At 44.9% G+C, this 123,441-nt stretch overlaps 2 protein-coding genes across 8 annotated transcripts; one reads left to right on the plus strand and one right to left on the minus strand.

Moving 5' to 3' along the window:
- Positions 1-4,664: 4,664 nt before the first annotated feature.
- SYNRG (synergin gamma) lies at positions 4,665-83,781 on the plus strand. Of its 7 annotated transcripts, none has more exons than XM_089772109.1 (23): positions 4,666-4,815; positions 13,058-13,098; positions 14,040-14,158; positions 17,801-17,931; positions 18,296-18,401; positions 21,734-21,845; positions 24,682-24,984; positions 26,471-26,695; positions 31,236-31,313; positions 36,689-36,885; positions 38,248-38,496; positions 46,507-46,643; positions 49,349-49,467; positions 49,680-49,742; positions 53,493-54,443; positions 65,475-66,074; positions 66,479-66,642; positions 70,930-70,983; positions 71,757-71,853; positions 72,149-72,297; positions 76,285-76,395; positions 76,879-76,914; positions 79,165-83,781. In XM_089772109.1, exons 1-23 carry the CDS (start codon positions 4,715-4,717, stop codon positions 79,294-79,296), a joined length of 4,275 nt encoding a protein of 1,424 aa, XP_089628235.1. In that variant the 5' UTR covers positions 4,666-4,714; the 3' UTR covers positions 79,297-83,781. The 7 variants fall into 7 exon arrangements, with proteins under 7 accessions (XP_089628236.1, XP_089628235.1, XP_089628237.1 ...); XM_075904781.2 differs by lacking the exon at positions 4,666-4,815 and adding an exon at positions 5,938-6,409; XM_089772110.1 differs by lacking the exon at positions 76,879-76,914 and having other exon boundaries at positions 4,665-4,815.
- On the minus strand, positions 82,352-121,033 carry DUSP14 (dual specificity phosphatase 14). Its single transcript, XM_006138622.5, has 2 exons — positions 120,877-121,033; positions 82,352-89,719 (listed from the first exon to the last, which is right to left on the minus strand). Exon 2 carries the CDS (start codon positions 89,596-89,598, stop codon positions 89,002-89,004), a length of 597 nt encoding a protein of 198 aa, XP_006138684.1. The 5' UTR covers positions 89,599-89,719; positions 120,877-121,033; the 3' UTR covers positions 82,352-89,001.
- Between the last annotated feature and the right edge of the window lie 2,408 nt (positions 121,034-123,441).

A 123,441-nucleotide genomic window follows, 5' to 3' on the forward strand; every position in this document is an offset into this window, starting at 1 on the left:
AAGGGTACTCGAACCACTGGTTGAGAAACACTGCACTAGATGATGAAGCAACATAAGTAGCTGTATATCCAGTAGCAGGTGGTATTGTGTTAAGCATTGCTGGATTATGCCATAATTTGTTATGATCTTTATACCTGGCAGGTGGCAGATCTGAATTTTCATGCTTCCTAATGTCTGAGCAGGCTTCGTGCTTCTTGCTGATCTCATGGAGAGAGATGCGCCACTGCTGCTCAGTTGCATGATTAGCTAGCAGCTCACACGTCACCTAATCCCAGAGTGCTAATGTTAAAATACTTCTATACTTTTAGCAATGGAAATGGGATGAGTAGCAAATTGACTCAAACATATACCAGATCAACTAGCATAGAGAGCATTTATGCAGGGTACTGTACAACAACTGCTGCTTTTCCTGGTCCTGAGAGAGGACAGTGGCAATACTGAGAGATGCATTTATGGCAGGATTCCACCATCAGGACCATAACATGTAGCCAAAACATTCCTTAAGCAAAGGAGCAGCATGCAGCCTCAGGTAGAAGATTCTAGCACCTGTGCAAATGATCAGAAATTTGAGAGGGTTAGGATAGCTGGACTCTGCTCCTAATCCTGCAACTTCCTGCAGTGGAAAAAGACTCTTAATGCTGCTTTTCTCCAAGCTGTTCCTCAAGGCGTCAAGCATCCAGGGGATAGCCTCTAACCTGATGCAGCTCATGGACTATAAAAATGACAAATCTATAGTACTAGCCAGTAAAATGACTTTTTACAGATCAGAACGGAGACGGACACATGGTCTCTTGCATAAAAGGAATGGGCTTCTTTCATCACTGTTGGGAAGAGGAAACGAAATCTGAAGCTGTTTCAGTGCTAGCTCAGGCTCGTACTTTCAGATTGGTGACATCTACAATATTGCACTTTCAAGACAAGCAGCAGATCTTTGGGGAGAACATAGAGCAGAAAGGGGAGACTCTGTAAAAATTACAGTAAAAGCACCTCTGACGTTACTTGCAACTTAATTTCTCTGAGACAACCCATCTCTTTCAAGTATTTTTGGTGCTTATTAAAAATAGTATCTTGTATGAATGCAAATTCTATTTACACACCTTTTAAAGTTATTTCTCAGGAACAGTTCAGTAGACATCAAAGTACCATAACAAGTGACAGTATTAACCTTAATGCTGGGATAAAAATACGCAACATTTCCCATTTTTTCATCTTGAAGCACTCAGCCTCTTGAAGTAGATTGGAGCCCTAGCTTCACCTGAGAAAGCAGCTTGATATTATTTTGGGCAAATGCTTCATGAGTTTAGATTTAGACAGTTTGGTCGTGTCCTGAGACACCCTCATGATACTTGCCTTCTGCTGTAACAAACCAAATGATGGTAATCTATGCTCTGAATATCAGTTTTCTCCACCTGTTGTGCTTGTAGGATATATGAGCCTGAGGAAAGTGATGTTTATAACGTCTGCTTTTAAAAAAAAAAGATGAATCCCAAATTTAAATTACACAACTTAATGTTGTAATGGTTATCGTAAGTGCAAGGATGTGTGTGAACAGTTTAATTATCCAAGATGTTATAACTAACGATGCCATGTCTAGCATATTGTTCCCGCAGTATCACAACAGATTTTGTTTACCAAATACTAATGGCTTTCAGAAACCTTAGACAAGAGATTTACAGTTCTTAATTTTGCAGTGCTACATCATCTCTAGCATAGGATTTCAAAGCATTTTACAAACATTTTTACAATATTTAAATCATGTAGGTTAGATAAGCACACCCATTTGACAGAAGGGGAAGTTGACCTAATGAGTCTTTGACATGGTTGCTACATCATGAACAATGCCAGTGTAACAGAAACCAGATTGTCTGCCTCCTAAGACTCTATCTTACCCATTTAAACTACCCACACTCCCATTCTAATGAGTACTGCTTGGTCCATTCTTTTTACTTCTTTGCTTGCAATTGGCAGTTTGGTGCTTGAACTAGCAATGCATAAAAATGCTATATGGATAATAATCTGCAAACTGCCCACATAATATCTGTTTAATCTACATGAAGAAGAGCACATATGACTATGAAAGATAAGTAGCAGGGCTGCTGACAGTGTTACCTGAAATTCTTTTACTCAAGGGCTGTGTTTTCCGGAAAAGCAGCTGCTTTTCCGGAAAAACTTGCCAGCTGTCTACACTGGCCGCTTGAATTTCTGCAAAAGCACTGACGACCTCATGTAAGATTGTCAGTGCTTTTGCGGAAATACTATGCTGCTCCCGTTTGGGCAAAAGTCTTTTTCCGAAAAACTTTTGCGCAAAAGGGCCAGTGTAGACAGCAGAGGTTTGTTTTCCGCAAAAAAGCCCCGATCGCGAAAACGGCGATCGGGGCTTTTTTGCGGAAAACCACGTCTAGATTGGCCACGGATGCTTTTCCGCAAAAAGTGCTTTTGCGGAAAAGCGTCCTGCCAATCTAGACGCTCTTTTCCGAAAATGCTTTTAATGGAAAACTTTTCCGTTAAAAGCATTTCCGGAAAATCATGCCAGTATAGACGTAGCCAAGTAGTTTGACACAAAAATAAATAAATCAGAACATCATCTTAAAAGAAATGGAGTAAAAAAGAATGGTTACAATTAAGGATTTTAAATATGATTTTAATATAAAGCTTGAGCAAACATACCAATGTTTGTGGGATTGGGGCCAATATACCTATATTATAAAATGTGTAACACATGATGGCACATACAGTTTATTCTTGATTACCTGAACTTCCATTATTCAAAACAGCTTAACTCCTTACATCTGTTACCTAGATTGAAAATTCTCTTTATTAAAACTTTTTCTCTGACCGCCACGACATTTGGAGAATTGCAGTTGTCTTGTATTAAGCCCCCAGTGCTGTAATTTGAAGTGTGTTAAACTATTCATACTCTTAAGCGTAGATCATCCTTTTCCCCAACCAAACAGTATGTATTTGTAAGATGCAAATGTATTTTTTAAATACAGGTTGATGAGAATGAAGCACTAAAATCATAAAATGCACGATATCATTTCTCCCACTATACAGTGACAACAATTTACTTGCCACAGTTCAGAGTGAAGCCCTGGTGGTAACGTGGATGTTAGAAACTGGGAAGAGCACTTGGCATTGAATTCTTTGTGATACAAATATGCCAGGCAAACTAACAAGTGCAGGTGAGCATGATTAGGGCAGCTGTGTTATATAGTTCAGAATGCTGCCCAATGAGGAAGAGAGAACAATTTTACATTGGCAAACAGTCCTAGGGCCTATTTGAAATCATGGGAAGGTGGGCGGGCAAAGCCCGCCCACATTCTAAAAGCCCCTCCCCAACCTTATGGGAGGGACACTGAACCCATGTTCAACTGAATCCGGGGGACAAAAAATAACAGGGTCAAGGAGTGCGGGTCACAGGTTTAAAATATGGGAGCCAGATGGGGACACCGAGCAGAGAACCCCGGACAGCGCCCACTGCTCCTCAAAGCTGTCGATGGAGCCTAGGGTAAGATGAGATCCAATAGGCTACACAATGAAAAATATGAGCCATGATGTAGCTCATCATGGACAATCTGAAGGAGTATCAACTAAAATGGCTGGGTTAGGAGAAATGACAAGATATGGGATATGTTGGTCAAATTGTACAAGAGCTAGTTGTTCTGGGGACAAAGACCATAAGGAAGACCTGGAGAGATGTGGTTTGAGATGCTGGAGGGTGTGAACAAGTATGTCAGCTTGGAAGGTGTATTTGATGATGATGCTTGGAGATGAAGAACAAGAGCTGCTGACCCTGAATGATGGGCAAGGAAGTCAGAGAAGCAAGTAATCCCTCTAAGAGCTACCTACAATTCCTCAAAGACAAACCCTGACAAGTTTTTGAATGAAGGTGCTGGCCCCTTTGGAAAACTTAGACATAGTCTCCAGACTCCCAGGAGGGTCCATAGACCACAGGTTGAAAACCACTGCTCCAGGACAGCTCTCTCTCTCTCACACACACATGCACCTATTCACCTCCCTCATCAGGTGGTATCATTTTATATGGTTTCTTTAGGGGCCGCATGTATCCCTGTTGCCCTTAAGACAGTGTAGTACCTACAGGATCTCTGTGGGGGTACCCATAGGGTCTCATATATCCCACTGCAGGGGCATGGTGAGTTTTTCTATGTGACTTCTGTAGGGTGCATGTATCCCATCCCCAGGACAGGATGGATTTTTTTATAGGATATCTGCAAGATCCCTGTAGGGATCTACCTCCTGCCGAGGGGGCCATGTGGGTTTTTCTGTAGGGTGTCTATATGGTCACATATCCCATCTCCATGGCAGTATGGGGTTTTTGATACGGCCTGTTGGGGGCCTATAGGGTCACCTATCCCTCAGGCCCAGAGTCGTTTGGGTTTTTTTCTACTGGCTGCCTAACGGATCACATATATCCAGGGCAGGATGGCTTTTTCTATAGGGTCTCAGCAGGGCAGGATGTCTACACCCGCAGGGCAGTGAGGGTGTGTGCAGGGATCCTACAGGGTGACATATAGCCCATCCCCCGGGCAGGGCAGCTTTTCCCTATAGGGTTTCTATAGGGTCACATATCCATCCCCCGGGGCAGGGCGGCTATTTCTATAGGGCCTCAGCAGGGCAGGGGCCGGGCCGCTCTGCCCCGGAAGCGGCCGCGCTCAGCTGACGGCGGCTGGCGCTGCGGGGGGCGAGCGGGAAGATGGCGCTGCGGCCGGGCCCGGGAGCTGGCGGCGGCGCCGGGGCCGCGGCAGGGGCCGGCGGAGCGGGCGCGGCCGGGGCCGGCGGCGCGGGGACCGCCGGGTAGGTGGGGTCGGGGCCGCCTGGGCCTGGCGGGAGACGGGGAGTCCCCGGGGGCTGGGCGGGGTCGGGGCTGGGGGCGGATCGGGCTCAGGCTGGGGGCTGTGAGGGGTCAGGGTTGGGGGGTGTCGGGCTCAGGCTGGGGGCTGTGAGGGGTCAGGGTTGGGGGGTGTCGGGCTCAGGCTGGGGGCTGTGAGGGGTCAGGGTTGGGGGGTGTCGGGCTCAGGCTGGGGGCTGTGAGGGGTCAGGGTTGGGGGGGTGTGGGGCTCAGGCTGGGGGCTGTGAGGGGTCAGGGTTGGGGGGTGTCGGGCTCAGGCTGGGGGCTGTGAGGGGTCAGGGTTGGGGGGTGGTTGGGGCTCAGGCTGGGGGCTGTGAGGGGTCAGGGTTGGGGGGTGGCTGGGGCTCAGGCTGGGGGCTGTGAGGAGTCAGGGTTGGGGGGTGGCTGGGGCTCAGGCTGGGGGCTGTGAGGGGTCAGGGTTGGGGGGTGGCTGGGACTCAGGCTGGGGGCTGTGAGGGGTCAGGGTTGGGGGGTGTGGGGCTCAGGCTGGGGGCTGTGAGGGGTCAGGGTTGGGGGGTGGCTGGGGCTCAGGCTGGGGGCTGTGAGGGGTCAGGGTTGGGGGTGTGGGGCTCAGGCTGGGGGCTGTGTCGGGCTCAGGCTGGGGGCTGTGAGGAGTCAGGGTTGGGGGGTGGTTGGGGCTCAGACTGGGGGCTGTGAGGGGTCAGGGTTGGGGGGTGTGGGGCTCAGGCTGGGGGCTGTGAGGGGTCAGGGTTGGGGGGTGGCTGGGGCTCAGGCTGGGGGCTGTGAGGAGTCAGGGTTGGGGGGTGTCGGGCTCAGGCTGGGGGCTGTGAGGGGTCAGGGTTGGGGGGTGTCGGGCTCAGGCTGGGGGCTGTGAGGGGTCAGGGTTGGGGGGTGTCGGGCTCAGACTGGGGGCTGTGAGGGGTCAGGGTTGGGGGGTGTCGGGCTCAGGCTGGGGGCTGTGAGGGGTCAGGGTTGGGGGGTGTCGGGCTCAGGCTGGGGGCTGTGAGGGGTCAGGGTTGGGGGTGACTGGGGCTCAGGCTGGGGGCTATGAGGGGTCAGGGTTGGAGTGACTGGGTCAGTGAGGGGCTGGGGTGACTGAGGCAGTGAGGGGCTATGGGGAGGTATTTGGAGTGCCTGGGAAGAGCCGATCTTGCCCTGATTCTTCCTGGGCTATCACTTTGTTTCCATGGTTTTGGTTATGGGGTTACAGCAGGAGTGGGATAGTTTGTGTTGTGTGTAGGTGGGAGCGGACTCTGCAGTAACCTGTTTGTATGGATATGTCTCTTTCCCTTATTGCTGCAGAGGAGGGTTCTTGCTGTCATGAGAATTGCAGAGTGGTGATGATGGGAGAGGAAGAAATTAGAAAATGAGCAATATTACAGCCTCTTGCGTTTTGGGTGGGATAGGAGGCTAATCTTTGTATTTTTCCTTTTGAATTGGGAATTGATTAGAGCTTTCTGTTTAAGTGAAGTATTTATAGGGCCTAAGGTTATAGCATTTTTCTAAGGAAGGACAGAGCCGTAGGACTGAGTCAGTCCACTTTTGATACATGAAGTTTAATCTGGTATTCCTGGATATGTAAGTAAAATCCTACCTGCTTTGTGTTGGCATCAGTGATCCATTGCATTTCCTGTAGAAGCAGGCAATTGTCTCTGTGATCTTCATCAAAATCACACACCTACATACATACCTAGAAACCATCTACTTCAAGACAGACCCAAGAAAACCAACAATAGAACACCACTTGTCATCACCTACAACCCCCAACTTAAACCTGTCCAACACATTATCAAGAAACTACAGCCTATATTGGAACAGGATACCATACTCAAAGAGGCTCTGGGAGACAGACCCATAGTCTCCTATAGACAACCACCTAACCTCAAGATGATTCTTACCAACCACCACAGGACATACCACACTAATACCAACCCTGGTACCTTCCCTTGCAACAAACCCCGTTGCCAGCTTTGTCCACATATTCATTCTGCTGATACCATTATTGGACCTAACCAAGTGAGTTATAAGATCAAGAACACATATTCCTGCGCATCCAGAAATATAATCTACGCTATCATGTGCCGAAAGTGTCCGTCTGCTATGTACATTGGACAAACATCTCAGACACTTCGCCAAAGGATTAATGCCCACAAAACAGATATTAGACAAGATCACAAAGAGAAAACAGTTTCTTGCCACTTTAACCAGAAAGGACACTCTCTAAATGACTTAGCCACCTGCATTCTGCTACAAAGACCTTTTACATCTGCACTTGAAAGGGAATCCTCTGAACTGTCATTCATGTTAAAATTCGACACTTACCGACAAGGACTTAACAAGTCTTTGAACTTTCTCACCCATTATCAAGACAGTTTCCCCAATTATCACCTGTAATACCATTAACTCACAAACATCCCACTCTCCCTACCTTTAATATCAGCAATTCACAGACACTTACCTTCCTTCCTCCCCCTTCCCACCCCCCCGCATCCTCCTTCTGTTCTGCAATGTGATTTGTCCTTTTCATATTTGTTCATTTTTTTAAATTGTATCCTTTGGTATATATGGTTGTGACTACTTTCTTCCACTATTTGATCTGAGGAAGTGGGTCTGGCCCACGAAAGCTCATGTTAGTCTTTAAAGTGCTACATTGTCCTGCATTTTGCTTCAACTACCCCAGACTAACACGGCTACATTTCTATCACTAACCTACATACTTAGGATGCTTTCCTCCAGCTGTCTGCCAGGTTGCCACATTAGAAGTGTCTGGATATCAGTAGATCTCCTGGGTATGTAATTTGTAAGGTGTTTCAGAATTCTGCAGGATGAGAAGTGCAACACTATAAAAATCCAAAATATAATTATTCTGAGTTGCTGCTTAAACATGCAGTCTTTCTTTACAGCAGTGCTGTCAATTTAGAATTATACATTGTAAACATTTCTGCTTTTGTAAACACCTACTTTACTAATGAAACTCTAGTTCAGCAGTTCCCAACCTTTTCCAGACAGGGACCCATTTTGACAATTCAGGAAGACTTGGTGACCCAAGGCAATTCAAAAATGGGGGGAGAAGAGGAGGCAGAGCCACCTGGGGAGACACTTGGCCACCCTTTTGAAATGTAATGGCGACCCATATTTGGGTCTCGGCCCATAGGTTGGGAAACCCTGCCCTAGATTGTGAAAAAGGAATTTTGGGATCCTTTCATATTTACTTGTTTCTATGCTTTTTGTTAGCTTTATTTAGTTTTCTGAGCTTAGGCAATGGAAATCAACTAAGTCAGTTTCACTATAGTTTATCATTAGTTTCGCTTTGATCTTGGGACTTCTGAGTTAGATATATGTGTGAAAAATACCTTCACCTTGTCAATGCTGCTGCTTTACAGGTTCTGTACTCATTGGGAATTATGGATACAAAAACACTTAACTGTAGACAAACTCTAGGAGTTTGTGTTGGGGAAAGACTTGTTCTAGAATTCTTCACTGTGAATTCTTCATAATAAAATCCGAATACAAAAGAAAATGATTTTTTTTCTTTTTCCTGCTGAGTGAAGCTGATTGCTGGAGTCGTGTACTAGAAACTAGAGACCTATGATGAGAAGCTTTCTGTTGACTGATACACTAATATTAAAATGATACTCGCAATGGCATTGCAACTATTGTCAAAGATTTCCCAGGAACTTCTGTAAGATATTATCGCTTTTGACATCTGCCACATCAGTCTTCACTTTTTGTTTTTTTACATAATGCTTTTTAACCACACTTCTGTTTGTCATGTCATATACAGTGCATGGTACCTGTGTGTTTCTGTGTATGTTGTATTTTAGTGCCGTGTCTTTAAAAGTATTACTTGCTGCTTCCATAAGTATACGTGTTTAGAACCTATGTTGAATGCTGTTGAAATATTTACAAATACATTATATACTACTGCATAGAGTAATGTTGATCATGAAGCTATTGTGAAAGAGCATGTCTGATGGAAAAGAGCTGTAATCTATATTTTATAAATAAAATGGAACCATAGGCTGTTACAGGGGTGGGCAATAATTTGTGATGGGGGAGTCACTCCAAGATTTTGGTCAGTAGTCAAGGGCTGCACTGTTCTATGGAAGGAGTGCAGGAGTCTGGGGTGGAGGTTGGGTGCAGAAGGGAGCTCAGGTTAGGACTCTGGATGCAGGAGAGCTTGTAGGGTCTGAGAGAGTTTGGGTGAAGGAGTCAGTTGTGACCTGGGACAGAGAATTAGGGTGCAGAGTACGGGAGGCGGTCTGGGTGCAGAAGAGGATTCTGCCCTGGATGATGGGTGTAGGAGGGGTTTAGAGTCTGGGAGGGAGCTGGGATGTGGGAAGGGGTGAGGTGACAGAGGCAGGTTCTGGCCTGGAGGTGCTTACCTAAGTAGCAACCAGCTAGCAGGACTCAGGCAGGCTTCTCTGCCTGCAAGCAGCCCCAGACTGCTCAAAGTGGCTGGCTGTTCCATGTGGCGCACTGGGGATGGGGGGAATGCGAGGCTTTGCATGCTGCCCTTGCCCCCAGCACAATTTCTCAGCTCCCACTGTGTCTTTGAATAGTTCTATAACACTTCAGTGTATGTATAAATATACATCTTCCATACCAAAATTCCTAAATTTTACTAATATTGCTAAATAGTAGCCAAATATATATCTCAAACTTTGACTGAACAAAGTCAACATTGATTCCTAAAACGCATTCAGAATTTTGCACTAGAGAAACCAACTTTTTCATTTTTGTTTAGTTCTGACAGCCTGTAATTAGCTGGGGTTATTTTAGAAGCTTATAAATAAATCACTACTTAACTCTAGAAAGGGATAAATGTTTAATGATATGACCTTTATTTCCTTACAACATGTGCTGGTATCTTAGCGTGCTTGCCCAGGTTACATTGCATTTTGGTTAAACTAGAACAGAATCTTATTTCTACCACCAGAATCTTCACAAGGTAGAAGAAGGGGATAATTTTACATAGCTGAGGATACTCTTTGATACAAGTGCTACCTCAAAATGTATAGCTCTAAATTAGCATTAATTAAGTTAATAATTCATTTATTTCTTCTATTCATCTGTAAATTGGACCCTGGAATGAATAATTTATACATGAGGGAAAGGTGATAGGTGTAGGTCAGAAACTGGATATTTCTGAGCTTCTGTGAAAGTGTGTTGTTGGCAAAAAGTGCCATCCTGGCAACTGTGGAAACTCAAAATATCAATCCACAGCTGAAGCAAAACTCAGCTGCGATCTGCTTGCCCCATGTTCTGTCAATATGACTCGGCCTTGATCTATAGGGCAGTGTTTCTCAACCTTTTTTTATAAAGTACCTCTTTTTCAAAAAAGAAAAAAAGTATAAGTACCTCCAGTACATACAGTTTTCAGACACAAACATTTTTTTTCTACCATTGCAACACATTTTTTTAAACAATTTAATCGTAACCAGGTGGACGATGAAATTTTTGGGTGTAAAAAGTACAAAAATTATAAAGCTCTGTAAAACTTAAAAATTCAGTTTTCTCCAAATTTTAGTTGTGTTGACGTACCCCCTGGACTTCTCTGAAGTACCCCTAAGGGTATTCATCCCAGTGGTTGAGAAACACTGCTATAGGGAACTCCAACTAGGAGCAAGAGAAGAGTTCATTTGTTGGCCCCTCTGCTGTGATTTGAGACAAGATTGCCAGCTAATGCCTGTTGTGTTTTTTATTATGTCAGCACCCCTCCACCCAAAGCTGGGCTGAGGCAACCAAGCTTGTTTCACATAGGTCACTGCACATTTATGAATTAATAACAGCGTTTGGTGACCACTGACCTGGGTTGAATTCTACTCAAGCAGTCCAATCCCAGTGCCTGGTTCTAGATTTGGCAAACTGTGCCTATGCAGATCACTCTCCACAGGGCCCGTGGGAGACATTTTTATTAATAAAGAACCCCCAAGCTGTGGTGGTGGTAGGGCCAGACTTACTATCATATCTTTAGTAGGGTACAGAAATTAATGTGTGGCCTAATGGTTAGGCAGAATGAAAAGCTGAAGAGCTAAGAGTATCATGAGTTCAAATTTGAAATTATATTAATTATTAGTTGTATTACTTAATCCCCAGTCACGGAGTAGGGACCAGAAATAAAGAGTAATATGTTTTGCTTTGGTTGAAACATACTGTGTGTTCTCAGTTGTACCTAATTAGGATTGAACTCTACAATACACGTAGTAAGAGCACACAAGTACAATAAGGCATCCAGCTCTTTTACATTTACCAAACACAAGGGCTACGTCTACACTGGCCCCTTTTCCAAAAGGGGCATGCTAATTTTCAACTTCAGAATAGGGAAATCCGCGGGGGATTTAAATATCCCCCGCGGGATTTAAATAAAGATGTCCGCTGCTTTTTTCCGGCTTGGGGAAAAGCCGGAAAAAAGCGTCTAGACTGGCCCGATCCTCCGGAATAAAGTCCTATTCCGGAGGATCTCTTATTCCTACTTCAGAATATCCCGTGGGGGATATTTCTCTATTCTGAAGTTGAAAATTAGCATGCCCCTTTCGGAAAAGGGGCCAGTGTAGATGTAGCCAAGAGGTTTCTGAATTCAATATAGATGTTTAAGCTTTATGAGCAGATCTTTGCAATGTCATTCCTTCTCCGCTTTGTTTCCTTAGTCTGTCACATGGCCTCTTGACTAACCCACTTGGGCTTAGAGATATTGAATGTCTGTAAGATCTCTCTGCATACCCTGTAATGTAAGAGGTTGGTGGGGCACTGAAGAAGGTGTTTGGTTGGTAAATTATTGCTGACGTGGGTATTTGAGAGTGACTTGCAAACAGAATGGCTAAACTAGGATTCCTTTTTTCTCTCTAGCACAACTGATGTTTCTACTTCAAAGTGGAGACAAGACATTGCACTTTTAATTTCAACTGCATTTTTAAGCTTGATTTTTATTGTGGTGCTCTTGTTCTTTCATATTTCCTGGAATGTGTTTCCCCTTCAGAATAATTATTTCCCTTTAAATGTGAGCAATGGAAAGTTAAAATGCAAAGAGCAGGAAGTGGACACTGCATTGTCTTTTAATTCCTATGTAGGAAACCCCCCCCTTTTTTTTTCTTGGATCGTTTATTCCACTATGGAAAAACTGTTCTGATGCAGGTAGCGATCCTGCTGACTCTGGATATTTATTCATCCTGCAGCTCTGAAAGGCCTTGCCCCCATTAGGTAATTGATCCTTTACTGACACAACTTTAGCTGATGTTGAAAACAGTTCTACTGGTAATTAGCGACGATATGAACAAGTAGTGATACCTGGGAGCAGCCCCCCACCACGAGCGGAGGGCTGCTCCAGCCCCCTGGGGGTCAGGAGCTGGCTACTGCCAGCATGTGGGGAGGGGGATTGGAAGCAGGAACAAGCAGTCCTGTGTGCAGAGGGATCAGGAGCAGGACCTGGCAGCCCTATGGTCTGAGGACTACTCCAGTCAGGCTGGAGTGGTTAAACCGAAGGTTAACTCGGGTGGGGAACCTCAGGCCTAGGGGCAGGATGCGGCTGTCAGCTTGCCTACATCCAGCCCCTGAGACCCAGGGCAGCCTCCTTCCCCCAGCATTGAGGAGCCTGCACTGGCACTCCAGCTCCTCTGCTGTCCTACCACGGGGCTAGAGCACAGAAAATCTGCTATGCTGGTCCCCGTAGGCCTTGGTGTGGGAGAGGAATGTGAAGAGTGTCTTTCTGCTGGTCAGTTGGGGGCCACAATGGTGAGGGCTGGTTTTCGGGGGATGGGTTCTTGTGTGCGGCCCCTGACTTTTTTTGGCCCTTGAACCAAAAAAGGTTCTCTGCCCCTGGTTTAACTGATTAACCGGGATTTTACATCACCACGGGTGATATAGATGGTTCAAAACTGTTTTCAGCACCCTTACAGAAAATAAAGTGTGGTTCTTCTTTGTTTTGCTGAAATGACTTTATTATTGAGCTGACATTTCCAGTGAACCTTTTTTCAGCAATTTTAGGTGGGTCCTTACTGATAATGTCATCAGCAATTGCTTCAATTTCTAATGGAGAAGGGAAGCCTGTGTGGTGAATTCCCTGGTTCGCAGCTTGGGTAAACTTTTTGGAACAAGCAAATGAGGCAGTTTGGGATGTAGAATTGCAGTGGGAGTCAAAGACCTGGGATTGCTTTTGCATTGCTTCAGTCTTGAGCAATTATTTAGATATCAAATCAGAGCCTCATGCTTTTATTTATTTATTTTCAGCTTCATGTTTCCTGTAGCAGGAGGTATCGGCCCACCTCAAGGTAAGCCTGAACTTCAGATTCTGAACATTTTCGTTGCCCTTACATTTCTTAACATTGACTTCTACATAAAGCAAGTCAGTAAGTTTAGATTCTCATTCCTGAGTTAGTTACTTATTGAGCTAATGGAGAATAGGGGGGTGGAAGGAAATCCATTCACTAAATACTGACTGGCTCAGTAATATGTTGCTGAAAGTTCAGTGATAATTCCTGAGTCAGTTACATACTTTCTCAGGCAATTGCATCTGCAATGTTAAATTATCCATGGCTATAAGTATTTCACCTGTAGTAAAGGTGTTTGTAATCAGTCTGTGACCACTAAGATAACTTTCTAAAATTATTATATCTCTGGTTTTAGTTTTACTCAATGAATTAATACATTTCTGGATAATTTGTCCAATACTATTTAAATCAAGCATTTATTGAAAGGTTTTTTCAATTGGTTAAATATTTTATGTAAGCTCAACATTCCTGCATGCACACAAATTGTCCAGTCAACTGAGAATGTAAAAGCATAGTTATGGACAAGATGTACCGGTAATGCCTAGACAATCACATGAACTAAGTTATAAGAAATAACCCATTCAGGAAAGTCCTGGAGTGGGCTACCAGCACAAGTATTTTTGGAAACTAGAGTTTTAAATTTAAAAAAGGGGAAAAATCCCAAACTTCTTCCACAGAGCAGTGGAGATGGAAGGAGCACCCTTTGCTTAACTTGTGGTGGTGGTTTGGCTTATAAATCGTCTTTTCTTAAAATGCCAGATGCTTCTATTGCTGCCTATGTTGTTGCACATTCTATGCACCAATCACCTTTGAGTAATGAGTCCTTGTATTAACTTAAGCAGAACTGCCAGTCACTCCTTCCTTTGCTGCATCTCTTTATTTTGATAGATGAACTTTAAAACCAGTTGGGGCCTTAATCAGTGTTTAATGTTCTGGCATAGGTATGATTCCTATACAACAGCAAGGGTTTCCAATGGTATCTGTCATGCAATCTACTATGCCAGGCATGATGGGAATGAATTACGGCTCTCAGATGTCTCCTGGACCTTTGACTATGCAGGTACATAACATTTGTTTTCAGTAGATGTGAAATGAAATCTCAAGTGATCCTTCTCCTGTCATCCATTTCCAGCCTCTGATGATAGATGCTTGAATATGTATGTCAGTAAGGCTGTTGATAGCTGGTCTCTGAAATCAGAAGTGTCAAGGGTTCTGCCATTTCTGGGGTGGGAGGATAGTGAAGAAGGTGATCTTAGAATGAAGAGGTGGGCAAGTAGCCCATAAGCAGGTGTCCTCATAGCGTTGCCTAATTTTGGCTTCACGAGTATTTTATAATTGTTATGACACTTGTGAGATTCTGTAAGTCTCCTTGTGATCTTGGTAAATAGTGTGGGAAATGGGTGAGGCAGTGGGAGCTCAGCATCCATTTTTCAATGTCATAACTGGGAGCAATAATGAGCCAAGGTCGGGGATGGGGGAGGAGAACAAAATTGGTAATGCTTAAAATAAATTGGGTATTGTAGTTTGCCCTTAGATGTCAGAACCTGGACTTTAACTTCTTTGTATCTGTTGCTGCAGTAAATGCAACAACGAGAAAGGTTGTTCTGTGGGAGGAAAGAAGGCACTGAAAAGTAATGGAAACAAAATGTCAGTGTCAGAGGGAGGTTGAACACCATTCCTTTATGTTAAATATTTCTAATACTAGCATCAGTACAGTTTAGTGTTAAATAGCTTCTGTCATCTACCACTCCAACAGCATACTCTTTTTTTGTCTTGTCTTGTTTCACCCTTCCTGTTTTCCCTTTGCTTACTGTCTACTAAGACAGTGTATTATCTAATATTTGAAATGAGCTGTTAATTGGAAAAGCGGCGAGGAGTCCTGTGGCACCTTATAGACTAACTGAAGTGTAGGAGCATAAGCTTTCGTGGGCAAAGACCCACTTCGTCAGATGCTTTTGCAGATTCAGACTAACACGGCTACCCTTCTGATACTATTTATTGGAAACATCCATTGGTCTGTTCATCATATTTACTGTGATCACCCCTATTGTGATCTCAGCCTTTTGCCTTTTTTGTCATTTATATATGCGAGTTATCTATAGAATATTGTAAATGTACTTGGTTATTTGCAGAATCATCAAACAAGGCCCCAAGGACACAGGGAGCAGCTGACGTTTTGGAATTTTTCTAATACTGTAAATTTCCTTCCTTTTGATCAGCTCAGTTATCTGAATGATTCTTCCTCCTGCAGTTTTTGTCTTGAATCTCTCTCCTTTTTGCCCACTTGAAGTAACTTTCCTCCTACATAACTCCTTATAATCGTCTCAAGATTCTTCCCACATTATTAAAGGGGAAAAGTGCATTTTATATAGCTTATTGCTGAAAAGTAAAATCACAGCATGGTGCACAGCATGATGTGAGCAATTTAGCACCATGGGGCTGGAGAGCTTGATAATTTTTGAAGAAGTTTCATTTGTCTGTCCTCTGATACCTGCCATTCTTACTTATAAATCTCCACTTGTCTAACCATGAAAACATAAATAAAGTTGCCTTGTATAGCAAATTGAATATATCCATACACACACACACACACTGGGGGCTGCACCCCATGCTCACCAATCCCCCTCTCTCTGGGGGTAGGTGTCTGGCCTTAGGAGGAGGGCGCAGGAGCACGCTGGACATAAGTGTCTGGCCAGAGGAGGAGGAGACAGGAGCAGGCTGAGGGTGCGGGGTCTTGGTGGAAGAGGTGAATGAGGGGGCTGGAGGTGCAGGGTCTTGGCCAAGGATGTGTGACAGGGCTGGGGGTGCAGGGAGGGCACATGGCTCTTGCAGCTCCCGTCCCCCTCCGAACACTGGGGAGGGGAGAGGCTCCCAGTCCCCCAGGGTTGGGGGAGGAGGAAGGGTGGCCCACACTCACCCCCCGCGAAGGGGGAGGGCGGGCAGCTCCGGACTCACGGCACTGTGGAGCAGGGGCAGGGTGGGAGGGAGGAGTCAGGGTGGCTAAGGGCAGAGGAGGCAGTGGGACACTGAGTGACGTGATGACATCACTGTGTCATCTCACAAGAAAAAAATACACTCTCTCTCTCTCTCTCTTTGGTTTAATGGATAGCGAATTTTACAAAACTACAGAAGAAAAATGTATTTTTCAGGGTTTTTCTTTTTTCCCTTCATGTGATCTTGAATATATCTGCAATGGTAACAGTAATAGCTTAATTTATGAACAAAAATTTCATCCTGGATTACAGAACAATTAACAGTAAACCTATAGTGAAATATTGTTATATTTCATAGGATAGAAGCAAACATAAGCTACTTAATGAACTTAAGTTACCTAAATCTAGTTCTCGTATTAAAATAAAATGTAGTTATGTACAAGGGAACCTGAAAACAAATGTTGTAGCTTTGACCCAATTGTAAATGTACTGGTCACAGATCTGTCCGTAAAACTAGCAGTATCGTTTTTAATGTTTAACTTAATCAGTGCATCTATAAACTGATCCTGAAAACATAATAGTTTAGGGATTGGTACTAGACTATATGTAAAAGAAAGCCATTTTAAGAAGAGATAAACTTTAGTGATTTTATTACATTTATTTCCTAAAGCAGTGAAAATAATAATTTACCCAGGTCAGGAAATCTTGTTTGATGTGTGTGTACCTACACATGCCTTTCTCTAAAGGGGTCCAAAAGTAATTGACGCACTTTGACTGTTCAAACTACATATCGGACCTGCCTGGTCTGGCGCCCTCGGGGACTGACCAGTCCCAAATGAGGAATTTGACAGACTGGGGAGGTCCCCTGCCACCTTTTACTGCTGCTGGCTCTGCTTTTGGTCCGGGCTCCAGCCCCGCTGCTGCTGGGTATGTGCAGGGGCTCCCCAGTACTGGAGCTCCCTGACTGTCTCTGGCTGTGCTGCTGCCAGCCCAACCAGGGCTCCCTGCGGATAGGACGGCTCCCCAGCTGCTACTGGCCAGCTTGGCTGGGGTCCCCCAGGGACAGGGCTCCCCTACTGGTGGCTGGACCCACTGCTGTCCGGCGCAGGCTGGGGCTCCTGGCTGCGGGACTCCTGGTCAGCTCCCTCTCCCAGCTGCCAGGGCTCTTTAGTCCAGCAACATCCATGGTCTTCCAGACCACACATGTTGGCGGACCAGAGAATCCCAGATTTAGGAGGTTCAACATGTACATGTCTAGGAATTGCTTTGTACACCACTTCTGTGGAACTAGTGTGGAATGTGACATTAGTTTAACGCAACACACATACTATACAATCATTTAGGACAGGAAGGAAAGAAGAAAATATTGAAATTAAAGGAGAGACTTTGTGGGTCATGACATTTGAGTTAACAACCCTACTCTTGAGAAAAGTTCCATGGAGATTTTTAATTATGTGGTCAGGATCATGAGGTGTTTTGGGCTTGTATTTTGGGGAGGTTTTTTTTGGTTCAGAAGATCAGCACCTTGCTAGTACCAGCTAAGAACATTGGTTCAGTACTGCCAGAGAGGAGCAGCACCTGCTGAATAACCAACGCTTTTTCTTGCTGCAGAGAGCACTTCGGTTATCCCTGGAAATCTTCTGTCCAAGGACTGAAGAGACCTGACACTCCTTATTTTTATGAATTCTAACTAGTTCACAACCTGACATAGCTCAGTTGCCAGATTTTTATATTGCTGTACATGATACAGATGTGTTTTATTGTTATAGGGTGGCATGCCCCTTGGGGCTATGCAAGCAACTGGAATGCCTTTTATGGGACAGGCGTCTTTCTTAGGAATGCGCCCAGCAGCTCCACAATACACCCCCGACATGCAGAAACAATTTGCAGAAGAGCAACAGTAAGTGATGCTTTAATGCTGCTGGCAAAATCTTATTTGGGTAGGTGGGCGAGCATTCTCTGGCTCATTTTATGCATTAAAAGCCACCCTTCTATTTTAGAGAAATTCTTACTAAATTTAGGATTCTAAAATGTTAAGTTAGTTGCAGACCATCCATGTATTTGAAGGCTGTGTATGTGGCTCTTGGTGGCATATGCTATTTTCTGCCAATTTCATGAGGCGGTGGTGAAGTGTGTGTCAAAGCATCGGTGAAAAGGGAAGAAATGTGAAACTCTGATTAGTAGTGACCTGTGTTCAGAAAGTTGGCATGGAAGCTGTCATTCCCTAATGCTTAATTTGTATGTTTGATATTGTTTTACTTTAGAAAAAGGTTTGAACACCAGCAAAAATTCTTAGAAGAAGAAAGAAAACGACGCCAATTTGAAGAGCAGAAACAAAAGCTGAGACTCTTAAGCAGTGTGAAACCAAAGGTAAATTGTAAATCACATTTATTGTCTGATTTTAAAAAAACAAACAAACCTCTAGCTTTTATGTACTAGGGAAGAAACAGATTTTTTCTTTTACACCTTCCCAATCAAAGGCCTGGTATGAAGCCTGTTGAAGTCCAAAGAGAGTCTAGCTCTCAATAAGCTATGTATCGGGCCTCTGGTTTTAATTCTTTGTACATAGCATCTCTCCTGATAAACAAAACAAGACAAATCTGGTATTGCAAAATGAATCCATTTCCTTTGTGGTCTTCATAAGTTTACTCTTCTGCATCTCCCTGCTGCTCTAATGATAGACTGTCTTCTCTGCTGCTGTAACATTTGTAACCACACAAAAAGAGTGCCTTCTATAGTAGTACCTGTAGCCAGACAGGAACCCCCTTGTAACATCCATTTTTGCTTGCCTGGAGCATACAGGGCACACAGAGCAGAAGGCCCAGGCTGCTGTGACCGTGAATGGCTGTAAACAGAGATACTCCAATTGCTGACCAAGAGGCTGCCAAGGAGTGCCCTTGACTCAAACCCATATTAATACGAACACACATCCATCCGCGGGGGGAGGAATCTCTCGCCCAGTAAAAAAATGTCTAGTGCTCACAATTTAGTTATTTCTCTTGCAAGTGTAAATTAACTTGAAACTTGCTTGTAAGAACTGGTGCAACAAAACAGACCAGTAAAATTCGGCATCTTAAATAAGAAAGAGGATACGGGCCCCCAGGGGTATATAGATGGGTCCAGCAGCGCATTTTCTCTAAGTGTCAATCTACCATCTATCTGCTGGTCGGGTTAGGTGTTTGATCTCCCGAGGTTCCAAGGGGACGCCCACCTCGTATTCGTCTTTCCTAGGAATTGAAAGACCGGCCCTGGCCTGACACGCTGGAGTTGAGAGGCACAAAAAGGGGTAAAAATTGTACCTGGATGTAGTCCTTTGCTTAAGTATATATATACATAGACTTAAAGCTCTTTAAAGATTAAGCTGTCACTTGGTACCATTATTTCTATTTTCTATCTTTACCTTTTTCCTGTAATCATTTTTAAGACTTTATATATATATATTTGCTAGCATTTAAAAAATAAAGCAATAGCCATTGTAACCATATGCTTTTATAAGTCTTTTAATAAACCTGTAACTGTTTAAGCTTTAACCTAACTCCTCCAGTTGCTGTAACAAAACCAAGCACAATTTAAAAGAACTTCAGCCGGTCATAAAGAGACAGACATAGGGAGAGCTTGAGCGTTTGGATCTGTGTCACTCCCAGGTGACAAGATCCGTTGGGGCACCTTTCCAGCCTTTCCCAGGCTGCCCGCTGCGAAGGAACTTTGTGTTCTAGCAGTTAAAATCTAAGGTGTAATAAGCTCTTCCTATATAACGGGGCGTCTGTTGGCCTGCTGGCCACCCTCTGCGACGGGACCCCGGTCCTAGCAGTAAAGACACGGACGTTAAACCTTTTCTCGAAAGCATACACACACACACTGCCCTAACCGTCGGCTGACAGTACCTCTTTTCCTGCCACTGTGGTCTGGGTAGGTCATTGTCATAAGGCTTTGACCCAGGTCTGAGGATAGAAAATCCCCTTTTCCTCTCAGTGGTAACTCAACAAACAGTCCATCGACTTTTGAAAAAGAAAACAACCTAGTTTGGGAGCAAAGTAGGTTTCCACAACACATAGAGCAACAAGAATGATTAAAGGTCTAGAGAACATGACCTATGAAGGAAGACTGAAAGAATTGGGCTTGTTTAGTTTGGAAAAGAGAAGATTGAGAGGGGACATGGAAGCGGTTTTCAGGTATCTAAAAGGGTGTCACAAGGACAAGGGAGAAAAATTGATCTCCTTGGCCTCTGAGGATAGAACAAGAAGCAATGGGCTCAACTGCAGCAAGGGAGGTTTAGGCTGGACATTAGGAAACAGTTTCTAACTGTCAGGGTGGTTAAACACTGGAATAAATTGCCTAGGGAGGTTGTGGAATCTCCATCTCTGGAGATATTTAAGAGCAGGTTAGATAAATGTCTATCAGGGATGATCTAGGCAATACTGGTCCTGCCATGAGGGCAGGGGACTGGACGCAATGACCTCTCAAGATGCCTTCCAGTCCTAGTATTCTGTGATTCTAAACACTTGTCAATATGTTGATTAGTTGGACTCGCTGCTCTCAAGTTGTGGTACAGTTCAAGTAAATATTGTATTATTGACCTCAAGGATCAAATTAGTTAACAGTGTTTATAAACTCCTTTGGTGTCTAGCATTATAACAGTAATACTTTGGTTTAGGGCTGTGTGTGTGTTTTTACAGGGGCTGTGATTTCATTCAGTTTGTTGGCAAACACCCAAAAGCTGTAGTTGAAAATGTATAGATAAAACGCAAGAAAAAACAAAGCATTTAAAACAGCTATTTATTATTGAAGCTGGAATTTGAGTGATTCTGCCAATCAAACTGGCGACTCTTAATACACTTAAAAGGCAGAGCTGCAGTGGGGTTAGCTCCCAGGACTGAAGGCTAACTCCTCTGATGCTCTGCAGTTTCCCCGCTTATCAACTAATTGAGTAGTCCATGGAAATTCCACGGACTACTCAATTAGCTGATTACAAGCAATTTAACATCCCTAGTCTGGAAGAAAGTCTTATTGTTCTGATCTGCTCAGTCTTGGGCTCATAGAAGCTGAGATGATATAAGCTGGGATGCATTGGGGCAGTTGATGATATTTTTTTCAAAGTTTCTTCTTAAGAACCTGGAAAAGGAGAGTGGCATTGCTCATCCCTTCATTATTTTGTGCACCGATTAGGCTTAATATTCACCTCAGCAATTTTGGTTTATTAATTTCTGGCTCCATGTCTTCTGTTTTTACCAAGAATGATTTCAGCAGTTCTTGAGTGATATTAGTTAGGCCCTCTTTGTTTGGATTAATAGTTTCTCTCTCAGGGTCTCTTGTACTTGTTCATAAGATACATTATTAAAAACAGTTTGACCTGTTTTCCATGGTTAATTTCCAGCATGTAAACAGTACAAGGAGTCTTGCTAAACAGTATGTTTTCAGAGCTTGGACATACTTTTTCCAGTCCCATTTTACAATGTGTAAATGCCAAAGGGTGACAAATTGTTACTGTTATGGTTATGTAACCTGTGGAATACATTGTTATAAGCAAAGGGACTTTTTGTGTTTTACTGAAGTTACCTCTGAAAAATAGAGCTTAATTTTTGTGACTCTTTTTTAAAACAAATATTGCTATTTTTTCAGACAAAACAATTATAAATGTACAAAGAAGATTCTGAATTGCTGTACACTGACATTTTCAGAGCAACTGTTTTATAATATTTCAGACAGGTGAGAAGAGCAGAGATGATGCTTTGGAAGCTATTAAAGGAAACTTGGATGGGTTTTCCAGGGATGCTAAAATGCACCCTACTCCAGCATCGCATCCAAAAAAACCAGGTATTTTATCTTTGGTTGAAAATAAGAATGCACTGTTGTACTGCTTCATGTCTGCAAAGACCCTTAATTCACGGAGGAGACTTTTTATTTAGGTAGTCTGAGCTGAACTGTTGTTGCATATGATTTAGTAAACTGAAGCTTTCATAGTAGCTGCAGTATGCTTTATAAAATATATGGGTAAAAGCTGTGATCTAATATTTAATCCAAGAATTTATTAATATTTCCTTTAAAAAATACCAATTTGACAACTTTAGTTTGTGTTAACACTGAGCAGTAGCATCTACCAACTTCCCTCATACTATATACATGCTGAGCAGTGTTAAAAGACTATACAGTTATTTCACAATCCTTTGATAGCTTGCTCAGATTTCATTATCTGAACATGGGGAAAGCTAAAACTTTTAAAAATCCATCTCCAGAGAAATTATTATGTGTGGGGAACATTACGCCTTTGTCCTGCCTGAAATCACTTTTCAAATTAGCTAAGTTTGTCCCCAGATAATTTTTCCATCACTGTGTATTTTCTTTCTGACTCTTTGTTGGTGGTCTTCAAGTTGCTCACAAGTTCGGGTAATAACTTTTCATTATCTAGCAAGTTCGACAATTCCCTAGCAGTGTTCTTCTGAACTGTACGACTAAAATGACTGATTAATGCAAGGAACCTGAGCAGAAAACTGTTCAAATGAGTGGAGAGTCCCTTTCTACCTTGGCATCTTAAAAATGGTTGACAAGTGTTCCAGCAACAGATTCCATTACAATTCCTGTCTAAAAACTGGGTGTCTTTCATGCTCGTTTAGTAGAGAGATATATGAACAATGCAGCCTAAAGTTATTTGGGCTAAATATCACTGACAAGCCACTGAGGAATGAAAATACCTTGACCAGTGGTATTTGTAATGAATTTGTTTTGTATATAGACCACGGTAAATCTGTCAGATCTGTTCTAGTAAGACTTCATTTCAAACTATTGGATGGAGATGTAAAGAGTTCCAGCTTCACAGAGTCCTTTATATGGAGGTATGGTGGAATTACCCACTGCTGTGTTCCATGTATCTCCCAAACTTGTGGTTTGCTGGTGCTCAACAGGTTTGTGTCAGGGTATGTTAAATCAGCTACCAGAATTGGCAATCATTGTAGGAAAGAGATGGCAAACAAACCGTCTTTATAGTATATGAAAAATCAAGCTGTCAGCCACAGTAGCTTTTATTTGATTCTTAAAACTCAATTTAAAGCAATTAATCGTGTAATTGAACATGAAGTCATTGGGATCGATAAAGTATGTCACAATACTCCAGACTTGGAAAAAATAACTTTTTCTTTGAATTAAAGTTGAATGGACATGAGTTAGTTCAGTAACGTAATACAGAAGATAAAATTAAGGGATTTGAAATAGTGACATGAAGTATGTTGACCTTTAGCAACACAGGCTGTGTGATTTAAACCAACTCTATGGAGCAGAATAATGTTGCTTATGAAAAGACGGTATTTATATGTTGTTTTATTCCCGTCAAGGGACTTTTGTTCATGCTACTTTTTTTGTGTGGGGAATTTTTCTCGCATTCAAACCAGTGGTCTCGAACTCTTGGTGTTATTTCTCAAAGTGTTGAATTAAAGGAACTGTCACTTCAGTTCATATAATTCCGTGAAGTTATTTGTGGTGTTGTGCCACTATGGTCAATAATTTGTCTGGAAGCTGCATTTGCTGCCTCTTATGTTTCAGTTTTCCTATTTTCACATATTGATAATTGACTCAGAGAGCAGCGTTTTCATGCCTAATGCACTCCCAGTTTGACTCAGACTTTAAGGTCAGAAGGGACCATTATGATCATCTAGTCTGACCCCCTGCACAGTGCAGGCCACAGAATCTCACAGACCCTCTCCTAGAATAATCCTCTCACCTATATCTCAGATATTGAAGTCCTCAAATGGTTTAAGGACCCCAAGATTCAGAGAATCCTCCAGCAAGTGATCTGTGCCCCATGCTACAGAGAAAGGCGAAAAACCTCCAGGGCCTCTGCCAATCTACCCTGGAGGAAAATTCCTTCCCGACTCCAAATATGGTGATCAGCTGAAGCCTGAGCATGTGGGCAAGACTCACCAGCCAGACACCCAGGAAAAAGTTCTCTGTAGTAACTCCTATCATCCCACCATTGGCCTATTTACCACTGATAGTGAAAGGTCAATTAGTTGCCAAGATCATGTTATCCCATCAAACCATCCCCTTCATAAACCAATCACTTCAGAATATCTTCGCCTGTAAGAATAACCTGGTGATTACTTCAAGTCTGTTTAATGTACTTTGCATTTCCGTAGCAGTGCCTTACCAAAGTCAATATTAGCCCTGGTTTATAGGTGGGGATATGGGGGCGGGGGAGGGAAGAGGGTTTAAGTGATTTGCCTAAAGTGTAACAACGAATTACTGGTAGAGTTGAGAAAAGAATTCACATTTCCCAAGTCCCAGTTCACTGCTCTAAACACAACATGGGTTCCATTTGTTTTAAATTTCCTTAACATAAAAGGTGGGGGAACCTTTATATATAGCCCAGTTTCAACCCGATTGGACAAGTTTTATAAAAACCTAGAAGAGGGGTTTATGATGGAAAAAGGCCACTGAATTTTTCCTTGCATTACTGTGATCAGTTGAACCTGAATGATAAAATGGTAAATATTCTCATTATTTTGGTCAAATAGTTCTGCATATACTTCTGACTTTTCCCAGCCACTGTTTTTTACATTTAAGAACTGCCAATTTTGGAAACTGTTGTCTCTACCTTTCCACCCAATCAAGTTTCTTTACCTCATTGCCTTCCATTGCGTGTATTCATTCCATTTTACAGATCACCCTACACCATCCCATTCTGCTGTATCTGTCTCACAGCCTTCTGCTTTTCTTGATGATGAAGAATTTAGTGACTTTATACAAGGGACTGTTGAACCCCCACTGTTGGTGCCTCAGTCCTCTTTCCAGGCTTTTCAGTCTTTCCACCCTACCACCCAGGCTCGGCAACCACTTTCAGAAAAGGCTGTAGTCACACCTCTGCCATCAGTCCAGATTCCAGTATCCTCCATCCTGCATGATTCCATTGGGCAGGTTCCTTATTTCTCTACATCTGAATCTTCGCACAATACCCATAAAACAGGTAACCCATCATATCTTCATTAGCTCTGCAACTGGAGATAGTATTTGTATGGAAACAGTACGTTCCTTGTTTGTAACAGTCCTGTTTGTAATACAATTGAACAAAAATTACCTACAGGTAAATGATAAATGGATACATTGGAACAAGTTTGTATTAATTCCCAATAAAATTCTGCTCATGGCTGTGGGGGGCATTTAGCAGATGATTTCAGATAATTCTAAAACCTTTCTATAATTTGGGGTGAAAACATTCTGAACTATAAGAGAAAATCAGCGATCATGATCCCACAGTTCCTTCTATCCTGCCCAAGGCAGGTGACGATATTCTAGCATGTGCAGGTGGAGAATTTGTGTGGGCCTAAAGGAAGATAAGTGGAATGCATGTGAGTCCTCATTATAAACAGCTCAGTCTACAGCAGCGGTCGGCAATCTATGGCTCATGAGCCAAATGTGGCTCTTTTGGCAGCCGCTGGGCAGTGGTTCCCAAACTTTTTGGCATCACGCCCCCTTTTTGATTTTTGAGAAACCCTCATGCCTGTTCCCCCCCCCCCCCAAAGCATCAAAGCTTGTTGAGGGAAAAAAAAAGGAACTGACCAGGGCCGGAAAACAAAAATAGCAGCAAAACTTGGGATGGAGATTGATTTGGGGGGGGGTGTCGCCTTGCGGGGGCCCCCCCGGAATTTCTTCACCCCCCCCCCCCAGTTTGGGAACCCATGCTCTAGGGGATGTGCTGTCCAACGCACTAGCCACATGTGGTTATCTGGCCGGTTGAGTGTGGCTAGTTTGCCACAGAACTGGTTGGACACCACAGCTCCAGGGTGTGCTCCTGCACAGGCACGCACAAAGAAGTGTAATCCTGCCCACCTCCTTGTGCAGCAGCACTCTTCTTTGGATGTGGAAGATAAGCTGCTGCTGGTGGTGGGCTTGGTGGGAGAATGGGGGGGAGGCAGGACCTCAGGGTGGCTGCCCAGCTGCTCCCGGGGTAGGCCACGTGGCGGATGGCTCCTGCACCACAGCCCAGCTTCAGTTCCAGCTGCTTCAGGGGCCAGTACTGGTCTCAGCCCTGACCCTGGGAGCATTCACACCACAGCCCAGGCTTCAGCTTCGGCAGCTGCCATGGGGCTGGTGGCTGCCCGGCTGTTCCCGGGGTGGGCTGCGTGGTGGGCGGCTGCTGCAGCTGAAGCCAGGCTGTGGCTATGTAGCAACAAGTGTATTTCCGGTCCTGCTTATTATAAACACAAGATAAAAGTGCATTTCTACCCCCTGTGCTGGGCAGGCTCATGTTCTAGTAGAAGATGCTTGAGTTGAATTGTTTGGTGTCCTGAATGAGCACAAGCCGCTCTGGAGAATCAGCCATCAGTTTCATTACTTGGTACCATTAAGTGCGACTTGACACATCTTTGAGGAAGTGGGATTATGATTTGTGGGGAGAACACTCACAAAGGTGATTAACCAAATAAAAGTAATTCCTCCTGCTGTTTGTTTAGGCCATCCCTTGGAAGAGTCGCTCCTAACTTATGATTTAAGTGCATCTGGACAGAAGCAAACCAAACTTAAAACATCTGAAATTGAGCATAAAGCCTCAGCCATAAGCCAAGTTCATCCCAGTGTAACTGTGAATAATTGGAATGCTGTAGGTGGACTTGTAAGTGGTACCACCGCTGAAAAAGCATTCAAGGCTTCAGAACAAAACATAGCAGTTGAAGAGTGTGGTGAGCAAATGAAACATTTGACAAAGTGTAAATTTGATAGCCTGCTGCTTGAATGCTAACATCTTACACACTAATTCCACAGCAAATGCTGCGTAATTTTGCTCTAAATCCCTGCTTCAATAATATGGCAGTGCTTCTTGCTTCTGACTGCAAGTAACACGCCCATGACTTTGCTCTGAATCCTTTCCACTGTGCATATACTAAAAACATTTTAACAAATTTTGCTAAATGGATTCTCTGCTATTTTAAAATATTCTCTTACTTCAGCAAAACCTATTAGTTTGTGTATGCTTTGTGGGTTTTTTATTTTTTTGGGTGGCATGGGGAGAGGTATGGACCCCATTAAAACCCACATGGGAAACATTACTGAAGAAAGGGCCTTCACCCAACTGGAATGGGGGAAATGTTTTAGTTAAGCTAAATTGTTTTCTTGGGCAATATCATACCATAAGCATTAGCTTGGCATGGGTTTGGTTTTTTAAGCCTACTTTGTAGAAGTCATAACTTCACCAACTTGCCTCAGGTACAAATGCAAATCTGTGTCAATACTTTGTCAGCACAGTAAGTAAGAAGGTTTTTGTTGTAGATGTGATTTTAGTATTGTGTGGAACAAACTGCAGAAAACTGTAACTGTTGATCCCAAACAGGTTAAAGGCATTGGTTGGTGTGTTTTTGATACTGCTGTGAAGTTGCGCTTGGTGACACCCTCAGATATTGATCTCTAGGGTGTTCAAATATGGGGAGACATGGACGTAGCTTTGCATGGCTTCTGTACTTCAAGAACAGGTTAATTTAAATATCTGAATTTAAAAATTCAGGTTGGGCACCTCAAGGGATTAGTGTGGTGTCTTTCCAGAACCCTAGTTCAATTATTTTTTCTATATACAGGCAGTCCCCGAGTTACGCGGATCCGACTTATGTCGGATCCGCAGTTACGAACGGGGTTTGCTCCGCGTCTCCCTGGTCTGCTGGACACCAGCAGACCAGGGAAACAGGGAGCAAAGCCTCTGAGGACGCCGGCAGTGGGACAGCCACGGCGCGTCTGGGCTGCCTGCGTGCTCTGCGGCTTTGCTCCCCGTCTCCCTGGTCTGCTGGAGACCAGCAGACCAGGGAGACGAGGAGCAAAGCCGCGGAGCACACGGGCAGCAGGACAGCCGCGGCGCATCTGGGCTGTCCCGCTGCCCCCGTGCTCCGCGGCTTTGTCCGGACGCCTGTGGTACAGCAGCTGGGGCGCTGCCGGTTGGTCCCGTAGCGCCACTCTGGGTGCTACTGGACCAACCCGGCAGCACCCCAGCTGCTCTGCCCCAGGCGTCCTGATTCAGCCACTGCTGGTCAGTTTCAGCAGCGGCTGAATCAGGACGCCTGGGGCAGAGCAGCTTGGGTGCTGCTGGGTTGGTCCAGTAGCGCCGAGGAGCGGTGCTACTGGAGCAACCCAGCAGCACCCAAGCTGCTCTGCCCCAGGCGTCCCCAAGTCAGCCGCTGCTGAAACTGACCAGCGCTGACTACAGGAAGCCCGAGGCAGAGTTGCTCTGCCCCGGGCTTCCTGGAATCAGCCGCTGATCAGTTTCAGCAGCAGCTGACTTGGCGACGCCTGGGGTTCTTAAGTTGAATCTGTATGTAAGAACTGGCGTCCAGATTCAGCCTGTTGAAACTGATCAGCGGCTGATTCCAGGAAGCCCGGGGCAGAGCAACTCTGCCTCGGGCTTCCTGTAGTCAGCCACTGGTCAGTTTCAGCAGCGGCTGAATCTGGATGCCAGTTCCGACTTACATACAGATTCAACTTAAGAACAAACCTACAGTCCCTATCTTGTACGTAATCCGGGAACTGCCTGTACAGTGAAAGCTTTGTTATCCAGCACTCTGTTAACCGGAAAGCTTAAACAGGCATTCCCCCCAGCCATAATACTGCCACATCTTTAGGAGTGCGCGCCTAACTCTTGCTAGTCCAGCCAGCCGCTGTGGGGCTTTTGACTGCTGGCTGCCATCCTCAGCAGGCACCTCCTTCCCCCTCAACGTGCCTCGATCTGCCAGGAGCTGGATCTGTGGATAGGAGGTGGGACAGAGCAATAAGCTTTGTTTGAAATAAAGTACATTTATAATGCACACTATGAAATAGGAGCTGCTCATTTGTTTACAATATAGTTAATGCAAAGTGGCGATATAGCATCTTTTGTACAAACTTGATACACTCTAGCTAGTTACAAAGATTAAAATGGTAGGGGAAAGAGAAATTGAGACAAAGAAGGAAGAAAAGATGTTTTTGAATGATTTGAGAATTGATAGAAAGTCGATGAAGCAGGAATGCAGTCCAGAAAACTGGAGCTGCAGAAGATGATGATGATGCCAACAGTTAAGAGATGATGTGAAAGGAGAGGAGTTACTACTAGAGTCAGGAATGTCATAGGTAAGAATTGAACCATGACAGGAAGGCGCCAGAGATGCCTGCTTTGATATTGACTCTGTTAGGAGAATAGAATGACTCATCATGGCCAAGTTTTGTGTGGTAGGAGGAGACAGCTCCATTTCAGAAAAACAGAAGCTAACTGCACATAGAAGAACACTTCTGTTCTGTGGCCCAAGTAGAAAGCCTTACTGAAAACAGTCCTGGGTATTATTAAAGGATTGAAAGGATTTGAGTGCATCCATTCCAAGTACTTAGAGAGAGGCAGGGTGAGCGGTAATAAGATGACTTTTGGGAAAAGGAAGCCATTCCAAGAAGGTGGTGGACAATGCAGACTTCAGAGAGTTGGAAGTAAAGGCAGTACATTGGGAAACAAGGGCTGGGAAGAGAAGTGAGGATCATTTGTACGGGCAAGATTACATCAGAAATTTTTGGTGGAGGCAAAACTAGAAGGGAAGTAAAAGAATCTAGAGCAGAGGTGGGGAACCTTTTTGGCCTGGAGGCTGCTGACCAAGAGAAAAATCAGCTGGGGGCCACACACAAGTGAGAAACCCAAAACAAAAAACCAGCCCTTACTGACGTGGCTCCCAACTGAGAACCAGAAAGTCATTCCTCATGTTCCTCTCCCACACCAGAGCCTAGGGGGATTTTCTGTGCTCCAGCCCTGTGGTGGGGCAGCAGGGGAGCTGGAATGCCAGTGAAGGTTCCCCATGCTGGGGAAGCGGGGGGTGGGGGGGGTTGTCCCTGAGCCTCAGGGGCCGGATCCAGGCAAGCCGAAGGCCACATCTGGCACCTGGGCCTGAGGTTCCCCACGCCTAGTCTAGAGGAAGAAGAAAAATGGAATGCCTGATAATGAGCTGTTGGGTGATGGAAAAGTTACAAGCCAGGGCAATCACAGATTAAGAGAAGAAAGCAAATGCTCCAATTTGACTGGGCAGAGAGAACTACTGCTGGTATGCAAGAGGGGAGTGACTGTTCTTTGCAGTTTTGGAATTAGGTTAAATAGAAATGGAACATTGTGGCTTACTGAGAATCCCTGTAGTGTCTGTGGAGATCCAGAACAATTGAGAGACATTCATCACTGCTATTCTCAGTGCATCAGCTCACATGCACCGGAATCTACAGCTGGTCTGTAAACCAAGTAGAACTTGAAGTACGAGAAAGCTGAGGACGGGGGAATGTTGAAGGTTTGCCTACAAAAGAGGGAGCAAACAGACCAGGTTGGAGAGCCTAGCAGGATTAGGGTTCTTCAGAGTGGAAAAGAAGGTCATTTTCAGTATAGTCAGGTGATGGGAGAGTGTATTCTGCTGTTAATGGGTAATGGTCAATGTAGGAAGATATAAGAAAGAACAAAAATAAAAGTGGGTTTTATTGATCACGAAGAAGGACAGAACGGGAAAGGTGGCAAGGCAGACAAGATCTGAAGGTGGTAGATTATAGAAGAGGGGTCAAAGTTGTTGGAATATTTAAGTCCCAAATGAAGCTGAAATCAAGGGAGGAAATTAACATAATATTCGAGTCCGGGGAGTGAAATATTCAAGTTACAGGGGTCTGGAAAGGGCAGAATGCATTAGAGTTCTGTAGTGGCAACAGTAGCAGTGTTGCCCGCCTTGAGCTGAATTACTGTCATATGGAGGTGAGAGGAATTTCTTCTGCAAGTAAGGATGGGTCAGCTGGGGTAAGCCATCTGACAGGACATTAATAGCTTTTACCATGAGGGATTTACCTGCGAAACACAGAGAACCTGTCCTAAAATTGTTTTAGTGTGATTTAAATGAAATTATTCCCCAAGTAGCCTTAAAGTTATTCCCATCAACTTTATGCAAATAGACATGACAGAACCACTGCTATTTATGACTTGTTTGGAATTGTTGGGACTTGTATTCCAGATCAAACTGACACATTAGGAAAATGAGTGGCTCTTTATTTCATCATGTGCATTTAATTGCATTTTTCTTGCTGTTTCAGGTCATTTTGTAGCAGTATCAGTTTTGTGTTTCTCATTTAGCCGGATGTTTCCATATCTGAAAAGTGCTGGCTGACATACCAAAAACTGTGTTTCAGATGTTTTCCTGTTTTGAATCTCTGTCATTCTAATAGCATTCTCATCTCCTTTTTTAATATATTGCATATCTTTAGGTGTTGGAGTATTTCCTTCCCAAGATCCAATCCAGCAAATGATGCCACCTTGGATTTACAATGAAAGTTTGGTTCCAGGTAAAGCATTTTGTTAAAACAACAATCCTTAGACTACAGTGTTCCTTTACCTCTTCCCCAAATCAGAGGTTTTTTTATCTACAATCAAATTTTCCACATCCCTAAACTTTTTCAGGTTTGGTGCAGGAACTTTCCAATATTATGGGGTTTGTTCCAAATTCATGTTGGCTTTGGTCAGACATTCTGCGGTTCTGACATTGAAGAATACCAGTTCATGTGTAAGTGTCCCCTTTGTTCTTACTCAGCATAGTTCACACAGTCAGGTTTCACCATGGAATCAGAAAATACATGATCAGATTTTAAGACCAGAAGGGACCGTGATGAATCTCTAAGACCTCCTACACAACACAGACAAAAAGATCTGTCTGGTCATCTTGTCATGTCCTCTGCCATTGCACTGTTATTACCGAGTGTGGCTATAAAAAGTTACACTTCCCCAAGTGCATATCAGCGTGCAAAGTTTAAATACAAGCTTAACTTTTAAGCTGTAATTCACTGACATTTCCATCATACTTCTAGTCACTGGTGTTTGTGTCTTAAATTTAGTATTAAACTTCTGGTGACTAATAACATTTCTTGGAGTAGCAGCAGGAAGTGAAGTTCATGAATTTCTCGATCAATCATTTAATTTATAAAGCAAGTTAACAAAAGAATGTCCATACCAGATCAGACCAAAGGTCCATCTAGCCCAGTATGCTGTCTTCCTACAGTGGCCAATGCCAGATACTCCAGAGGGAGTGAACAGAATAGGAAATCATCAAATGATCCCTCTCCTGTCATCCATGCCCAGCCTCTGACAAACAGGCTAGGAACGCCACTACTACTCATCCTGGCTAATAAGTATTGATGGACCTAACCTTCATGAATTTATCTAGTTCTTTTTTTGAATCCTGCGTTCTCTGGCAAGGGGTTCCCCAAATTGACTATGCACCATGTGAAGAAAAAGTTTGTTTTACCTATTTGGTTTGGTGACTCCTAGTTCTTATGTTAAGTTTTTTATTCACTCCTGAGAAAACTAGGTTATCCATGCTGTTGTCTGAACTATATGTGTTATTTCTTAGATGTGGTATAGCAGGAGTAATAATGACTTAAGTTATCTGTTCAATGTACAGCTTTGGAGAATCCTAGACATGAAGGGATGGAAGAGACCTTAGTAGGTCATCCAACCCATCCCCCTGTGCTGAGCAGGAACAAGAACACTTAAGTCATCCCTGACAAGTATTGCCTAACCTGTTCAGAACCTCCCAGGCTGGGAATTCCATGGCATTCCTAGCTAATCCGTTACCTAGTTTCAGAGATGAATAGGGAATTTGCACAAGTTGGCAAGCATTCCAGAACATGGATTTGGATACCTTAGGTATTGTTCTCAGCTTTATTCACATTCAGAGAAGGCAGGAGTTTCTTTAGGCATAGTGTATGTTCAATCTAGAGGTTATGATGATGGCAAATTATCCTAATAGAAATTGCCATTGTTGGTATCACATTTTTGTGAGCTGTCTCCTTTCAGTGTCTCTTGTAATTAAGCAGGCTCGTTTCCTAAAGTTATTTGCCTTATATATGCAAGAAGCATAGTAAGCAAGAAATGAAGTGCTGTACTAAATATTGATTAGATTGCTCTATGTTTTAAATATATAATGCTGCTCTGGCTGTCTTTACACAAGGATTATCTAGAGGCCTCATTACAGAAATCCATAGTGAAATTTATAAAGAGAACTAGTTTTGTGTGGATTGCTGGTTTTACTGATCAACTGATATCCAGTTTAATAAAGCCAGTGTCTGTCTTAGAATGAAAGCCTTCCATTATATCTAGGTACAGAGAATCTGCTGTGCATATGTGGTTTCCTTTAGTGTTGGAGAAATAGGCAGAAGTCTTGCATCCAAAATGTGGTGTGAAATAGCACAGTTAGTTGGTAGAGCCGAATCTCCTACATTTCTGAAAAATCTCTTCTGTAAGCAAATTGTTTTATTGCACTGTGTATTGAAACTGAAGGGAAAAGGATGCTTTGTCCAGATGGTTTTTGATGTAGTTTTGTTTGTTAGAAAATAAATCAGTTCAGACAATGATGCTACTAATTATCTCAATTTACGTGCAGCATGTTTAATACAGTGTGTTGTGTTCTCCTTTCAAGGGCTACTAGAGGATGCTTTTGACAGGTCTCAAGTTAATTGGTAGAGTTGTGCTGCAGCATGTAGCATCTTTATTCATTTTCCATTTTTCTTGGTACCTTACGACTCTTACTTAGTTGCTTCAGGAATTTCTTTTCTCCTTCACCTGCTTGTCTGAATTTGAATGTACAGAAACTCTATAATCACTCCACATCTCCCATTCTTTATAATAAAAGATTAAAACTTAAATTGTAAACCATTTCTCTCACACTCACAGCGCGTCATGTTTCCTTAACTAATTTATACTACTATGTCCCCTGTTAGTTGCTTTTAAGTAGCCCTGTGGAATATTCTAATGCTTAGCTCTTTGAGGGATCTAGTTGGTTTTCCAGACCATTTTCTCATTTTTGTTGAGTTTGTGCATGGAGTTCGTTGTGGAGAGGGCTCACTTCCTGAAATGCCAGGAGTGTTTTATATATTGCCATTGATTTTTTTTTTTTTAAAGAAATCTTTTTTAAAGTCTGCACTGCTCTCTCCACCTTTCCATTGCTCTGCAGGATAATGCAGACTTTGAGTATGATCAGAATCAAAATCCTACGCAAATGTTAGGAATGCTTCAGAGGTAAAGTGAGGCCCTCTGGAGGTAGCAGGTAAGAGGACTTCAGGAACTCTTGGTTTTACAAATATTGACTTTAGTTTCTGGTTCCCTGTGCCAATGAAGTCTGTGTAAGTCTGGCCAAGTCAGTATATCTGGAGAAGTAACCAAATACGTAAATGTATTAAAGAAATATGTGACTACCTGATACTGAGGTCTGTCAGGGAGTAGTGGTCCTAGCATTTATTTTCCTGCTCAGCCCTGTAATAAGATCTGAATTTACCTATTGAGCTCTGGTCACCATATGGATTATTGTGCTTGTGCCCTATACTTGTTTATATCTTGGTGAGTCACATGAAGTTTGGAGGACATTTCTTTCTGAAATACTGTCAGCATCAGAATGTACTATCTGTTCAGAATCAGGCCATCAGCCATGTAAAGATAATGTCGGTCCTGCAGATGTGGTGATAAATCTATTGGAGGTTGACTTCTTCAACCTATGCTCTTTGGCAGAGTAGAGTACGTTTCTGGAAAGAATCACCCTTTAGTTAATTTCTAATTTGCTTGAATTTGGCAAGCAGATGCTGGAATTACTACAAGATCAGGGTCAATGTAGACTCTGGTCTGCTCTCTAAATCCTTTTCTTTTACTGTGACAACTGCTCAGCTGGGGCACTGGATACTGTCTCCTGCTGTGAGTGCCAGGTTATTTCGAAATAATAACTGTGAGTGCTAGGTTTTACAGATGTTTTTGCATAAAAACCTTGCAGTGTAGATGTAGCCCGGAGCTACGTCTACCATATATTGCACCAAATCAGGTAAAGATGTCAGTCATTCTTCTGTTTTATTAAATGTTTTGTTGAGGGCTATCTCATCTGTATATTGTGACCGTTAAGGACAGAATGCCTTTAGTTTTTCTGAATTCTTTGTTCACTATTTGTATGTTGTACAAGTTTTAGGTGCTCTTCTTCAAACTCAGATTTCTCATTCAGAGTGAGGCTGGTTTGTGGGAAGCATCTGAAAACTGCACGTGGCCACTTGTGTTGATTTTTATCTCTACCTGATACCAGCAAAGAAGGGCAGGCAAACATGACCCATTCGGTGAGATTCTATGCCAAACAGAAGATGACTGAGACAGTAGTTTCCAAATAGGGGTGAGGGGATGAATGTCATTAATGGTATACGTTCTTTAGCAAGGGAGATTTCCCAGAAGCCTGCTGTAGCGTCTGTCTTTGAGAAGACTTTGTCTTCTGATTGAGCTAATGGCTGGTGAACTGCAGGAAACATCCATCTTTCTCTTAGCACACTTTTATCAAGTAGTGCAAAGTCCACACAGGTTTGGATTTTGTATTGGGCTTTGCTACTAGGGATGTAATAGTTTAGTCAATTTACCTATAGACTATACGCATTCTCCTGCCCCCAGTAAATTTTTTAGCAGGCTGGCAAGCAGGCCAGCTCAGTCCTGGCTTGTACCAGCTCTGTATTTAAAGTGTATTAGGAGCCAGGCAGGCTGGCAGTCCGGCTCAGTTCTGGTTCACACCGGGTCTGAGAGCTCAGACCTCCTCCTGGACAGGGGCTGCTGCCATTTTGCACTACTGCCTCTGTATCAGAGGCAACAGCGCAGGGAGACATGCAGCCAGTCTGCAAGGGGAGCTAGTTTTTAAACTGGCTCCCCTCGTGGACCAGCTCCCACCTGGCACCCCGAAGTGGCAAGAGGCTCCTCAGGAGAGGGGCCGGAGCACACTGGCTGCCAGCCCCGCCCCGCCCCCAGGGACTATAGAATAGTCAGCTAACCAATAATAATTCATGAGGTTAATCGAGTATTCAGTTAACCGATATTTAACATCCCTATTTGCTACTACAACCATTTCTGCACACCAGTCTGTGAGTTCGTCTATCTGGGAAATAACCCCCATATGTTCCAGTCTCTTTCATTCTTCTTTGTCTTTCTCTGGGAAGGGTACAAGATTGGGACATGGGGCTGTGACAGCAAAAGTTGTTGCTGATGACACCAGTTTGATGTTATACTCATCTGACAGCTGTCCTAGTCTGAAGATGTGTGGATGAATTTGGTCATTAATTCAGTTCAGATTTTCTACTAGGTGTAATCCTTTTATTGCTGACAAACCTTATAAGAGAGTTGTTGGTCCTTGTATTATGGCTATTATTTGTTGAAGAACCTTCCATCCTTTCTCCAGCTTTCCAAGAAAACATCCAGTGTATTATTACTACCCCCATGTAGAATTTTATTTGGTCTTTGCCAATCCCCATCTCAAAACGGATTATAACTTTTTTGGGGATTGGAGTGATGGCTGCTCTATTATACATTTGACAGGTCTCAAGTTAATTGGTAGAGTTGTGCTGCAGCATGTAGCATCTTTATTCATTTTCCATTTTTCTTGGTACCTTACGACTCTTACATAGTTGCTTCAGGAATTTCTTTTCTCCTTCACCTGCTTGTCTGAATTTGAATGTACAGGCAGAATAAAAAGCTGTATTTAGGTGAAATTTAATTGGCACACACAACTAGAACATTGATGCCTAATCAAATTGGTAATGTTCCATGTCAACAGTATTACAGCCCTTAACAGAGTTTTATAATTAGACTAGAAATACGATTGTAAAATTACTTAATGTTTGTTTTTCATCCTCTGACATTGTGTTTCCCTCAATAGATTTGTATAAGAAAATTTTAGAAACCACTATGACTTCTACTGGAATAGATACTGCCAAACTCTATCCCATTCTGATGTCATCTGGACTTCCCAGGGAGACCCTTGGACAAATATGGGCTTTAGCCAATCGTACCACGCCTGGAAAACTTACAAAAGAAGAGCTTTATAGTGTCCTGGCTATGATAGCAGTAACTCAGGTACAAGTGACTGACACTGAGATTTTGGGGGGAATGGAAAAGGGTTGAACCTCCTCTTGATACACTGACTTTTGTAATGTCCCTGCAGTATGTTGTGCATGAACACGTGTATCTGTATTATACCACATGCAGGGGTGAAAATAAGTACCAGGACTTACTAGTGGGTGGCTGGGATCCTGGGTTAGGGGTGTGCATGCATATGCAAGTGCAAGCTCTGGGCCCCAAAAGGAGTGGGGCCTCAGGCAGAAGGGGCAGGGTTGGAGACTCCCCTAGCAGGCCTTTCCTGGCTGCCACAGCAGCCAAGACCCCTGGGGCTCTGGCAGTGATTTGAAGGGTTTGGAGCTCCTGTCAGGGCGCAGGCCACAGCTGCTGTGGTAGTGGCATGCAGGAGCCCCAGGCCCTGTTAAATCAAGGGGGCCCAGGGCAGCTGCCTTTTTTGCACCCCCCTTGTCAGCAGTGCTATTGTACCCTGACCGTGGGAGACCCAAAAGGGTAGGAATGTTAAAGAGCTTCTTAATGACAGCCATGTGCTGGCCAGTACCGGTGGCAGCTTCCTTTTGGTATGCCGTACTAGCCCATCCTGGCTCACTTTCACTGAGTGAATACACTGAATGAATCCTGGAAAAACTCCCATTCACTTCACTGGAACCAGGATGTTGCTCTCTGCATCTATCACTGTTTTTTCTTCAGGACTCACTGAAGTTTGTATTTGGCTTTAGATTTTTTTTTTTTTTTATGCGGTATAACTATCTATTTAGAAAGTGATATCTGGCCCTCCCACCCCCACTAAATTATCTGGGAACCTGGATAGAATTTATTCATATTTTTGCCTATGTAGTCTAGGTTTTAACTTTTGTGTCCGGTTGTAGTGTAATGTCGTGACTGTTCCTAGTTTAACAGAAACTTGTCTGAAATCTCAAAAACCACCATTCAGATTTTGCAGACGTCACTATGCTCGGGAGTTGACACAAAAGAAATTGAGGAGAAGACTAGATGGGACAATCAAGAAAAGCACTGATGTACATTGTTAGAGCTATGTGAGGAAGATTTGCATAGCACTTAACCGTGTTCAGTGAGCTCCAGCCAAGGATAAATTTTGAGCATTCAGATATAATTGTGTTGTTTTTAGTAAGTGAATCTAGTGAGTCCGTATAGCCATATGAGATGAAGCAGTAAACTGTGAGTTCCAGTGTATCACATGTTTAGGTTAACTTGGATCACAGAATTGAAGAATGACCGAGTTCCTGCTTTTTCATCATTTCAATGAATAAATAAATGAGCTGAGAAATAAAAGTACAGACGGTGGGAATAGGAATTTGCAATGTATAATGTATTTCACTATCTCTTTTTCTCCTTGTGCAGAGAGGAGCACCTGCAGTGAGTCCCGATGTTTTAAACCAATTTCCAACTGCTCCTGTCCCTACTTTAAGTGGATATCCAATTTCATTACCTGCCACAGTGAGTCAACAGCCTGTGATGCCCTCTGGACCACCTGTCTCCAGGCCTCTTAATATTGGACAGGCAGTCATAGGAATAAACATAACTGCACCAGTGGGTGGAGCTGCAGCACAGGTTTCTAGTGGTTTTATGCCATCTTACCCCACAAATCAGGTTAGTGCTGTTTCTGTTGCATGATAAATCTGTATTATCACTGAAAGGGGATTACAGGAGAACTCTGTTTCAAAACTGCATTATGACAACTGGATTTTAAGTAAGCATTAAGAAATCTAAACATGCCCATTTAAATATGTAAGATCATTTGTAGCAAGCCTTTTTGGTGTTTCAGTCTCTTTCAGGTGACTTTAGAAAAACCAGACCAATTTCTTCTCCATTCCTAAGCTTTTGCATCCTGCAAATGGGCTCTAGTTAGTTCACTTTTTACAACATTTGAAGCCAAATTACATGTGAACTAAGCAAGACTTTTGTTATCTGGCTAGTAAAACGGACATGAAATCATCAGAGAGTACTGAAAGCTGTGTACCAGTGATAGAAAAGATGATACAGCTAATACTCATATTTTCTGGAAGCATAAATTGATCTTGGTGATCAATTTTGCAATTCAGAATTAATTTGCCCGGTATCCACAGCATATTCCTTTTGATGGTTTGCAGCATATACTGATGGATTTTTTTGCCTTCATAATATTTTTCCTCTATTCAAAGATGACTTGGCTAAGATCAATACATTAATGTCTGGGGTGAAGTCCTTTATTAACAAATACCTCCCGTGTCTAGTGAGATCCTAAACACGCTTTTTATTTTTGTGTTGTTGGAAAGGCACTGTGTAGAACAGGATCCTTGCAGTTAGTTCCCATTTAGTTTATAGCTAAAAGCAAGAATACTGTTTGATTTAAAGCCAGTAATAATGTGAATATATGACTATTGGGAGAGTGCATTACATCTTCCAAGCATTGTACAACACAGACTTTTGACCAATGGGTCTTATGCGACGCATGTGAAATTTGTGCTAGACATTTGTCAGTATGACTGAGGGATCACAATATGCAGCCTACTTATGTCCATTTTTTCCCAGTAAAAATAGTCTCAACTGCAGCTGCTCATCTGTTTTAAGTCTCTAAAATTATGACATTCTTGTTATAAAGAACAGGTAATAGAATTGCATAGCAGAGAAATGGAAGCCAAGGTATAAATTGGTCTTCAGACTTCAGAAGTAATAAAACCAAAAGACTCCACATTTCTCCACTGCTCAAAGGAGGCTCTAATCAGAATAATCTGTATTGGGCCACTCTAGTGTCTAACAAATTCCCATGGGGAGTTAGAGGGTAACAGCAAGCTATACTTAGACTAGCTGGCAGCTCTGTTAAATGTTGTGGTTCTCCTGACCAGAGATTCTGCGGTAGTTTCAATCAATTAAATTAAATGTGAAAATGAATAATACACTTGCTTCAATATCCCTTCTATTGTTACACATGTTGAATTTACAATCAAATGTTATGTTGCCCCTCACGTTTTCATATTTACCGTGCAACTGGACTTGGTGTTAAAATGTGTAACGCTATCATCAAGGTTGTCAGGATGAAGCTGGAGATTTTGATGTGGGGCAGTGGGAATTATTGTTGCAGCTGGAAAGGTGTAGGAGATCATTTGGGGGAGTGTGACTTAAGCACAGTAGCTGAATTTTGTGATGCTCAGTCTTGAGAAAATTAACACTGTTTACAGTAGAAATTTTCATTTTGGGGTTTTAGGATTTAAAATCCCATTGAGAAGAATGGGGCAGATTATTCTACCCAGAACTAGTGTTCTGGCTTTCTGCAGATTCAGAAATATGACAATTCATTGATTTATACTGCCTGTTTTTGGAAGGTTATCGTCACTTTTCACAAGCATAATGGCTCAAAACTGTTTTCTAAACAAGATTGGGTTCTAAAACCTAGTTCTGTAGCAAAAAGTATAGTGTGCGGACATAAACCCAGGGGTATGGTTAAGCAGCAATTAGAGCAGGGACAGGCAATAATTTTTGATGGGGGGACACTTCAAGATTTTGGTAAGTGGTCAAGGGCTGCACTTTTCTGTGGAGGGGCTGCAGGGGCTGCACCACAGGTTAGGTGCAGAAGGGAGCTAGGAACTGTGGTGCAGGATGGAGAGTGGGGTCTGAGAGGGAGTTTGGGTGAAGGAGAGGGTTGTGACCTGGAATAAGGGATTGAGGTCCAGGGTCCAGGAGAGGATTTTGGCCTGGGGTAAGAATGGGGTGGTGGTGGTGCAGGGTCTGGAAGGGCGTTGTGACCTGGAGGAGGGGAAGGTGCAGAGGATTTGGGTGGGGACCTAGGACAGGAAGTTGGGGTGCAGGAGGGGCCGAGTTGCCAGATGCAGGCTCTGGACAGGAGGTGCTTTCCTAGACAGCTCCCAGCTTGTAGTCCAGCAGGAACTGCAGGCAGGCTCCCTGCCTGCAGCCCCAGGCTGATCAAAACAGCTGGCTGCTCCATGTGTCTCTCTGCAGTGCATGTGGGGGACATGGAGGGAGGCTTTGTGTGCTGCCCCCACCCCAGCACAATTTTTTGACTCCTATTGGCCAGTCTGGGGCTGCTCCATGCCTGAGGGTCCTGGTCGGGTGGGCCACAGGTCAGATTGAAAGACTTAGCGGGCCACATCTGGGCTATGGGCTGGATCTTGCCTACCCCTGAACTACAGTACTTCCCAACCAGAAGTTCCTATATTCATTAAACTCCTCATTGCCACATATCTTGGTCGTCTCTGGTAATCGTGGAGAATGAGGAACTCTATAATCACTGCACATCTCCCATTCTTTATAATAAAAGATAAAAACTTAAATTGTAAACCATTTCTCTTTCTCTCTCTCTCTCTCTCTCTCTCTCTCTCTCTCTCCCCTCTCCCCCTTCCCCCCCCCCACACAGTCACATTTCTTTAACTAATTTATACTACTGTGTCCCCTGTTAGTTGCTTTTAAGTAGCCCTGTGGAATATTCTAATGCTTAGCTCTTTGAGGGATCTGGTTGGTTTTCCAGACCATTTTCTCATTTTTGTTGAGTTTGTGCATAGATTTCGTTGTGGAGAGAGCTCACTTCCTGAAATGCCAGGAGTGTTTTATATATTGCCACTGATTTTTTTTTTTTTTTTTAAGAAATCTTTTTTAAAGTCTGCACTGCTCTTTCCACCTTTCCATTGCTTTCAGGATAATGTAGACTTTGAGTATGATGTTCAGAGTCAAAATCCTACGCAAATGTTACGAATGCTTCAGAGGTAATGTGAGGCCCATTAGCAAGTAAGAGGACTTCAGGAACTCTTGGTTTTACAAATATTGACTTCAGTTTCTGGATCCCTGTGCCAGTGAAGTTTGTGTAAGTCTGGCCAAGTCAGTATATGTGGAGAAGTAACTGAATACGTAAATGTATTAAAAAAGAAATAAGCGACTGCCTGATACTGAGGTCTGTCAGGGAGTAGTGGTCCTGGCATTTTTTTTTTCCTGCTCAGCACTATAATAAGATCTGAATTTACCTATTGAGCTCTGGTCACCATATGGATTATTGTGCTTGTGCCCTATACTTGTTTATGTCTTGGTGAGTCTCATGAAGTTTGTAGGGCATCACTTTCTGAAGTACTGACAGCATCAGAATGTACTATCTGTTCAGAAGCAGGCCATCAGCCATGTAAAGATAATGTCGGTCCTGCAAATGTGGTGATAAATCTATTGGAGGTTGACTTCTTCAACCTATGCTCTTTGGCAGAGTAGAGTACGTTTCTGGAAAGACTCACCCCTTAGTTAATTTCTAATTTGCTTGAATTTGGCAAGCAGATGCTGGAATTACTACAAGATCAGGGTCAATGTAGACTCTGGTCCTCTCTCTAAATCCTTTTCTTTTACTGTGACAACTGCTCAGCTGGGGCACTGGATACTGTCTGCTGCTGTGAGTGCCAGGTTATTTAGAAATAATAACTGTGAGTGCCAGGTTTTACAGCTGTTTTGCATAAAAACCTTGCAGTGTAGATGTAGCCCGGAGCTATGTCTACCATATATTGCACCAGATCAGGTAAAGATGATAGTCATTCTTCTGTTTTATTAAATGTTTTGTTGAAGGCTATCTCATCTGTATATTGTGACCATTAAGGACAGGATGCCTTTAGTTTTTCTGAATTCTCTGTTCACTATTTGTATGTCGTACAAGTTTTAGGTGCTCTTCTCCAAACTCAGATTTCTCATTCAGAGTGAGGCTGGTTTGTGGGAAGCATCTGAAAACTGCATGTGGTCACTTGTGTTGATTTTTATCTCTACCATATACCAGCAAAGAAGGGCAGGCAAACATGACACATTCGGTGAGATTCTATGCCAAACAGAAGATGACTGAGACAGTAGTTTCCAAATAGGGGTGAGGGGATGAACGTCATTAATGGTATACATTCTTTAGCAAGGGAGATTTCCCAGAAGCCTGCTGTAGCGTCTGTCTTTGAGAAGACTTTGTCTTCTGATTGAGCTAATGGCTGGTAAACTGCGGGAAACATCCATCTTTCTCTCAGCACACTTTTATCAAGTAGTGCAAAGTCCACACAGGTTTGGATTTTGTATTGGGCTTTGCTACTAGGGATGTAATAGTTTAGTCAATTTACCTATAGACTATATGCATTCTCCTGCCCCCAGTAAATTTTTTAGCAGGCTGGCAAGCAGGCCAGCTCAGTCCTGGCTTTTGCTAGGTCCAGGACCTACCCCTGCCACGGCTCTGCATTTAAAGTGTATTAGGACCCAGGCAGGCTGGCAGTCCAGCTCAGTTCTGGTTCACATCGGGTCTGGGAGCTCAGACCTCCTCCTGGACAGGGGCTCCTGCCATTCTGCACTACTGCCTCTGTATCAAAGGCAACAGCGCAGGGAGACATGCAGCCAGTCTGCGAGGGGAGCTAGTTTTTAAACTGGCTCCCTTCGTGGACCAGCTCCCACCTGGCACCCCAAAGTGGCAAGAGGCTCCTCAGGAGTGGGGCCGGAGCACACTGGCTGCCAGCCCTGCCCCTGGGAACTATAGAATAGTCAGCTAACCAATAAGAATTCATGAGGTTAATCGAGTATTCAGTTAACCGATATTTAACATCCCTATTTGCTACTACAACCATTTCTGCACACCAGTCTGTGAGTTCGTCTATCTGGGAAATAACCCCCATATGTTCCAGTCTCTTTCATTCTTCTTTGTCTTTCTCTGGGAAGGGTACAAGATTGGGACATGGGGCTGTGACAGCAAAAGTTGTTGCTGATGACACCAGTTTGATGTTATACTCATCTGACAGCTGTCCTAGTCTGAAGATGTGTGGATGAATTTGGTCATTAATTCAGTTCAGATTTTCTACTAGGTGTAATCCTTTTATTGCTGACAAACCTTATAAGAGAGTTGTTGGTCCTTGTATTATGGCTATTATTTGTTGAAGAACCTTCCATCCTTTCTCCAGCTTTCCAAGAAAACATCCAGTGTATTATTACTACCCCCATGTAGAATTTTATTTGGTCTTTGCCAATCCCCATCTCAAAACGGATTATAACTTTTTTGGGGATTGGAGTGATGGCTGCTCTATTATACATTTTAAAGGTTTCAACTGGTTAGATTCAAATTTGTGTTCTAAAGTTTTGTCTGGTTTACTGAGAATATAGTTCCTAAAAGTATGGACTCCTTGCCGTCTGATGATAATCTCCTTCTTGGGTTGTTTTCGCTGCTCTTGATGACCTATTTGTTGTTTCAAAATGTTCTGTTTTATGGCATCTTCCTACATTATTCTTCTTTTGCTGGGCATTGCCTGCTGTAACTGGATGTTTTGCCGCACCTTTTCTTAGCTTCTCTTCTGTTAATGTTCTTTGACCTCCCACTTACTACTTGCGCACTGTTCTTATGTTTGACTCATTTGACTGTTCTTTTCCCATTTATAACTTTTCTCTTTACTGTGTCAGTATTGTCTGATGCAGTCACAGAATCACAGAAATGTAGGTCTGGAAGGGACCTCAAGAAATCACCTACTCCAGTCCTCTGCACTCATGGCAAGACTACGCAGTTATCGAGACCATTCCAGACATGTGTTTGTCTAATCTGCTCTTAGAAATTTCCAGTGATGGAGATTCCACAATTCGCCCCCCCCCCCCCCCCCGCCCAGCAATTTATTTCAGTGCTTAATCGCCCTAAGAATTAAAGTTTTTCCTAATGTCCAACCTAAATTGCCCTTGTTGCAATTCAAGCCCATTGCTTCTTGTCCTGTCCTCAGCAGTTTAGGAGAGCAATTCTCTCCCTTTTCCTTGTAACATTTTATGTACTTGAAAATTGCTATCATGTCCTCTCTGTCTTCTCTTTTCCAGACTAACAAAACAGGGTTTATCTTCCCTCATAGGTCATGTTTTCTAGACTGTCATTTTTTTGTCCACATCTTTTCTGAAATGTGGCATCCAGAACTGGACACAGTACACTAGATAAGGTCTAATCAGCACAAAATAGCGCAGAAGAATTACATTTTGTGTCTTATTTACAACTTTCCTGCAAATACATTCCAGACTGATGTTTGCTTTTTTGGCAACATTATACTGTTGAATCATTTAACTTATGATCCACTGTGACCCCCAGATCCTTCTGTGCAATATTCCTTCCTAGTAGATGGGGGTTTCTCATGCTATAGAATGCCACATTGCTGTTTCTTTATGCATTGTTGCAGTTTCACTTGTGCTGCTATTATTTTGCTAGCGTGAGATCTGGGTTTAACTGAGCCTGTGCTGATAAATTGGTCTCTTATACCAAATAAATAAATAAAATCTTGGCTTTTATTAGTTCTTCTAACATTCTGTATTTGCCATGTTCAGCAAGACTGTGAACTACAGTAATAAGTCTCAGCTCTTTCCTTGTTTCTGGCACTTCCTATTAGGTTTTCCCCTTCCATATACAATTGTGTCTGTCTATGAATTGGGCACCAAATGCTTGTGCATCACTTTGGAGTATTCTTCCCTTTTCTCCTCGGTAAAGGGGAGGGCACATAGGATATCAGCAACAGCAGCACCTATAGCTGATAGCAGGGTATTTACTTGATATTCTGGAGCATTCTCTGTTAAACTAGACTTGCTCAAATCTATGGCTCCAGCAAGGCCGGCTGCCTGAATGGTGAGACGTTTATGCTATGGGGCTCTACTGCTGTGGTGAGAGAGCTCTGCTGCTTTCACAGAGGGTCTTCCTGCTATTCTATTTTCTTCACTTGCTCACCACTCTTACAGCCTGGTGGAGTCTTATCTTTCCTTTAATTGAGAGAGGAATTGAGGCATGCTGTAAGCAGCCGCGAGAGAACTCTCTAATGAAGATGCACCTACATTTGTTAAGCTCCCTGCTGCAACACATCCTGGGTCCTCTCTGGTAATTGTGGATCAAAAACTCTTCAATCACTCCTTACAAAGTGGATTCTAATGCGCAATTATTTCCTTGGATCCAGAGTCCTGATGATTATTTCTGTTGCTAAATGCAGAGGTCTTGTGTGTTTCTAATCTAGACCATTTAACTGAGAAGTAAATTTCAACGCTTCTAGTAACTTTCTCAAAGGGCTTTACATAGGTGTGTGTCTAACGCTTGGCTCTCGAGTGGCCTGTGTGAAATGCGTTGCTTCCCTCAGTCCATTTTTCCAAGGACAGATGTCCCACCCTGTCATAATAAAATAACCCTCGGCACTATTGCTGCCATTTCTGTGCCTTTGCTGAAGGCTCAGTGCCTTTGCAGAGTAAATAATCGAGGGTCCAGCTGTGGATCTTCCAAAGCAATGTTCAGTGATGTTTGTCCGACAGCACAAGGCAGATTTTACTGCAGATACTGGTGCTGTGCTTGTTTTATGAATGAATAAGCTCGTTACAGTTCAGCTCGTACCTTTATTCCAACGCTAAATTCACTCTTTATCACAGAATTATAGAAATTGACAAAAGATCTTTTGTTTTGTGTAGTCCGTTCCCCTACTGTCTCAATTGTTTGTTTCAATAACATTTTGTAGGGCTTCTGTTACCTTTTAATTATTGATTTATATATAAATACTTTTGAAGTGAGGTGCATGGGAAATGTACTAAATAGGCAAAAACTATTCCATAAGTTTTTATAATGTCAAGGAAATGTGTTTTCTAGTCTCAAAGGGGAGGGTCTCATGATTTTATGCAATCCAGGTAGTAAAACCAGAAGAAGATGACTTCCAGGATTTTCAGGATGCTTCAAAGTCTGGCTCACTCGACGAATCTTTTGCTGATTTCCAAGCAGAGGGATCTGGATCCTCTAAAGCCACCAATTCTCAGCAGCGGAGCAGGTGGGGTAGATCTCTGAATTTTTTTCCATAACTTAAATATCCTCCTTTAAGCAGTTAAATGTTTTCTTTTCGGTGTCAGTTTCTAACCCATAATTTCATACCATCACCTAATCTTGACTCTCACAGTTTCTTTCAGCTGCCATTTCAGAAATTTTAATTGCAGCGTGTCCAAACTGACATTTAATGTACTGTAGATGGCTGGCCATTCGTTAGAACTCCATTCATTGTGCTGTGATAAATTGTATATAAATGTATGAGAATAGGTTTTTTTCAAGTGTTTGTTCTGTTGCTGACAATCATGAGCTCTTTCATGCCATTCATTTTGGCTCAAACCTTTATGTATAGCAACCCACTCATTCCTGTGCTCTCAGAAAAATGATTTGGGACAGATACACTGCACTTAGCATTAGCAGCCCTTGTTAGGAATCCAATCCAGCACCTCCTGAAGTACATGGAAAGCCTCCCATTGACTTTAGTTGCCTTTAATCTGGCCATAAGCACCCAATGAATAGTGCATCTCACATCAAACTATTTTCTTTTAAATGGCTGTGGCTCTCCAGTGGATGGATTTTTTTTAACTCCTCTTATCCTTTCCATTTTGGCCAATTTTTATGTAGTACCTAACTCTTTGAGTTGTTGTGATTGATTGCCTTGAAATCCCATTTTAAAGTCTGTTTCATTCAAATTTTAGAGGTCTACTGGCATTGTGGTTGCTCAGTGCCTCTCGTATTCTGGAGGCTCTTATTTATTTAATTGTGAAAGTTGGATTACCAGTGTGGAGCTGAGAAGTAACCATACAAAGCTTCCTGCTTTTGGTTCTGAATTCTTTCACACAATTCTGCCTCTGTGTTCTGGGGTCAGACAGTCCCCTACATTTTGATTTATCATACAATACAAGGAAAAATAATTTGCTGTTTACACCTGCCTAATTTTAATCAATTTTAGGAACAAAACATTTTGTCTATGTATTGAACTGGTTGTTCTGATATGTGGATGGAACAAAAACTTCCAAGGTGTTTGTTGGTTGCTTCCTTGACAATGACATCGCAGGAAGATAGTAGAATGAATGGTTCAGCTGCAGCAGGCAAATTAGAGTCTGAGTCAGTCTTTCATGAAAAGGTTTTCATTTTGCTAGTGTAAATCAGTAACACTACATTAATTTGAAGATGCTCCATATCTTATTTAGTCCTTATTTTGTATTAGGAATCATTCTGCAATTTAATAAAATTATTCAGTTAGTGAAAGTCGTCTTAGAAGCGTTTACAAATTTGTAAGTACCGTTTTGTTTAAAGTTACGTAATTGAAGTTGGAGGGTCATGAGAAATCAGTGTTTTCCACCACAGTAGTTCTCTTTATTCAGTTGTAAAAGCATTCAGTTTTGCACAGAATGCTACAATGAGCTATAGTCTAATTGCTTATGGAGCTTCATTTTTTTAAAAGCCATCTGTAGTGTACACCTGATGAACTGTTATTTGTCAAACTGAATATCGAACAGTCTGTTTTGTACTGATGTGAAATTAAATTATATTGCCATAAATGACTTTTTTTTTTTTTTTTTTAACGTCACTCTGTCTCTTCTTCTGCAAGCCCCACGGACCACCATTAAGATGCACTTGCAAGTGTTGGGTTTGTCTGTAGCTTGCAGGATGCTGATAAGGAGATTTAAATGGCTCTGGAAAGATTCTTGCTCCAGGCCAAAGAACGCCATAGAAATTCATTCACGTTTTCAATGTGTATGGTATTAAATGACACAAACTAGATGTAAAATGCAGTCATTCATATGTAAAGGATGTTGTCCTGCAGAGCTGCCAATGTCTGATAAGGGGCGAAGAAAGAAAAGCTCTTTCAGTACGTTTTAAAATCTTTCAAGAATTGCTAGCGTAGTCTGAGGGTATTATAGCAGTTTACTATACAAACTAGAATATGTTCATGTGCAAAAGAGTCTGTTCATGTAATTATGGCATAATCCTGATGTTGTTGAATATATGGCAACCTGAACTTGGTGCTTCTCACTGTGTAGATATTCAAATGTTATCCTTTCCTCATATTGGAATAATGGATTTCTTGTCTTATTATTTTTGAAATATGCAATAAAATGTAATCAAAAGCAGAAGAAATGGAAGCACAGAGTGAGCAAAATCTCAGGCAGGCTGTGATTCTTACCCATTTCTAGTCCCATCAAGAAGGCATGTCCTTAAACAGCCTTCAGACAGTAAGACAAATGAAACCACAGTGTTTTTCATGTATATGTCTGTTTTCTCTTCTGATTTAAAACCTGCAGCAGTGCATATTTGGAATAGTTCACAGCCATATTCCGTCATAAGTAAGAATTAAAAGTCAATACACTTAAAACATTTCTATTCTCCATGGGTGGAGAATTACTATTTTGGCCAAGAGTTGTATTATTAGAATTTTAATGAGATAGTGGCTAGTGTAAACCCTGTTCATTTTACATGAGGATATTGTTGCTGCAGATCTTTTATAAATGTAGTGGTTGTTAAAAACTCTTAGCAGTGCCAGAGTCCTTTCTCCTATATTTGATAGAGCACGTTTGTGTGTGAATACACACAATTTAGACAGATACTAATGAGAGACTGTTTCACTTCCTAATATCCTATTTGCTTTAAATAATGGAAGAAATTATATTATTAATGGGGAAATTCAGGAGCTTTTCTTTCTCCCTTCCCCCCCCTTTGCTTTTTCAGTGTCCCTTCTCTGCTGATTCCACTCCCTGGCACTAAAACTCCTTCCTCAACAGATAAATATTCAGTGTTTAAAGGGATTGCAGTTGATAAGCCTTCTGAAAGTGCAGCTGTGTTTGGAGGTAAATATACTGTTGAATTGTTAACACTGTGTAATTTAACACTTAGTTCATATTTAACTAGAGCCTGTCACAATGGTAAGATGTCAATATGAAATGTTTAGAGTGCAATATGATGGCATCTGTGCCACTCTAACCTGTATCATAACTGATTGTAGCCTAATTTCATGCTACTTTAATGGAAATCATCTTTTTTTTTATTTCATACACGATAGATTATGGAGACAAATACAGTGCTTTCCGAGAGCTAGAACAACCATCGGAGAGTAAATACTTAGGTAAGCTTTCGGTCTTGCAAAGTTGGTTTTGTGCTTTGTTTTATGCTCTTTCAAAATATTGCATACTTTTAGGGATCTGCATGAACTGCAGAATTCCCTCTCCTAGGATTTTAGCATAAAGTCCCTGTAGCTCTTCAGATGAGCCAAAAGTATCTTGAGAATACCATCTTAAAATTTATCTTTGACACACAGTCCACAATGTCATGTGTTTTTATGGAACTATTGATCCCTGCTTTAGAGGTGTATATGGGTGCAATTTTGGAATCACTTTTTGATAGGTTTTTGTCATCTCTCATGTAGACTTGCTTTAAATAAAAGGTGAGGGGCTGTATGTCCGTATAAGATGTGCAATACAGCATTTCAGAGGCAAATCGTGGTTGCTATAAATGCTTTCTGTTTTTATGGTACAAGTCCAGCCATGTATTGCTTTTGATATGCAATATCACAGTAACAGAGTAGTGATACTCAGACTAATGCTTGCGAGCCAAAAGTCGCTCTTTAATCTGTCTCCTGAGGCTCTTTGCCTCATGTGATATTAAACCACTGTGTAATTTAATTAACCACTGGTCAGGATGCTTTTACTATGTTATTAACCAATTGTAGTTGATAAAATAATACTTGGTCACTTTGCTATGCGATCAATATATAATGTGTGTGTGTGTTTATAGATTATAGACCCTAAATATTTCCCCTTTAATATTGTTAAATACAAAAATATAACACTGTGGTAAATGGGACAATGAATTCGCTCTATTGTGGTTCTTTTCGTCAGATGTTGATCACTTATTTGGCTCCTGAACCACTGAGCCCTGAGTATCACTGGCCAAGAGTTTGTCATGAATCAATTTTATTTGTGGGAATATGTGAAAATAAACATATAAAACAGTTAGTTATCCTTGATATACTATTTCTACATAATTTCCGTAAGTGGAAACTACCTAAACTATTTCCTGAACAGGCCATCTCTATATAACATACATTTACATAATACAGGTTGAACCTCTATAGTCTGGTACACTCGGGATCAGAGTCATGCCGAACTAGAGAAGTTTCTGAACCAGGGGAGGTCAATGCAGAGTGCCAGTGGGTCTCCATAGGCATGAGAAGTAGAGGTATGAGGGGGGTCCCACTGCTGTCCATGGTCCCAGTCGTCGGTCTCTCTGCTGTCACGGGGAGTCTTATCTCACATCAACAGATCCCAGTCGCTGGTTCCTCTGCAGCTGGAGTCCCAGCTCCTGCCACTGTTCTTTCCCCACCCTGCTGCCTCCTCCTCCTGGTGCACCCTATCCTTGCTTCTCCCCCTCCCTTTCTGATCTTGAATGTCAAAAATCAGCTGGTTTTCAGCACTCCAGAAGCTCTGGGAGGGCAGGGCAGTAGTTCCTAAGCCTGAGGTCACCCATGCACAGAGGTAGGGGAGTGAAGGGGTTGATACCCATGGAGTTGCCACCAATGCTGGACCACAGATGTTGAAGGATGACAGAATCCCAGATTACAGAGGTTCAGCTTTTATAAACATTGTCACCTTTTAATCTGAGGGGAAAGAGCTCCTCTCTGCAACTTTATTGGCTTTGTGTATCATCAGTAAATCGAACATAAGCTATAAATGTATTGCTAATTTAACTGCGGTGGAAGTTCTGCTGCATTGCCACCATGCCGGTATGTGTCACTGTATTTATAAGAAGGAATTATTGAGAATCTCTTCACCTATATACAGAGACAATTGTGCCCCATATGCCTTAGTTTTACTAAGTTACACAAGAAGGGCTTGAGCATCTGAAACTCCTGTGATGATCTATGGAGTTAGTGTGTGCTCAGCACCTTTCCAGTATCAAGCATTTTCATTACTGTTATGAGTATTTCATTTGACTTGCATCTGTCTGTTGCTTGCAAGAAAAGAGAGAAGTTACTTCTGGATTTTAAACTGACCAGTTTTTACCATTGTTAACCCTTTCACCAGCTTACATTTCTAATGGAAAAGTTTACAGTTCATCAGTAAGTTTAGTTTGCTGTGATGTTTTAATTTTGGTTGATGAATGTCAATTTCACAAATTCTTTCTATTATTTGTAAGCAGTATTTAAAACCTATTACTGAACCAGGTGAATTGAAGAACATTTTTTTAGCTCGCATCATCCTTCAAGTGATGACCATGTTGATCTGTTATAATTGTAACTAATGGTCTCTCAAATCTTTCCATAGCTTAAATTAGTTAAAAAGTCAACAAATGGTGTGATGGCTAATCATAACATTTGTGAAAGTGACATGAATCTTGGTGGTGTATTTTTAAAATATGAACTGAATGAAATCTGGGTATATACAGTACTGGACATCTGTTGTTTTTTTAAGTAGTTGAGGTATATTTTCTAACAAGTAGTATCTCTGAAAATATATCATGCTGGTGAATGGGTTAAACATAATAATTTAATACAAAACAAATTATACCTTGATTTCCACATTTCCGTGAGACAACAGATATGTACTGTGGAATATGTACTGTCTCACTGTTTAAGCTGCATTTTATATGCTATAAAATGTTTGGATAAAAACTTCTCTTCAATAAAGACAGTGTGTATGAAAGAGACCTTTTGAATTGCAATTTGTAGGGGAAATGTGCATCTTTAGGGTTTAAACTGTGGTCATGTAATCTGTGTTCTCAAGCTCCTTCAGTTTCAGATTTCCTGAACTTTTAAGTTCCCAGTTGATGCTTTTGGTAAAAGTTGTCAACCAGCTCTGTATGTTTTAGTCTGATGGTGGTTCAAGTGCAATATTTGAGTTGCAGTTATCAAACTTAACAGAAGTTAGAATGTCGTGAAGGTGACTAGATTAAGTTTGTAAAGTTCTGAATGCTTGACTCTGCACTTAATAGAAACAGACAAGAGTAGACTTTTAAAAGGAGGGTTTAAAATAATGCAAGATGACTAGCTAAGGGGATGGCTCTGTCATCCTTGCTGGATGGCATTTTGGTGCTTTTTTTCTTTGTTAGTTGTGTTTTTCATCACCCACACTCTGGTACAGCCCTGTTAGGCCTCAGGCCTTCTTTTGACATCATAATAAATAGCTTTTTAAAAAGTCACTATCCACTGTCTCAAGCCAGGTGCTTCTGGCAATTGATCGGTTGCCTCTCTACTCCCTTTTCAGCCTGTTAACAATCTTGCTGTCATTTTGGCTCTGGCTGCCATCCTGCGATGCCGCTGCTCTAGCTTTGAAATTGACAGCACTTTGAAGTGGGGCATTATGGGGGAGGGGTAGAGAAGTCAGAGAACATTCTGGCCATAGTACCATATTCCTGGCACCTATAACAGGGCATATATAATTGTTGGCCCAAGTGAAATTCCAAATTTCATACTTAACAGTGACAAGTATGAGGTATGTGGGAAGGGGAAAGGATCTGTCCAGTGTCCAAACACACATAGTACTGAACAGCACCTGAATTTGTCCCTCACAAGCACATGTTGCCATTGAACTCTTTCTAAACGGAGTTTGATATCATTTGAGACTACTTTAGGGATTAAAGGCACTTTATGGGCTACCTGTAAATTATTTGGAACAATAATTGGCATAATTGGAGACATCACAAAAATTGCGTAGAAGCCTAGTTTTGTGTTTTAATATAGAGCTGACATATTCAATAGTTTGCATAAAAATATTTTGCCATTGCACAAAATAATTTGTTTGCATGGTGTGAATGTAACATACCTTTCTCATTTCAAGATCCAACTTATTCTTCTGCTTTTTTTTTCTCTCCTCTTCAGGAGATAGCTTTGCAGAATTCAAATCGGCAGGACCCGATGATGGTTTCACAGATTTTAAAACCGCTGACAGCATCTCACCACTAGATCCACCTACAAAAGAGAAAACTTTCCCTACCTCCTTCCACTCTCTACCTACACAGTTAAAGCAACAAACACAAGCAAAAACCTCTCTCAATCTGGCAGACCTAGATCTCTTTTCCTCCACTGGGGAGAACAAACAACTTTCATTTCCAGCTGCATTTAGTTCATCAAAACTAACTTTGTTCCCTGCACCACCAGCTCCAATGTCTGCTACTGCATCTCCACTAGCCCCCAGTAAAAACTCGAGCATAGCTGATGACTTTGGAGAATTCAACCTTTTTGGGGGATTGTCTAATTGTGTATCAGCCGGGGGACAAGATGACTTTGCAGATTTTATGGCTTTCAATAATAGCAGTGGCTTTTCTGAACAAAAAATGGATGACAAATACAATGCTCTTAAGCAAGAGGCCAGTCCTCTTCCTCCAGCAGGCTCCTCTCTCAATGCAATGAAAAGTGGGCACAGTTCTGCTGCTGCTGCTCCCACCAAATATGATATCTTTAAACAGCTTTCTCTGGAGGGCTCTGGAACAGGTGTGGAGGAACTGAAAGACAGCACCCCTTCAGTGAAAAGTGATGATGACTTTTCTGACTTCCACTCTAACAAGTTTTCTGCCATGTGTAGTAATGCAGATAAATCCCTGGTAGACAAGATGGCAGCTTTCAAGCATGCCAAAGAAGACTCTGCCTCTGTGAAGTCTCTGGATCTCCCTTCCATCGGGGGCAGCAGTGTCGGCAAAGAGGATTCTGAAGATGCGCTCTCTGTTCAGTTTGACATGAAACTGGCCGATGTGGGAGGAGATCTTAAGCATGTCATGTCTGATAGCTCTTTGGATTTGCCAACAGTTAGTGGCCAGCATCCGCCGGCAGCAGGTGAGGAATTGGTTAGATTGCTCTGGTAATGTAGGTGATGGAGATTTTGATTGTTATCTCTGTGTGCTAAATTACAGTATTATGCACTAGTCTTTCAGTTGTGAAAGGCTTCTGAACTTGTGTACCTGCTAGCTACCAGACCCTTTGTAGGGCAATGCTGTCGTTCATTGTTTTAGCTAGCTACAAATAGATGGAGCAGTTTAAAATCACTACAAATGTATTCTGGAGATTTGATCACATTGTATGACTGATGCCCATTAGCAGGTATCCAAATGGAAGTTCTTCTCACAAACAACGTTGTTCCATTTGTATGAGCTAGCTCAGTAGCATTGAAAGCCTCGCTTTAGTCTTTTGGTTTCAGCTAAGCACTTGGCCGGTGGACTTGGCCCACTCTGTGCTTCTGAAAACATAGGCAGAACACTGATTTGTGCTGTTAATGAAAACCTTTCTAACCAATGACCCTCGTATCTATCCCCTTTAAAGCAGGGGTGCATTTACTTAGCCAGAGCTTTGCAGTATTGGAAATGAAGGTATTAAACCAGAATACAGTTAGTTTTTAGAGTTAATACCATTGCCGGAAGTCATCATGTGAAGAACCTGTACATGCTAGCATGATAATCACTAGCCTCTGGAACTAAACTTAAAGCCAGATTATTCTTTCTTTATCCTCACTACGCTATCCTTTTTAAATTTCTCTTAATGAAGGAACTCCTAAGAGAGTATGAGCGAAGTATCTCCAATCTTATCGCATAAAAAAAGATTTCCCAAGTGTCCTGGGTTTTTTTTCCTTTGTATATATACATAGAGAAACAAGATGTAGTTAAACATTTTGTGGCCTTTAAAATATGGGAAATATTACTGTATTCTAGTCACAAGTATTCTGCTGTCAAAGGCTTTTTTTTTTAATGGAGGGGCACACAAATGTAAATGTAAAAAGCTATTGCTGCAAGAATTGGTTATTTCCACATAAAACATTTCTTCCATTTTTGCAGATCTGGTAGAAAATATATACAGTACTGTAATTTTGCATTATATGATATTTTTAAGTAAGGGAAAAATTAAGTTGGCAGCTTAGGCAAGGAAGATACTCTTTAACAGGGTACATAATTTCAGGAATAATTTTATTAACAAAGAGGTTTAATTTTCATATTATAGCTTGGTAAAATTCCAAGTTCAACGGGCTGTCAAAAAGGTAGCACCTATAGTGTGTTGAGTGTTGACTTTGGGTTTGAAAGCACTTTTTCCTAATATTTTTCTAGCCTCTTTTGGTGATAGCTTGATTTTATGTAGCTCCTCTTGTACATCTGAGCTTCATTGGCCACAGCAACCAGTAATTGATAACTGCAGTTTGTGGCAAAAAAGGGTTTTGGGGGGGTTTCTTATTTTGTTTTAAAAGATTAGCTCATCATGTGCTTGATGCTAAAAATTGAATTTTGAAGTATTAATTAGAAGCTATTTTTCTGAAACTTTAAACAAAGTCTGTATTCTTTCATGGTGCCAAATTAGATATTTTCACAGGGAGAGTTTTACTCTACCTCCTTCCTGTTTTACTCTCGTAATCAACTTTGCTCTGAACTATATTTGTTAAAATAACCCTTTGTGCTCATATGTTTCTTTATGTATGTTCGATACATTTCAAGCTATGAATCAGTGATGTTGAAGTCACTTTTTTTCAATTTTCTTAATTTTAAAAGCAGATTTTTTTTCACTTCCTTTGATCTGTATATTTAATGTCAGAAAGGGACAGTATCCCTTTGTAGTCCTTGTTACAGAGATGGCTGATTAGCCATTGGGAACTATTTTTGTTGTGTGCCCAGACTGTGTACATGTCTTAAATGAAGGAATAGCAGGGAGCAGGGCTCTGTAAAGTATTTTATTTGACTTTTCTAATTCTAACACAGCAATACAAGGGTTTTCATTCCTTGTCCACTTGTTCGTATGATACAAATTGATTGAGGATACAGGGAAGGGTGGATGTTCCACTCACTTTCTATTTGAATTGCTTTAGTTTTTGGGGTGTGAGGAAATAACTTTCTGAACTGTCTCTAAAGGGGATACTGTCTCTTTAAACTTTGCTATAATTCTTGGTGTGGAAGGTAGACTATACTAATGTTGCATTTCTCTTGCATATATTCAGTATAACCCTTTGAGCACTTGCTGCATGTTGTTAATTTCAACCAGGCACCTTCTTTTATACCAAATTTAACCTTTTCTCCAACACTAAAGCATTTTAGTTAGTGTTTAGTCACGGTATGTGCATCTGATTTGTTTCAAGTTCAGTTGACAGTGTTGCAGCAAGAGCTTGCCTGAGCTCTTAATATCCTCAAAGGGTTATCCAATTTGCTGCCCTTGCAAACCTGTACAGTATCTTTTCTTCAGCATTATTGGAAATCTGTGTATTTTGATCCACATCATATTTTTTGCTGCTTTTCTAATGTCTTATTTCAACTAAACATTTCCTGTGTGAATGTGCCTTCTCGAATCTGCTTTGATATCTCTTCTGCAAATATTGACCTGCATGCTTTATTCTAATGACTCCTTTAAGAGCTCTTATGTAGCACTATCTTTTGTGATCTGTAAGTCCTGCTGTGTTAATAAATATTATCTTGGCATATTTTGAACCTGTGGGGATGTGTGTGATTTGTTTCTAGTCCAGAAATGTTTGTTTTTCCTGAAAAATACAAAGTTTAAAGCTATAGTATCCCCTTAGACTGGAAGTTGCTTCTCTGCTTGTAGATAAGTGTGCAATGCACTGCACTTTTTCTGACACACTGAATTAAGTACTTTAAGATTATTTCCTATGCACTTCTGAAACTTTAAATTCCAGGTTTAACTTCAAATGATTGAACTAGGGGGTACAAGAAGGAAATTCAATCAACTGTCTGGGATGGAAGGCCAGGTTTGTGAATTCTAATGTTTGGGAATCTTGTTGGCTTGACATCACTGGAGAGTAATACAGTCTCGACACATCCTATGTTTATTCTGTGGATTAACAGGCTCGATATTGGCTCACATCTTTGTTTCTCTGCTGTTACCAACAAGGGTTCCAATTAGGTGGTGAAGGTTTTTATGATGTGAACTTAACCCCTTGAACCTTGAAAATTGGAAAGACAGTTGAGCCCATTTCAGGCCACCAAACAGCCTTCCAATGCCAAGGTCACTGCTAACCTGGAATGAATTTGCAAAAGGCACTAATCTCAGTTGTGATTTGTAACTTTTTGTATAATTTTAATATCAAAGGTGACTCTAAGCTAAAAATAGATTTGTGGTAATTGCCATTTCAGAGCCCGTTGTTCCTTTGGGGTCTCCTAAATCTTGGGGCCCCTTCCCCCCCAGTTACTGATAATCTCAAGTATGAGGTATAAAAATGCTTGTTGATGTGCATACATAGTAGCTTCTCTTTACAACTTCACTTGTAAAATCAAATTTTTTTTAACATAGAAGCGTTAGTAAAGATTGAGGACTAAATGTGTGCCAACTCTTTTATTTCAGTGTGGTCCTTTTGACAAGAAGACCAAAAGCAGGTCAAGAGTCAATATAAACTTGTTTTCCCTTCTTCATACACATATTGAGAAATTTTAAAGGCAGAATTGTTCCCATTTTAGAAAGCTCATTGATTAGGTCTTACCCTAAAAATAGATTATTTTGGACCAGTGTCTAGAAGTGTAAACACTGACAGACACTAACTGTAGTGTTTCTTTAAAATTGTATCTTGATCAGATAACCATACTTGAGTTAGGAGGAACTGGAAGCAAATGACTATTAAAATGCTTGCTAGATTTAGTTTTATGTTGAAATTTTATATCTGATCATGATCCATACATTAACAGTTTTTCTTCCTTGGCTCGTGCAGACGTTCAATTGCAAGATCTCACTCAGTGTAATGCTTCAATGAATACAAATACTTAAAAGTTTTTTACATCTGCCTCATTAAGGAATCTAACAGTTAAAAGTATCTGGAGCTTTAGGATTCTAACAGGCATAAACCAAGTTGTTTCTGCTAATCAAGCTTTGAAACGCCTTTATGCTGCTCAAACCATTGTTTGAGACACTAAAAATATTTAGTAAGATTCTCAACTTGTGAAGAGTAATATAATCCCAGTGACTACACAGGAACTATTCAATTTACACTACTTCGTGCAGGTCTCAGAGGTGTTAGTCTGGTCACAACCAGTGTTACCTCTAATTTTTTCCATCCATGTGCGGAATACACATGTGTAGATGTTGCCTGCTGTTGGCCCTCTGCTTATTAGCTGGGCGGCATTTGAATCTCTCCTGGGTGGCTGCCCAGGCACTCAGTTTACAAGGAACACTGGTCACAACCAAAAGTACCTAATTCAATGATACATTAAAATGAAAGTAAGAAAAAAATGTTCCCATATAGTGAAGTTAGAGAATCTGTCCCTTTATTTCTCTAGTCGTCAAAAGGCATGGCCCAGGCAGCAGTAGCATGACGCTTTGTACTTTGCCCTGTCCAGGTTTTTCAGACTTGACTTGGAGGCATCATCTGAAAGGGTAAGAGAGGTGCTGTGTATGGCACAGTCAGTCCTTTTGGGCTCTTTGCAGAGACTGCCAACAAGATTGCCAATTAATGCCAATTGTGGTGGTTTTGTGACCGGAACCTCTGTCCACTAGGAAAAGAACTGACAACTGGGTAATTTTTATAGAGCTCACTGATCAGCACACAATTGATACAACAGTTTTCAGTCACCAGGCTTGAATTCAAACCTGCAGTCTAGAGGGGAAAGGCTCCACCAGCACATATCCAAATACATTTAAAACTATATACCCTGTAAGCCTCTCCGGAGTCAACAGTCCCTCTTTTCCTTTAAATCTCAGTCTCATTGATACTGCTGCTACTGAAAGGTTTCCCCTTAAATCATTAAACCATGGACACAGAAAATCAAGTCTGTAAATTTGCTTCCTGACAGCCTGCCGACATAATTTAATCCTTGGCGGCTGAAATAGATTATTGTAGTCAGCTCAGATGAGCGATGGCAAGTTTACATGTATAATAGGTAACACTAGGAAACAGTTGGATAGCTGTATTTCATCGTCTGTCTGTGTTCTTCTATATGCTCCTTGGCAGGTAGCATTCTGTTTCCCATCAGTAGCAGTGATGCTCGTGAGTCTTTCTGTGGCTATTCCCAAGCAATTGCCAGGCATGTTGTATAGTCAGAGAATGTGATTTTGGTAGTTTTAAAATGGAAAATGCTGTAAAGAGGGGAAAATATTTCATACATTTTGTCATTGTACTTAAGGCCCAGGTTAAACTGTGCTTCAGCATTAAGATTCAAAGGCTCCTGTGGAATCGGGATGCTAATGGGTAACTGGTTAATGGGTGATGCTTACCGAGTAACAGTTAACCAGTACCTGGGAGCAGCGCCCTGCCTATGGCCTACTGCGGGCAGAGGACTGCTCCAGCCCCACCAAGCCCCAAAGAGGGGCTGCTGGCTCTGCCAACAGTACACAGGGCCTCTGCTTCCGGCCCCATTTTTGGTTCATTAAACTTTCTATTTAACGTGCCAACCGTTTGTGCATTTCTGACTACGTCCCTGGCTTCATGGTGCATGAAGTTTGAGAATTTGACACTGATCAAATAAGTATTCTTAAGATTGTGTTAGGTGGCTTGTGGCAACTGATCAGAGAGAGGTAGGTGGAAATAATACCAGGATGAATAGCCTTTGCTTGTTGATCTTCTCATTTTTATGAATGACTAAAACCTTCATTTTCTGCTTTGGTCTAGATTTTCTGTATGTCCAAATTACATTGAAGGAAACAGTGATGTTAAAAGACTAGTACAGGCAGTCCCCGACTTACGCGGATCCGACTTATGTCGGATCCACACTTACGAACGGGGCTTTCTCGCCCCGGAGGTCGAGGTGGCGGATTGCTGCCTGCGAGCTCCGGGGCGAGAGAGCCCCGTTCGTAAGCTGCTCCCGGTCCCCCTGGTCTGCTGGAGACCGTCTCCAGCAGACCAGGGGCACCGGGACTGAAGCCGCAGCAGCGGCGGGTTCCCGCGCTTCTGAGACTTTGCCAGAGCAAAGCCTCAGAGGCATGGCACCCCGCTGCCGCTGCGGCTCTGCTCCCCGTGTTCCTGGTCTGCTGGGGGGGGGGGGGGCGCAGCTAGTGTGCCCCCCCCCCCCAGCAGACCAGGCTTTTGTTGTGGACCCTGGGGCAGAGCAACTGGGGCGCTGCCGATTGGTCCTGCAGCGCCGCTCTGGGCACTACTGGACCAACCCGGCAGCACCCCAGCTGCTCTGCCCCAGGTCCTGATTCAGCCGCTGCTGGTCAGTTTCAGCAGTGGCTGAATCAGGACGCCTGGGGCAGAGCAGCTGGGGTGCTGCTGGGTTGGTCCAGTAGCGCCAAGGAGCGAGGAGCGGTGCTACTGGAGCAACCCAGCAGCACCCCAGCTGCTCTGCCCCAGGCATCCCCAAGTCAGCCGCTGCTGAAACTGACCAGCGCTGACTACAGGAAGCCCGAGGCAGAGTTGCTCTGCCCCAGGCTTCCTGGAATCAGCCGCTGATCAGTTTCAGCAGCAGCTGACTTGGGGATGCCTGGGGTTCTTAAGTTGAATCTGTATGTAAGTCAGAACTGGCGGTCAGTTTCAGCAGCGGCTGAATCTGGACGCCAGTTCCGACTTACATACAGATTCAACTTAAGAACAAACCTACAGTCCCTATCTTGTACGTAACCCGGGGACTGCCTGTAAATTAAAAGAGCACCTTTCTGCTTCTGGAAACATACAGTCTAAGATGGCTTGGTATTAAATTACCCTGTAAGGTTACAAAATTCATATATAATATAACTAACACACATGGCAGCACTTATTCAAGGGAGAAGGAAGTTACCTTTTGTACTGCTAACACTAGTGATGCATCCATATTGCACTTCAGATCCCTGTCAGACAACATCCTGTGTAGCTGTTTTCACTATCCTGTGTCATAAACACAGGATTCTAGTGGAATAGAGCTGGCTAAAATGATCTTGAGCAGCTGTGTGCTTAAATAGGTATTGAAATGTATACTTATATTTAAAACAGTCATATGATCTGTACAGTAATTACTCGTTTAACACGTTTTCACAATAGCACGATTTTTTTTTAGGGAACATTTTTCAAATAACATGACCATCCCTGAAATAACACACAAATAATCAAGTGGCGGACTACTTCATGCGGCGGTATAAGTTGGTGAAAACAGTGGTAATACACATGAGCGGATGAATACACATGGTCACAGCGTACCTCTGCTCACTCTCGTGTTTATCTTTGTGTTTTAACAAACCACAGCGACTTGTGTCGCTAGATATCTAATGTTGACGTTGACAACCCAGCACCAACAAAAAATGGACTTTGCCAGCACCACCTGAAATGTAACCCCCACCTTTTCCATTATTTTTAATGGGAAAATTGACCCCGCATAGCATGTTTTCACTTAGCACGAACATTTTCAGAAACGCATCTCTGGTATTAAATGAGGAATTACTATACTCAAGTCTGATCATAGCTAGTGTAACCTAAACAGAAGCCATAATAAGTTCTTGCTTTATTTTTATCTTACAAACTTTCTCCTTTATTTCCTTTCCACAGTTCTTTCTTTAAGTTATTTGGAAATCCAGACATACTTTACTGTACTTGATTTTTAGTCTGACTGCATAGACCCATGTCTAATGTTGGAAGACTGACAGTGATAACTATATGGGAATAATTATCACCCAGATTTTTATATTGTCATAAATGTAAATAACAAAATATATATTTTCAGCCTTTCAGAAAAGCCAAGAAATTAGTAGCATTGCTGTTCAGGAAATGCCTCCTTATCACTCTGTAATATATTGAAAATACTTTTGGTGGGTAGAATTATGAGAAGAATAATTCAAGATTGTCTAGCATGAGCTATTCATGGCTTGACTTTGATGGAGTTTTTTGCAATAAGGTTCTCAAAAGTGCTAATGAAATTAAGCTCAGTAAAGGCTGAAATGCCATTCAGGTTGCCAGACATGCTAATCAGAATTGAAACAAATTGTGATTTGCTATTCCTCTTATTTCTATTAAGTATTTGCTGTTGTAGAAATTGCAAGACACTGTGATCCTGCTTATGCAGAAAGATTACAGTATCTTAAAAGCAAAGCACATGGAAGATTTTTTTAATGGATTCAATCTGTGCTCATTCTGTAATACTTTTTTAAGATGCTTCACTCAAATTCTGCCATTTGCATGAATTTCGTGAATGCGGAGACTGCTACAGATATTTTGGAATAGAAGGTGTATTTGCTGAAGACGGTACTTAGTTCTTAGAATTAGCTAAGATTTACATTCAATTAATACTCTCTTGATCTGACAGAATACTGCCTCTGATGCACAATCATTCAAAAAAAAAATTGACTTGACACTACAGTGAAATGAAGTTTTTTTTTTTTTGTTTTTTTTTAACCATGGATCCTAGCTGAAGTGTTTTTACCTAAGCTAATTTTTTCATTAAATTTATCTCTGGTCTCTAGGGAATACGCTACTGCCAGAACAGTTTTTAACATTGTCTAATAAAACATTGTGCCAGTAATAAAAATACCCACATCATGAAGAGCCCCCTTGAGTCCAACATGGAATGTTTTTCACATCTCAGCTGCTGCTCTGTATATTCATGTGGAAGGCAGCTCTACTGCCTTTCAGGAAAAAAGAAATGAAACTGTTTTTTTTAACTTTACACTGTAGATGAATTAAACAAAAACTTGGCCTAGGCTTTAGAAGTGTGCCTGTTACATCCATCACAAGGGTTGTGAGACTGTCACCCAAAAGTCCTCAACCTCCTCCCCCCCCCCCGTGGGAAACAATGTAATACATGTACTACCCAAATAATTTGGATTTTACACTGAGATTAAAACAGTGTTTATGATAACTCCTAGTTTACCATATGGCATTTGGAACTGCATCCATATTTTTAATTCTTGGCTTTTTAATAAATTGCTCTGACTCTGTATTAGGTATAAAATAATTTTACCTAGGGCCCTGTTATATTTTCTAAGTATCCTTTCCTACAAATTTGCTTAAATGAGATGATCCCATTGAAATCAAACGAGGAAGCATTTGTAGAACTGAGCTGTTAAATTCTTACCCTACTTCTGAATCTATGCAGACCAGATCCTTGTGCTTGTAGGTCCAATTGCAGGATCTAAGCCTTTAATTTTTAAAGAATTAAAATGTCTTTTTGCTGCCTTTTCCAGGGAGATAATAATGGAAGCTTGGTCTACTGGGTAGAGCAATAGATTGGAAATTCTGGTTTCTAATCCAAGCCCGTCCGATAATTCAGTGTGAATTTGAGCCAGGAATCAGATTGAGGGGAAAGAATACAATTATGTGGTCTTTAAGAATCTGTCCACAAGACATGCTGTTCCTTCTTAGCCAAAATGGGAAGTCACTCTCAGTAGATAGACTGTACAGATCTTCATAATATGATCATCATGTATTCTGCTTATTATCATGGCAATGCCATCAGTCACTCAAATGCTGCCGCAGCCCCAGTGGCATTTCTTAGGAAAAATCTAATCTGCCACACAGATACAATGCAAAGGGAGTCTTAACTTTGTTTTGGCAGCCATTAAAACTGGCCTGCAATTCTTCCATATAATCGTGAACTTCTTGATTAATCATGTATTTGGGTCAGATCAGGAAAGCAGCCTCAAGCTCTGTGTATTCTCCCCTTCCAGTAAAATAAATAAATGAAGGCAGAAATGTTTTGTGAAAGTGGGCTTAATCCTCAAGCTAACACAGTCAGATTGAATAAAAAGGGCAGCTGAAATGTCAACTTGTTTCCACACTATCTTTTTATTAAACCTGAGCTGCTGTTACTGCACGCAAGCCAGTCAGGACTAAAATGTTTATCAGAACAGCCTCTGCTAAAATGATGCTAAGAGAATGTGTATTTGTGTTCGCTGTACCTTGAGACCATTTTACCATAGGCACTGTGCAGCCGCTGAATGTCTAATCCAAAGTGACAATTGTTAATGTCTGAAAACAAACATCAGCCATAGCTCTTTAAAAAAAATGCTTTCACAACAACTATATGGCCCCTGGCTTTTTATGCCTCCCCATATGGAACAATCTCAATCTAAATTGGGGGGAAAAAAAAGTTGAGGCGAGTAACAGACAGAGCCTGGCAGAAACAAATCACTGCATAGCTTCCTTTGGTGGGCTTAGTGAAGCAAATGGAGTCTCTTGCCTCTCTGACACACATTTATGGCAGCAACAGGACATATTGGCCCATATAACTCCTGGGTGAGTATAAATGCTTGATTGAAGATTTGTTTTATGCAGTTGGTTTTTTATCTGGTGGTCTAAATCAGTAACACATGTAGCAAAATTAAAATCTTTGCAGCATTCACATTTTTCCTGAAACTTGTATGCTTGAACAATAATCTTGAGCCATGCAGCACTTCAGTACTTTATACTTCAAAAGAACAGAACTAGTGGGGTTTTTTAAAGGCTACAACATTTTCATAACCTACAATAATATTTGTATTTATTCTTTGGGGCACATTCTGAGCAATGAAGTGGGAGGGAGCAAGTTAGCCTAATACTGTAGTCAATTTTGCTAATTGGATAAGATGTTTGGGATGCTAAACATGTAGATTTTGCCTGCTGTTTCTCTGAGTGTACCAGGAATGTGAACTGTCAATTTGTACAGTATGTACTCTCTGGACATGTTAGTTTTACTGAGTATAATGTTTCTTAGTTAGTGGTATGTACCGCGAAGATGGTGATCTACAGTTTAATATAAACTATAATGTTCAAGAAGTCAAGGTTTTACACTTACTGTAAGCAGACATAATTTATAATACTGTACCTAGCAATTTCTAAGGGTATTTCTTGTGCAAGATACAGATCAAACCTCATATTTAGTTGTTACACCAGTGCCTATCCAATACACCTGTTCCTATAGATCTTGGAGATTTTCAGCTTGTGGCTATGTACAATGTATGGCGTTCTGCTTGATCTTGGGAGAGTCTATAACTGTATTTTTGTTTCTCTCTCAGATATAGATGACTTAAAATGTGCTCCCTTTGGAAACTATAACAGTGGTTCTGCAGTAAGTAGCCTTGCAAGCTATGACTGGTCTGACACAGAAGACATTCATCAGAGCAGGAAGCTCTCTTCCTTTGCCCTTTCTTCAGGAAGTGGCACCTCTTCAGCTACTTCAGTCCTTCAGAAGAAGGAGACTTTGTTTGGCAGTTCAGAAAACATTACCATGACAACAGTTTCCAAAGTGACAACCTTTTCCACTGAGGAGGTTCTACAGGATGCTAAATTTGCAGCCTTCGCAAACTTCAAAGATCCTGGTTCCAGGTCCGGCTGTCAAAGTGATGATGAGATTGAAGACTTTGGAGAGTTCTCAAGACCTTTGTCGGAAGTGCAGGACTCAGTGACAGTTGACACTAGCCCAGATGTTGACCTAGCTACCAACGGTATCTCATCGGAAACACCAAAAGAATGCGTGGATGACTTTGGAGAATTCCAAAGCGAAAAGCCTAAAATCAGCAAATTTGATTTCTTGATGGCAACTTCTCAAGGCAAGATGAAATCTAGTGAAGAAATGATCAAGAGTGAGCTTGCTACCTTTGACCTCTCTGTTCAAGGTGAGCACGTCTAGGGTAGAACATAGTATATATGTACCCATCTGTACCGTGTGCTACTTCCATCAATGGTCATGTGAGAAATTTCTCTATGGAGCCAAATCTCAAAGCCTGTTGAAATCAACGTGAGTCTTGACTTGAGGGATTTGGATCAGGCCCTTTTACAGTTAACTGGTTTTTTTTCCTTTTGTTTTATACACTGCAAATATTGTAAGCACTGAATGGGCTTAACAGTTGAACTATAATCTCATCAGTTTGCATGGGGAATCTTACATTGCTGTTTTATATGCTAAATGAACAGAGAACTTCGTTCTCCAAAGCTGTCAGTACAGCACTCCGTTAATTTTAAGTGCTTTTCTATCGTCATATGCTATAAATAGTTAGCTTGTACTCTTAATTTCTTATAGGGTCTCACAAAAGGAGCTTGAGTCTGGGTGACAGAGAAATTAGCCGTTCGTCTCCTTCACCAGCTTTGGAGCAACCCTTTAGAGATCGCTCAAATACTTTGAGTGAGAAGCCTGCTTTACCTGTCATCAGAGACAAATATAAAGATCTAACTGGGGAGGTAGAGGTAAGGAATGGCCTGGAAAGAAAATAAGGCTTGGACCAATGTGACATTAAAAATACCCCAAATTCCAGCTGCGTGAGATTAAAGTTAGTGAGATGGGTTGGATCATGGAAGCTGATCGTACGATTGAGTCCACCTACCTGCCCTCTGGAATGCCCCGCCACCCTGTTCTGCTGGGCTAGAAGATCTGGTCTCCCCCAGCAAAAGCACAGTGTTCAGGTAACAGCCCTCCAGCCGAGTAACACAGATGCTGAAACAGCTCAGATCTGGGCAGGCTTAGTTATACATACTTGATAGTACCCAGGAACGCAGCCCTCCAAAGGGACCAAAACCCCAAATAAATCTGTCGTACTCTGTTATACAGGCAGTCCCCGACTTACAAATGCGTTACATTCCGAACACCTGGTCGTAACTCAGTTTGGTCATAAGTCGGAAATACCCTTAAACGCGCTGCCTGCACTCTTCAAAAAACTTGACGTATATGGTTCTCAACTCGAAAATATAATGGGGTTAACGGGAAGTTGGTCGTAAGTCAGTGTGTTCGTAAGTCGGGGAGTGGCTGTAAAAGTTTTACCCAGAGGAAGCTTATAGTGTTCTTTCTCTTTGTCAATGAAAGAGAGAGATGCACAGCTGTGGCACTCCCAACCCACCCTTGGTAACCATTATTTACACTAGATTTGATGATAAAACTATTTTTATTAAATATAAAAAGTAGGATTTAAGTGATTACAAGTGAAAACAGATCAAAGCACATTACTAATCTGCTATATATTGAAGAGTTTGTCTGTCTGTGTTTATTCAAGAACTCCTCCTAAACTGTAAGAGCTAGGACCACCACATTCAATATTCAGCTTCCTGTTACCATAGCGTAAAGCATCGTAAGGGTTTGGTTGTGCCAGGAAAATGGGATGTGCCTGGAATGGAATTGCTTCTCATAAAACCATACAGAAAAGAGACAGAATTGCCAGGCAGCTTAAACTGGCTCCCCTCGCAAACCAGCTCTCGCCTGGCACCCCAGAGGCAGCAGCACAGAGTGGCAGGGGGCTCCTCGGGAGTGGAGCCCCACCCCTGGGGACTATAGAATAGTCGAGTAACTATTAAGGATTCATGAGGTTAATCGTCTATTCGGTTAACCGATATTTAACATCCCTAGTGCTCAGTACCTTGCAGGTTTGGGTCCTTTGACTGTAAGCTGCTTGAAAAGGAGCTCTCTTGTTAGCTGTCTGTAAAGCTCCATTCCAGGTGTCTGGTGCTTTAGGAATAATAAATAATACATGATTGTTTAAAACATTCATGCCAGTTGCCCAAACTCTGCACTAGGTCTAATTGATGTGGTATATTAATTATACTTCTGTGGCACATCCCTGTACATGAATAGATGCACATGTATTACAAACAAAGCTGTTCTAAACTCCGAGGAACTGGTAAGAAGCTTTTAAATACAAGCCTGGAAAGGGGCTCTTACTCCTTTTTTCTCCCCCAAAAAATTGAGTCACGTGGTCTGTCAGTGAATGGATCTTAAAGCACCACAGTTGGTCCACTTTTTTGGTGTCTCATATCACCTCTTGCATCTGACGAAGTGGGTCTTTGCCCACGAAAGCTTAGGCTCCAACACTTCAGTTAGTCTATAAGGTGCCACGGGACTCCTTGCCACATCACCTCTGAGACACATTAAGTTTCATTAGATTGAGTTGGGGAAAAATCAGTTTATGTAATTTCTGATACAGCATTGCTATTTAGGATTTAAATTCATAATATCTTTAACACAACCATACATTGTCCACCTTCCTTATTTTTAGGTAGAAACATCCTGTTGGGTTTTGGACGTGTCTCTGTGGTTAAGTGGCCTAAGTCTCTGTCTAGAAACCACTAATGCAGGGGTCAGCAATCTCCGGCCCGTGGGCGGCACATGAGCCGGTTTTCACTAACACCCGTGGCAGGAACTCAGCCCAGCCCCTCTCCCCCGTGCTGTGGCTCCAGCCTCAGCCACACAGCTGCAGACTGGAGCAACGGCTCTGGCTTCCTGCTGGGGCAGGAGAGGAATGTGCATCCTGGGGGCTGCTCCGGGGCCTGAGCGTGCAGCTCCCGAGAACCAAGGGGTTAACCCCCCCTCTCCTGGGGTACAGGCTCTGCTTCCTGCTTTGGGAGGGGGTGGCACTGGGCTGGCCGCGCAGCTCCCCGCAGGCTCTGTGTGGGAGTGCCCCACTCTGCCCATCCAGGCTGGAGCCTGCCCCAGCCCCGGAGTCACAGCCTGCAGGCAAATGGCTAGTCTGGGCAGGGAAAAGACTCAGCTTTCCTGCCCCAGCGCTGCTCCTGGGAGCTGACAGTCCCAGTGCTGCTGGCCTGCCAGTGAGTGCGCTGGGGGTACAGATGTGGGGACAGGATGGGGTGGCGGGAGTTTCACTGCGGGGCATGGAGCTGAGGGGAGCGAGGCTGGAGCAGAGGGAAGATTTGAGGGGGTGGGATACAATTTTACTTTGCAGAAGCTGCACTTACCTTTACTCCCCACTTCATTGCCTCCCTCCCCAACTAGCTATTTGTCTGCATTCTCACCCCCTCACCTTTTCAGTGTTACTCCCCCAGCTCTCTCATCCCCCCACCCCACCCCCTCTCCTGTTGCCAAACTCCCTTCCAGACTCTGTCCTCCTCATCCCATGCTGCACTCCACCTCCCACCCAGATCCTGCATCCCTACCCCACTCACTGGCAGCCCTGTCCCGTGCATTGAACCCCTCATTTTTGTTCCCATCCCAGAGCCTGAGGGGGTCCACAAAATCCACTGACTCGGGAACCCCAGAAAAGTAAATCTGGCCCATGGGAAACCCTGAACCTCAGTCCTCCCTGTCCCTTCCCTTCGCCCTGTGGGGCTGGAATGCCAGAGGAGTGCAGTGTCTCAGTTGGGACTTGGGGGTTTGGGGAGGAATGTTTTTGCTTCTCACTTTGTGGTCCCCAACTGATTTTTCTGTGGGTCAGTGACCCTCCACCTAAAAAAGGGTCCCCCACCTCAGCCATAAATAAAGAAAACATTGAAATCTTTTGTGTTGGACATAGATTATTATTTTACTTTATTTAAAATGAAATTTGATAAACTAACATGAGAGAGTTAAAACACTTAAGGTGTTTAATCATTTAAATTAAACCGTTCTCCCTAGCTACAGCACTAGCAAAATGGCGTTGGTTTAATTAACGGTGAGTTTCCATTAGCCACTGGTAGTCCGCAGAAAGGCTTGCATTGAGCCAGCTGGTCCACGAGGTGCACAGTGGAAAGACATGTCCCCTCCCCCGCCCACCGGGATAGCGGCACAGTCTTGGGCAGGAGGGTTAAATCTTGGTACATACCGCTTTGGAAAGGTTGCTGACCCCTGCAGTAATGTAATCCCAGTGTTGGCCCTGGGTCCACTGACTTTGGGAAATCACTTAGGCTATGTCTAGACTACTACATCTCTCTTTTGAAAGAGGGATGTAAATTAGACATAACGAAATTGCAAATGAAGCACGGATTTGAATTCCCCGTGCTTCATTTGCATAGTTGTGGCTGGCCGTTTTTCGGGAAGTGTAGTTAGAGGAAAAAAACACGGTCCACACGGGGTTATTTCGGAAAGAAGCCTTCCTTTGAAAGAACCCTTAATCCTCATTTTTTTTAAAGGAGTAAAAGTGGCTATTCGGAAAAGTGGCTGGCTGCAATTATGCAAATGAAGCACGGGAAATTCAAATCTGCATTTCATTTGCAATTTAGTTTGTCTATATTTGCATTCCTCTCTCGAAGGAGGAATGCAATGTAGACATACCCTTAGTGTTTGTCCATATTGTATTTACTTACTGCACTTGCCTGTGTAGAGAATTGTAGCCATTTTAAAGGGCAGCATAAAAGCTAGATTCCATTCTTCCACATCTCTAACACATATGCAGCCATGTGACCTATGTGGCTGTGCTAAACACATGCAACTGGAGTGTTCAGCTGTTCCTTTTTCTTCATTCATTGTTTTCAGTTGATCTTATAGCTCCTAGGGGTCAAATATTGCAGTTGAGATACAAAGAGAATATTAACTTTCTCTTGGTTGTGCGGAAAAATGCAAAATGTCGTTTCCCAAATCCATCGTTCCATAACCTTATTTGACCGTTTGCTTTTTTGTATGAAGGGACCAAAATTAGAAATTATTACAGGAAAAACACATGTATGTTTCATCTGCACATACAAGAGGTGAGGGTCTTTTTCTAGGTCCACTCAGCTGATGATAAACTTGAAAGAAGTTAGGTACAGCATTCAAACTATTCTCTTCTTTTCAAATAGGAAAGCGAGAGGTATGCTTATGAGTGGCAGAGATGTTTGGAAAGTGCCCTACAAGTAAGTGTGTAACCTCTACCAAAATAACCTCCTTCTTTCCATACATATTACCTGATCTACTGTTTCAGACTTTGAGCATCTGGAGGGGATGAACATGGGCCTGTCTGAATTATGCTTTAAAATTTAATGCTGTCAGCAGAAAACAACGAAGTATGTGTATATGTAAGTTAACCTAACGAGATGCGTCACCTTATCCAGTCAAGCTTGCATCATGCTCTTTGTCACTTATGGTTAATTTAGCCATTGTCTACATTTTCAAGTGACTAGTTAATTTGATTGCTTCAGTTTTTGGCTTTCCAACTTGATATGTTATAGGGACCTGATTTTCAGAAGGTGGAGGCTCAACCCTTTTGGAAAAGCAAGCCCCCTTTAAAATGTCTCAAGTTGGACACCCAAGATCACCAGACGCTTTTGGTAATTTTGGTCCTTATGTTTGCAGCTGCAATAGTTTTCCTCCTTGAAGTATTGTTTTATTGGCAACATTTACTACCCATTAATCCAAGTATCATTTTTAAACAAAATTCTTCACAGCGTGCTTACGTTTCCATCAGCAAAAAGGACAGCTTAATGAGAATGAGTTGAATTCTCCTACCCTGGCCTGCATATAGTTATAAGCAAGAACAAATTAAACGCGTGTGATGAACAATACCAACTCTCCTGCTAATTGCATGAATCTCTCTTGTACTGCAATTTATAACTTTTTTGCAATTTTATTTGTAAAAGTTACTTCAAGGTAAATATCCAGGTGATGTTACCAGCATCTTTTCTGCTAGGTCATTAAGAAGGCAAATGGTACCCTAAATGGAATCAGTAGTTCATCTGTTTGCACTGAAGTAATCCAGTCAGCACAAGGCATGGAATATTTATTAGGTATGTTTCATTTTCCTGCCACTTACCTTAAATGGACCCCCTTTAAAATAAGAGGATGTTATTAATTGTTTCCAAATTGTGTCTTTAGCTTAGTGAATTCCCAGACTGGAATGATGAGTGACTCTTTAGCCAAATGATTATAGGACAATAATTTTGAAACAGATTATGGAGGTCACAGATGTTTCTCAAAATGTGTGTAATGTCTGTTAGATGCTCTCTCAGCGGCTCAAATCTCTACTGTGCTTTGCTTGGGAGTCAACAACTTGCCTCTAATTCACCGCTCTAATTTTGACAGGGGTCGTTGAGGTCTACAGAGTAACAAAACGAGTTGAGCTGGGTATCAAGGCCACCGCGGTGTGTAGTGAGAAACTCCAGCAGCTGCTAAAGGACATCGATAAAGTGTGGAACAACTTGATAAGCTTCATGTCACTTGCTGCTTTAACAGTAAGGTCATAATTAAGCTGCCTGTACACTACAGGAACCCTTATGTTTATATGCATGGCTGGAGTGTGACGTATGGTGATGCATTATGACCTTGCGGAGTCACTTAAACTCCCTGTTCCTTATTTTCTCCATTTGTAGTTTTAGGACAGGTTAAGGCAGTGGTTTACCTTTCGAGGTTGTCGGGTGCCAGGGGGCGTGGCCGTTCGCCCACCGGGCGCCAGGGGGCGGGGACACTTGCGCCCCGGGGGCGGCCCCCTGCCCAGCGCCGCGCGCCCGGGGCCGGCGCTCCCCCCGCCGCGCGCCAGGCCAGCCCCAAGCACCTGGCGGGCGCATCGAAATGCCCCCGCGGGTGCTATGGCAGGGACCACGGGGTTAAGGTACCAGTGGCCTACAGTTAGTCAACATTTAGGTACTATTGTGAGGAGTATTCTGCTCTCAGGGTAGATAGTTGTTGCTCAGAGTGCTGTTTCAAATGTAAAAGATTTGAATATTCGAACAGGATTCTTTCATACTGAAGTTGGTGTATTAAGTATTGATGTATAACTATGAACTTCAGAGTATTTTCATAACTAATGGCCAGATTTTGATACCCTTTCATTCACACTGTAGAATCTTACACCACTTGTAGTTTTATTGATGTCAATTGGACTACTCATGTATTAAGATACTCTTCAGTGTGAGTGAGTGTCACAGTCTGGCCTTAAGCTAGGATGTCCAGTATTCAACCAACAATTGTTTGTAGGTAAATCTTTTTCTCCAGTTAAAGGTAACAAAGATGCATAGAACAACATCGCTGCCTTGCTACCTGATCATGCTCTCGAAAGAAACCATCATTCCTAAACTGTAGAGAATCTTTGGCTGCGGTGGCGCACGTGATCCTGTCAGCAGCTTTCATGTTTCTGTATTCAGTTTTGCCACAACTTTACCTTCATGGCAAAATGCGAGCACTGGTACACAGAGTGCCCGTAGGGAAAAATTCTAGCCCCTGATGGGCCAGGAAAAAGATGCTTAGTAGGTTTGTGAAATGGCATGTTTCACTCAGGGTGCATCTTATTACAAAGAAAGGCACATTATTATTGAAGCTAGGACCTGAAGGAAATCTGGTCCGAGGCTTAGGCAATTGTGAGGTTTTCCTGTTGGGGTTGAGGAAGGCTAGAATAAATTGTTCATATTCTTTGTCTTTTCTTTCTTCCATCCGTCCCTCCCCAACCTTACTCCCTAGTGACAGTTGTGAAATTTCATCCTGAGCTACAATCAAAGAGTTTGGGGGGTTTTTTTGTTTGTTTTAAATATTTGATTCCAGTACACAATTTCCAGCGCACATATTGGTCCTTAATCAGTAATTTAGTATTGCTAAAGCATAACCAGATACAGTTAATTCTCAGAAACACAGGTTTCTTGCTCTTTGATGAGGACTAGTTTCAAACATACTATTAGGGTTTTTGACTTGAGACTATCCAAGTCTTGCATGCTTCTAAGTGCAGCATACTTCCACTCATATTTATTTAAACCAATACCAAATGACTGGCTTTGGTTTTGCTTTGAAAAGTAGATATTGCTCGGTGCCTAATGTATAGCATATACCTGCCTGTAAAATTGCAATAATGGATTCCAAATGGAGCAGAAGTGCCAATTAAGTATGTATGAGTCCTTTGGCTCACAGGCGTGTGCTTGAAAAGGTTAATTTTATCATTTAAAGGATTAATTTTGTTACAAGGTAATTTTATGCATAGCCTTATGGTTTTTCATTGCAGATTCTTGTATGACCTTCTCATTTGCTTCATTCATGCATTTGATAAACAAATATTAGAGTGCCTTTATTAATCTGATTGATCAACTAAAAGATTAAAGGTTTTTTCAGGATTCCAATTATTTCTTAAATTGTTCAGCTATGGGATTGTGATCGGAATATCTAAAGTATGGATTACAAGAATCCATCTGTTTTATGATCATACCAAATTTTTTTTTAAAATCCTGCATTTGTATTTCTGTGCATTGCTTTTGATTGTTTAAACGTTACATGGTACAGCGATTCTTCAAACAATGCTTGAATGTTTATACACCACCCAAATGCAAAATTACGTTGACCATTTCTCTTGTAGCCTACATGTAAAACTGTACATCAGGAAAGCTGCAATACATACCAAAATATTTTTTCTGCTTAAAAACACAATTAGGGATGTTAAAAATCATGTAATAGGATAATTGTGTAACCACTGAAAATCTTAGCGGTTATGAGGTTACCTGCACTGTGGACTCTGCAGTATAAAGCTTGACTTTATTCCACAGAGCTCACCGCAAAATCCTCCTGGGAGTGGGTCTGCCAGCCTTTACCTGCCCTGCTCCCGGGGTGGTGGCTATTGTGGCTTTTTTGCAAAAGAGGAAATGCAAATGGCGCACTCATTTGCATATCGCATGCTCTCATTTGCATATCTTCTTCTGATCCCTTTTGCAGAAGAGGTTTTTGCACTAAAGTCCTGTGTAGATGGGGCCATTTGTGGGGAAAAAAACCTTTTGCGCAAGAGCCTGTAAACCTTATTTTTTTGAGGAATAAGGGATCTTGCGCAAAAGAGGCCTTTTCCGGCAAATGGCCCCATCTACACAGGGCTTTTTAATGCAAAAATCTTTTCTGCAAAAAGGATCTGATGAAGATATGCAAATGAGAGCCTGAGATATAAGAACATAAGAACGACCATACTGGGTCAGACCAAAGTTCCATCTAGCCCAGTATCCTGTCTGCCGATAGTGGCCAGTGCCAGGTGCCCCAGAGGGATGTACCGAAGACAATGATCAATAGATTTGTCTCCTGCCATCCTTCTCCAGCCTTTGACAAACAGAGGCCTGGGACACCATTCCTACCCCCTGGCTAATAGCCTTTTATGGACCTAATTTATCTAGCCCTATTTATCCATGAATTTATCTAGCTCTTTTTTAAACTGTGTTGTTGTCCTAGCCTTCACAGCCTCCTCTGGCAAGGAGTTCCACAGGTTGACTACACGCTGTGTGAAGAAGAACTTCCTTTTATTAGTTTTAAACCTTCTACCCATTAATTTCTTTTGGTATCCTCTAGTTCTTATATTATGGGAACAAGTAAGTAACTGCTCTTTATTCACCGTCTCCACACCACTCATGATTTTATAGACCTCTATCATATTCCCCCCCCCCTCAGTCTCCTTTTTTCTAAACTGAAAAGTCCCAGTCTCTTTAGCCTTTCCTCATATGGGACCCATTTGCATTTTCTCTTCCACAAAAAACCCGCAGTGTAGATGTAGCCTCTGAGTGTAACCAACACCGTTAACCAATTAAGCATCCGCTTATCAGTAAACTGTTTGTCATTTACACTCAAACATCCTGCACACAATTGTCTTCCTATTCCATTTCATAACATAAACTAATGTACAAAATAAAACAATTAGCTCTCTCAATTGTTGCCTGGTTTGGCCAGCCATTAATATTCAGTTGTGTACTGATAGTTGGGCATTAGTGCCAAATTCTGAGGAATGAACATTGATCTGGTTAAGCCTAGCTGCCAGTCTGGAAGCTGTTAACTTATCCCATGGTATCTTTATAACTGCAAATAATTTGTTGCCTGCCTGTGTCTGTCTCAGCCCTCTCTTTGATATGTAGGCATTATGTAGCAGCGGCCACTTGTGCTCTGGTTTCAGAAGCGTGGTTCTCTTTGAAGTGAAACATAGAACTCAAATATTCTCTCCTCTGTTATCTGATCCTGTTTCAAGGGCTTGAATGTGGTAAATTAATGTCAATGGAGATTACATAGTATGTTTGAAACTATGCTAATGGCTTTGATTAAAGCGTGCATCAGTGTATGGGCGTGTGCAGTATGTTACCTTTGTGACTTTGTTCAGCTTCCTGCCCCTCCCCAGCAGCCACTCCCATCATTTGTCATAATGCATGTCATTTTTTTGAGAGGTAGGGGGAGGAGGTCACTCAAACTGACTAAATCCAAATGTCTTGTTTTTTCTGTAGCCAGATGAAAATTCGTTGGATTTCTCTTCTTGTATGCTGCGTCCTGGGATTAAAAACGCCCAAGATCTCGCCTGTGGGGTGTGCCTCTTGAATGTAGATTCTAGGAGTAAAGTAAGTGGAGGCCTATTTTGCGTTTACCACTTGAACTCTGCATCCAGGCCTAGTGTGTGCCCACAAATATCCTGGCTGTAATTCTCCACCAATGATAGGAAAAGTGGGATCTCTATTGTAGGCAAACCTCAAGCATTGTTACTATCCCATCATTTGGAAGATTAATCCCCTTTGCCAACACTCAGCAGACTGGAAGAATTGGAGCTAGTGGGAAGTTCTGTTGAAAGGCAGAGCATTATATCCGTTTATAAAGGGCAGCATGGGGAACAGACTTGGAAACTGAGAATATTTTTTAGAAAAACCTTGTAATGAATTTTCCTTATAATATGTACCCGTGCTGTGAAGCCAGGGGGAGGAGGGGGTGTCTTTGCCTACAATATGTAGGGAGGGGAGGACCTCAGAATAGAGACACAGCAATTCATAGCCAACCAATTGGTAAACATCAGGCGTTTTGTTGATCTTTTGGTTTCAACATTATTTCAGAAAGAAGAGAAACCGGTGGAGGAGCATCCTAGGAAAGTACGAATGAGTAAAATGATACTCCTTATAGATTCATCCTCTTAATTATAAGTGTGGAAGGCAGGACTGCCAACCAGTCTTCCGCTGTCATTCTCAATTGTACCAATCATGAATCCTTTTCTTAGAGTCATTTCTGTGACCGTAACATCCGATTTGATCAACTAACACATGCTCGAGTCCTCCCCCTTGTCTTGTCTGCATGCCACTATCTCGTGAATAGCTTCCTGTTTTTTGTACTATTTTTGTTGTGTAGTAGATAGTTCAGTGTGATGAGTTCCTGAACAACTGTAGCTTCCTGGTTTCTTGTTGTTAAAGGAGAACGGGAGCTTTTGCGTGAGATCATCTTTGACCTTTTGTTATCTTACAAAGCGATGTTCCAGCTGTTCCTTTGGGATAACAAAAGGCTATTGTGGTTTTAGAAATCCATAAATGTTTTGCTGTGGGTTTTGTTAAAAACAAATGTATTTTCAGCAGTATTCCAGAATGTAACTTTGAACTCTTTGAGAGAGCCACGCAATAGGGAATTACAGTGAAAAGCTGCTACCCATTCTGTTGTTGAACAGGAAAAAAATAATCTTTTCCTAAAAGAGTTTATATAAAATAAGCCTTAATTCTTTTTTTTTATTGTTGTGGTTTACTCAGACATCTAAGCACTATCTGCTACTAGCAACAACTATATAGAACCCCTTCAGATGGTCTTCATCTCGTTTATAGATATTTCACTACAGGCAGTCCCCGAGTTACGCGGATCCGCAGTTACGAACGGGGCCGTTCCTCTCCCTGGTCTCCAGCAGACCAGGAAAAGGAAGCAAAGCGGCGGAACACGTGGGCAGCGGACAGGGCTGTCCGCTGCCCACACGCTCCGAGGCTTGGCTCTGCTTTGCCCCCCCCCCCGTCCCCCCGTCCCCCTGGTCTGCAGACCAGGGGGACAGGGGGGGGGGGGGCCAAGCAGAGCCAAGCCGCAGAGCGCGCGGTCAGCTGACAGCTGTCAGCTGGCCGCGTCCTCTGCGGCTTGGCTCTGCTTTGCCCCCCCCCCCCCCCCATCCCCCTGGTCTGCAGACCAGGGGGACGGGGGGGCAAAGCAGAGCAAAGCCGCGGAGCCCGAGGGCAGCAGGACAGCCACGGCGCGTCTGGGCTGTCCCGCTGCCCCCGTGCTCCATGGCTTTGCTCCGGACACCTGTGGTACAGCAGCTGGGGCGCTGCCAGTTGGTCCCGTAGCGCCGCTCTGAGCGCTACTGGACCAACCGGGCAGCACCCCAGCTGTTCTGCCCCAGGCGTCCTGATTCAGCCACTGCTGGTCAGATTCAGCAGCGGGTTGGTCCAGTAGTGCCGAGGAGCGGTGCTACTGGAGCAACCCAGCAGCACCCAAGCTGCTCTGCCCCAGGCGTCCCCAAGTCAGCCGCTGCTGAAACTGACCAGTGGCTGACTACAGGAAGCCCCTGCCCCGGGCTTCCTGGAATCAGCCGCTGATCAGTTTCAGCAGCAGCTGACTTGGGGATGCCTGGGGTTCTTAAGTTGAATCTGTATGTAAGTCAGAACTGGCGTCCAGATTCAGCCGCTGTTGAAACTGATCAGTTTCAGCAGCGGCTGAATCTGGACGCCAGTTCCGACTTACATACAGATTCAACTTAAGAACAAACCTACAGTCCCTATCTTGTACGTAACCTGGGGACTGCCTGTATATATTTAAAAAGTTGTAGAGTAGCTGCCCCTAACAAACGCTAGACCAAACTAAGCCCTGAAGTAAGCAGGCAGAACTTTGGTATCAGTAGAGTTAGAACCCTGAAGTGAAGGGTGGCCCATTGAATGAAATAATTGGAAGTGCTGCTGTTATGGGCGAGCCTCACAAGCTGTTTTCTGAAGTACGGGACAGTGTACCATTTCCTACCTAGAGAAGATAATTAGTGAAAAACGCATGCAGCAAGTTGAATCAGCTCCCAGGTCTAAGGTCAAATGTAATACCAGTCAAACCACTTGCTACATGTTCACTGCTAAAACCTGGTGAAGCAACTGAACCTTCTGTTTTAGACATTGAATTTGGGGATGCTGTCTGCCTTCAGAAATTCTTACGGACTAAAATTTGCTTCCGTTTGGTCCGTTTCTTCAGTTGAGAGTGACAGAGTTGAGGTCTGACGGTACTGTGCCTTCTTACTGTAAACATGTCCGCAGATATCAGATGACCTCTTTAGATCTTACGTGACTGAGCGGCAGATGGGACTGTCACACGTGTTTTAATTTTTGTTATTCTAGGCTTTTAATTCGGAAACGGATAATTTCAAACTGGCGTACGGCGGGCACCAGTACCATGCAAGCTGTGCGAACTTCTGGATCAATTGTGTGGAGCCGAAACCTCCGGGCCTCATTTTGCCAGACCTGCTGTGAAAGGACTTATGCTGAAGGAGGGCTCGCATCACAAGACATGGCTACTTGACGGGGATGATGCAGGGGAATAAATACTGAAGGCTTTTTTGAGCAGTGGTTCAAGTATTTCTGCATTTCTTCTGTACTGTAATGGGTCAAAAGCCACTTTCTCATACAGGATCCCCAGAAAGAATTTCACTGGAAGGTTCAAGCCATCCTTGAGAAATAATCAAAGAATTTTGCACTGTGGCACAAAACATGGCATTTCAATCTATCTCAAGCTGAAATTAGTTAGCACTTTTTGAGATGTAGCAAATCACTGTGCTAATTAAGGTAAATTGGTGCATGAGGTGGAATAGTTCTTAACATTTCAAGAAATTGATGAAATACTAGGCTGTGTGGGTTTAAATTGAAGCCACCCCTTAACAAAATGTATATTTGCTAACTGTTCTTTCCTCTGACCTTAATATATGAACCCAGAGGGGTGTTTCTTATTGCTGCTACAGTATTACAATGTACAAGAAGTGACAGTAATGTTCAAAGAGAAGTAAGTTATTGACCTAGAAGGGATTGGATTGTTAAGCTGCAATGAGCCACTGTTTATTTATAGAATTACTGTTCTGTATTACAGAATACATTTATTCCTACACTTAGTGGGTTAGTATTTGGAGGAAAAACTGGGATAAAAATCATTGTGTATCTAAATCTTTCATACCGTATCTTTAGGCTTCAGTAAAGGCAGCTGGATTTTAAAACTTGTAGTCTTTTCTACTTTGCTGTCATACTAGGCATGCCTTCTTTACCCCTTCATTGGACTTGTTCTACAACTGCAGACCTATGGACTTTCACAATGAGGTATTCATTTAGCCCTTTGCCCCTTATTATGTAATCATATAGCTCAATTGCTGCACATCATGTTGAAAATCATACCCTGCTAATATCAAATGCCCACACTCATATATTTCACTACATATGTGATGCATGAGTGTGCTTTGCTTGATAGAACTTCCATGCATATCTTATGCAAGTTAATGTTGTCCATCAAGGCTCTTTACCAGACTCAGAACTGATGGCACTGATTGCCTGTGAGTTCATTCTTCAGATAGATATTTGCTATTTCCCAGCAGACTGCACACAGGCAAAATACATGGGTGCTTTTCAGCTGGTGCTGCTCTCCGGAGACAAATGTCTCAGGCTGTCACAGTATGTTACTTACAAAGCTCGGTGTATAGGGTTCTTTTCTTAGATACACCATTGGGATGACAATCCAGAAAACAAAAATAAAGTAAGTTTGCTGTGAAGACAGCTTTCCCGTTCAGAAAGTACATAACAATGCTAGAGCTTTTGAACGACTAATTACGGATCTCTTAATCCAATGGGAGTGTCAGGAATTTATTTCAAAAGGGCCTTTCCACTAGCTGGCCTTTACTTGGTTCTGACTCAGTGAGCAAAGCCAGCGCTGCTGTTTGTTTCCTGGTACAACTGATGATTTCTTCATTCTCTGATTTATTGTAGTTTCTCAAACAGATCTTGAGAGAAGCGTCCTTCTTTCTAAGATGTCAACAGCTGTTCAAAGCAAGCCCAGTCTCTGTTTTCTAAGTAAATAGCGACTATTGACCTGTGGTTTTGTGTTCCTGTGAACAGAATTGCATGGGGGATAAAAATGATGGTTTGTCTAAAAGGTTAATTCTGTTCAGATTAACATACACCTAATGAAAGAGAGCTTGGCTAACAAGAATGAGTGAATGAACTTTATTTGCATAAATTAAAATGGATCTTCCCACTGTCTGAAACCTACTTATTTTTATCATAGCAACGGAACTGATGGCCTCCTTGGGCCCCAGGCAAGATGTACGGGGCAGGGCTGAGGGCAGCCAGCCCGTTGCATTTCCAGGAGCACCACTGACCCCCAGTCCTTAGCATGACACTCTGGCAGCAATTTAAAGGGCCCAGGACTTCATCTGCTGCCACTGGCCTTTGAATCATGGGCCCCAGGACAACTGCCCCCTTTGCTTCCCCTCGTCGGCAGGCCTGTATTATACAGGGGTGGGCAAATACCGGCCCACAGGCCGGATCTGGTCCACCAGAGCTAGCTCTTGGTGGGCCCTCACAGCGCCATATTTACCGCCTGTGCCTCTGCAGGTACAGGAGATGGCAGCTCCCGTTGCCCATGGATCACTATTCCCAGCCAATGGGAGCTGCGGTCACCCGTACCTGCAGAGGTGCAGGGTAAATATAGTGACAGCCACCCTCCAGGGCCTAACCCTGATGAACTGCCACCATTTTGTTGCCCACCCCTGGTATAATGGCAGCACTCTGCACCACATAGTCTCAGATCCAAGCTGATCAAGGAGCAGTTTTCCAATAATATAGCAGTACCCACCTTCCCCCATGCAAAGTTTATCAAAGCAAGCTGATTTCTGATTGACTGGCCACTACTTTACTTCCTAGTCATGGTGCCTACGTGCACTAGACCTCAGAACAGCTCCTTGGGACAAGATCATTGTCTTCCCCATCAAATCCTTCTTGCTTCGCCTTGATGATCCATTCCTTGCCATGCCATACGCTGCTCTCCACCTCTCATCATGCCTTGTGCTTACTACGGCAAGTAATATTGGACTCACGGTAGTAAGTCAGCAGGATGCAACCTTGTGATCTTGATGTAGCGAAGGACTCAAGCAAACACCTAATGGTGAACACGTGATTTGTACGCCTGAAAGCAATGGCACCATTCGCACGCTTACATACTCTGCTGCACCAAGGCAATAGCTTGTATAAAAGCTGTACTGGGATAAGGGAAGCTTTTTGTTAACCTGGGCTTCCTCCATAGTTGCTCTTATTCTTTCAAGCTTCCTACAAGTTTTAAAGAGCATGGCTCAAGTTAAAGTAGCTGCAGCGCAGAAACTCTATAGCGCCTGTGTTCCAAAGCCATGACTGGTCATTGCACTGTGCCAGAAATCCATTTTAATTCCATTATTTGTTTTAATGTATCCTTTTGTTAAGCAAATATGTTGTGTCTGCTAGAAGTATCCAGCATGTCTATGGCACATAAATAGGGGGAAAGGGCATTTGAGTGTAATTACAGTAAAGCTTATTGGAGTATGGCACTGCTAGTCCCCCACTCTGTACCAAATGGGAAAGCAGCAGGCAATGTTAATGCAATCCTGTCAAGCAAAAGGCGTTTTTCTAAACACCTTCAAAGTGTTCTCATGACGTGAATGTTTTACATTTAGATACCACTGATAAGGGCATTGCACAAGAAGGATCATTCCACTTCTATACCCTAGTCATTAAAATGACTCAGTGTTGCATTCAGCTTCTGAGCTATTATACTGTTAGCCAAGGGCCCAGTGTCCTTGGAAACTGTATCCAAGGTTACAATATTTTCTACACTGGATTGTATCAGACCATTTCCCTTGCTTTAATTGAGGATAGGTTAGCATGCACCCTGAGACTTTTTGTTTTGACCTATGGTGTGTTAGAAATGTAACATTTTCTTTTTTGAGGTCATCTGTTTCATTATCAAAATTTGTGAAAGTGGATATTTTTCATGTACATCTCTGGAGTTGCCTTGGGCTTGCCTAAGGAAAATTATTTTTATTTGTGATTTGTGCATATCTTGATTTTTTTAACTGGTTATTTTCTTGGTTGATTTAAATGTCTTCTATATTGTGCTCCATAGGTTCCTAACGGTTTGTCTAATTTTCTCAGTTGAAAGATACTATTGTAATCTTTCCTTCCAGTACTGATAGGCATTAGGGTCAAATCAGATTGTACCAAGATTTCTGCTGATAAAATTGTTGTTGTGTGAATTTTTAAATACCCCAGCAACCGCTCTGTCCTTTTGTTATAAAGTTGTTTTTTTTATTTGTTATATACATGGACCGTTACATTCTCCATTTAACCATTCCAGTGAATTCAGTCCTGGCAGCAGATTGTTTTTGTTTATTTTGAGCTAAATTGCTTAGCACTTTCTTGGAAAACCATGTAGTAAATGTGAAGTTATGATGAAGTACAGTCTAAGAAAAGGAAGCTTGTGAAAACCCAAGAAATATTCTTTTTCCTAATTAGTGACATGTTAAATGAATGAAACCTGGAACAAAATGGATATCTTTTCAATAAAAGCCGCTATTGTACAACTACTTTTTCTTAAAGATCTTTTGCTCTCTGGACCTTTTATTTAATTCTGATTCTCAATGTTAAAAGAGAAATGTAATAGTTTTAAAGGAGTATTTCTATATTGGGGAAATATCCCCTTACACTGAGTTTCTTTCTGCATTTGGGTGAATAGTCATTTCTCTTGTATGGGTAGATTTGTGATTAGTATAGCAGTGAATGCTCTTGTTCTAATTTGTGCTGTGCTGGAGTCATTGTTTGTATTTTTAAGAATAGTTTGTTACTTTACACTTTAATATGATTTACTTCCCCTTCTTGCAACGGTTTATAAATGCTTTGTTGAATCTCCATGAATCGTTGATCTCAATAAAGAGCTCTTTATTTATGAAACATCTGCATGGTGACTTGTTGCAGGATGCAGCCAGTAAAGTGCTGCAGTGTGTTACCGATTCATACAGATATCTCACCATTCCTGCTCTGAGAGTACACTTGTTTAGGTGGGTTCAGCTGGAACTTTTCAACTCAAATACAGCAATGAGGTTGAACCTTTCCTGCTTTGATGGCGGATTTGAGAAGCTTCCTACTGGCAGAATCCCTTTTAATTAGTTAACATATGAAAGGGGGGGGGGCGCCATTGCTCGCCTGGAGCACTCCTGCTTGTGGTGGGTGGGGAGCTGCTTCGGCCCCCACTGGTTAACTGGAACCAATAACTGGGTGAGGCTTACTGGTTAACCGGTTAACCTTTCACATCTCTGCTTGGAAACTGTGCTGATCTTTATTTGAGGTGTTGTGCAGTTACTACAGTTTGAGCAAAGTTTGTATTTTAAATACAGGTGAAGAAAACACTTTGATAGCTGACCTGTTGAGTTTGATGGTAGCGTTAACCCCGTGTCCGGCTCTGACTCGGCAAAGCCGTTCAGTTTCACCAGGGACGTGAGTTTCCTTGATGTATAGTTAAACATATTTGAGTGCTTTCCAAGGCAAGTGGATTACAGTGTACCCCTGAGGCAATGTTCTCTCTAATCTCTTCCACCCATGGGCAGAATAAATTTTTCCATGTGCACCAAGGTGTGTGTGAATGTGCAGTAGAAACAAAAACTTAGCTGTGGGTCACCTGGGTGGCATTTGGATCTCTCCCTCACAGCTAAACAAGTGTACAGCTTACAAGGAACACTGCCCATTGGTCTCCTGTGCTAGACAGGAGTGAATATTCTTTTTTTTTTTGTCAAGTGGCCAGAGATGCTGTGATTTCAGAGACTATATCCATCACACCCAAAGCACTGCTACAGATGTCACGGGTACCCCAGGTCCAATGATAAAAATGCAGCCCAGAAGAAAAATGACTGTGCTGTCATAGCAGCCTGGAGCCCTTGAGTCTATAAGCCTTGACATTGATTTGGTAGTACAAATTGGGAACAATTCAATGAATGTTAACATCCAAGTTTATGCTGTGCCTTTTAGCATAGCAGCTGATGCAGGTCTAGTGATTATGGTGCAAAATAACTTGATAGGGAGGAAAAAACAGAATTGCTTGAACTGCGTAATGGTTTGGCTTTGACTCTCTTTGACACTGAATTACTGGAAAATTAATATCAAGATTCTGGGCAATAATGCGAACAGCCTCATACTAAAGCTGCCTTGCATTTGCACATTGTACTGCATAGTTAACAAGTGTTGGAGATGCTTCCCCTAGCAACCCGGAAAGTGTGAAATTCTCTTGAAAACTGGCTGCAGTGGGTGTTGAGAGCTATTTAACTATATGAAGATCAGAGCTTCTTGCAACAGTTATCTGCGTGGAAGAATGAGCTTTTCCCCAATTCTGTCCATTTCAAGATAGTTCAGATTCATCATCTGGTGGGCGCTACTGGAGTTAATAAATCTACAGCTCCACGCTTTAACTTCGATGGCTGTTCTGAGGATTGTTGGTCCTGGTCTCACAACTGCTGTCTTGTATTGGGAAGGGATTTTGTGTTTTGGTAAAAGCACAGGACAAGGAGTGAGAGGATGAGGGCTCTGGGCCTCCATCTGCCACAGTCATTTTGTGGGTTCTTGGCCAAATCAGTTAGTGTCTCTTTGGGCGAAATCCTGACTTCATAGAAGTTAATGGTAAAACCCCCACTGCCTTCAGCGGGGCAAGAATTTCACACCGTGTGCTTTCATTAACCCATGTGAAGGTCACCACAATGTAAGAAAGATGTAGACCAACTGGAGAGAGTCCAGAGTGAAGCAACAAAAATGGTACAAACGTTGGTAAAACCTGACCTAATAGGAGAGGGTAACAAAACTGGGTGTGTTCATATCTTGATGAAAGAAAATGTGGGGGGGGAGGGCATTTGATGAACCTTCAAATAGGCTAAGGGCTGTATGAAAGAGGACAGTGATCAGTCGTTCTCCATGTCCACTGAAGGTAAGACGAGAAGAAATTGGCTTTATCAGCAGCAAGGGGGATTTAGGTCAGAATAAGGGAAAGCTTTCTAAATGGTCAGGGTATTTAAATTCTGGATTAGGCTTCCAAAGGATGTTGTCAGATCCTGGTTCCTGGAAGTTTTAAGAACAGGTTAGACAAATACCTGTCAGGAAGGGCCTAGGTGGCTTTTCTCCTACTACAGCGCAGGGTGCTGAACAAGGTGACCTCTGATGGTCTCTTCCAGCCCTCCATTTCTAGCCTAAAAAGAGAGAGACTGCCATCCCTCCGTGAGGAGCTGAGCCTACATTTGTTCCTGGTTTTGAAGCACATGGAGATCTTTGCACTGAGAGGCCTCTAGAGGAATGTTAAGCTGCACGCGTGTGTGTAGTAAGGCAGTGTTCTGTTTTTGTTTTCACTTGCAGTTTTAGAATCAGAGACATATAGGTCATCGAGTCTACCCCCCTGCTCAAAGCAGAACCAGTCGGAACTAAATCATCCCAGCCACGGCTTAGTCAAAAACCTCGAGGGATGGAGATTCCACCACCTCCCCAGCTAACCCATCCCAGTGCTTCCCCACCCTCCTAGGGAAATCTTTCCCCTAATATCCAAGCTAGACCTCCCCCTCTGGAACTTGAAACCATTGCTCCTCGTTCTGCCATCCACCACTGAGAACAGCCTCTCCGTCGTCTTTAGAACCCCCCTTCAGGTAGCTGAAGGCTGCTATCTGATCCCCCCTCACTCTTCTGTAGACTAAACAAGCCCAAATCCCTCAGCCTCTCCTCTAAGTCATGTGCTCCAGTCCCCTCATTTTTGTTGCCCTCCACTGGACTTTCTTTAAACCTGCCCATATCCAATAGAGATAAATGTAAATAAGGGTTTGCAGTGGGACTGGGTGTACAAATGTAAGGAAAAATAACCATCTGGGACCTTTTAAATGTGTCTGCTCTTGAAGCTTTAAGGTATTTTACAACAACTCCATTTTGACAGCGGTCTCTTTACTGTGGGTTCATGTATGTGTTGAACAGCTGATGTGGTTTCCATGTATGCCTCGAGGTGTACGCAGAGTTCTCCCTTTTTATATCTCCTTGCACCATTCCCCCACCAATTGCAGTAAGTGGTCTTGGGGCCCAATTCGCTGGTTACTGACTTCAGTGGAGGTCGCTCCACTGACCTGACTCGACACAGGGTCTGACCCTAGACGCTAACGGAGCATTTTCTTCTCCCAGATGCCCATGGGACCCGCTCATTGTGGTGAAATTCAGTTGTTCTCAGTTAATTTGAAAAGTTCAGGTGTATCTCTTGGATTCAGAAGCAACCCCTTTGTCATGAATCCATTTGGATCTTGTTTTCCCTCTGATCCATGTGTAGCTCAGTACATGTGTAGCTCAGGCTATAGAGATTTGATTCTCATTCCTTGTAAACACTGTTTTTTTTTTTTTTTAACAAGGGACATCTCCATTGTTTTCTGTGGTCCTATTTTACTCTGGAAGAGCAGAAACCTGCCCAGTCTGTTGCAGACTATACACTGGCTGATGCAACAAACCATTATGATAAATGCATTGATCACGTTTGATACTTAAACCAGACTATCAGCATTTCAGAAATTCAAATATAGCACCAGAGGATAAAAATGCAGTAACGAGCCAAATTCAGTGCCTGGCTGAGTTGGTGTGTCTCGAAGGTCTAGATTTAATGTACACAATTTAGTCAAGTCACTGGTAACTGATTGCAAGGTTTAATGAAAAAGCATTGGTATTTATGATTGTGTTAAGCTTATTGAAGCTTAATCAGTGTTGTCACTGGAATTTCAGAGATGTCAAGAACTTGATGATTATGATCATGAACTTGTGGGCTCTAGTGTTAGTTTTTATTAAGATTGTTTTTACAAGTATAGTCTCTCACGTAAATCAGATATCTTTCTCTCTGCATCCAAAAATCTGTGTCTTCCTCTTTTAGAGATACAGGGAAGGATATAAAACCAGTCCTGTTGGGTAAGTTCCTTGGTTCTTTCGATGTTCCAGCTGTTTGTGAGTGATATGCAAGGATGTGGAAAATACTCATGACTTAGCTGACATATCATTCAGTATCTCCTCCCACTTCTCAGGTTAGAATCTCCTCTTGCTCATCAGAAGCAAAACAAAGCAAAGATGTCTCAAGAAAGACACCTTTTGTACTGGAGGTCTAACAGATGAACGTATTTTGCGTAGAAAAATTCAGGACTGCAACATAATCCTTGTGACCGTAATGCTGTGAATTGGCAAAGATCAGAGGCAGATCACGACTATACTTAGTTATCAAGCAGATTTACCTACTTTCAATTTACTGGTTGACTGACTACTAAAAAATACAGCTCAACTCCTTTGGGAGGGTAGCCGTCTAGACAAAGCTTCATTTGGCTGGCCACTATGGGAAAGCTTAACTCATCGCTTCTGTACTAAGCTGCTGTTTGCTCCTCAATCGTGCAAGCATGTATTCATGTGCACTAGACTATTCAGGTGTATACATGCTTGCAGGAGCTGTTACACTGGTGTGGCATGGGGGGCAGGAGAGGGACATGACAGCATTCGTTTGTCTTAATAAAACAAGCAGACCTGTGGCCCCTTGCTTTTGCCAATACAGACTAACACAGCTACCCCTCTGAGACGTCGATAGTTTATTTGTGGTAGACTTTGGCTTAACTTCTTAGAAAGATTTGAAAAGCTAGCTAACGATCTCTAACGCTATAGGCTGCAAGTATTTAAGGAAAATGAGAGCATTCGCAGCACATTCCCATGCGCCCCTCTCACCGTCTCTTAATAAGACACGGCAAGTTTGAGTTTCGGGAAGGGCCTCCTTCATTTTGTGCTAGTGCTGCTCATCCACTACAGGGGAAGAAAATAAGCTAGTAAAGAACTATCCAAGCTACCTCATCGCAAAGTGTACTTTGTTCATTCCTTCTGCCAAGTGCCTTTGGGTTCTTGTCGTGTACTCGTCAAGTGCCTGCATGGGATGCTTTGTGGAAGAATTAAAAGCGCTCGCTGTCGCGTTAACTCCAGGGAAGGTCGAGGGAGAATTGGCCTGGCTGATTAAGGATGTGACAGTCAGCAAGGTTCTGCTGTGTGGTAAAGAAGGAAAAGTTGGCCATCCAAGGAGAAGGGAGTGTTTCCGACCTAGGAGAACAGCAAGTTTCTTGTGCTCTTAATCTTCCCGTTGTTGCAGTCCCATTAAATCCCCCAGTAAGGCAGGAGATGTCTCCCCTCTCTCTCGTAAATGTCTGGGAGTATACCGTACGGCGTCTGTACCATTTTAACCGTTGTCTTCCCAAAGAGCTTCCTCTCATAGTCTATCAGCTGCCTCCAGAAGCCCACGTTGGGGCGTATGACGGGGCGCCGCGACTTGACCCAGTTGTAAGCCTCGAACAGTGACACTTTGTGGTATTTCATCAGGTAAGCGATGCACAGGGTGGCCGACCTGCTCACGCCAGCCGCGCAATGGACTAAGGTGGCCCCGTGCTTGCGGGTGACGCTGTGGATCTTATCCGCCACGCTGTCAAAGTAGAGGGAGATGGGGGCATTCGGCATGTCAGCCAGAGGCACTTTGACATATTCAAACTGGGGCCAGTTAAAGTTGGGGATCTCTATGGTGGCATTGATTATGCAGGTGATGCCCCGGGCCAGAAGCAGATGTCGATTGGAGGCCACGCTGCCTCGGCTCAGGTAGAGAGAGGGGGTGATTTGGGCAATGCCCCCAAGTTCTCCTTCCGTAAACATTCGAGGTGCCATCAGAGCTCGTGGTAAGGAGTGGTGGTTTCTGGAGGTCATGGAGGTTCCTGGCTCTCAGGCTTCCATGATGGGAAGGGATTGGATGTGACCTTCGACCAAGGAAATCGTCTTGCCTGGAGGCTTTAATAAGCAAGAACTTGTCTCTTCTTGCTCACTAGCCCTGTAAAATACAAACAACATGATGTAAATGGGACAGATGTAACGGCCGCCTTAGAATTTAAGGTCGCAAAGTATGGACAAGGACATAGTGTAACACCACTGGGCAGAACCAGACCGAGGCGCTCTGGAGCTTAGTGCATGAGCCTTTGCATGTAGAAAGACATAATCCTGCTAGGGAGGGGCATGCCCCTAGCAGAGTAAACTCTCCAGAGCCGGGGCTGCCTTTCTGTTTGGTCTGTAGAGCTGGGCTCCTAAGCCCCACAAACAAGTGGGAAAAATCTCTTCCAAGCTTAACGTGACACATCGATATTTTCCATTATGTTGTTTGTGGGAGGAAGGCATTGCCCTCGCGCCCTCCCTCCCCCCCACACACACACTCTACACAGCTTCCCACATGCACCCTCCCTTTTCAGACATCTCAAAGAAAATAAACATGCGGGCGTTCCCTCTCTGTGCCCTTTATCATAGTTAAAGGGTCTCGAAAATGAGTTGTCTCCACACCTGCAGTAGAAAGTCACGTCTTGTCAAGGCTGGGAGACTGGAGAAAGTGAAAGCTGACTGAGTAGACAGGGAAGAGATTTTTAGACTGATCCTCTTAGGATTGTTTTTAATGCCTCCCTAATGTCAATGACTAGTCTATTAGGCTACAGCTACACTGCCCGGCTATTTCAAAATCATAGAATACTAGGACTGGAAGGGACCTCGAGAGGTCATCGAGTCCAGCCCCCCGCCCTCAAGGCAGGACCAAGCTCCGTCTACACCATCCCTGACAGATGTCTATCTAACGTGTTCTTAAAAATAAGTTATTCCAGAATGGTTATTCCAAAATAGCTTATTTAGAAATAGCACGTCTACACTGCAGGGAAGCCTCAAAATTAGTCCGAGGCAGAGTTCTCTAATGTAGACGTGCTATCTCGGTTTAGCGCTCCAGGAGGCACTGGGGAGGGATAACTTAGCCCCTCCCCTGGGCCATTCTATTTCAAAATAGCAGCAGTGGAGTGTCTATATACAGCTTATTTCGAAATAGATATTTTGGAATAGGTGTTATTCCTCGTAGAATGAGGTTTACAGAATTCGGAATAAGCCATCTGTTTTTTCAAAATAACGGAATGGCTGTGTAGACGCGTGCGTCGTTATTTCAGAATAACAGCCATTATTCCGAAATAACTTTGTTGTGTAGACACACCCGTCGAGAAAGGAAGCCCTTGTTAAGGAGAGAATCTCTCCCCCCTTCACTTAAGATTTGTGAGCTCGCAATGCGCAGCTTCTGGGACGGCCACCACGTCCCCTAGCAAGGACCAGAGCTGCCCATTCCTGCTATTTCAGAGATTAAAAGCAAACAAACCCACCAGGCAGAACAAAGGAAAACCCCTTTTTCAGCACCTGTTCCCTCCCCTCCTCTTCACCAACCCGTCGGCTCCTCTCAAGAGCCCCTAGAATCGCAAAGAAGGGCACGTTCCCAGTTGAGTTTAATAATCTGCAGATCAGCTCCACACAATCTAAGTCTGGAAACTAGCTCTTCTCTTCCGCCTGATGTTGGGAGCTACTCCTCCAAAGAACTGACGCGATGCTTTAGCCCAACACAAAATACGCTTTAGTCAAACCGAGCTACTGGGCTCTGAGCAGGGGTAGCCGAGTGACATTTAATGGCCTGAGAGATACAGGAAGTCAGATTAGACCAGCGCGTGGTCCCATTTGGCCTTAAAATCTATGACTCCGAGAGAAGCTCCCTCTAACATTTTATGTTCAATACAGTCAGGGGGATACTTTGGGTCACCAATATACACGTAACACTAACCAGTGTTGCTGTGCTCTTTGGCATGTATCCATCTGCGCTAATGTGTGCTATTGTCACAGGCAACTTTTTATATGGGCCCGAGGGGCTGAAGCACCATGAATATTCAGGGCCAGGGAGGGAGGCTCAGCGCCAGCACTATTTACTGCTACCCAGCCTGAGTGTGACGGATGAATTTGGAAGCTGCCCAGCCTTTAGAGAGCTGGTTTATAAACAGAGGTAGGTGACTAAGATGACACAAGGTTGGTCATTTAAAGGGAACTAAAGATCATTACTTGATCCCCACAGCACTGTCAGGTACAGTGGCCAAAAGATGGGCAGGGGTGGGCAATAATTTTTGACCAGGGGCCACTTCAAAAATTTCTGAAGTGGCCCCGAGCTGCCCCAGAAGGGGCGGGGCCTCAGGCAGAAGGGGCGGGGCCAGAACACTTCCATGCTTACCTGCCAACAGACCCTGATTGGTCTGGGGATGGGGAGCATGTGAAGTCTTTGCCTCCCTGCCCAGAAAGAACCACCAGCTGTTCTGAACAGCTGCTGGTTTCCTCTAGGTGCCCGTGCCTGTGCCCTGGGTGGTGGGAGGAGATTTTGTACACTTACCCCTCCCTCTGGCCAATCAGGGCATGGGGGGAAGCATGCGAAGTCTCCTCCCACCGTGCCCCTGTCCTGCGGGAAGAGACTTCACCCACTCTCCCTGCCCCCAAGTCCTGATTGGCCTGGGGGTGATACCCTATATAGTTCTGTTAGTCTCTAAGGTGCAACAGGATTACTCATTTTTTAAAGTTACAGACTAACACGAGACTATCTATCTGAGACTTATAGATAGCTGGGTTTATGATGTCCAGGAGAACCGCCTAGGGACTTCCCTGTCTGGTGCGAAGGTTGCGGATCTCTCAAGACATCTAGATAGGCTTATGTGCAGTGCTTGGGAGGAGCCAGTGGTCATAGTATATGTAGATAACGACATGGGGAAGGATAGGAGAGAGGCCCTGGTGGCCAAATTTAGGCTGCTAGGTAAAAGATTGAAATCCAGGATCTCCGGGTAGCATTCTCTGAAATGCTTCCAGTTCCGTGCACAGGGCAGGCAGAACTGCAGGGTCTCAATGTGTGGACGAGACCAATAATTTATGGAGGAGAGATTGAGATTTATTGAGAACTGGAGAAGGCTGGGCTTCACCTAAACCAAAATGGAATCAGATTGCTGACTCTTGAAATCAAAAGGGCTGTAGCACAGTTCTTAAACCTAGGGCTGGGGGAAAGCCAATAGCTGCATCAGAACGGCCATCCTGGGTCAGACCAAAGGTCTATCTAGCCCAGTATCCTGTCTGCTGACAGTGGTCAATGCCAGATGCCCCAGAGCGAGTGAACACAACAGGTAATCATCTCTTGGTCCCTCTCCTGTCATCCATTTCCAGACAAACAGAGGCTAGGGACACCATTTCTACCCCCTGGCTAATAGCCATTGATGGACCTAACCCCCATGAACTTATCTAGCTCTTTTTTGAAGCCTATTAAGTCCTAGTCTTCACAACATCCTCTGGCAAGGAGTTCCACAGATTGACTGTGCACTGCGTGAAGAAAAACTTCCTTTTGTTTGATAGTGCAGAGGAACATATGGATCAGACAGACATCACTTAGGGGGAGGGTCTATTAATAGATTCTCTATGCACTAGTAAAGGGGAGAGGATGATGAAAATACCATAGCAGCCCAGCACCCTGGCATTTAATTTAATTTCAGAAAGGCAAAGTACGCAAAATGAAGAGGTCAGTTAAACAGAAATTAAAAGTTAGTGTCAAAAGTGAAATGCTTGCAAACTTCATGGAAACTTTTCGCATACACCATAACTTAAATGAAAGCCCAAATTTAAAAAAAAAAAAAATAGAGAACCAAAATTGCCACTGTGGCTTAACAGCCAAGTAAAAGAAGCAGTGAGGAAGAAAAAGGGATTATTTAACAAATGGAAGTTATTCTGAGTGAGGAAAATAGAAAGGCCCATAAACTCCGGTAAATGAAGTAAATAGGAAGGCTGAACAACAGTTTAAAGAACAACTAGCAAAACCTCTAAGTAATAGCAAGTTTAAGTACATCAGAAGCAGGAAGCCTGATAAACAAACTCCCTCCCAGAGCCTTAGGCAGGTGGGAGGAGGGGAGACTTTGGATGGGGGAGGAGATGGGTTTCTGGTCATTCTGGGAACCACCAAAATTTCTGCAAACCTGCCGCCCCCGGCTATTATCTCTAGTGACATGTTCCCATTCGGATAAAGTTTGTTTGCACACACCGAGCTAACTAAATTACTCCCTTCGCCCATTGAGTCAGGACTTGAGCGTTTGCTGCGGATGGTCTTGAGTTCGAAAGCCTTAAAAGCGGTCTCAGCGTGTGCAGCCAGGATGTGTTACAGAGCTGTCTAGACATTTCTGCTGTGCCCATACCGCACAGCCATTATCTCCATCCTACCCTGCATTAGAAAGAATGGAGGGGAAGAGACTTGGGTCCTTAAATTCAGGGGAAATGTTTTCCTTTTGGGGAACTCTCACGTTAGACACCCAACTAAGGCACCACGCCGGTGGCTGCTGTTGACGGAGTGACTCCAAACCCGAACTGGGAAAAGAACAAGAATCGCTATTAGGAGAGGTATTGAATGTACGTAGGATAAGAGACGGCTCCTCCTCTGAAGAGCTTCCACCCTAAATAAACCCTTCTATTGCAAGCCCAAGTATTCATAATCAACAGTCAGGCCTTCCCCTACCGGATTTACTTATAAATGTTGGGTTCACTTGATTTTCTGGGTTTTGAATCTCTCAGGTGCATCCAGATCATGTTTTCAGCCTTTTCTCTAGATTCCTAAAAATTTGCTTTATTTTTTGTAAGGGAAAGCAGAGATTCTCACCTAATGGCATGGATCCCGGAACTAAAGGCTTTAAGAAGCCCATCTAATATGAGCACTGACAATACTGTGAGGGTACGTCTACACTTGCACCCTAGTTCGAACTAGGGGTGCAAATGTAGGCTACAGAAAATGCTAATGAAATGGGGATTTAAACATCCCACACTTCATTGGCATAATCTCGCCTGCGCGCTATTCCGATCACCAGCTGATTTGAACCAGGAAGTGCGCTCTGGGCTGCATTAGTTCAAATCAAACCCCTTGGTTCGAACTAACGTTACTTCTCATTTTTTGGGAGTAACATTAGTTCGAACCAAGGGGTTTGATTCGAACTAACGTGGCCTGGAGCGCACTTCCTGGTTTGAATCAGCTGGCTGTCGGAATAGCACGTGGGAGAGATTATGCTAATGAAGTGCGGGATATTTAAATCCCCGTTTCATTAGCAATTTCTGTCACCTACATTTGCATCCTTAGTTCGAACTAGGGTGCAAGTGTAGACATACCCTGAGAGAGGTTGAGATACAGCACAGAAACAGAGGAATGGAGCCCCACCATTAAACAACTGTTCCGTGGTTCAATGCCGTAGGTCACAGTGAAGCTCAGATGCAGTTGGATATTGTCGGGGGGCATGCCCCTGTCATGGGGTGTGTCCCCCCTCTGAGGTCCCGTGTCCCGGCCCCTCCAACAGGGCATATACTGTATTAGCTGTCCCACTACAAAGTCCAGACCCCTCTACCAGGGCGTATACAGTGCTAGCAGTCCCACTACAAAGTCGAGGCCCCTCTATCAGGGCATATACGGTACTAGCAGTCCCACTACAATGTCGAGGCCCCTCTATCAGGGCGTATACGGTACTAGCAGTCCCAGTACAAAGACCAGGCCCCTCTATCAGGGCATATACGGAGGTTGAGGACTAGCTCCGGGAAAAGCCTCTCTCGGCAGGGATGATTGCTCAGGGTGCGGAAAAGGGTGGTAGGGGGACCCGGCCCTCCCTCTCCACCGGGTCCTAGCCCAGGGCCCTGTAGGCAGGGACTCTTGTTCCTGCCTGCTCAGTGGGGACTCCAGCCGATACACACCAAGCATGCCCAGCATGGAGGGGGGGGGGGGGCTCTTTCAGCCAGCTGGGCCTGGGCTACTCCCAGCCCTTCAGTGCGGGGCCTGTTCGCCCCTTCGCAGACATAAAACCCAGATCTCCAGGATCCCAGCCTGAATCACAAGACCGTCCTTCTTCACTTGTCGGTTTTTTTAAATTGTCCTCTACCAAAAAAATAGTCTTGTAGGAGGCCAGGCCTGCAAGCTACATGCGGATACCGTGTTTTCTATGGTAGGGGTACAGCCTTCCTCGGACAAGAGAAATGGTCATTGCATGACTCTGTTGGAGGACAGAGGAGCATTCCAATGAGTTCCAATTCCAGAGAATGAAAGTGCTGTAGTCAGCTGACTCAGAGCCAAGGTCTATGCTCAGCTTTTCGGATCTGTCTACAGGAATGCGACACGAATACCTCAGTTCTGTTATGCAGTATCCAATGCTAATGCAGTCATCTGAATGGGACTTTTTTACACAGAGTGACTAGCCTCAAATTCATGAAGCTCCCTGAAAGAATGCTTGAGGAGCATAAAAACCAACACACAGCTGGCCTCTTGAAAACGCTGCTGTGGTGTTGGCAAAATCCACGGCAAAGAGTGAGTAGTAGCCATGTCTGGAAAAGCGTTGAGTATTGCACGCCTTTGGTTTGCACCCTCTGCTATCTTTTGTGTCTGTTTGTTCATTGAGCTAACCACGACTTAGCTCGTCCTAAAGGGTGCCAAGAGCAAGAGGCTTGCGGTAGGTATGGCTGACAACCCTGCACTATCCTAACGTTAGTTTGAGAGAGTAATTAGTGCCAGGTCTACCCTGGCTGAGAAAATTGATGCAAGATGTGCAACTCCAGGATGTAAATTGTGTAGCTGGAGTCAATCTACCTTATGCCAATTTTCTGGGGCAGCCCAGTAAGAGGTTGACTTCCCTTACTCTCGTGACAGCTAAGAGTTCTGGTGCTGGCTGGGGCACCCTCTGTGTTTGATTTAGCGGGTCTTTACTAAACCCCAGAGGATCGATCACCAGAACACTCTGATCCTCCAGCAAGTGAAGTGGCCTATGATATTGGCTCAGGAATGGTAGGCAGGAAAGAAATCCTTTTTCCTTACATGAATGTTTAGCTATCTGGGAAGGAGCCCAGGTTCGCAGTTAAGGGCAAAGGAAAAGCTGATTTGGACTCGGGAACCAACATCTCGGGGAATAAATCAAACACAATATGTTGACATCAGGTGTCCAAGCAAGTACAGGGGGGAGGCAAACTCAATGGTGATTATAAACCCTGTGGAAGTGATTCAGTTTTAAAAGGCACAGCATGGAGGGCTGAGCTGAGCTGCTAGGATTTCTACACAGAAAGCAACTAGCCAGTACCAACAGGCATAATAAATGTTGCAAGGACCGCACAATAGGAGATGGCTCTTTCAGAGCAGAGAAAAGGACTATTACAGCCCCAGTGCTAGATAACTAAGTTTGTCCGTCTGCTGCAGGCGATCAAAAATCCCAACAGATACTGAATATGGATCCTGCCTCTAAGTATTGGAATGAAACTGGCAGGTGTCACTGCCCTCTGTAGGATGGTATTCAGAACTGCTCAGCTGTGTTTCCTACACTTTCTACTGCTATCCGAGATTCTCCTGTAAGTAGGAAGATCCTGGCTTTTGGAGGCAAGAGGAGCAGAGTTCTGCTATCCACGATAGTAGCATGCAGCCCTGTGTGATTTCCAGACGACAACAGCTTTGTTACAGTGTTGTTCAAGGCGCCCGTTGCGAAACGCTGCACAGGAATGCCTTTCAAGCTCCTCTGCTACTACTCAGAGGCACCGAGAAAGCTGAACACTGATCAAAATTGAGCTGAGCCAGCTAGAAGCAGGAGAACGATTGCTTAAAACCAGCACCCATCTCCACTGCAGCGGGAGGTGTAAACTCCACCTATGCCCCTTGGGAAGGGCCTTTATCTTGAACCGCAAGTGCTGGCAAAGTGCAGACATGATGCTGAGATGCAAGGAGGTGGGAGACACCTGCTCCAGCAGTCTCTTACTTGTTTTCAGCTGGGTCTCAAACCGTTTTCTCTCTAATTTGTTCCATCCGTGTGCAGAATAAATTTTATGTGCACCAAGGCATGTGCAGTTGTGCACTACCCACGGAAACACATGGTGCCAGCTCTGGGTGCTCTGCTAATCAGTTGGGCAGCATCTGAATCTCTCCTGGATGGCTTCCCAAGCATTCAGCTTATAGGGAACAGTGGCCCCAAAATGTGGGATTTTCCGAGAGACCCTAGTGCCATAATCAACTTCCAACAGCCACACGCTTCCCTGCCCAGCCTAGAACAAGCTGTTGCCTCTAGATCAGCTTGGCAGGGTGTTCCTTTCAGCAGTGAAGGTAGCAGGGAGGACCTGGACTACTAAGCATTGTTTTTTACCGACAAACTCCAGGTGCTTGTTTTCCTCTGCTATTTATTCAAAGCTCGGCTTTGAGCACTAGGACTCAGCTAGCTCCATGTTTCCCCATTCCCTTCGTGGCCTGGCCCTTTATGGAGTTCTCTGCTCTCCACCAGGATAAGGACAACACTGAGCCGAATGCTTGTCAGGGGGGTGGGAAGAGAGAGACAGGACACCAAATTAGCGTTGAAAGGCAGAGGGGCTACGGCAGCAAACTCAAATTTGGGCCTTTGACTGCCCTTGGCATCCTCTTTCACTGCTCCAACCCAGGGATCTCTGAGTTTGGTGCACGGAGCGCGTTGTTCCTGTTCAGCAGATAACGATCAGCAGAGATCAGCTCTTGCATTCCAAAAAAAAGCAGCGCAGTCAAGGCAGGGCGAGAGCTTGTCTCTGAAACTGGGCACAGCTGCTCTTCCCAGAGGCAGGCGTGAGGCCTCGACAGCTGGTGGCTGATGCCGGCAGGAGATATCTGCTCTGCTAGCACGCCTGGCATTGGTGATGTGAAGCCCCTTCCCTGTCACTCAGCCCTTTGGGTTCATGAGGGTTTCTGTAAATCTTTAGGAGCGACGAGGCCCAGCCTGAACCAGGAGTGATCCGTCCTCGGGGCGAGAGGGGAGGTCAGAATCCATGGTCCTCGGGCTCTCTGTGGCGGCTTGGCTTTGCCGTAGGAGCCCAGGCTAGTGGGAACAGGATGGTGACCACCAGCAAGTTTCATATAGGCCCCCCGCCCATTACCAACTCTGTCCCCAGTGACCTGGTCTGGCCTAATCAGGCAGCCTGGTGTGAGCTGGGCTGGTGCTTTCAGTCTCCTGGTGGTGGCTGTAGGCGCTAAGGGTGTTAAATAGCAGTTAATCAAATAGTCACTTAACCTCATGAATTTTTATCACTTACTCAACTATTCTATAGTCCCTGGGGACAGGGAGCAGCAGCCGCTGTATCAGAGGCAGCAGCTCAGGGTTTCAGGTGGGAGCTGGTCCATAAGGGGAGCCAGTTTAAAAACCAGCTCCCATTGAAGACCGGCTGCCTATATCCCAGTGCTGCTGCCTCTGATAAAGTGGCAGCAACATGGGGTGGCAGCAGCCCCTGTCGAAGGTGGGTCTGAGCTCCTGGACCCGGCATGATCTGGAACTGAGCGGGGCTGTCTGCCCAGCTGGTTCCTAATACACCTTAAATGCAGAGCCGCAGCAGGGGTAGATTCCGGACCCAACACCAAATCATTTACACTTTTACCCTCGGCCAGTTCCCCCAGCAGCGGCCTGCATGCGAATGGCAGCTCAGTTCGGGCGGTATCTAGTCATGCATGGCCTCTCCCAGCTGGTGTAAAATTCCACTTGGGTTTTGTGGGGGAGGGGAGGGTTTGGCTGCGGGTTAACGTGGGCTGTTGCTCATGTGCTTTACCGGACACACATTTGTGATTGTTCCATGGGCCTCTTTAGCTTGCACGGAACTGAGGGGGGTTCTGCCATTGGAAAATACACGACACGGCCCCGCTCGGAAAAACGAGAGGATAAAAGCAGTGTGGAGTAAAGGCCTGTTTGTCCCAAGTGTGGTAGCTATTTGCCACCTGCATTTACCAGAGAAGCTCGTCAGCGTAAGGAACCTGGAGGGCGACCAATGAAACATGCTAGCTCTCTAGTGGCTGCAGTTATGGGTCGGTTCCTCAAGCCCCATTGTCCTGTGTGGTCTGCATGCAGTTTCCCCGCGTTGTTAGTGGACGTTCTGCCCGACTCCCCAAAGCAAGTGACTGCCCTGAACAGCCCTGCAGCCAGGGCAAAGTAGCCAGGGGGGATTTCACGTCTGCCGTTAATCACTGAGCACCGGCCCAGGGCCCCTTTCCGATGGCTCAGGGGCGTGGTGCATTTACAACTTTCTGAGAGCTAGCTACCGGGTTTCCACACTCAGCCAATACATGTCTGTTCCATGGCATTACGGTATAATACATGGGCTGGAGGAAATTACGCTCCCGTCTCTCTGCTGCCTGGTTCCGATGCCCAAAACATCCTGCTGAATGAGTTCTTTGAGCAGGGGGAGGGGATCACTGCTGACGGCAGCGAGGGGTGGGTGTCTGCACACAGTTTATAATAAAGTTTGCACCTCTCTTTGGCTAGTGAGGTTTCTCAGGCCCAAGTCTTCATGTAACCCACACGCCTATTGGGTATGGCATGCTGAGGAGTGGTCTGAGGCAGGCTGCGGCAGCTGGCGCCCCAGGCGGAACGTGCGATCGGTGCCCCTGCCTGCACGGCCGTCAATGAAGTGACATCATCATCGGGCACCCAGGTGCCCCGTTGAAGGCGGCACCAGGGGCAGATGACCATTTTGCGGGTCCCAGGGCAGCCCAATTTCACAGGGCCCCCCTTTGCCATGGCGCATGCATGGGGCTTCTTGAAGCGCAGGGCCCGGGGCGGCCGCCCGCTCACCCTGCCCTATATCCGCCCCTGGGCGGCACCCTAGGCAACGGCCGAGTTGGCCTATAGTCACCGGCCACCCCGGCTGTGCTGCCCTGTGGTATGGCACTTAGGTCACTTCCGGAGCGACTTTTACCTCAGGCTGTAGAGCCTCAGGCACTAAGCTCCAGAGGCCCCATATTTGGTTCCGCCTGGCGGCGTTTTGTTCACTGAATGCCTCTCACGGCGGCTTCCATTGAAGCTGAATTACTCGCTCGTAAGCAAGCCAGGTTGTTTTTAATTCCTCCCCTCTGGCCTCTGACCCAATTGCTCTTAACACAAGGGTCACCAGGACCGTCCCATGTAGAAAGGGGGCGCGGGAGGAGGGGTCTTTCCGCCAGCATTTATCTTAGCACCATGTGGAGAAGAGCGGTTGATGTTCAAACGTGCTAAGCAGGCAGCCACGCCTCCGACTAAGCCAGTGCTGACATCTGAGACCAAATTCAGAGCGTGAGCCAAGCAGCCCATCCTTCCAGCACCTCACGTCCGACAGGCGGCCAGCTGTTCGCACAGGAGTGCTAAGCCTCGTCCCTTGGGCTGTGCTGCATGACAGACTAAAAGCCGCTGGGGTTTGAAAGTGCAGCACAGAGCCTATTCTGAGCTTTCACCCCAGTTTGCTTTACTTCTTCACATTGCCACAGTCACCACCTTCTCCTCTCAAATGCCTAAAACTCCTCTTCTAGGAAAGGCAGGCTGGGGAGTGAAAAATCCCCTTTGATTTGGTGGCTCCTGCTTGGTTGGATAGTGTGGGATTTTCAAAGGAACCTAAAGGTGCTAGGACCTGAGTCCTCACACAGAGTAAGGCCCCTAATGCCTGTTGAAATCAATACAAGTTAGGCTCCTAAATACCTTTGGGTCCCTGGGCCTCTGGGCCCAAATCTCATTGACTTTAACGGGATGTCAGACTTGAGAATTACCATGGTCCCTTTTGGCCTAAAAATCAATGAGCCCATGAAAATTGCAGTCATAACTAGGCCTTTTCCACTGTCATGAACATATCAGCCCTCGTCTTCCTTCAGTAGGAGCAAGTGGCATTGCCATTCCTAGCCACAGGGAGAATTAAGATGAGAGATATGTCCCAGTGAATGAAGCTGTGATTATCTGATCGCTAACCCCTGGCCCCAAGCCCCCAGCTACCTTAAAAGGCAGGGTTTGGTGACAAAATGTGCCAGTGTAGACAGGGTCTCTCTTCCTTTCCCTTTGCTGCTTACAGAGATGTCATTTGAATGGTCTAGACGGGAATGCTGCTCACCCTGGGAGGGAGCAACAGGAAGGGAAGCAGGGGGAAGGAAGGAGTCACACACTTGATGGCTTTGTATGACGCCATGGCTTGTCCTACTCTATCCCACAAGCCTGTGCACAGACAATGGAGTAATGGGGTTGGGACACAGGATGGCTTATTTTTGGCCACTTCCCTGGTGCAAAGGGGGCAGGGTGGCTGCACATCATTATGCCATTTCGATATTCATGGCTCGTTCCCCTGTTCCTTTCTAAATGCATCCAGCCTCCTCCGCTGGCTTTTGCTCTGCTGCCGTTTGGTAAAAGCTGATGTGTTCATTGAGCTGTCAGTGAGGATACCTCTGCTCCCTTCAAAGGTTACAGCTGATTCAGAGCCCATCAGTATAACCCTGTGACAGGAGAGAGGCACCCAGGAAGCGAATTAAGTGAAACCAGGTGGTAAAAAGGAAATGGTTTTAGGAAAGATGAAGATTTCCTTGGTTGTGTGTGTGTGTGTCTATCTCTCTCTATTCATGCGGGTGCAAACCTCAAACCAAATTCCAAGCTGACTGACACTGTGTTAAACGCAGTCGGGAAACGTGGAGGATGGGTCAGTGCAGACCTGGTCTGTACGGGTTTCATTCCTGAAAACCATTCCATTGATTCAAACACTAAGCTTTTGGGGCAGGAACCATCTTTTCCATTCTGTGGTTGTACAGGGGTAAGACAATGGAGGCTGAGTCTGAGTGGTGCGAGCAGGCACTACTGCATCTCTCGGGACAAAGTAGCGCTTCCCTATGGTCTTAGGGTTGAGTGTTCTACTCTGGAAACAGACTGAGGCTACGTCTACACTGCAGGCTTCTTATGCAAAAAGCTTCTTGCGGATGAGATCTTCTGCAAAAATTTCTTGCACAAGAGCTACAAAAGTCACACTACAAAAGCGATGTGCTTTTGCACAAGAGAGCATCCAGACTGCATGGACGCTCTCTTGAAAGAAAGCTCTGATTGCCAGTAACAGAATGGCCATCAGGGTACCTGTGCATCCTTTGATAGGCTGTTTTTGCCCCCAAAAAACCCTGCTGCCCTTCCACGCACACTTTTTTGCAATAACTCTTGTGCAAAAAGGAGTTATTCCTTGTAGGAAGAGGAATGCTTACGCCACAAAAACCCCTCTGTTCTGTCGATTCGCTGTAAATTTTCTTGTGCAAAAATGTGCTTGAGGGGTGGACACGCCACGAGTTTTTGCGTGTGTAGACATAGCCTGAGTGAATATGCCCTTCTGAGGTCCTACGGTTATCGCCTCTCCCTTCAGAATGGCTCACTCAGCAAATAGAAGGAATTTCCACCCCCCAGCCAGCAAGCTCAGCCGGGGATCTGAAAATCAAGCTGGGTTCTTTCCTGCTCACACATTGTCACGTGCACTAGAGATTCAGCGAGCCATTGGTGATCTGTGCACTCTCAGTGATGCCAGTCAAACGTGGCTGCCAGACATATGCTCTCAGTGACATCTGTAAAACTCCATTGCCTTTCAGAGCATCACAGGACTGGCAGGAACCTCATGAGGTCATTTAGTCCAGTTCCCTGTACTCATGGCAGGACCGAGCACCATCTAGACCAGGGTTTCCCAGCCTGTGGGTTGGGACCCATTTTCGCGATCGGGGCTTTTTTGCGGAAAACAAATCTGAGCTGGCTACACTGGCCCTTTTGCGCAAAAGTTTTGCGCAAAAGGACTTTTCCCCAAACGAGAGCAGCATAGCATTTCCGCAAGAACATTGACAATCTTACATGAGATCGTCAGTGCTTTTGCGGAAACTCAAGCGGCCAGAGTAGACAGCTAGCAAGTTTTTCCGGAAAAGTGGCTGATTTTCTGGAAAAACTGGCCAGTCTAGACACAGCCCAGGTGAGGCCTAATCAGTGCAAAGTGGAGTCATGCTCACAACACTCCTGCTAATACATCCCAGAATGAGGTTTGCTTTTTTTGCAGCGTGATACTGTTGACTCCTATTTAGCTTGTGGTCCACTATGACCCCTAGATCCCTCTCTGCAATACTTCTTCCTAGACAGTCGCTTCCCATTCTGTATGTGTGAAACAGACTGTTCCTTCCTTAAGTGGAGCACTTTGCATTTGTTATTGAATTGCATCCCAGTTATTGCAGACTGTCCTGGGTCGGAGTGGCCGCCCCTCCCTGAGCCTTGGTGGGCCACAGCTGGCTCTAATGAAGCACCTGACCATCAATCAGGAGGAGTGGCATGGGAGATAAAGGCCTGCCAAGGAGGCAGAAGCCTCCACTGTGACCTCACCGGAGGAGCAAGACCCCGTGGAGGCCAAGCACTGGTCTAGGCTGCCGGGCCTGTTACTCCCAGATGGACTCTCCACCCGGCCAGAGCTGCCTACGCCTTGGAGCCCTGAGGACCCAGCTGGAACCCAGGTACAGCCTCAGGGGAGTTGGGAAGTAGCCCGGGGAAAGCTGACGCTTTGTGAGCCAAGACAGAGCTCGGGTCGCATTGGCGGAGCAGATCCCTGCTGACCCAGCAGCAGGCTGCTCTGCTGCACCCTGGGCTGGGAGGCAGCGGTGTGGGCAGGCCTGCGGGCCCGTCACCCCACTCTCGCGTGGCAGACGCCCCTCCTTGGCTGTGCATGAATTGCAGCCGACAACCGCTGCTGCCATGCCCTGAACCAGGGCCTGGTGTGTGTGTGCCTGTTACCATGCCCTGAGCAAGGGCCTGGTCTTTCATTGCTGTGTCTTTAACTGCTGCCATGCCCAGAGCACGGGTTTGGGCTTGAACTGTTTGTTGTGCTGCCCAGCACGAACCAAGGCCGGGCCATTATATCACTTATTTGCTGCCCACCTGGAACTGAGGCCAGGCCTGTGAACGATTTATTTACGGCCTGCTCCGGAGTGAGGCCGGGCCTTTGGACTGTTTATTTACTCACTTCGAATTAAAGCCGGGCTCTGGACTCAGGGTTGCGGTTTGCCTGGTGAGAGGACCTACACACGGGCCCTCCCCCACCGCTAATTCCCCCAACTGGTGGCCTAATACGGAGTGGGTCAGAGTGGATGACCACTGACCACGAGGGGGAGCCGCCCCTCCCCGAGTACAACCCGCATACACAGACCCATTTCTACAGTTTGTCCAGGTCACTTGAATTTTAACCCGATCCTCCCAGCTTGATCATCTGCAAACTTTATAAGCGTGCTCTCTATGCCATTATCTAAATCACTGATGACGATATGGAACCGAACTGGATCCAGAATTGATCCCTGCAGGACCCCACTTGTTATGCCCTTCCAGCATGACTGTGAAGCATTTATAACTACTCTCTAGGAACAGCTTTGCACATGCCTTACAGTAGCTCCATCTAGGTGGCATTTCCCTAGTTTGCTAATGAGAGAGTCATGTGAGATCGTATCCAAAGCTTTTCTAAAGTCAAGATACACCATGGTTACTGCTCCCCCCCCACTTTCCATAAGGCCTGTTACCCTGTCAAAGAAAGCTAGGCTGTTACTTGTCACTTTATTATCCTCCCGATGATTGCACATTGCTTAAATATTTGCCCACTATCTATCCAGGTACAGAAGTTAAGCTGACGGGTCTGTAGTTCCCCGGGTTGTCCTTCTTTCCATTTTTATAGAGGGCATATTAGATTAGCCCTTTCCCAGTCTTCTGGAATCTCTCTCGACTTCCATGACTTTTCAAAGATAATAGGGAATGGCTCAGATACACTACTCAAGGAGCTGTCTGAGGAGGCAAGAGGCATTTCATCCTGCCTTTGCTTGGGTTGCATGGGCATAACTGATGAGAGGGTAGTAAACAAGTCTGTTGATGGCATGTAAGAAAGAAATAGACTCCTGCTCACTGTCTCTTACCTGAATTGGCTTGGCAGGGTTAGCAAAACTAAAAGGCACCACGGGAACTGGTCTCTCAACTAGGATAGGGCCTCTTCTTACAGAACTCCTTGGAAGAGCAGACCTGCCCTTTTAAACTAGCTTCTTGGTAATTTATCACTGGCTGTGCCAAATGTCCTCGTGACGGTGATAGCAAAACCTTCGGGGGGGAATTACATAACTGCAATCCTGTAGGTCCAGGTGCTTTATTAGGAGGCCGGCAGTGATTTACATAGATCAAGGTAACCGCGGGGAGCTGTAAATTAGAAGGGCGTGCAGAAGCATTGAGCACACGCAGTGCTGTGTTATCTCAGGACACTTATGCTGCACCCGAGATGTGCTGGGAATAAGACCTGCAGCCTTGTGATGGGCTCCGAAGGAGAACTACAGCTACCTGTTGGGGTGTGTCCGAGTTAAGAGGGGTCTGGGTAACTGTTGCCATGGTAATGAGGGTACAGCATGGGCAGGCACTGTCCCTGTGGATGTGTAGATATCCTTCTTTGTTGCTTGCTTGGGCTCGATACGCATGTAGCTGTCCCAAAGACGTAACTTTTAACGAACGCTCTGTGTTAACAATGTCCTCTCCCTACCCGCCTTACCTGCCCCCACGGGCTCTGAAGTAGGCATTCGGGGTCACATCTCCTTCCCCCTTGGAAGTTGCTGATTTGAGCCGTTTTGTGACGTGAGAACTGCTTACGTCGGCTAAACGGCTGCAAACAGGGGCGAGTACAACGATACTCATCACGTGGTTCTGAAGATGCATTGTATGGGTGTTCCCATTGCTGAATTAAGGCTTAATGCGTGATGTAACTGATAAGTGTATTTATATACTCGCAAAGATAAAAAGGGTTACCTGTGCTTCATTTGGTGCTCACTCGGATCCCAAGGTTTGGGGGGGTCCGAGGCTGAATGAATATTGGCAATAAGGGAGCCCATCTCTCCCCAGCCCCTCTGTGGACCCTGGTCTTTTTCTAGCTCTACCTAGCCAGGGTCTAGCTACACTACAACCACTCTCCCCGTTCAGCGAGGACCAGCGAGCTGCGGCACAGGACTAGATGGTCTGCGGAGTGAAAACTCTTGCTTCTGGCCTGCAGTAGTGCTGCTGCCAGTGAAAGAGCCGAGGGAACACTAGGAGCAGTCTTGCCTTGTGGTGTTGCTCTAAAGCAGGGGTGGCCAACCTAAACCCGAGGAGCCAGAATTGACCAATGCACATTGCCAAAGAGCCACAGTTCTAGGTCATCAGCCCTGATCATCTCCCTACCACCATTCCCAGCGCATCCCGCCCACTGGTCAGCGCTGCCTCCTCCTTTTCCTCCTGCCCACTGTGATCAGCTTTCTCTCAGTGGGAGACAGTGGAAGGGGGAAGCATGGGTGTGACCGGCTTAGTGGAGTGGGTAGGAAGTGGCAGGATCCTAGGGGGAAAGGGTGGAAGGGGAAAACACTAGGGCAGAGCTGTGGGTTGAACAGGGAGCTCCCTGTGGCCCAGTGGGAAGTCGGTACCTGTAGCTCTAGCCCTGGATTTAGTACCTATTCAAGGAGCCACATATTAACTTCTGAAGAGCCGCAGGTGGCTCTGGAGCCACAGGTTGGTCACCCCTGCTCTAAAGAGCCATGGGGCGTGCTTTATACAGTAATTCCTCATTTAACACTATAGATCAGGAGTTCCCAAACTTTTTGACACGGGGACCAGTAAATCCATTCACAAACTTTTGGAAGACCGGTAATGTTTATTTGCATATTCATTAATCAAATGATGAATATTCAAATTAGTTGTTTCTGATCCTCCCAAACCCCCCTGTGCCAGCTTTAGCAAAGCTTTTGATATGGTCACCCACAATATTCTTGCCAGCAAGTTAAGGAATATGGATTGAATAAATGGACTGTAAGACCGACAGAAAGCTGGTTAGACCAGGGTTTCCCAAACTTTTTACTGTAGTTGGAACCCTTTTTTTTCAATACTGCTTTTTGCAGCCCAAAAATATAAACACCTAAAAAACAAACTGAGAAAATACCAGACATATAAATGTCTGGTATTTTCTCATTAGGTAAGTTGTATTATTACTATTACTAGATGTATCAGTTTGTAGTTTCGAACTGCCTGGCTGGTAAATGTGCTCAGGCTGCATGAGTGTGCCAGCCAGCCAGTTCGCAACTACTTGAGGGGGTGTGTGTATGGGGGGGGGGGTGTCAATAGACTCCCCGGGCTGGACGAACTCATGCTTTGTGCTTTGCAGGGGGAACGGGGGCAGCACCCCAAGATCTACATATGGCCGGGTCAGTCCCACTCCCCGCAGGCCGATTCATTGCTCCCCCTGCTGCACCTCTGGCCAGCCCCACTTCCTCCAACCCCCTCCCAGGCAGCCAGTTCTCCCCCGCTTCTCCCAATCTCCCTTGGCCAGCCCCGCTGCCCGTGTCCAGCCTTCCTTCCGGCAGCCGCTTCTTCTCCCCCCTTCCCCCGCACATCTTCCCTGGCCAGCTCCCTGCCCCCAACCTCACCCCCTGCCCCCCGGAAGCCCTGCTTCCACCGGCCCCCCAATCTCCCCAGCCTGCCCCGATTCCCCCGTCCAATGCTGCTTCCGGTGGCCAGCTCTCCCCTCCTCCTCACCCCAGAATCCCCTGGCACCTGCCCCTGCCCCCTTTGCCCTCTTTTTCCCTGATACCCACCCCCTCACCACTCTCTGCCTCATTCCCCTCCTGCCCCTCTGTGTCCTCACACATGACTTGCTCCATCCTGGCCTTCCTCATGTCCACCCCTTCTTTCAACTCTTCTCCCAGCATCTCCCCCTGCAGCCCCCAATGCCCTTCCCCTCTCCTCTCCTCTCCCAGCATCACCCTGTCCCCCCTCCCACTGACACCTTCCCTCCTGTCCTTTCCCTCATGGTCTGCACTTGGCCCCCTGGCATTTGTCTCTCTCTCTCCTGCACCCCTGTCCCTGGGTGCCTTCCATCCCTCCCCGTCCGCTGCCACCTCCTCACCTCCGCCCAAGCCTGCCGCCGCCTCTCCTCCTCCTCTCCTCCCTGCCCCACCCCGCCGCTGCCCAAGCCTGTTCCCTACCTTCTGCCTTCCACATTGTGGGGCCGGAGGCCGCGCTCAGGCCCCGGAGGCCAAACCCGGAGCCAGCGTGGCCCCGCCACGTGCCCCCGAAGAGTTTTAAAATCCCGGGCTGTGATGTCACGTCACGCCCGGGCATCCTCCCCGCCCACGTGCAACGCCGCACATGGGCACAGCAGGCGGTGAGAAGGAGCCACGCACGGCGGGGACGCTCTGGGGGCGGGGTGGGAGGACACGTGGGGGGGCCGGTGCAGGAGGTCCACGCCCACTCTAGGCAGAGCCGGGGGAGAGACCCAGCTCCACGTATTGGTGGAGCAGGGGTCCCGGCTCTGTAACTCGCCGGCACTTCTGGGTTCAGGGGCACGGGGCCCAATTTGACTGAATTGGCCTAAGGCCGGCCCTGCCGGCAGCCACTAGGCATGCTGAGGCCCAGAATCTTTTTCCCACAGCCTGGTACCAGGCCGCGGCCCATAGTTTGGGAAACACGGCTATAGATGTGTTTCTGAAAATGTTAGTGCTAAGCGAAAACGTGCTATGTGGGGTCAATTTTCCCATTAAAAATAATGGAAAAGGTGGGGGTTGCGTTTCAGGTGCCAGTGGCAAAGTCCATTTTTTGTTGGTGCTGGGTGGTCAATGTCAGCATTAGCTATCTAGCGACACAAGATAACTAGCAACACAAGTCGCTGCAGTTTGTTAAAACACAAAGATACACAGGTGAGTGAGCGGAGGAGCGCTGTGACCACGTGTATTCATCCGCTCATGCGTATTACCACTGTTTTCACCAGCGTATACTGCCGCGCGAAGTAGTTGGCCACTTGATGGTTTTTGTGTTAGTTTGGGGACTGTCGTGTTATTCGAAAAACGTTCCCTAAAAATAAAATCATGCTATTGCGTAAACGTGTTAAATGAGTAATTACTGTATCAGGGTGGGCAAACTTTTTGGCCCAAGGGCCACATTGGATATGGAAATTGTATGGAGGGCTGGGCAGGGGAGAGGTTGTGCCTCCCCAAACAGCCAGGTGTGGCCAAGCCCCCACCTGCTATGCAACCCCCTGAGTCCACTGGGGACTCCTAGCCCCATCCAGTCTCCCCTGCTCCCCACACCCTTACTGCACCCCAGAACCTCCTGCCTCCTATCCAAACTTCCCTGCCTCCTGACTGCCCCACCCAGAACATTGGGAGCAGAGACTGTGCTGCCCAGGTGCTGAGGGGGAGGGGAAGGGGAGAAGAGGAGGGGCTGGGGATTAGACACCCCTGCTTGCCGTGCTGCCCAGGAATTGAGCTGGCTTCTCCGGGCAAGGCTGTCCTGACCCTGGCAGGAGCTTGGTGGGGCCAGGCCGAAGGGTTTGAGGGGCTGGCTGTGGCCCGCAAGCCACAGTTTGCCGTTTCTGCTTTACATCCAGGGCACGTTGAATCGTGACTGACTAATTGGTGGGACAAGCATGACACCGACATGCCGCAGGTGGTTCAAGGCCATCGGCAGTCTACATCCTAGATAAGTAATTTATTAAGCAGCTAAACTCTAGACAATGTTTTTCTATTATAAATCTTAGGTTCTTGTTATTTCCACTTCAGCTCATCTGAGGACGTGGGCTTTGCCCACAAGCTCATGTTACTACAGATTTTGGTTCATCTCTCAGGTGCCACAGGACTACTTGTTGCTTTTAAAGTGACTCACATGGCGACTCTTTTCCTCCCCTTCTCCCCCGAGACTTTCTAGATAGTGGATTAGCTAGCGATTTAAATTGTTTCCTAGCCAAGATGCCCTTTTAATATCAAGGGTGACTGAGCCAGGGGTGGGTGGGGAGGCCATGTGATGTGTGTTCAGTCCCTGATTGTCACCGCTCCTTGGCTGTGTCAGGCACTCCGCAGAACAGGTCGGAGCAGCCTGTAGTCTAGCATTAAGACATGACCCAACAAGCGCACACAGTGAAGCAGGCAGCAAGGCAAAAGCTGTGATAAGATCCTGCCTGGCGTCTCTCTTCCTCATGGAGCAACCTCAAGTGCAAGCCCAGAGCTGAGTTCTGGGGAGCGGTTTAGGGAAGGGGTGTGGTTCGGACACCAGGGATTGGGGTTTTGGGCTGATCACGTTTTCTCCTCTGGTCCAAAGTGTTCTGCACGTGTGCTTGTTTGGAAATCTCCCTCAGTGCATCAGCAGTTGCATTTGTATCTTCCCCTTGAGCTACATGGAGCTCTCCCGTAGGTACAGTGTGTTCCCTCCATGCCACCTCGCATCCTATTCCTGAAAGCAGAGAGGCAGGAGGGAAGTCAGGGCTGTGGGTTTTTTTCTCTTTTCTCACTTGACCGCTGGATCATACCATTTGCAGAGGTAGGGGGAGGATTTAGGTTGGGGAGTCAAAACAGGAGGTAAGATGGCTCATGTTTGCATGGCGTTTCAAGTCTGACTTCCAAACCGCAGGAGACGGGGTGCTGCAAGCCAGAGATTGCTTTGTTATTTGCAAGGGCAGTAGCCACATCTGCCTAACTCTCTGCCTTCATGTGTCTGAATTTCTGTTCGCTTTGGGGACACGCAGCGCGTCCTTTTGGGAGGGGGAGGGGCTTGTGGGAAACCTGCCTACAGTTTGATTGGCAGAAATAGTCGTCTGGGGAAACAAAGCTAGGAGGAGGCATAGGGGGCTTTGTTCCTTGGAGCTAATGGGACTGGGAACATGGACTTCCTCTGCATTTAGATGGCTTTTCTGGAGTCAACATGAAACGCTGACAGGCGGAACTGAACCTCGGACCAAGGCCGGTCTGAGCCATTGGTGCACCCCAGGTGCATGGCGCCACCCCCGGGCACACAGCGCCCTGGGCGCCCAGCACATGCGTGGCCCCACCCCCGGGTGTGCGGCACATGTGTGGTGCTGCCCGGGGCGTGCGGAGCATGCGCGGTGCCTCCCCTGCCTGGCCCGGCAGCCCCACGTGGCACACCCTACAATGGGGCACCCTGGGCGGTAGCCCGGTTGGCACATACCTTGGGCCAGCTCTGCCTAGGACCTCTGGAGCTCAGTGCATGAGCCTCTCCCACAGGCTCTAACAGCCAGCTGGCTGTCAGCTAAGGCTGTAGAGCAGACTCATTCTTCTCTCTGTAACAGGTCTCACTTGACCACTGGATCATACCAGCTGCAGAGGTAGGGGGAGGATTTAGGTTGGGAAGTCAAAACGGGTGGTAAGATGGCTGATGTGTGGCCACCACTCAGCTCTGGGTGGGATGCCTTAACAGGAGTGTTGTGAGCAAGACACAAGAAGGAATTATTCCACTCTACTCGGCACTGATTAGGCCCCAGTTGGAGTATTGTCTCCAGTTTCAAGAAAGATGTGGAGAAATTGGAGAAGGTCCAGAGAAGAGCAACAAAAGTGATTAAAGGTCTAAAACATGAGCTATGAGGGAATTGGGCTTGTTTAGTATGGAAAAGAGAAGACTGAGAAGGGACATGATAGCAGTTTTCAAGTATCTAAAAGGGTGTCACAGGGAGGAGGGAGAAAAATTGTTTCCCTTGGCCTCCGATGATCGGACAAGAAGCAATGGGCTTAAATTGCAGCAAGGGAGGTTTAGGCTGGACATTAGTAAAAACTTTCTAATGGTCAGGGTGGTTAAACACTGGAATAAATTGCCTAGTGGAGTTGTAGAATCTCCATCTCTGGAGATATTTAAGAGCAGGTTGGATAGACATCTGTCAGGGTTGATCTAGATGGTGCTTGGTCCTGCCGTGAGGGCAGGGGACTGTATTTGATGACCTCTCGAAGTCCCTTCCAGCTCTAGTGTTCTATGGCAAGAAACAAATGGATTTGTATTTGAACATCGTTTGGAAGCAGAAATGGTATCTATGAACTTTTAGCTTCAGGCCCCACCTCTGCCTGTAAATTACATACCACTGACACTGCCATGTGAAAGAATGTCAGTCCTGGATTGGGCAGCTTGCAGTGACCTAGCAATACTTAGCCCTGGTGGCTGCATCTTGGGGTTCCAGAATCTAAGAAAAGAACAGTGAATCCAATGCAAGAATGCTGTGGTGTCTGTCTGCCTGAGTCTGCAGGCAGCCTGAAACACCTTGGAAGTGTGAACTACACCATCAGTCTCAACTCTGAAGCCTAATGATTACGTCACTATCAGCAGTGTTTCCCATATCAAAATGTGCAGAGAGAAAGAGGCCAATCCTATTCTGAAGTTGAGTAGCTCATTGTGTCCTCCCCAGGGGGTGGAGTTTGGGTTGTAGACAGAAGTTTAGGAAAGCATTGCTGCTTTGCTTTTCCCAATCTGGGAATCCCAAACCCATCATGACTTAATTTTTCCCTGGTGATGGCAAACCAGTGTTCATGTGGCTTTCACTCAGCACTTGCTAGAATAACTTGCTGAGGTAGGATGAGCTTCTGCTGCCTGTACTATTCATCATCAGCAAAGAATCTGGTCCCTGATGTTTAAACAATTAAACTGTTTAATTCTGCAATTTGCAATTCTGACATTCTGCAATTTGCATGGTAAGGAATTGGGTAGATACACAAACAGCGTTCTCTGCTGGGTAGAGTCAGAACAGCTCATCTGAGTGTCATAGATCCTATACTGATCATTACTAAAGGATTCTCCTTTAGTTCCAGTTGTGGAGCAACGACAGAGCTCCATCACTGCTATATCTCATTCCCAGCTGCTGCAAAGTCCCTAGTGTGTTGCAAAGGCGAAAACCTGTAGCCCCATAGGATTTTGTGGTTGTTACATCACTTAGCAGAAACAAATTTACACTGATTCTTACCCACATCAATCTCTGAATGCTACAAACTGTTCCTGAATATGCCAATGCTAATGATCACCCCTTCTTTATTGGTAGGTCTTTAAGAGTTTTACCAGGGAACAAGTTGAGTCTTGTGCGCCGTTCACAGGGGCTGAGGGTTTTGAGGAATCTCCCTGACAGAGCGGCAGGCTGTTGTTTGTGCAGAAGGCAGCCTCCAAAGTTCAAGTGGTAATCAACCATTATGAAACTCGGTTGTCTCGGAACGTTTCGCCTCCCACCTGCAGCAGTGGGTCTAAAGAATGAGGCCCCTTTCTAAGCAAGATGGAAGAGGGATGCTCAGGGGAGAGGAGGTGGAAGTAGTTTGAATCGATCATTTTTAAATAGATTGCACGTGGCTGCAAACATTTCTCCCAGGGCAAAGCAAGGGGAGGGGGTCCTTCTTACACCTCACCTATTCTATGGAGCTCTGTAGAGATTTCCTTGCCTGCTTGAAGTTTTATAAACTCTGGCTTGTGTGCACAGTTGCTCAGCACTCAGTGACTGAATTCCTCCTTCATGATTAGAAACTCCTGGCCTGGTGAAGGACTGTTCAAACCAAAAAGCCCCACTCCCAAAAGGTGGCAAAGATGCAGCCATGGAATTTTTGCAAGAGGGGAGAGAGGAATAAAGATGCATGAGGGCCCTGTGCCTCTTACACAATGCAGTGTTTGACGAAGAGAAATTCCAGATAATCCAACCTCCCCTCCTGCCTTTTGTCCTGTTTCTTGAGGCAGATGATGCTGGCAGGAGTGAGGAGCCACTAATGCTGACCCTGTTGAGAGTACTTGGCAGCGGACTCCAACCACCATGTTGTTTTTCACGAGAAAAAGAACAAGAAATGGCTTGCTGAGAACGGACGCTAAATGTGCATCTGGGTGTTGGAACTCGCTTGTGTTCTGCATGCGAAATTCCCTGGGCAGCTGTCTCTGCTGTATCTTTAGTGCTGCGATGCTTATTTGGGGTGCACTGGGGGTGGAATTGACATTCTGCAATTTGCATGGTGTTTCAAGTCTGACTTCCAAACCGCAGGAGACAGGGTGCTGCAAGCCAGAGATTGCTTTATTTGCAAGGGCAGTCGCCACAGCCGCCTAACTCTCTGCCTTCGTGTGTCTGAATTTCCGTTTGTTTTGGGGACACGCAGCGCGTCCTTTTGGAAGTGGTACGTCCTCAGGAGGAGGAGGGGCTTGTGGGAAACCTGCCCACAGTTTGAATTGCAGAAATAGTCGTCTGGGGAAACAAAGCTAGGACAAGGCATAGGGGGCTTTGTTCCTTGCAGCTAATGGGACTGGGGACATGGACTTCCTCTGCATTTAGATGGCTCAGTGGTCCCCAACCTTTTGGAGCTGCCGGGCGCCCAGGTGGAGGGCTGCACATGTACCATGTGCCCGGGGAGGTGGCCGCGTGTGTGCCGCGCGCCTGGGGCACAAGAATGGCTTGGGCCAGCCCTGGTCACTTGGCGGGCGCACATAAATGCCCCGGCAGGCGCCATGGCACCCACGGGCACCGCGTTGTGGACCACTGAGACGGGTCTTCTGGAGTCAACATGAAACGCTGACAGGCGGAACCGAACCTAGGACCTCTGGAGCTCAATGTAGGCTCCAAAAGCCAGCTGGCTGTCAGCTAAGGCTGTAGAGCAGACTCATTCTTCTCTCTGTAAGAGGTCTCGGTAACACTCCATGGGGCAGGGCCCCGCCCCCCACAGGTGCAATTAGGGATGCAAAAAGTTGGTTCAAACAGTAACCGTGTAACCGCTGAAAATCTTTGCGGCTTCTCGTGCTGCAGGCTTGGCAGTATAAAGCATAGCTTAGCTTTATACAGCAGAGCCTGCAGCGAAGGCTCCCTGGGAATAGGGCTGCCAGCTGCTGCCGGCCTTGCTCCTGGGGAGGCGGCTTCTCTGCTGCAGCGAAACAGCCTTCCCTGGAGGCTGGCAGTATGGGCTGACAACTCTGCTTCTGGGGAGGAGGCTTCCGAATGTAACCAATAACATTAACGGGCAAGCATCACCTTAGAGTTAAATCGAATAACTGGTTAACCAATAATATCCCTAGGTGCAATTGTAAGGGTACGTCTAGACTACAGGCTTTGTTGACAAATTATGTCGACAAAGCTTCTGTCGACAAAGTGTCTAGGTTACATCCAGTTCTGTCAACAAAGCAAGCCGCTTTGTCCACATGAGAGTGTAGATGCAATAACGCCTTCTGTCGACAGAACTCTGTAGCCAAAAGGCGTTATTCCTCCTAGAATGAGGTTTACCGCCATCGACAAAACTGCCGAGTTCTGTCGAGTTATGTAGTGGCGGTAGTGTAGACACAGGTATAGTTTTGTCAACAAAAGTCCACTTTTGTTGACACAATCCTGTAGTCTACACCCACCCCGGCTGCGTCTACACTGGCATGATTTTGCATAAGAACTCTTTTGTGGAAGAGTTCTTGTGCAAAAACTCTTCCAGAAGAGAGCGTCTACACTGGCATGTGCCTTTGCGCGAGAGCATCCATGCCAGTGTAGACGCTCTCTTGCACAAGAAAGCTCCGATGGCCATTTTAGCCATCGGGCTTTATTGCTCAAGAAATTCATGTTGCCTGTCTACACTGGCCTCTTGCGCAAGAACAGTTGGGCTTACTCCTGAGCGGGAGCATCAGAGTATTTGCGCAAGAAGCCCTGATTTCACACATTCGAACGTCCGTGTTCTTGCGCAAGAACTCACCGCCAGTGTAGACAGGCAGCATGTTTTTGCACAAAAGCGGCTGCTTTTGTGCAAAATCATGCCAATGTAGACACAGCCCCCTAGTGTGGTTCACTGTCCCATGCAGTGGCATCTAGACCACAGCAACAGTCAAGACCAAGATGGCTCAGAGTAGAGGCTCCTATACTAAGCTTCCTACGTCCCAGGTTCAAATCCGCCTGGTGGTGGTTACACAATGACTAGGGTGCATCTCTTCCCCTCGCAATTTGTCCCTGTCGAATGAGATGCAAGTCTGTTGCCCGTTTGCCTTCATGGATGTTGGATGTGTTGCCCTGCTAGTACAGCCTCATAACTTGTTTACGATCCAGCAAAGCCCACGCACGCATGTAGGGCCTGGGCAAAGGGCCCAGGGGGAGGAAAATGGAGCCTATTCTCGGAGCAGATGAACCCCACCTCCAACTCTTGGCATTTTAAAACCTCAGCCGGGCTCAGCAGGTGAATCAAACCCTGGGATGTTTGGAATGGCTGCTCACATGGAGACCAAAGTGTGCAAAGCGCAGAGCCTGGGAATATTTCTGGTTTCAGTTTTGCTGGGGGAGGGGAAGGCTGGAGGTGAGGAGAAGAAATTCTCTGAGCAGAGTCCTAAAATAGAGAGTGTGCATGTGGCAAAGAAACGGCCGCTCTTCTGTCAGGCAGGAGGGTTGTGCTGAGGGCTTTCCCCCCACCCCCATCACTGGGAATTCAACACCGTGATTCTCACCTCACTCCTCTCTGGAGATAGATCTATGGGCCAAATTCTCTCCTGCTGTTTGCTGGGCCAGTTTGCCCCAGAAGAGAATTTGGCCCCATGGAATGACACTGGCATAAAAGGAGCTGAACCAAGTTATGCCCCGGCACCCACCCTTAGGCTCAAAGGTGGATGGATGGGGCCTAGTGGCTCAGGTGAATGGAGAGGAATCTGTTCTACAGGTGATATAATCAATTATTAGAGAAGATGGTGTAGGCCAGGCTTGACATACAGGCACCTCAGCGGTCTCCCCCATTCCTCACACAGCCACCTCATTATGCATCAACTGGATGTGTAATGAGATCACAGAAGACCCCTGTCGATATTGCAGAAGGAAAGAAACTAATTTGCTGTCCCATGGGAACGGGATTATAATCCCTTTCCAATTAGGGATGTTAATGGTTAACTGGTGGGGACTGAAATAGTGTCTCCCCCTCTCCCTCCGCACCTGCCATGGGCAGGGAGCTGCGCCAGCCCCATAGGGCCTGCCATCAGTGGGGAGGATGCTCCAGCCGGCCAGACCAGCCCCCAACCGCAGTGCGTATAATCAGACAAACTTAACATTTAACCAGTCAATTAATAAAACAGGATTTTACATCCCTGTTTCCAATCTCCTCACCGCCATGAGCCAGTCATCGATTATCAGTCCAGCCCTCCGCAGCAATCCTGACGCTGAGTCAGGGGAAAAGATCCAGCTGGCGAAGCCCAGAGGGACATTTGTAGTCAGAAATGCCAACCCCCCTGCAAAAGTGACTCTGACTGTTTGCTTCAGCAGTGGCGAGTCTCAAGTCAGCATTTACGGACCCGCGCATGGCTCTGTCATCTCATTTGAGAGGGTCGCCCCCAAAAAACCCTAAAGTGAGCACCCCAGAGACAGCCAGAAATCGACTGGTGGAGTCATGTCTCCAGCTGCCACACCGGAGATCGATCTTCTGGCATTTGATTTAGTGGGTTTGGCAAAGACCTGCTAAATCAAATGCAGAGAGTGCTGCTGGTTGGTGGTGGAACTCCTCGCAGTCGTGAGGAGTAAGGGAAGCTGATGAGAGTGTTTGCTCCCATCAACCTCCCACTGTGAAGACAGCGCCAAGCTTGGCTTAAGATGTGTCGACTCCAGCTACCTTATTTACATAGCGGGAGTTGCGTACCTCAACCTGACCTTTGGGTCTTCTATAGACCTGGCCTGGGCAGGTGCAGTCTCTAGCTTTAGTGAGACCAGGGCCAGCCTGAGCTCTTTTAGCGCCCTGCCCCCGGGGCGCACAACACATGCGCAGCCTGGCCACAGCCACTGGTGCGCAGGTTGGGGTCCGCCCCACGGCGCATGCGCTGCCTGGCCCAGCCACCGCTGCTGGTGCATGCGCCGGGCCATCAGCGTCCTGTGGCAGTGGGGGGAATGGCGCTACTGGCTGGCGCTGTGGGCGCAGCACCTGGCGCGCAGCACCTAATGGCAGCTTTAAGGGATGCTGCGCGCTCCTTACAGCTGCCATCAGGCGCCCCCCATCGGTTGGCGCCCCGGGCAGCTGCCCAGCTCGCCCATGCCTCGGTCCAGCCCTGAGTGAGACCCTCAGATGCTACATGGAGATGGAGGGGAAAGAGAAGCTTTTTCTTTCTAGAATAAGAACAAGTTCCAAATTTCGATTTCAGTGATGCAGGTGTAAATCTGGAATAAGGCCATTCCCTCCAGTGCGGCTGCTCCGGATTTACACGCGCGTGAACAGAATTTGCCCCACCCTGTTTACCTTGGGCTAGATTGTGCAACCATGACTGAAGCGGAGAAGCACTTAGAGTCTCTTCAGCTAATAGGTCTGGGTGACTATTTGCATGAGGAAGGGCTCCACAGTTTGGCTCCTTGGAATGACATGCCGGGGCTAGGCAGCTATATGGAACTGGCCAGTGGCTTATACATGCTCACAGTAGGGCCAGATTCAGGTTCTTGTGTGTCTTGCACTCTCTCTGATGCTTGTATGACCTCCATTACTGGTGTATCCAAACACCACACAGTCTTCAATGCGTCCTTCCTCATAATATCCCCATTTTACAGATGGGGAACTGAGGCACAAGGAGGCACAGGGTAAATTGCACCCCCATGCAGCAGAGAGAGACAGAACCAGGTGCCGCAAGCCACTTAGCCTGAAGCCCCAGCTGGGTATTTGCAGTGGTTTTGTGATGTCTTTGGAAAAAAGACACCCAGTGACATTAGTTAAGCATCTTTCTGCACTAGTAAACCAAAGGGAACTTTAGGGAGGCGCTCAACTTGAAACCTTCCCTTGGTCATTTTGATGCGATGGCACCTGCATTGGCTCAGCTCCTTCAGAGGACTTGGAAGCCCTGCCAGGTAGTGAAACATCTGCACCCATGTAATGGAATCTAGTCACTGGCCCATCTACATCCCACAGGTCAGGCAGGGTAAAACAGAGGAAGCTGGCTGCTGAGTTCCACCAGTTGGGCGTGAGGGCAGGAAGCAGATCCCGGTCCAGGCCCAGTGGACCCAAAAGGAGTTGATCATGAGTCAGGACTGAATATGGATGTTGAGTTTTGGTTCCATGGTGTTTGTTCATGCTCTGTTTACTAGCCCCTAACACAGTGTGGTAGAATCTCTATTACCTTAATGATGGTGGATCTACCACAACGCCAATCCTCCTTATCTGCCCTGCTGGGAAGCTACATAAGATTCCATGAGTTAACTGCAGCCTCTGCTACTTCCTGGCATGGGGGACGGTTTTCCTCCCCCTGCCCCAATTCTTAGGCTGGGCCAAGGATTGGTGGAGCCCTGGGTGGATACAAAACTTGCATCCGCATCCCTATGAGATCTGCAAATTTGCAGGATTCTCAATACAAAATTTGTATCCCCGTCCTCACCCGCTGCTGCCAAAATGAGACTTGGATCTGCAGGTATAAAGCAGAGATCTGTGGATTTGCAGGGCTCTAATAACTGCTCCAAAACAACCAGTCCAGCAAGGTGCATGGGAATTGGAGTTGCTCACACATCCTGGGCAAAACACAACCCTCCTAATAGTTTCCAAGAGTTTTATAAAGGGGACTTAAAATCGTATCTGCAAGCCGCAAACGAACAGTGCGCTCAGAACAAGGAAAGGCTTTAGGCAGCTCGTAAATTAAAACAATGTCCGGATCGGCTTAAGCACGAACAAGTTCAGTCCAGGTATATTCTATCGAAATGCCTCGACAGCTATGGGCACATTTTGAGATTGCGCTTACTTACTTGAGGGCAGTAGCATCTGTTGAGTCTTCCCTTTAAACTAATACCCCTGGGCTGGACATCTTGCTGGTTAGTTATGTTAAGAACTTCCCTATAAATGTCAGGTGGGTTTAAGGAGGAGAAATATGCAACCAGCAGGCATTTCCTTTTTTTATCTTTTGCAGCCCAACAAAATAAGCCTGTTCCCTCCTCCATGGGCAGGGAGGTGCGGCTGCTTGTCCAACACCCCCCTGGAATTAACTGGCACCACAGGCTATTTCCTCCCCCCCCTTCTTTTTCCAGTCCCTCCTTTCTCTCCCTTCCCAGATGCCTCATCCAGCGAGTTGTCCCTTTGAAAATCCACAGGCAGCACTGAGATGAGCTCCCTTGGGGAACTGCACACACAGCTGATTTTTCACATTTGGCTCCTGTCTTGACAGAGGTGGGGACAGACAGACCTGCCATCACTGGGAAAATGTACGCTGGCCACAGCCAGGCATGTGCAAAATCCAAGCAAGAATAGGGGGTAGGGGGGAGAAGGATTCTCCCCGGAGGCCCCCTGGACCATACGCCAGGCTGGAGGCGGCTGTGCTCAGGATTCCAAATTGACCAGCTTTTATTAATGCATGAAACTCAGATGATCAGCAATAATCTAAGACTCCCATTCACTGCCCCCACCTTTTCCCTCACCCCCTCTCCCTGCTGCTGTCTGACTTCTCAACACTAGGGCTGAATATTTGCTCGCTGATGCATTTAACGTGTATGACAGCTGACTTTTTTTTTTTCCCTGGCAAACAGCTTCACATCCTCCCCCCTCTTTCTGCCCCCCTCCCCACTCCCCAGCCCCTGGGCAAAGCCTCCAGATCAGTTAGTTTCTTTAGAAGTTCATCTATGGAGCCAAAAGCATCCCGCTATTTGGGGGGGGGGCGCGTCTCTTACCGTGGCTTTGGGGGCCGTGCATCCACAGGATCCCCTAGCTGGCTTCCTCTGCCCAAGACAGCTGTGGTCCAGGCTGTCCCAGAGCAGGATGATGAATGAGCCGCACTTTCCCCTTCCTGGGAATGTCTTCCCTGGGCTACTGACATCTGATCTCCTCCTGTGACAGCCCCTCCTTCTTTCCCCTCCCCTCCGTGTCAGCAGCTCTGTGTGTGTGTGTGTGTGTGTGTGTTAGTTACCAAGATACGGTTCTACAGGCTTGGCTCGCCTGGCTCGTCCTCAACACAGGCAAACTCAGTGAGTGGCTGGCTGTTAAAGGGGCAGCCTGGCTTCCTAGGGAATAAACAAACACCTGAAGGTTGAGGATACAAGCCCATTTTCTCTTGCGCCCATGCACGGCGGCTGGCCTGATTTTTAGAGCCCTGCAAATCTGCAGACCTCGTGTGTGTGTGTGTCTGTGTCTGTGTGTGGTGTTTGCAGATGCAGGTACAAACTTTGTATCCAGAACCCTGCAAATGTGTGGCTCTTCATTTGCCTCAGCGTGCCGCCCTTACACACACACACATTTCCATTTACCTCAGCCTGCCACCCTTAACAATTTTACACACACACACACACACACACACACACACTTTCTCTCTCTCTCTCTCTCTCTCTCTCTCTCTCTCTCTCTCTCATTTGCCTCAGCCTGAACCCCCCCAACCTCGGGCAAACACACAGAACTATCACTTGGCTTTTCTGTGGCCCTTCACAGGAATGAGCTTGTCCCTGCTGTGAGGCAATAAGTCTCCCAGAGAGGGGGCGACAAGGCACAGGCTTATCCCAGGCCAACCAGATAGTTGGTGGCCTAAAAAGAGACACAACCACATTTCTTGAGAGCCAGGCCTCTGATTTAACTACTGACCAGGCTTCTCTTGAATCTGCCCCTGTTGGAGCTTTGTCTTAAAGGGACCAGTGTCCATGACCTCTCCAGGCCTCGTTGGTATTTTTATCGGTGTCTAATATACACCAGAGATGAGTGCAGGGCAGAGAGATGAAAGAGGGCATGATCGTTCCACTGCAGAAATGGGCAGCCATCTGCTGTCCCTTCCCTACCATCTCCTGGACTGATAATCAGGGGGGCAAGGCTCAGTTCTCAGGCCTATCAGAGCCAGGCCATGCCCCTCAGGGCCTCAGCTCCTGATGCCCCTACCTCACAGCGATGTGCGGGAGGTGTTCCAACCCTGCAGAGATGGGAACTAAGGAAGTCGCTTAAGGTCAGTGTTCCCTATAAGCTGGATGCTTGGGAAGCCACCCAGGAGAGGTTTAAATGTCACCCAGCTGATTAGCAGTGCGCCCACAGTCAGCAGAATGTGTTTCTACTGATGGTGCGTACCTGCACGTGCCTTAGTGCACTTAACAAAATTTATTCCGCCCTTGCTCCTGGACCCTTGCTCCAGGGACTGGCTAAAAGAACAAGTGGAGTGGGTAGTGGGTGTGTTTCTAAAATCAAAATGGGGTCCATCTTGAGCTGAAGTTGTGAGGGCCAACCTAACGGGTTGGTATGTTCTCAAAAGTTCATGGTCCCCAGGAAAATATTGGTCTCACTGAAAACTCAGCTGGGAAAACGTGCCCCTCAAATACAGACCCATTACGAGCATCAGAGGCTGAAGTACACGTGGTCTAGCTGCAGCCTCCAAAGTATTAAGACATGAACTTGTTTACTTCAGTTCCTGATTTGTTGTGGTTCTCCCCCCCCCCCCCCCCCGCCATACTGAAATAGCAAAATCTTTAATAGGAAACTTCCTTTTAATTCTCAGTCCTGTGGCTTTTATTTCCCTTCAGTAGGTTTCATGACTCAGCAGCACAGATGGATCTATCCCTCACAGCCTTCAGCACGGAATCTGTTTATTGCTCCGGAGGCTGGTTCCCCCCCGCCCCCCCCCCCCAAGAGCCTATTTCCTTGATAGCAGCCAGAGTTCTTCCTTAAAACCCGGCCTCTCCCAGGCAGAATGGCATTATCGACAGTGTGGAGGTGGAAAAGGAGCAAAAATAGAGACATTTCTTTTAAAATGGGGAGAAGGGTGTGTTTAAAAATAAAAGGGAAAAAAGGCCAAAAAAATGTGATTTAAGAATTTTTTAAAACTGAGGTCCTGATTTACTCCTCTGCTCCCCCAGACTTACACTGACTTAATCGTTGACACCAGTGGTGTTCCACCTGCTTAAAACCAGAGGAAAGTAGTGGTGTGAATTAGGCCCTTCCTGTAAAATTCATGTTGGCTCTTGTGTGTAGTATTGGATTGATCAGATGCCATAAAGGCAGAGTGGGGACCATGGGCGGCAGGTAGTGTAGGCCAGGGAAGGCACAGCCCTCCCAAAACTGCCTACACACCTTGGCTGCAGAGAAAGGCTGGGTCCATGGTTGTAACCGCATCCCTGGCCCTCCTGGTGGCCAAGAAGGATTGGGCTGGGGGTGGGCGGGGCTTGGCTCCAGAGGCGGGGCCTTGGGTGAAAGAGGAAGCTGGGACTTGTTTTCCCCAGCTGGGCCTTCACCTGCTGCCCATGGTGGGGACAGGCCTTCTGAACATG

Source organism: Pelodiscus sinensis, chromosome 21 (genome assembly GCF_052426305.1).
Source record: "Pelodiscus sinensis isolate ZL-2025 chromosome 21, ASM5242630v1, whole genome shotgun sequence".
NCBI classification, from domain to species: domain Eukaryota; kingdom Metazoa; phylum Chordata; order Testudines; family Trionychidae; genus Pelodiscus; species Pelodiscus sinensis.

What these genes read in the sequence shown, in the direction of transcription:
- SYNRG (XM_089772109.1), top strand. Translation starts at nt 4,715, where the DNA reads ATGGCGCTGCGGCCGGGCCCGGGAGCTGGCGGCGGCGCCGGGGCCGCG. An exon ending in CAATGAAAGTTTGGTTCCAG is followed by an intron (nt 31,314 to 36,688) that starts GTAAAGCATTTT and finishes TTCCCTCAATAG; the next exon opens with ATTTGTATAAGAAAATTTTA. An exon ending in CTATGATAGCAGTAACTCAG is followed by an intron (nt 36,886 to 38,247) that starts GTACAAGTGACT and finishes CTCCTTGTGCAG; the next exon opens with AGAGGAGCACCTGCAGTGAG.
- DUSP14 (XM_006138622.5), bottom strand. Translation starts at nt 89,598, where the DNA reads ATGACCTCCAGAAACCACCACTCCTTACCACGAGCTCTGATGGCACCT.